The sequence below is a fragment of the Taudactylus pleione genome, unplaced genomic scaffold (genome assembly GCF_031769625.1).
Source record: "Taudactylus pleione unplaced genomic scaffold, aTauple2 ptg000004l, whole genome shotgun sequence".
NCBI classification, from domain to species: Eukaryota; Metazoa; Chordata; class Amphibia; order Anura; family Myobatrachidae; genus Taudactylus; species Taudactylus pleione.
The window spans coordinates 8,441,038-8,585,216 of NW_028284407.1; positions in this window are offsets into that span (position 1 = coordinate 8,441,038).

The window sequence follows — 144,179 nt, forward strand, 5'->3', positions numbered from 1 at the left end:
ATCGATGGGACCATTACATTTTTTAACTATTGGAATTAGACTCCAGCGGGCTCTGGAGCTATCAGAAAAGCCTGTTAGTGTCTGTTTTATGGATTAGAAAACCATGTTATTTACAGTAATACACTAAGTGCACCTTGTTTCTTAACTATTTCTAAGGAATAATTGACTGGAGAGAAATCCGTATACATCCTGTAGTGGAGTTGTTGGAGTAAAGAAACATCAGATAAACCTATTCTTCTTTATACAAAGTACACATATTTTGTGCTGAATTCTAAAATTAGGGCCTTATTCAGGTTGGATCGCACGGCTGCGTTCACACGCAGCCGGTCGATGTTTGTGCTCTGCGCATGCATCGCAGTATGTGTGCGCAAACCAGCCACTGTGATCAGGAAGAGATGGCAGTGAGCATGCATTCTGATCGCATAGTGATTGACATGAAGTGACCGTTTGGGAGTGGAGAGAGGCGGTGGCAGAAGGAACACAAATCGTGCTTGTGCGTTTGAATGGCATTACAGGAGCGTGCATAATTAAGCCCCTGCGATTGCATATGCTGCAGAGGTCTAGATAGCGACAGGAAGTTTAGCAGTTTGTGAGGTAGGGTCAGGTCAATCACAACTGTGCGAATGGTTCCGATGTTACTCGATTGTTACTGATTATTTTGCTGACTTGCGCAGAGCTGGCCCTAGCCAAATTAGTGCCCTAGGCAAGATTTTTGGTGCTGCCCCCCTCCCCGTGTGATTCTGAAAGGGGGTGTGGCCTCATGGAAAGGACCCTCACCTAGCACAGCACCCCCCTATCCCAGCACAGCACAGTGTCAGCACCCACCTTCACCTACCACCCCTATCACAGCAGAGCACCCCTCTCCCATCAGTGAGCACCACAGCACCCCGGCCCTCTCCCAGTTCCAAACTTACTTTACTTGAGCACAGCCTGCAGAGCCGTCCGACTCAAGGTACAGCAAACCACGGGCAGTGGACCCGCTTTTCGGGTCTCAGTCTGGCAAGCCGCAGCTATGTGTGATGATTGCTGGAGGTGGACCCCAGAGCCATGAGGTGTGACTCACTACTCCGAGCTCCACAAAGGCCCATGGTGCAGCAGCCCTCCTGTGACCATATACTTATAGTTCTGAATGAGCCTCTGCCCATGCGCAGAAGCTCATTCTGATTGTTTGATGCCCAGAGCCGGCCCGCTGCTAACCACTATCTGCTGTCCAGGTGCCCCACCTCTGCAAACTGCTGCTGGCTGTTCCGCTGCTGCCTGCTCACTGTTTGCAGCTGCCAGGCCCAATCTGAGCTCACCTGACAGTAGCAGCTGCCAGAGTCTCTGCCCAGCTGGCAGCAGGTGCCCCAGCCATGCCTGCAACAAACCTCCACCAATCGTAGGCTGGCTTGGATGCCCCCAAGCATTCCAAATGCCCTAGGCATTTGCTTTGTGTGTCTATGCCTAGGGACAGCTCTGGACTTGTGGATGCATTTCATGGGAAGTGAGTGGCGTTATACAGTGATGGGCATCTTGGAATAGTGCTGCGGTTGCCGTGCAATCACATTCATTAGCATATTTTCGCAACTAGCGGGTGCGTGCGAATGCAGCCGTGCGATCCGTGCTGGATCAGACTCTTAGTCTAAAGTTAGATAATATGCTATGGGACATACTGTATTTATCAAATACAATTTTTGGGCTATCCCGCTAAACACCCATTTTTGTGGATGCCACCAAATATTAAGCATCACTGGGATGTATGTATAAGGGACTGAAGCAGATATAATAAATAACTGCAGCAGTCTGCCATTTCCAACCACAAAAGGAGCCCCAATAGTTTCTATAGGGGCTGTGAAAGGTCATATTTACCAAGTGAAGCATTCTGGAGCTTGGCCACAATAGCTAACGCCATCCTAAGATGGCGTTAGACCATGGTAGCCTATGTGCTACTCTAACACATTTTATACCAGAGAGGGATTCTTCAGATACCTCCCCATCAGCCCCTTTTGATACAAGTCAAATTTATCTCATAACAACTGCATTAAACTAGAGATGAGCAGTTTGGTTTTACTGAGAACCGAACATACCTGAACTCTGGATCCTGGCTCGGATCACACTGGGGTTCCGAGTAGAACCGTGTCCCGATCTAAAATGCGGATCTCACGTGTTTTGGATTGCATGTAAGTTCCTCCCTCGTGATTTTAGGTGCTGTGACGTTGTCAAAGTTGACTGGAAATTAATGTTATTGATGTAAATAATACTAAAAAAAAACAAAAACAGTTCCAATTTACATGATTTCAGCTGTTTTTATCAATTTATCAATTCAAAACTGAACCAAAGCACTTAAGGGTGGTTTTGCCAAAACCAAATCCAAAACATGATGATGATTTAGATTACAACCAAAACCAAAACACATTTTCTGTGCACATCTCTACATTAAACATGTGGACTGTGATAAATACAGAAGGCCCCTATGGGCGCTCCCATTCCTTTATGTTTTTACATTCTATTTCCTTATTGAAAGATAAGTAACACAGACAATCACTTTCTTGACACATCCATAACTATTCTGCTTCTGTCACGGTAACTCAGTAATTGCTTTAACAAGCATACAATTGAATGTCATAAGTGATATAAGCTTAGCAATTCAGGGCAAACCATAGCAAATCCCACTACAACATCTGTAGGTACTTATGTAGGGTTGTCCGTTACATTTATCAAATTAAGTCACGTTCATCATGACCTCTCTTCCGATATCACATCATCACTAAACTAGGGTAAACTAGGGTATCACAATGTGCAGGATTTGTTTCCAAATCTGTAGTAATTCCTCGGTGTAGCCCAGAGTTATGATTCATTTATAGTGGAGTGACAACATAATGCTTAGGTGTCACAATCTATTAAAGCTGCTCAGTGTCTTCTGTTTATTTTTAGAACCAATTGAGACTTAACTGATAGTGAAAAATATACAGTCAAGTGTGTTTACTTCACCTTTCCAAAGAATCTAGTATAGAACCAATTAATTTGTTATTCCTGTCACAAGAGGTGCAGTATACTTCACAAATGCCATTGCTTTATATGTCTTTGTAGCTTGACAGTCATACTCTTTTTAAGCACATTATTGGATTCTGTTTACATAAGATTTTTTTTTCTTGTTCTTATTAATCAATATATTAGACAAAAAGGACACAGTTGTTATTTAAGAAAAAAGAAACCAGGCACAAAAACAAAAGTGCAGTTGCTTCCAATTTTTTTATTTTAAGAACAGTAGAACAATTATGTTGCTTGGAACTAAACGTGGCTCATTTGTTAAGTGATTAAGGGGCCTATTCATCAAACGATAAATGGCCCGGTAACCATGCGGAAACGCTAGTTTCTGCATATTTAGGTAATCAAGCTATTCATCATCAGGGGTCCAAATAGGACCACCTGATATTCAGGTGCGAGAATAAGTGCCATCTCCAGATGGTGCTTGTTCTCGGATCCCTGCTCCTTCCTATTGGAAGGAGTTCCGGGGATGCAAAGAGGGATCCGAGTGGATACTTAATCATCGGGGCATACAGTCCCCGATGATGAATAGGCCCCTAAGTACTCTAAATATTTAGTGTCTCATTTAGGGTTACATGCGTTGTGTGCACCAAGCGTTGGACTAAAAATTGCCATGAAAAGAACTTATTTGTGTATTGTTTATAGTGCATGTATCATGATGCGTCCAAATAAAACAGTAGTATTTGTATTAGGCATATATCAGTTGTACAAGTGGGTATACATAGGCCTTACAATAGTGTAAAGATACAGTGTAATAATAAATAATAAATGTTACAGTAAAAATCGCAGTTTTCCTAACAAATTGAATTAGATATGTCTAAATGAGCAACATAGTGGAGTAGCACAGATTTCCATTTATTGATCATCAAAATAGGATACTTGTATGCTGGTCATCAGATGGAATTCTGCATTGTATGTTTGTCATCAGATGGAATTCTGTATTGTATGGTGGTCATCAGATGGAATTCTGCATTGTATGCAGGTCATCAGATGGAGTTCTGCATTATATGTCGGTCATCAGATGGAATTCTGCATTACATGCTGGTCATCAGATGGAATTCTGCATTGTGTGCTGGCCATCAGATGGAATTCTGCATTGTACACTGGACATCAGATGGAATTATGCATTGTATGCTGGTCGTCAGATGAGTTCTATATTTTATGCTGGTCATCAGATGGAATTCTGCATCATATGCTGGTCATCAGATGGAATTCTGTATTGTACAGTATGTTGGTCATCAGATGGAATTCTGCATTGTATGCTGGTCATCAAATGGAATTATGCATTGTAAGCAGGTCATCAGATGGAATTCTGTATTATATGCTGGTCATCAGATGGAATTCTGTATTGTATGCTGGTCATCAGATGGAATTCTGCATTGTATGCTGGTCATCAGATGTACTTTTGTATTGTATGCTGGTCATCAGATGGAATTATGCATTGTATGCTGGTCATCAGACGGAATTCTGCATTATATGCTGTCATCATATGGAATTCTGCATTGTATGCTGGACATCAGATGGAATTCTGCATTGTATACTGGACATCAGATGGAATTCTGCATTGTATGCTGGTCATCAGATGGAATTATGCATTGTATGCTGGTCGTCAGACGAATTCTGCCCTGGGGATCCTCCTCAATAAATTTAATTTCCTGACTGGCTCTTGTTGCCAGTACTATGATGCTTCTGCTGAACTTACAGCTCTGTGCTGAGCTCCCAGGTACTCTGTATCTGAATGGTCCCAGTCTGTTACATTCCAGTTCCAAGTCTTGTAATCGGGTCTTCAATTCCATCTAGAATTCCAGCCTGGTTTCACCACTGAGACTTGTTCATATCAGCTTCCATCGGTCCCATCCAACACTCCAATCACCGGTTCCAACTAATATATTCAACATCGGTCTCAAATCGATGCAGTACTCCAATTCATCATCATCGGTCTCAATCCAATCCAGTACTCCAATTCATCAACATTGGTCTCAAACTGATTCAGTTTTTCAATTCAGCATCACCATTCTCATACCAGCTCTACTCAGTAATCCAGCATCATCACCCAATCTGATTCTGCTTATCTTTCCAGTATCATCATCTCCAGTTCTCATGCCAACCTGCTGTTTAATAAAGACATTTACATTACTGTTCTCGCCTTCGGACCCATCATTCTTTACAGTTCATCTACCTCCTTGCAGTAACAAATGAGGAAATCCTGGCTCAAGCCACCCAGCTTCATCCATGCCTCCAAAGACTCCTCTACAGTCTCTCACACCTGTTCTGACCAATTCCAAACCTCAGGCATGATAGTTTATACTGGCCCTATGGATCTAGCTGAGAATCAGGCACAAGCTGCTGGGTTTACACCTGATCTTGTTGCTCGCCCAGAGCACCAAGAGGCATCACAGGGTCAGGTGGTTCAGTTCCTCCTACAACTTACTAACCACCTGGATAACATCCAATCCACTCTTAGAGGCTCAGGAGTTGCCACTTCATCCACTCCAATTTCTCCAGTTTCAGTTTCCTCGGTGTAACCTTGTCTGCACATTCCTACTCCTGCAAAATCTGATGGGAACCCCAAAAATTTCAGGGGTTTCCTGAATCAATGCAAAATACATTTTGAGCTCCAACCCAGCAATTTTCCAACAGACTGTACCTGTCCGGCATATACTACATATATCATCTCCCTATTATCTGGATCCACCTTAGACTGGGCTTAATCCTTATGGGAAAGATCGAATCTCATCCTAACATCCTACAAATAAATCATCATGGCATTCCGTCATATTTTTTACAAACCTGAGAGAGTGTCATCTGCATCTTCAGACCTTCTACAACTGCGCCAGGGTTGAAATTCTGTAGGCCAGTATCTTGTGCAGTTTCAAATACTGGCAACAGAGATCTCTTGGAATGATGGAGCATTCTATGCAGTCTTTTGGAATGGCTTATCGGATACAATTAAAGATGTTCTTGTTACCCATGATCTCCCAGACAAGTTACAGGACTGTACACCAAGGTGGGCTTACATTTTAAAGAGCAAGCTATTGAGAGAGGGAGATTCATTCATCCTAAACCCCCGGCGACAGTATTGTCTCAGTCAGTTTCTCCTTTCAAAGGAAGGAGAGGCTAAGTTAGGAGTAGTTCATTCTTCTCCAAAGAAAACCGATTGCATTCTCTCAGTTTATCTTCAAGTGGCCAAGTGCTACAAGCAAGTCTCTGCTTTGTTGGATTCAGGCACATCTGGCAACTTTGTCACATCTGAATTAGTCCAGCGATGGGCATTACCAACCGAGAGTCTGCTTCATCCTATCTGCCTCACAGCGGTTGATGGAAACCGCATCCTAGGGGGTACAATTTCCCTTCAGACTTGACCTGTACGAGTCAAGATTGGTGCATGCACTCTGAACTTGTAAGTTTTCTTGTCATACCCAGGGCCTCGCATTCCTTAGTTCTGGGCCTACCCTGGCTCTGTCTGCATAATCCTCAAATTGATTGGAGAACCACACAAATTACCACTTGTGAATCTTCTTGCTTCAGTTCTTGCCTTCAAAAGGTTCTTCCAGTATGATCTGCAGTACCATCATCTGGACTCTTCTCCTCCTCCTTATCATGAATTCTCTAATATCTTCAGTAAATTTGGTGCTGATATACTTCCTCCTCTCCGTGAATGGGTTTGTCCAATTGATTTAATCCCCGGGAAATCTCCTCCCAGAGGGTAAATTTATTCGCTATCACTCCCACAAACAAAGGCCATGGCTGACTATATCCAAGAGAATTTGTAAAATTCTCCCACCTCTCCTGCTGTTGCGGACTTCTTTTTAGTTAATTGAAAAGATGGAGGTTTGTGCCCCTGCATCGACTACAGGGGTCTGAATGACATCACCATTAAAAACCGCTATCCTCTCCCTCTGGTCACAGAGCTTTTTGATTGAGTCAGTAGAGCCAAAAAATGTATTACTGCGCTCTAATACTTGTGTGGGGACACTAGTAAACACAAATAATATCAGAAAAATTATATTTTAATAACAAATAATCATACATATATTAAATGATAAAAAATTAATAAACATGTAAATATGAAAACTAAAAAATACAAAATACAAATTAGATGTGTCTATTGTCATAAAATCTAGCCATTAATGCAATAGGAATACAAATATCCAACATTAAAAAACAATAAAATTAGAAACTACAGCCAATACAGAGAGTTGATCAGGCTCTCTATAGAATGTATATTGTGGAAAAAAAATATAAGTAAAAATATAAGTCCGTAAAAACAGCTGTATCTGAACTAATAATAGCTAATGGTAATGGATATTCCAAATGGTGGTTAGATTGTATCCATATAACTACTAATGTTGCAATTAACTTAATGGTACAGTATTTTCTTTGAGATTCACTCTGCACATAAAAGCACACACCAGCTCTCCTTTGGATTATTACCCCAAATACTGGAGAATAACCCGTCACCATAGGTTGTTAATTGAACAGGCTGGATGGCTGGACATGCATTCAGGCGTCCCTTCAGCCTATCTGGTGTAAAATCCCGTACATAAAAAGAATAGTGCACAATAATGTGAGTAATGCACAGTCACTGGCAGCCTGTATGAAATGGTGTACCTGTATTAGCGGTCCGGGCACTGTGCAGGGAGATGGCTTGAAGATGCAACATGCCATATGCCAGGCGGCTCCCGTGCCCTTGACACCTGCAGCAGCGTGGATGGGATGTCAGCGGTCAGCTCACTGGTATCAGTGCTGAAGTTTCAATCGGCTCCTATCTCCACACTGCTCTCGCCGCGTGGTGCTGCGGTGAATAGAGGCTTGTATTAGTCACCTGCCAGGTTGCCAGGTGGTAGTGGGGGTTGAACGGCTGGGCGCTGAGGCAGATAGAATCTCAGATGTTCCAAACAGAGGGAGCTTTCTATCTATAGAGATTCTATCTGCCTCAGCGCCCAGCCGTTTCAGACATTAATAGTCCTTCTTCAGAAGCATGATATGTGGCTTATAGTTTGTTGTATACAGTAAATACCCTACCTAATGACGATCACAGCTAAATCTCATTGCCGCTGCATATGCGGAATGCGGAAGTAAGATGAGTTCCACGGTCACTGGAAGTCGCCATCCATTCATTCATCTACGATAGTAGGATGGTCCTGCATTCCACTTACCAGAAGCGCTGCTTTATGTGTTGAATGCTGTCCACAGTGCAGCAAGATAAAAGATCCCTTGATCACACTTGGATAATAGTTCATACAGGAGCACATAAAAGAAAAAAAGAGATATATAGATATATCATAAAAACAATGGGGATATGATAAAACGCAAATATTAAATATAGAGAAGAATGTAAGATCCCGTGCAGAATAAAAATGAGAAAACATATGCAAACACAAAATGTATCATAAATATTGGGTTTAAAAATATCTAGGTTAAAAAACATTTCAACTCAAATTCACCGTTAAGTCCCATGGGCACAAGAGTCTTCAATTGGTGAATCCGCTTCATTTTTAATTGTGAAAGACGCTTTTCTAGATCCCTAGTTCGCTATTTAGGGGAAACTAATTTGTATACCCACAAAACTTTTTAGATAACATTCTTTTGAATTATGATGTTTTTTAAAAAGCATGGAGACAGTATGTGTCTCTAAGCCCTTTCAGATGTTATAGATGTGTTCAGCGAGCCTTATCTTGAGGCTCTTACCTGTCTTTCCTACATAAAATAAACCACATGCACACTCCAAGATGTAAATAGCATTCTTGGAGTGACATGTCATAAGATCCCTAATAGGACACTTTGCATTATTCAACATAAAATCTGTAATTTTACGATCTTTCGATTTAACAGTTTTGCACATTAAACAACACCCGCACCGGTGGAAACCTTAAGTTCTTATATGCTGTCTCTTTTCACCTTCCTAACAAGTTTATCTTTTTAATCATATAAATGAAAAACTGGCTTTTCTGGCACTATATCTCCAAGTACTGGGTCACGTTTCAGTATATCCCAATTCCTTTTTATGACCCTCTCAATTTCTTTATAAGATGAGTTGTACTGGGTAATAAAGGCCCACTGGAAATCTTTTTTCGGTTTAATTTCACTCTCTTTTTGTTTAATTAGATTCAACTGATCTACATTACTGTGTCCTGTTTGTTTCTGGCTTTTTCCTGAATACATTCAGGATAACCCTTTAGGCGGAAATGGTTGGATATTTCATCCAGTTGTTGTTGGCATACCTCCTCCTCGATGCAATTCCTCTTAATTCTTAGGAATTGTCTGAAGGAGATCCCATCCAACCAATTCGGATGATGCTGACTAGTTTTGTCTATGAAACCGTTTGAATCTGTAGCCTTTCTAAAAGTCTGAAACTGCTACATTGGGCTCATGCTTCCACTTTGCAGGTCATGCAGGCATAAAAAGACCATAAAGTTAATTTCCAGGTCTTACTCGTGGCCCTCTCTCAGAAAATATGTTCAAAGACTTCATTGCCTCTTGTAACAAATGTGCCCAGCATAAAGTGCCTCGACAATCCCCAGCTGGGCAGTTACTTCCTCTCTCTGTTACACATCAGCCGTTGATGGACTTCATAACTGATTTTACGTTTTCAAACAAATTCAACACCATCTGGGTGGTAGTTCACTTCATACCCCTCACCGGTCTTCTGTAAGCTCCCAAGTTGGCTCAATTATTCATAAAATAAATCTTCAAACTTCATGGACTACCTCTGGAAATCATCTCTGACTAGGGAGTGCAGTTTGTCACCAAGTTTTAGCATTTCTTGTGTTCTTCACTTCAAGTCAAGCTCAATTTCTTCACTGTCTACCACCCCCATTCCAATGGCCAGACGAGTCAACCAATATCTGGAGTAATTTCTTCGTCTATACTTCTCCTCCTCTCAGGCCAACTGGGCTGAACTGCTTCCTTGGGTGGAATTTTGTCACAGCAATCAATACCATTCTTCATCTGGTTCCACGTCTTTTTATGCCACTTATGGTCTTCACCCTTGAGTTCCTGAGTTTCAACCTTTTCCTGCCTCACAGGTTCCAGCTGCTGACTGCACCTTGCAGCACTTTTCTAAGATCTGGAAGGAGATCCAGGGTCTGATTCAGCACGGATCGCAAGTCTGCGTTTCACACGCACCTGCTTGCTGCAACATATGCAAATTAATGTGATCGTAGTGCAATCGCAGCACTATACCAAGATGCCCATCAGTGTATAAAGCCGCCCACTTACCATGACATGCATCCGCAAGTCAGCTAAAACATTGGTAAAATTGAGTAACATCGGAACAGTTGTGGTTGACCTGACCCTAATGCACAAACTGCTAAACTTCCTGTCACCATCTAGACCTCTGCCAGCATATGCAATCGCAGGGGCTCAATTATGCATGCCCATGTAATGGCATTAAAATGCACTGGCACGCCTGCGTTCAGCCAAACACCCCCCTCTCCACCCGCAAATGGTCACTTCACGTCAATCACTATGCGATGGGATTGCGTGCTCACTATGATCGCAGCGGCTGGTTTGCGCACGTGCACTAGATGCATACACATGCGCAGAGCGCAAACATCACCCAGCTTGTGATCCAACCTGAATAGGGCCCCCATTCCTCTCTTGTGAAGGCTTCTGAGCAGTACAAGAAGTTTGCTGACAGGAAGAGGAGAGCAGTTCCCAGTCTCAAGCAAGGAGATCGAGTTTGGCTCTCTACACGAAAACAGCGGTTAAGAGTTCCATACATGAAATTTGTGCCCCGCTACATGCGGCATTGCACAGCATTTGCCAGGCTGCAAGCACTCAAAGCTGGCGTTTACACCAATCAAGTCTATGGTGTGCGCATGCATATGCCTGTGCACGCCATAGATGCGGGCATACTAGTCACGCCATCAATGATGCGATGCGCTTGAATCGCAGGATAGATGCGCTTGGCTTCATCTGTACCTTCTTTCTTAAGGATACCAAATTTCCTCCATATTTCTTTATTGAAACCATTCATACCGGTTTTATTCAGCACTTCCAAAGGCACCCAAAGTCCAGACTCATCATGGAGATGAATAAAAAGTGGCAAAGATACTGGACTCTACAATCCATTATGGACGTCTTCAATACTTGATTGACTGGAAGGGCTATGGCCCAGAAGAATGTTCCTGGAACTTTGTCTCTTATGTCCATGCTCCTCAGTTGATCCGAGCATTCCATGTCAAGTTTGCACATAAGCCTAAGAAGTGTCCTGAGGCCACCCATGAAGGGAAGGGGGGGGGTGCTGTCACATTCTGGACTTCAAAAACCACTGTCTTGCCTCTCCGGTGCCTGTCCAGGCTAGCGCTGAGGTCCACTCGAACTGTGTATCACTCCCAGATAGCACAGAGGTCCACTCACACTGCACATTGCCACCTGCTGGTACTGAGGTCTGCCTGTGCTTCTCCTGCCCAGTCTGCTCATTGGGCCTGATTCAGCAAGGATCACAATTGCAGAGCTGCATGCAGGCACCCGGGCCTCCAGTCAGCTGAGTAAGCCTCAGCTTGCTCAGGCTGGCGAAATTACGAGCCCAGGACACTGCATTGATCAATGCAGATCCTTGACTGGCCTCTCCCAGAAAACAGAGCGGACATGCCTCGTTTTTGGGAACACCGGCCAAACCCTGTCCCCGCACTGCCCCTTAAATGCCTCTGTCTGTCAATCATGAAGAGTCATTCAAGGGTCTGTGTGCGACTATGCAAGACTCACTGTCCTGTCACTGAGCATAGAGATGGCTCTCCCTTGCTCACAGAGTGTCTTCCCAGCATGATGGCACACAAACTGCATGCCAGAGTTCTCTCCTAAACCACGGTATGGGCGCAGCCATGTTGGACTCTGTCACCTGATGCTCTTCCTCCACTCAGAGCACTGCTCCCAGACCAGATGATTGCAGCATCCAATTCCTGGGGATCCACTCCTATAAATTCCATTTTTTGACTGGCTCCTGTTGCCAGTACAACATCGCTTCTGCTGAAGTTACAGCTCTGTAATGTCCATTACATTACAGTTCCAAGTCTGGTAATCAAGTCTTCAATTCCCTCTAGAATTCCAGTCTGGTTTTACCACTGAGACTTGTTCATATCAGCCTCCATCGGTTTCAGCCAATACCTCAAACCATCGGTCCTATCCGACACTTCAATCTTCGCTTCCATCTAAAATAATCAACATCGGTCTCACCCCGATCCAGTACTCCAATTCATCATCATCGATCTCAAACTGATCCAGTACTTCAATTCATCAACATTGGTCTCAAAACTATACAGTTTTTCAATTTGTCAACATTGGTCTCAAACCGACCCAGCTCTTACATTCATCAACATCGGTCTCAAACTGATCCAGTACTTCAAATCATCAATGTCGGTCTCAAACCCACCCAGTTTTTCAATTTATCAACATCAGTCTCAAACCAATCCAGTTCTTCAATTCATTAACATTGGTCTCAAACTGATCCAGCTCTTCAATTCAGCATCACCGGTCTCATACCGGCTCTACTCAGTAATTCAGCATAATTGGTCCCAATCGATTCTGCTTATCTTTCCAGTATCATCATCTCCAGTTCTCATTCCAAACTGCTGTTTAATAAAGACATTTACATCACTGTCCTCGCTTTCGGACCCATCAGTCTCTACAGTTCATCTACCTCCTCACAGTAACACATGAGGAAGTCCTGGCTCAAACCACCCACCTTCATCCAGACCTCCCAAGTCTCCTCTTTAGCCTCCCACGCCTGTTCCGACCAATATTAATACAATATTACTTTCAGTCTATTCTTTACAACTATCAAGCCCGCACCCACCAGCCAGGATAGCCTTGGGCCTCAGCCCCGGCATCGGGTACACTGGAGAGGGAGGACCCCTTTATTTGGGGTCCCCACCTCCCCAGGAATCTCCGACCTGAGCTAACTGGGGAGGTGAATGCTTTGTCCAATGGACCCCATCAAGTGTGTCCCCTGGCTGTGGCATTACACCCCCAAGAGCCCGGTGCTGGTTCATTAAATACGGGGGACCCCAATACACTTTTTTCCCCCATGATTTTTGAAAAGGGCCAGTTTAAAGAGCCCGTGGCTGGTTATGCTTGGGAGGGGGGACCCCACGTACTTAAAAAGATTTAAAAAAATTGCATTTTCAAGTCTTTTAAAAAAACATCAGTGATCTGTGCATGCTTCTCCCAAACACCTGCTCCTTCCAAGCCATGGCGCCGGGGAGGGACTTAGATGCAATCAAAAACCCAACTTTGTTGATTTAAATCCGAATTCCGTACTGACTGCAGAACTGAACAGGGACTCGATTCGACTCAAAACCCCAACGTGGTACCGAACTTTGACTCGATTCGACTCGGTGTGTTCGTATTTCAGGAAAACCAACATCTTTACTAAGGGCGTATGTGTTAAAAATCGCAGAAGTGCATGATTATCTCTGCTATGTACTAATTGTACTGTAGCTTGCAGGGACAGTGGTAGCGATAATCTCGAGTTACATCCCTGGGGGCGCTGTCCTGGCGAGTTACATCCCCGAAGATGGCGTAAACCAACGGGGCCAAACTCTGAAAAGCTACTCCAATAACAAACAATATTTTGCACGTCACAGTTTTAAAAAACACTAGTCTTTAAATTTGAAATAGAAAAATCGAAAACTTCCACGGTTGACCAAACCTTTTCACTTGCTACAGTACCTATAATTTTCCCCAAACCTATACAACGGAATTCATGTCTCCAACAGTATAGCACACTGTAATGTTAGATCTGCTTTCTCCACCAGCGTGCTATTTTGACCCCATTTGTCATAGTTATTTTATTAGACAGCATTACAATGAAGCTGAACACTATTCCAAAACAGCTATCAGCAGCCCCTAACGCAGCAGAGTGCTGAAATACGGTTTTCTGCAGCGTAAACTTTAGTACGTTTAATCCTTTATAGCCTTAGAAAAATCTCAAAGTGTTGTACATTAGCAGTAACCAGACTATTGCAGAATACAATATAAAAAGCACACAAACAAGCTACAAGGATTTTTGTCTGCACAGTTATGGTCTATCATTATTAAATGTCTCTAGCTGGACGGAAGAGATGCTTTATCACAAACAGCCATTCATCAGCACTTGCCAAGCCAACTCACATCTGACCTCTGCAGCAATAATGCTGCATCAAGTAGGCCAACTACCCAGTTTAGCTGCAGAGCAGGGAGCATAAGATGGCTTGAAGATTAAGTGCGCTGCTTCATGTTTTCATTCCCCCGAGCCTTGCGGGCTGATGTTGTATTGATTGGTAAAGTTTACCAGTAAGTATCACAAACAACAATAGCCAGGTCAACGATCGGTGATGCCTGAATGTGAATTCCCCTTGGTGCTCAGGAATGCTGGGCTAAGGCAGTGCTATCATGATGTCTGAGTGCAGGTTGAATAAGGTTTCGAAGGAAATCGAGAGACTGAAAACCCGCAGTCTAAAATGACATTTAAACAAGCTGCATGAGGGAGTACAGAAAGCAGTAATGGGACAATTATATAGAAGCAAGCACTAAATCCTTGGGAAAAAAATACACGTGACCTAAATAAAATGCCAGTTAAAAGGTGATCAATAGATAACAACAACATAATACTCCAACATATGTCTATGCACAGTAAACGACAAATATGATTGTAGTTAATTAATTTTTGCGTAAAGGTAAATTACTCTGATGATCTGCTGTAATGAAGTATCTGTATTTATATTTTATTTCATTCGCTGAGCAGCACTTCAGTTATGTACAAAATAATTAAAATTAGGTATAGCGTAGGTTTTTTTTTTTTTTGCTGTATTTGTACTTGTTTTGTACTTTGAGGTGGCACAGTGCAGCATAAAAGCTGAAGTTGCCCATTTGTGACTTCATGTTTGCAGCTAGCGGACAGTGTACAGGAAGATTAAGGGGGTCTATTCATTATCCCTTCATTTCAAAAAAAGTAGGTGAAAATTAACAACAAGTTTCAGGGCCATTCTTTACCAAATTATTGCAGGCGATAGAACAGATACTATGGGCCAAATGTAAAAGGGTGAGAGTTTAGAAAATGTGAGAATTTAGCAGTAAACTCTCACATTGGTCGAGTTTTTTCTTCAAAATGGGAAAACATCTGGATGAGAGTTTACATCGTGCGAGTTTAAAAAGTGTGAGAGTTTATATTTTCTAAACTCTCACCCTCTAATATTTGGCCCAGTATCTCCCACTTACCATTGAGTCTCAACCTGGCCCGACGTCCCCATACAATACCATGGGGACATAGGGCCTGATTCAGAGCTGAACACTCTGAGAAGAGCGCTCGCTCTGAATCAGGGCCCTCCTCCATGAAAATGGAGCGGCCTCCTGGCCGCTCACATAGCTGTGGGTGACCACCCACAGCATATGCGAGCGGCCAAAAAGATGGTCGCGATGGTCTTGACCATCGCGACCATCGGACTTGCGACGGAGACCCTGCGGTAGGGTCTCCCTGCCACAAGCCCTGGAGTGATTTTGGCTCTATCAGAGCCAAAATCACTCCCACTGACATCACTAGTGATGTCAGTGGGGCCGGCTTCAGACGGTAGGCGTTTCTATGGAAACGCCTCCGTCTGGCAGGCACGCCCACCAAAGTGGGCGTGCTGTCAATCAACATCGACAGCACGCCCCCTTTGGTGCGAGACCCCGAGCGATGGAAAGCCCGTCGCTCCCCGGGTCTCGCGCATGCGCACGACGGAGCTCCCTCCGTCGTGCGCATGCACAGTGGGGAACATCGACCCACTTGCTAGCGTACTGCCACTCATGAGCGGGTCTGAATGACCCCCATAAATGTATAAAGCGCCAAAAATACCAAATTTTTGGAGCTTCTACAAATGGCGTTGATTCCCTGACCCCTGCCTCTTCCTATGGGAAGGAGGTCCAGGTTGATGATGATGATCCCTCTGCAAGACGCTGGTTTCTTCGTACCCATTCGTGAACCAAGTTCACACATACGCACTAAAACCACCAAGTCAGACTCGGCAGTAGCAACTTTCACTGCTACCGGAATAGCAGTGTTAGAGATCACGGGGACAATTGATTTTTCAGACATCAGAGCAATGTTGAAATGCTCTGGTGTTTTAGTATCCACTGCTTCTTCCTACAATGAGTTAGATACTAAATTAGCACTTCTGAGTGGCAGTGCTTGATGAATAGATTGGCCCACTGGCAGCTTCTTTGCTGATCACAATGGTGAAAGAGCTGTTTGTACTGAGCATCAGTCCAGGAACGCCACACTCCAAGGAGTAAATTTACCATACTTGCCGACATTCAGCGCCCTCCTTCCAGGAAGGAGCTGAATGCCTGCATACAGCAGGGGACCTGGCCGAGCAATGGGTCCATTTGTGGGGAGGGGCCAGGGGTGTGGCCACATGATCATGTCATCGTGGCCCCACTGCCTCCTCACAATGCCGAAAATAAAGGCACTGGAAACAGGGGGCGGAGCCACGATGATGACGCGATAAAGAGCGAATCTTGTCAGGGGGCAGCTAGGAGGCTTGCCTGCCTTTCTGGGGGGTTGGGAGCGGCACCCGATATTCGGGAGGCTCCCAACCAAATCAGGAGGGTAGGCAAGCCTGAAATTTACTAAAATGAGAGTTTTTAGAAGAGGAGATGTTGCCCATAGCAACCAATCAGATTATACTTAACATTTATCTAGCACATTCTAGAAGATAATAGCTAGAATATGATTGGATGCTATGGGCAACATCTCCACTTCTAAAAACTCTCACTTTAGTAAATTTACCCCCAGCTGTCAGAGGAGGATCCAAAGATCCCGTCTTGCCCATACTGTAGCCCATACACTACAGTGGGGTTAACAACATCAAGAAGAACCTAAGCTGTTCAGAGCTTAGTCAATTGGCCCAGACTGCAGTCTCCATTGAGAGTAATAGAAACAGCAGTCTGCAGTGTTAGCTTGCCTAAACAGGAGATATCCTACGTTAGGCTTTTCTAAATATAAATGATACTTAGATCATGCGGTAAACTGTTTATGCCTTATTTTCAGCTTAATAAATGCCCCTAATTTGCCAGTACAGTGAACCAGCAAAAATGTGTACATGACAATTATAATTTGGTAGTACACAAAATGTTGTGCATTGAAGCTAATATGCCTGCATAGTTTTATAATGCTAACCATAAAGCAGAGTTAGGCAAAACTTTCACCTTTGAGTGTCAGATGTTCAGCATTACAAGCCGAAATTTTCCAGAGTACCACCGCCATTGTAACTTAAACAAAGGTTTATAAAATATGGGTACTCAAAATGTTAGTGGTTTCCCTGTCCTGCCTTTTTTATGCAGGTTATGTTGATAATTTGTAGACTGGAGACAAAGACATGCTTCAGAACTTTGTACCGTTATTTGACTGCGACCAGAACTAACTGTGGTAGGGCTCACTCACCAGAGGCCCAGGCTTTGCTGAGAATTCAGGCCATGCTTGGGTTCACTGACTTGGATACGGTAAAAAGCGCCAAAAAAAAAGAAGGGAAGGAGGTGGAGTTGGAAAAAAAAATGCTCAAGTACAGTATTAGAGTAAGGACTGACCCTACTGGTGTCACTCTAAATATCCTCAAACATCCAACTTGTGGAACTAGTGCCAAGGGATGCTTACCCAGCCTTGAGAATGTTTCTTCTGCATTTCAAAAACTTTTCCAAAACTATTTTCTTAATTTATTGATTTTACTATACTCTTCATATTTTCATAACTATATGCTTGTGTGGGTTTTCTCCAGGTACTTTGGTTTCCCCCCACAAACCAAAAATATACTGATAGGTTTATTATTATCCCCAGTGTATGAGTGTCTATGTGATAGGGAATAAAGGTATTAAGCTCCACTGGGGCAGGGACTGACGTGTTTGGCCAAATATTCTCTGTAAAGCACTGCGGAAAATGTGTGCGTTATAGATATAAATGGTAAACTGTTTAACTGTGTAAATAATATAGAGATGTGGGGTTCGGTTTTCCTGAAAAACGAACACACCCGAACTTAGGGGTACCGAGTCAAATCGAGTCCCGGCTCGTATCACTTTTGGGATCCTGAGTAGAATCTATTCCCGGCTCGGGTCTGCTGTAAGTTCGGAACTCGGATTTAAAAAACGAATCTCGGTTTTGGATTGCATGTAAACAGGTCCAAATTACATGATTTGAGCTGCTTCCATCAATTTTAAAGAAATCCAAAAACAAAACCAAATTCAAACCAAAACACTTGAGGGATGTTTTGCCAAAACCATAACATTTGAGGATGGTTTTGCCAAAACCGATACCAAAACACAGGGGTCCAAGCACATCTTTAAAATAATATATTCAATAACTTAAGATCATTAGAATATATTTTTCATTGTTTTATTAGAGAAGAGAGACATTTTCAAAAATGTCCTAGAATTCTCCTTTATTGATTCTGTATCATAATGTTTCTTGCTTATGCTGAAACGGTATAAAAGGTTGGGTCACACTAGCTGCTGCTGCAGAGAGGGACATGTGACAGAGGCTTGGGGCTGAGGGCTCCATTCATTAAGCAGAGAAAGGGTCTTTCTATGTCGAAAATGGATGTTTCTTCCTGTCTGTCTGAGGCTATCGCCATGTTTCTCCAGCGAAAGCTTCCTCATACTGTATCTTTTAACAAGGATTTCAGGATGGCTATAGCAGGAGCTATTTAATTATATTGTTTTATTTATTTATTTGTCTTGTTGGAAATGCGTGCCTCTGTGAAATGGCCCATTCCATTATAGATCTCAATCCATGCTTAATTTCACCATAACACCGGTCATCTATAGTTTTGAATATTGTATAACATGTTCTGTAATTTTCAATGGCAAAAACTTCCATCACTATCCTTGTATTTAGTGGGGGATCTTTTATAGACTAAAGCTGGGTACACACTGCACAGATACAGTATATCTGCAGATGATGGTCATTCATAAACACTGAACGACCATCATCTGCTTCTGGCTGCGTGTCCTACTGGCTCGATAGACCACCCGTACACACACCCCGATGGACAGATATGTCTGCAGATATATCTGCCATCAGCAGCAGAGCCGATATGATATGTCTGTGAACGACGTAATTCACAGACATATCTCTGGTACACACTGGTCGACGGGCACCCAGTATATTGGCCGATCAATTGATCGGCCAATATATCTTTCAGTGTGTACCCATCTTAAACCTGTTCATGGGCTCCATAGCAATAAGGACAGAGTAATAAAAAAACTTCCCAAAATAATAGAGAAAGTTCTTCATGACAAACAATACAATAATACCATTTTTTATTCTAATGAAATTTTCTGTTTATTTTGTATTTTAGGCAATTTTGCATGTTTGAATACCTTCAATGTTCTCTGGCAAGAATCCTGCAAAATCACATATGTATTGATTTTCATGGGGACAATTTCCAGTTTCATGATGGAGGGTGGGGCCATGATTTACAGCATTTGACAATGGGGTCATGTTGATGCATTTCACTCTGCCACCACTACCACAGTTTCCTTTGGGACCTTCCCCTCCAGGATCTCCCAAGGGGGGAATTCAACAAAAGCCAACAACTATTGACTATATTATTATTATTATTATTATTATCATTTATTTATATGGTGCCACAAGTGTTCTGCAGAGCCTTACAAAGTACATAAACTGGGTGACCAGTGACTTACAGTACAGTACAATACAATGCAGGACAAGGACATGGATAATATACATTGCTACATTAGCGACCATAATACCCACATAAACAGCAGAGCATAAGCAACTAAGTGTTAGGTGCCCTAAAGGGGAGTAAGAAGTAGATGAAAGTAAAGTAGGGAGAAGTACAAGAGGGTAGAAGGCCCTGCTGGTAAGAGCTTACATACTAAAAGGGAGCAATCAAACAGGTGTGACACAGATGGGGCAGACGGGGAGGAAGGAACATGTAGCAGCAAGTTAGGATGAGAGCTGGAAGGCTTTAATGAAGTAGTGGGTCTTGAGAGCCCATTTGAATGATTGTAGAGAGGTGGAGAGTCTGATGGGGAGAGGGAGAGCGTTCCAAAGGAGGGGAGTAGCACAGGCAAAATCTTGGACGCGGGAGTGGGAGGAAGTATTCAGTTGGCAGGAGAGGTGACGTGCATTAGTTGAATGAAGAGGGTGGACAGGAGAATGAAGGGAGATGAGACCGAGATGTAAATGGGAGAATATTGTGTGAGGGCTTTGTAAGCAAGCATGAGAACCTTGAATTGGGTTCTGAAAGGGAAGGGAGGGCTTGTAGGAGATGGGAGGCAGATGTAGTGCATTGGAGAGGAAGATGAGCCTAGCAGCAGCATTGAGGACAGACTGAAGAGGAGAGAGATAGGATTTGGGGAGGCCAGATAGAAGGAGGTTACAGTAATCCAATCTGGAGATGAGCAGCGAGTGTATGAGGGTTTTACTAGCATCATGGATGACATAGGGTCTGATCTTGGAAATATTTTTGAAATGGAAACAACAGGACTGCGATAGGTTCTGGATATGTGGTTTGAAGGAGAGGGACGAGTCCAGGATAACTCCTAGACAGCACACCTTGGGGCTAGAGGAGATAGTTGTGCCATCAATTGATAAATAAATAGTGAGAAGTGAGGTTATGTGGGAGTGTGGGAAGACTATCAGCTCAGTCTTAGACATATTAAGTTTAAGAAATCGCTGGGACACCCAGGAAGAGATAGCAGAGAGACAGTTGGAAATAAGAGTGAGGAGAGAGGGGGAGAGGGCAGGGAAGGAAAGGTAGATCTGAGTATCATCAGCATAGAGATGATAATGGAGGTCAGAAGAGCTGATGAGTTCATCTACAGAGGTTGTATAGAGGGAGAATAGGAGAGGTCCAAGAACAGATCCTTTGGGAACAACTACTGTAAGAGGCTGTGGGGGGAAGAGGAATCATTAGAGGAACAGAGTAGGGTCAGTCAGAGAGGTAGGAGGACAGCTAGGAGAGGGCAGTGTCATGTAGACCAAGGGAGTGAAGGATTTGCAGCAGGAGAGGTTGGTCCACATTGTCGAAAGCAGCAGAGAGGTCAAGGAGAATGAGCAGAGAGTAGTGGCCCTTGGATTTGGCAGCAAGGAGGTTGTTGATGACTTTCGTGAGGGCAGTTTCAGTGGAATGGAGAGAACGGAAGCCAGACTGAAAAGGGTCAAGGAGGAAGTGGGAGGAAAGAAATGTGGTAAGATGGTTGTAGACAATATGCTCAAGGAGTTTGGAGGCAGAAGGAAGGAGAGAGATGGGTTGATAGTTAGAGAGAATGCTAGGATCAAGGGTAGGTTTTTTAAGAATGGGGGAGACAAGGCATGCTTGAATGCAGAAAGAACAGAGCCTGATAAGAGGGAGAGATTACGGCGGTGGGGAAGATGGGAGCAGGCATAAGGAGAGAGGTAGTGGAGGAGGTGGGAGGGGATAGGGTCAAGAGTGGAGGTGGAAGGGTGGGGACTGGATGAGGGCCATGACTTCCTCTTCATATACAGGGGAAAAGGATGTCAGAGTTGGTAAAATGGATGGGGAGGGGTGATCAGAGAAAGGAGGAGGAGGAGAGCTGGTGGACTGGTTGAATATGACGTCCATATGTACAGAATCAATTATAGATGTAAAGTAGGGAGCAAAGTCAAGGGCAGAGAGCAATGAAGGGAGACTATATAATTGATTCTATTTGCCAATTTCACATACAATATGTCACAGTCAGTTTTATATGTTGCGATGGCACAGTGCACATTTAAAGTTCGTGCCTCTTACTTTGATAAAATGGCTAATCGATATGGCTAGCTGTTGTTTCGAGACATTGCTCACAAGTTAAAGCAATTTTTCAGGTCCTGGCGTGATGTTAAAACAACTGCACATATGCAGCCACTCAATCTGTCTGAGCAAGAAACTCCAGCCCTAATGATTTTTAATGAGATCTCCCTTTGTATTCCATGCTAGGTGATTGCTCCTGACCTTGGTTTCATACCAAACTACCCTTCTGTCTGCTCCTTGTCTGCTAATACCTGCTCCGCTGTGTGCCGAACCTGGCCTTGTTACTGGATTACCCCCTTATCAGATAATACCATCTCTGCTGTGTACAGTGGGTCTCATTCAGACCCGCTCGCGAGCGCAGGACGCTCGCAAGCGGGTCGATGGTACCCATATGCACATGCGCACGATGGAGGCTGCTCCGTCGTGTGCATGCGCGAGACCCGGCGAGCGACGGGGAAGCCGTCGCTCGGGGTCTCGCACCAAAGGGGGCATGTTGTCGATGGTGAGTGACAGCACGCCCCCATCACTAGTGATGTCAGTGGGAGTGATTTTAGCTCTGATAGAGCCAAAATCACTCCAGGGCTTGTGGCAGCGCGACCCAACCGCAGGGTCTCGTCGCAAGCACGATGGTCGCGATGGTCTTGACCATCGTGACCATCATCATGGACGCTCGCATAAGCTGTGGACGCACCAAAAAAAAAAAAAAACGCCCTGATTCAGAGTGGGCGCTCGTTCAGAGCGTCCGGCTCTGAATCAGACCCAGAGTCTGAACTGCAAAACTTTACTATTCTGGTTTCTTGCCTTCCATTTCCATATTGGAGAGAGTTCCCGCCATTAAAGTTCAAGGAATAATGTGTTTTCGTTATCTGTGACACAAACAGATGCTCTCCACTTGTGATAGTGTGTGAGTAGGTTAGCAGTGACTGTTAATAAATTGTACTAATCTCCTCCTGTACTGTAGATGCAATGTAAACTGCAAACGGCTAGTCATTCCTGACCTAACATGATGTCACAATGTCCATGCATAACTCACAAACCCCTGAAATGTGTTAACAGCTTCAGTAATAACTGCTCAGTCTCCTACAGCCACTATATAAACACTGCTTGTCCCAGCGCTACATGATTACCTCCAACAAGGCAACTAGGTTGTGCAGCATGTCTCAGACATGCCTTTTATCCATGGATAGTTACAGTGAATCATTTGTACAGCTACACAGAGCTGATAGATTACTCTGGAACTAAAGCTCCCCACATATGCTGTGATCCAGTAGTTCAGCATGAACACTAAACCAATAAATCTTTATCCAATTTGGCCACATCTGGCTTATTTACGACGGAATGTTTTATGTTCTATTTGTTAAGGCTGAGGAAGGGTCATGCTTTGGAGGCTCGCCTGGCTGTGAGACTAACCACTATCAATAAATGTAAGATGCTAACACCTACTAACACAGGAATCCCTGTTGTTGCATAATAGGATGAGAGAGTGGAGTCCATCGAGCATTAGAGCACACCTGGACTTCTATATATGTTATAGTACCCCCATCCTCCTACTCTCTGAGCTATGTATTATCTTTTTTCATTTAGATCTGAGAGTGCTCACCCCTAAAATGACTGCAAGCAACAACAGTCTTCAAAGTTTAGGAAACCGTTATATAAAATATTTTTGATATGCATGTACTATTTTGTGGCGTACACAGTTAGTAAATAGTAGACACCAGCGGAAAGTACCGTAGTAGACACACCAGCCGGAAAGACTTAACCAGGAGCTTGGGTTTATTGCAGTGAATCAGTGTTGCACAGACGTGCAGTACTCACAGTTATGTACTGTATATACTGTATATACAGTGCATCCGGAAAGTATTCATAACGCTTCACTTTTTCCAAATTTTGTTATGTTACAGCCTTCTTCCAAAATGGAATAAATTAATTTTTGTCCTCAAAATTCTACACACAATACCCCATAATGACAACGTGTAAAAAGTTTTTTGCGATTTTTGCTAATTTTATTTAAAAAAAAAAAAAACTAAGAAATTACATGTACATAAGTATTTACAACCTTTGCTCAATACTTTGTTGATGCACCTTTGGCAGCAATTACAGCCTCAAGTCTCTTTGAATATGATGTCACAAGCTTGGCACACCTATCTTTGGGCAGTTTCGCCCATTCCTCTTTGCAGCACCTCTCTACCTCCATCAGGTTGCATGGGAAGCATCGGTGCACAGCCATTTTCAGATCTCTCCAGAGATGTCCACTTGGATTCAAGTCTGGGCTCTGGCTGGGCCACTTAAGGGCATTCACAGAGTTGTCCTGAAGCCACTCCTTTGATATCTTGGCTGTGTGCTTAGGGTCGTTGTCCACTGAAAGATGAACCGTCGCCCCAGTCTGAGGTCAAGAGCGCTCTGGAGCAGGTTTTCATCCAGGATGTCTCTGTACATTGCTGCATTCATCTTTCCCTCTATCCTGACTAGTCTCCCAGTTCCTGCCACTGAAAAACATCCCCACAGCATGATGCTGCCACCACCATGCTTCACTATAGGGATGGTATTGGCCTGGTGATGAGTGGTGCCTGGTTTGCTCCAAACATAATGCCTGGCATTGATATCAAAGAGTTCAATCTTTGTCTCTCATGGTCTGAGAGTCCTTCAGGTGCATTTTGTCAATCTCCAGGCAAGCTGCCATGTGCTTTTTACTAGGGAGTGGCTTCCGTCTGGCCACTCTACCATACAGGCCTGATTGGTGGATTGCTGCATAGATGGTTGTCCTTCTGGAAGGTTCTCATCTCTCCACAGAGGAATTCTGTAGCTCTGACAGAGTGACCATCGGGTTCTTGGTCACCTCCCTGACTAGGGCCCTTCTCCCCCTATCGCTCATTTTAGATGGCTGGCCAACTGTAGGAAGAGTCCTGGTGGTTCTGAACTTCTTCCATTTACTGATGATGGAGGCCACTGTGCTCTTTGGGACCTTCAAAGCAGCAGATATTTTTCTGTACCCTTCCCCAGATTTGTGCCTCGAGACAACCCTGTCTTGGATGTCTACAGACAATTCCTTGGACTTCATGCTTGGTTTGTGCTCTGACATGCACTGTCACATGTGGGACCTTATATAGACAGGCGTATGCCTTTCAAAATCATGTAATCAACTGAATTTACCATAGGTGGACTCCAATTAAGCTGTAGGAACATCTCAAGTATGATTAGTGGAAACAGGATGCACCTGAGCTCAATTTTGAGCTTCATAGCAAAGGCTGTGAATACTTATGTAAATGTGATTTCTTAGTTGTCTTTTTTTAATTAAATTTGCAAAAATCTCAAAAAACTTTTTACACATTGTCATTATGGGGTATTGGACCTTATTCAGAGTCGGTTGCAAGCGCCAATGCGCTCGTAACTGACTCGATGGTTAGGTCTGCGCACACGCAGCGGCCGCACTGCACATGCGCAAGCCCCGGAGCGACAGAGAAACTCTGTCGCTCTGGAGCTCGTTACCAAAGGGGCTGCTGTCGATGTTGATCGACAGCTAGCCCCGTTTGGTAGGCCGGGGGGTGGTTTCCAAAACTGAGGCGTTCCTTTACAAACGCCTACTGTTTTGTGGGCGGCCGCACTGACATCATCAGTGATGTCAGTGGGGAGCTTCCTGCTCCATCAGAGCAGAAAGCTCCCTGGGGCTTACGAGTGCCCAGACTCAACCTTAGGGTCTGGTCATAATCCTCGATGGTCGCTATGGTGATCACCATCGCGACCATCAACCTGGTCAGTCGTTAAGCTGTGGGTGGTAACCCACAGATTAACAATTGACAAGTAGGCGGCCGTTCAGGATGCAAGCGGCCGCCCTGATTCAGTGCAACCGCTTTCATCTAATGACCGCCTCTGAATGAGGGCCATTGTGTGTAGAATTTTGAGGACAAAAATTAATTTTTTCCATTTTGGAATAAGGCTGTAACATAACAAAATGTGGAAAAAGTGAAGCGTTGTGAATACTTTCTGGATGCACTGTACATGCAGTGGAGGTGAAGTGGCGCATACAGTGACCATCTGCTCATGTATGTAGGCGGTATAGCGGAAATAACAAGTCCCCCATGGTGTTAAAGTCCCCCATGGAGTTAAGTACTACACGACCATGTAGTACTGTTGTGCTCAAACGCAGTGATCCAAGATGGCGCTACGCATGTGTAGACTACCTAAGTGTGGCCATTTTGGTTAAGGTAGAGATGCTTCAGTTATTTAGCGCCATCCACTTATTGCAGTGCAAAGTATAATTTGTCATTGCCACTCATTGTTGCCGTAATATAAAAATATGATACTGCAGTGGAGACTGGGCTATACTCAGCTGCCGCAGAGAAAGATATTCGGCGATATAAGAGTTACCTCTCATTCAGGAAGTCCCATACTGCTGTATTGAACAGTTCTGGTGCCTGGCACAAGAAGAAAAAAGTTTGAAAAACATTTTTCATACTTAAAAATCTAACTGTAGATACAATATATAGGTTGGACAGTCTGTATTTTTTCCATTAAATAAATTATTTATTTTCTGTGGGGCAGGCCAATAGCCTTTGGTTTGGACTGAATGTATTTATTTTTTATTTAATCAGTAAAATACTTTTTTTCATCGGAGATGGCATACAGGCTTTGTGGTCATGTAAATATGACCACAATGTATGATAAATCCCCTCCCCATGCAAAAGCATGGCAATACTCAATAATACTTAGCCAGTAAAATTTCCCGGGTGACAGTATTTGAAGGTGACCCCTTCATAATGTTGGAAAGGCCAAAACAGGCCCCATCGCCAGTGAAAAAAACTATTTTCAAAACTAATAGGGTTTTTGCTTTGTGATTAACCAGCCTCTAATTTCCTACTACCAAATTCATTAAAAAGGGCTACTTTAAGGGGGAAATTCAATCAGGTGCGAGTTTGCAAAAGGTGATAAAATCACACACTTCTCCTTCATGCACGCACCCGAGATACGCACAATTCAACTCGTAGTGAGAGTGTGTGAATTTTGTCAAAATAGTGAAAAAGGAAATTAGCATGAAAAAGTGGTGAGACCATCCTTGACCCCCAAAAAGTGGAAACTTTGTTATCAGAATCATATAAAAGATTGTAAGTAAGGAAAATACTGTATGCTTTTAAAAGGTGTCATTTGGCTGATTTGTGCATTTAAAAAAAAAAATGTAAAAGGTGTAGAATTTTGTTTCATTACAAAGGAATTAAACAGAAAAAAAGTTGAAAAAAGTTGCTTTTGCGGTAATTTGAGGCAAATTTAGACATGTTGAAAAAATTATAAAATGCTATTTTCGTTTAAATAAATAATTTCTTTAAATTTGAGGTGCATTATTTAGATTAAAATTTTATTTTGCGATAACTTGAGGCCATTTATTTTTTTTTCACCCCAAAAATGACATGTTATTATTGGCCCAATTAAGCTAATTGAAAAATTTCACATGTCTAATTAATCATTAGGGAGGGGAGTGTCCATGGGATTCTGAAGCAAGTCCCGACATTTTTACCTTAAAATAGTTTCCCCACATTTTAACCCGCTCAGGACAAAAACAGGCAAATTTACTCTGAAAAAGAAATGTGAGTTTGGAATTGAATTGCAAATGTAATTGCTGCGAATTCGCCTCGCAGGACCAAACACGCACCTCATTGAATTTCACCCTATGACTTTACAAGCCTAGGAAAACACCTAATTTATATATACTTGTACCTAATGAGGGGAGTTTCCTAAAGTGACCCAAAATAGAGTTTATCGTTTATTATTGACATTTCACCATGGGGCCAATTGAAATAGTGGCTTGGCTGATTTTCCAGAACAGCATATATTAACAAGCAACATCGTCATAAGTAGATGTGCTCAGGAAAATGTGCTATGTTGAGTCTATGATAATGGACAAATTCCTGTGTATGTTTTTTGGCGGCACATCGCCCCTAATTGAATTGCCCACTATATAACAAGAATGTTTTTTATTTATACAAAATCCACTATTTAAAGCCACATTACAACAATTACACTTCACTTCTCTCTAGTGAGAACCCTCTCCGTAAGACACTAGACAAATGCCATAGTTTCCATTTTATTAACAGGGGGGGGGGGGGGGGGGACCATTTTGGGACAGGATCGCAAGGACAGTGTAGTTTAATAAATCAGCTGTGATACAGAATGTTGAGTATCACAGTTAGCCGACTGCTGCTGATAATACATTTGTGATACGTGCACTTTTTCCCTTTAACAGTGAAACCTATAGCTAATCTTTTATATAGGTACTGTATGCGGTATCTGTAATGTATTTGTAAACATAAAAGACAAATATTTGGGTGGAAGGCGAAGTCTGAATCATTGATAGATATTCTCAGCTGTAGAGGTCTGGTAGATTGTCCTCATACATCCTAATGCTGTATTTCAGCTGAAATGTCAGCTGTCTCTTCCAGCGTGTCTAGACTGTTTTCCCTACTATCATATGCATGCAATTCATTTCTCCAATCATAAAGCCTTTAACAGGTTTTTTTTTTCTTTTTATTATAAAAGAATTAAATTTCAGCTTTCCAGGGTTCACTCTGTGTCACATTTAGTCTGTGTTAATATTTCCTAATCATAGTGACCTCAGCCTGCCAGAATGTCCAGGCCCCTAATCCTCGCTGTAATGTTTTCTCATTAACTGCTTAGCAATGGCCACACCAGTCGTATCAGCCGAGCAATGCCTCAGGCACCACTGGAATTAATTACTAGAAGAAGCACTGCTGGTTTTGAATTGTCATCTTGAATTTATCACTTGCCACTTAATGCAACTCATCTGACCTAATACCTATACCTCCTATATGTCACAAGGGTTTTGGGCTCTATGTCCACCGGTGTAATATCAGGGGTGTTCTGTATGCCTAATACTCATGCAGGGTAGAGCACACATCTGCCGGAGACCTGGATAAAAGATCCTACCCTAGAGGCACGGCTTGCTAACAATGCCCCTAGCAAATTGTAGATAACCCATACGTCATGTTAACATCTGAAGTTTACAGCTATTCAGAGCTGAAGCTGACACATTTAATTTTCACTTCTCAGAGATGATAATCTTTCATTTCATTGGCTGTAACAACTGCGACCATTTGTGTCCCTCTTGTTCGGTTTTCAGAGTTTAATGAAGCTGGCTGTCCTCGTGTGGATAAATAAATGGCTCTAGGGGGCTTTAGGTATTAGGCCTGCTTTTTTTACAGTATAAAACGAACAGGAATAGCTCATTAAATAACTCACAAAATATATATAGCCTAAAGTACAGTCGGGTTAAAACCCATGATGTTTTTAAGGGGGTTTTTTTTCTGTTCTTTTAGAAAGTTTTAACAGTGATCCGGTTTTATACTTTCCTGTGCTCCTTTAATTGAATTAAACTATGATTCCAGACAGGAAGAAATTGAGCTGATTCTTGCAGAATGGTATAATAATGATAGCACAGCTCATATCAAGGGCCTTTGTCTAGATTTTTTTTGTAAGGTGTCTTGTAAAATACCAAGAAAATGGTTCAATGTGAGCTGCATCTATTTTACAATTTACAACATCTAATAAATATATCCAGGAGTTTTTTTTTTTATCCACTGTAAATCTAATACCGTTCTTGTATTTAATACGATTTTTTTAAGCAGAGATTCTGATAAATATTGTATATTTAAAAACAAACCAAAACCATGTAGCCACATAGGTCAGCAATATGAGGGGTCTATGTACTAAAGTGAATATGGAAGATAAAAATGATGCATTTTCCACACTTTCTTCCATATTTGTCTTCTCTCGGTCACTTAAAGTACATAGCTATTATGGGGGATGGTGGTATACTCAGAGATGAATCATTACCATACAGCCTGTGCTGTACTCAGCTGCCATAAGGGGGTTATGGAGGGTATAGGCCATGACGAGTCAGGAGCTTGGACCATACATGCCTACTCTCCCGATTTGGGCAGGAGCCTTCCAAAAATCGGGTGCCGCTCCCAGACCCCCAGAAAAGTAGGCAAGCCTCCCTGCCCCTCCAGTTCCCCCCCACAATGCATCCCCAAACACCCACAGCGGTGGGGCTGATGACGCGATTCTCGCTGGATCGCGTCATCATGACCCCACCCCGTGCTCCACAATGGCGGAAATCTCTGCATTGTATAGCGGGGCCGGGGCCAAAATGACATATGTGGCTCCGCCCCTAAACGGGGTTGTTTCCCCTGCCATGCCCCCTTTTACCAGCCACGCCCCCTGCTAAGCCGACCTGGCTGCTTCCTCCCGGAAGGGGCAGCCAGGATATCGGCAAGTATGGCTTGGACTGAACAAGGGGCAATCCACCAATTGAGTTTCCCAGACCTTGCAGTAGGGTGCAGCCATGCCTCCTGCAGCATGTAAAGAGAGACACTGTAATGGGCAGGCCCCCACACATATGGTAGGATTCACCATTGATGGTCTCCACTGATGGTGCCATCTGTACTGTAAAGTAATGGCAGGAAACACTGGGCTTGATTCAGAGTTGTACGCTAATGCCACCACTGCTGCACCCATTTACGCAGCTGCTGTGCGCAAATATTCAAAGGTCGCAGCTGCTGAGGATTGTATTGAGACAGCCACAGGTGGCTTTGCAAATCCATGCATTGGCGTACAAAGATGCAGCATCAGTCGCACAGCCTTCGATTATCGGGACCTGAGTAACCCTATGATCGTGCAGAATAGCTGGGGATTGAGATGCCAGAGCCATTTTTCTTTCATACGGAATTTGTGCCATTGATAGCAGAGAACCATCGGACCTCTGCTATGGTTAACACAACCATCACCCATCCGTCGCAATCCATCGATTGTTGCTAACTATCGATGGTTGACGACCATCCATAATGTGTGACCATGCCTCCCCGCGTACAGTGCAAACAGCGAGCGGGCAGCACAATGAGACCACGCCCCGTTCTGTAAGGCCACAAGTCTTTTCAGGATCCTAAAGGAGGTGGGGGGGCACCCTTATAGAGCTCCTGGCAGCCCTGCCTCTGAGTGAAAAAATCCTTCACCTACTCCATTTGTGTCAGCACTGCACTTTACAGCTGTTTGCTACTACAGTACATTAAGGGCCTGATTCAGAGCAGCTCGTAAGCGGCAGTACGCTCGTTCCGAGCGATGTTCGCCCATCTGCTCATGCGTACGGTTTTTAATACGCATGCGCGAACCAGTCAGTGCGGCCGAAAATCATTTGTTCGCTATATAGCGAATGCCTGCTATTTTGAATGACATGAGGAGGCGTATGTGGGTGGTAACAGGGGAATGTGCTTGAAAACGGGGAGTGGAGATCAGAACGCAGGCGTTTTATGGGTGTGCATAATTAATACAGCAGCATCACTGACCACGTCACTGGGTTATTTTATAGCCAGAACTGCTCGCAAATTTGTGGTAGCAAAAACCAACCACAAGAATAGCGAGCAGTTCATACGCCGTCCGATGTACTCGATTAATCTAATAAATAGCGGACATGACGTATGATGCGAGCGGCCAGGGAGCGTATTTTTCCAAAAAACGACCGCAAGTTTTGTTCGTTCATTCAGACCTAGAGGTGTGAACAGACTGCAAAGAGCGAACGGTTCATTTGAATAGCCACCCCTATTTTCTGGACGAGCGAGCGCTAATTGCGTCCGGCTCTGAATCAGGCCCTAAGCCCATAGTTAAGAATACTGTACATTGCCAAAATACGAAGGTGAATCCAGATCCAAAACCAAAACATGAGGGCCAGCGCACATCTCTACTGCTCCATGGCCCCCATTCAGTGACCAGTACTGACGCTCAACCATCGGCGCTGACGACCGGGTCTGAATGACCCCCTATCTCTCTCCAAGGTTTGATCCAATTCCTCTTTGGACTCCTGTTTGATTACACCGAACCTCTGTCCCCGGACTCTGACTTAATCATATAATACTCAAATAAGCAGCAGGGAGGCAGAACACAGAGGCTGGGCACCATTGTAGGCAGTAGGGTGGGGAAGATGGAAGAAAAATAACACAAGGGAAAAGGGCCCTGCTCGTGAGAGCTTACATTCTGAAGGGAGCGGCAGACAGCCAGGGGTGACACAGACGGAGGAGACATTGAGCAAAGAGCTTGGAGCGATGGGTTAGGGTGATATTAATGATGATGGCTATGGCTGCGGATGTAACAACAGTGGGTGGGATGGGCTTTTACATGCAGACGAATTGAATTTTAGCATAGAAAGGCATTAGCATAAACCAGAAAGCAGGCTGCCAAGGATGTATAGAAAAGCTTCCAGAGATGTATTAGACTCAGAATCAGGCCCATTATTACAATAGTAATATTATTTACCCCCTTTAGTAGAATAATAATAAAAATCCATGATCAAACTAGTTTTTAAACATAATGTGCGTTCCTTTTAAAATTATAAATATAATGTCCCTGGTGGTATACTAATAAATAAAATTTGTGCTACCTTTATTTTTGTTTTAGAAATACTGTATTGCCACTATTATTATAGTAATCAATCATTTTCTTTCACAGATTCTGCAATGTAGTGTAATTTTGTGAGACCATCCCCCGTTCCCACTTCCCGTGAATCCCTGTGCTACTTTACTTTCCGCATTTTTCCGGACAGCACTTCTGTCCATGCTACCCAATGGCCCGTCCCTTCTGCATTTACTCTTACAGTAGCTCAATGATGGTGACTGTACCCTACCCCCATGGCAGATGGCTGTGCTCAGAAGCAGTGGGTACCTACCAGTCATCTGCCAGGCAGACCAGTCTGACAATCCATGTAACGGTTCATTTTTACTCACTGACAAGAAAAAGGAACTTTTCAATATTGTTACTGTAGTTTGCTAATGCTGGCAGTGCCAGCCCCATGCCTAGGGGTATCCAAGCCCGCCTGGGCCCGGCGGAGATTTTGGGCAGGCACAGCCGGGGTACCTGCTGCTGGCTGGGCAGAGACTCTGTCAGTTGCCACTGCTGCTGCACAGCGTCCCTGATCGGAGCTCAGCTGACAGCTCCAATCGGGCCCAGCAGCAGCAAACAGCGAGCGGGCAGCACAATGAGACCACGCCCCGTTCTGTAAGGCCACAAGTCTTTTCAGGATCCTAAAGGAGGTGGGGGGGCACCACCCAAAATCTTGCCTAGGGCACTAATTTGGCTAGGGACAGCTCTGAATGATGGTAATGTTTTTATTATTGATAACGATGTTTAATCCTTCAAAATGTACTAGGTGATGGAAAGGAAGAACTGCTGTCTTTCTCAAATAATAAGTAATCTGTAGCTCAATCATTTGCAGGATATTGAGTCATTAAATCACCTAAGGTAACGTCTAGCGAGTATTCCATTTGGGTAATTTGAGATGGAAAATTAACTGGGTATGGTTATATATATGTGTCTCCCCTAATGCTGTAATATCTTCTAATATCACATGCAGCTCAACTCTTTATTGAAAGTCATGCCTCTGCTATGTTGTTGCACAAGAATTCTGAGTATCCTAAGCAGAATCATTTGGAATTCTTTTTAGCACTATGCAATAAATTACAGTTAAGATTGTGAGGATCTGCTGTAATACCAGCTATAGATGACAGGTGGCAGTACACAGTCAGAACTAGCAACTGCCCACTCTTTTTCCCTTACTGCATTTAGCACTTCTGCTAAAGGTCAAGTCAATTACAACTAAGGGACCTCAGCTGTATGCAGCCTCTATAAGGTCTCCACTTGTACAAAGCTTTCATTAACAAAGTTTGGAATTATGTTTCTCCATTGATGCTTGAAAGAGACTTGTTTTGTTTGCCTATTCATTGATTTCAACTTTATCCCTCATTCTACTTTCTCCAATCCATCAACTTTGGTATTCACCTTCAATATGCTGCCTTCTCCAATCCATTGACTTTTGCTTCATCCCTAATGTTTCTACCATCTCCAACCCATCAACTTTGGTTTACTCATTTAATATGCTACCTTCTCCATTCCATCAACTTTGGCTTCATCCCTTACAATTATACCTTCTCCAGCCCATCAACTTTTGCTTCATACCTAATATTTCTACCTTCTCCAACCCATCAACTGGTTTTCTCCTTCACTATGCTCATTTCTCAATTCCATTGACTTTTGCTTCAACCTTAATGTTTCTATCTTCTCCGACCCTTCAACTTTGGTTTTCTCCTTCAATTTTCTACCTTCTCCATTCCATTGACTGTCTTCATCCCTTATGATTCAACCTTCTTCCATCAACTTTGCTTTTGTCCTTCACAAATGTTACCTTAACTCATCAACTGTGGCTTCAGGCCTCACAACACTACAGTCTCCATTCCGTAAACTTCGTCTTTGCCCCTCATGATTCTACCTTCTCCATCTCATTGATTTCAGCTTTTTCCTCATGACCTGTCCTCTTAAGTACCAAGTAGTTTAGCTGGATGTGGTGTGTCTCTGATAGCTCCACCAGCCAAGTGGTTATCCTTTGGGAGTATTGTGCAACAAATTATCTTTTGAAACCTTTTGTTAAGTTATTAATCTCAGAACCACAAAGAGGTCAACTTTCAGCATGACACAGTCTATACATTTGCACATCTGCACCTAAATTTCCAACAGTAAGATGATGCTGCACCTAGATTTCCAACAGTAAGATGATGCAGTGGAGTAGAAATTTAGGAGTAGTGGCATCCTTGCAAGATATGGATAAGGCCCATTATGAGCCTAGTTTTGCAGAACAGTGCATACCTAGTGTGATGTTGATGATGAAATACATACCTATTCAATATAGTCATAAATGGCCAAACAGTAAGAAACATGCTAGCAGTATCAGAATAATGTATAACAATTAAGTCTTGGTTGCCTATAACTACAGTATGAATAGAATGGCTGAAAGAGGAGATGTCAATGTTTTTGGATTAGGGGGATTATTGGGGAACATTTTAAAGGAGCTTCAGTGATCAAGAAAGTTGAACTAATGATTCGGGAGCAGCTGTGTCTAAGGTGAAACTCTGATGGTAAAACACTATTATTATTATTATTATTATCATCATCATCAAAAGGCCAATGAAAATGCATACTCCATGATTGTACTATCTGTGCGTTCATTTTTAGTGCAAGCAAATATAAATTTGTTACAAACAATGCATTTAATTCAAAGTGATCTGACAACAACTCTACACAGCAGACTATCATAGCACCCACAGACATGGCAGTGCAGGTTTGCAAATTCAAAGGATCAAAGAGCACAGACAATGGACTATAAAGTAATATAATTAAGTGATATGTATCATTCTTATAATTCACTTTTCTGTCTTGAGTGTTTGTTTTTTTTCAAACAGTGAAGAGTTCTGATGTTTGTTTGTAATATTATTAACTTCCTACTGCAGTATTTATTCCTAATGGAATGGGTGTCCATGCAGGCCTGGGTGCTGGTAGAGGAGGGGGATGTGGACACAGGAGGAGGCATGGCCTCTAGAGTATTAGTTTAGTTACTTTATATGCTCTGGTGGCATGACCAAGGAATTGTGGGTGCATAGCTATGCCTTGCTGCAATCCCAGGCCCCTGTAGAGACTCTGGCTCAGGTAATTATTGCCCACCCCTCGTTCTCAGTGCCCTTGTTGGCATCTTCCAGAATGACAGCATCACCATTCATAATGGACGTATGGTTGACCGATGATTTGATGAGCATGACTATGATGTTATCCATATGTCATGGAGATCTTAGTCACTGGAATTGAACCCAGGATCGCATTTATAGGATATTTTGGAATGACACCTGAGACAACGTTTCCCACCAACATCAGCTCTCAGTTAAGTGGTTTACTTGGGTAAGAATGGCGTAGCATCCCTCGAGTACAATTCCAGGCATCGGTAATCTCAATGCCATGGTACATTGGTACATGCATTTACAAGATGTGGATGCCCAATGCCCAATTTAGTGGCTTTACATTTGTTTTTACATTTTTTTCCCCACGACCTATGACTATTTCTTTTGAAGACATGCACAATCATAGCTTCATGAGTCATTACACTAGTTAGATAGTCAATTCAGTCTTTTTGTACATTAAACAATATGGTGGATCGAGAAATAGCTTATTTTCAATATCAGGTTTATTTTATGTGTATTAGATAATTATGTGTATTTATAAGTGGCCTCAATTTATCAATGGCTTGTTGTGCCAAATATTTATCAATAATACTTGTACAGATTCAATCTGGTACTATATCATAAATGACGAAATATCTAAATAAAGTATGCTTATTTCCAAAAAGTGTTAATCCTATTTGAATATGCTTAAACTTCATGCATAAGACCTTTTGATTTTATTAAAAAAAAAAGTTCACAATCCTTCAAAACTAATTTAATATAATGGTGTAAGAAAATTCTCATTCTGTACAACCTTGGGAGCAAAATTTAAATATCACTTTTGACTAATCCGATTCATTATTTTAGAATTTTGAAGTACAAGGTTCTCTGGAGTTTAAAGTGAATACAGAACCCAAGCATTGATTTGATTTGACAGTATCATAGCTGAACAATTGATACCAAGTATGTCTAAGTTCACATCTTGCTCATTAAAAGTGCTCATCCAGTTGCCCTTTGCCCTTTGACCCCATGAGAGTATAGGGAAGAGACTGCTAAGTACTCTTCTGTTTTCTACGAACAGCTGTTACCAGCTTAACTATAACCAACTGCAAAGCTTATTAGTTATCTCTGCCCTCAGAAACAGAAGATACTGTATTTTAGATTTAGTGGGGTAAAATGCTGGTAAAACATGGGTGGACTTAATAGACAGTAATGGGTCTCATGTATAGTTGGACGCATATTGCGCCAAACATACTGTCGTAAAATGTGTCTGAAAAAAGTAATGTAATCATTGATGCCACAATCATTGGTTATCTTTTTTTGCATTCAATCAGTGACATACTGTAACCGTTGTTATGTCATAGCCCAAACACCATCCTCAAGGCATCCTAACAGTCCAGGTTTTAAGAATATCCAGGGCAAAGTACAGATGATTATATCAAAATGACTGGGGTACTAATTAATTCACGTGTGCTCAATTATGGATATTCTTAAATCCTGGACCATTACCTCTTTCATAAGTGATGTCACCAACCAGGATATAATAACTCATGTCACCTTTTATTCTGTCTCTTTGAGATATCATCAGGTGAAGCCCATTGGGATTTTGTATCTGATGTTAGGAATGATAAACATTCTGCTGTCACCCATTTTGGGACCTCCCATTGTAATGTTATGTTTGATGGCACCTATTGTGATGTCATCATCGAGATCATCTATTGGATGTCTATCATTGCAAAATAAACCAATGTGCTGCCATCTGTAATTTCACCCATTTTGATATCATGTATTCCGATGACATCATGTAATATAACATCACCAACAGCATCTGTAATTTCATAATATACCCAGTATCCACTATGTTGTCAGTGGTATCGCCCTTTGTGATTTCTTTGATAAGGTTAGAAACGATCCAAAATAAAAGATGCAGGACTGTGCTTTTTCTATATTAAATGGTGTTATCTGTCGGCATACTGTGCTGCCAAATATGGTGTAGATATTTTCCAATTCACAGTTGCAAAATGAAAAAGAGGGGAGGAGGGGGTTTTGGCACAAAAAGAGTCAGATATTCATAGTGTTTTGTTATTTTACTATTATCATTATATTATGCTATTGTAATGTCACCCATTTTGTAGTCTCGATTTGTGATATAAGCAGTCATTTACTCTAAGGGGTATATTTACTAAAAATCGCTTTTGGTCGAGATTGCAATCTCGGGTGTGTTTAGGCTTTTTTTCAACTTGCAAATTTACTGAAGACAAACTCAGGAGAGATTTCTCTATTTACACTGAAATACTAGGGTGAGATTGCAAACCCGATTAAATACACCAGACTCGAGAGTACTTTCACTGAAAAATATACAACTCGGGAATTTGCCAAGAATCATGATTACAATCATGAGTGTAATTGTAGCAAACTCGGACCTAAATAGAAGTTTCAAATAGACCATCCCCTAAGATATGAGTTTGACAGAAACATACACAGATCAGTGTGATTTGTGTATGTTTCTGCCTCTAAACACTACCTAAAGGGTTCATTTAAAAAAAAAAAAATGTAGGGTCCCCCCCAAAAAGCAGAAACAGACCCGGGCACCTGAGCAAGTCCTGGTTCCAGAAATACAGGGTTTCCCCTGTATATTAGGAACCAGCACTGCACTGCTGAGTCAGTCCTGGATTATAGGGGGGAAAAATTGCGTAAGGTACTCCCTATTTTGAAAACCAGCATCGGGCTCAAATCAAGCCTGGGTGTAATACCACAGCCAGCATTATCACCCCTATCCGGGGATCTTAGGGGAGATGGGGACCCCCCCTAATAAAGGGGTCCCTCCTCTCCCGAGCACCCCAGCCTTAATCTGAGTTTATGGAGAAGGAGACAGAACATCTAGCAGCAGGTAAGTATGTGTGAGTGTTGTAGGTGTGCAATAAAATGGTAAAATCTACAGTGTGTGCGTTCTGTCTTTTTTTAACTCATTTTTTTACAGCGGGAGTATGGGTGCCGGCCGCCTGCTGGCACTTGTAGTTCCACTGTAAAAAACAATAGTTTTCATTCTAATTTCACCACTGTTACCCCTGCACCCACTGCCCAGGGGTGCTGGGAAGAGCCCCGGGCTTCATCTTAAGCCTGGGGTGCTCGGGAGAGGGGAGGCCATTTTATTGGGGGGGTCTCCACCTCCCCTGAGATCCCCGACTTGGGCTGACCAGCTTGGGGTGATAATGCATTGTCATGTTATCAGCGATGCCACTCATTGTGCCACTCGTTGTCATGTCATCAGCATTGCCACTCATTGTCATGTCATCAGTGATGCCACTAACTGTCATATCATTAATGATGCCACTCATTGTTATGCCATCAGCGAAGCCACTCATTGTGCCACTAATTGTCATGTCATCAGTGATACCACTGTCATTTCAATAGTGATAGCACTCATTGTCATGTCTATAGCGATGCCACTCATTGTCATGTATCAGCGATGCCACTCACTGTGCCACTCATTGTCATGTCATCAGCGATGCCACTCATTATCATGTCATCAGCGATGCCACTCACTGTCATATCATTAGTGATGCCACTCATTGTCTTGCCATCAGCGATGCCATTCACTGTCATATTATTAGTGAGGCCACTCATTGTGCCACTCATTGTCATGTCATCAGCGTTGCAACTCATTGTCATGTCATCAGCACTGCCACTCACTGTCATGCCATCATCGATTCCACACATTGTCATGTCATTAGTAATGCCACTCATTGTCATGTCATCAGAGATGCCACTCATTGTGCCACTCATTGTCATGTTATCAGCGATGCCACTCATTGTTGCACTCATTGTCATGTCATCAGAGATGCCACTCATTGTGCCACTCATTGTCATGTTATCAGCGTTGCCACTCATTGTCATATCATTAGAGATTCCAATCACTGTCATATCATTAGTTATGCTACTCTCTGTCATGTCATTAGTAATGCCACTCACTGTCATATCATTAGTAATGCCACTCACTGTCATATCATTAGTGATGCCACTCACTGTCATATCATTAGTGTTACCACTCATTGTCATGTCATCAGTGATACCACTGTCATATTATTAATGATGCCACTGTCATATTATTAGTGATGCCACTCATTGTCATGTCATCAGTGATACCACTGTCATTTCATTAGTGATGCCACTCACTGTCATATCATTAGTGATGCCACTCACTGTCATATCATTAGTGTTACCACTCATTGTCATGTCATCAGTGATACCACTGTCATATTATTAGTGATGCCACTGTCATATTATTAGTGATGCCACTCATTGTCATGTCATCAGTGAAACCACTGTAATTTCATTAGTGATGCCACTCACTGTCATATCATTAGTAATGCTACTCTCTGTCATGTCATTAGTAATGCCACTCACTGTCATATCATTAATAATGCCACTCACTGTCATATTATTAGTGATGCCACTGTCATATTATTAGTGATGCCACTCATTGTCATGTCATCAGTGATACCACTGTCATTTCATTAGTGATGCCACTCATTGTCATGTCATCAGTGATACCACTGTAATTTCATTAGTGATGCCACTCACTGTCATATCATTAGTGAAGCCACTCATTGTCATGTCATCAGTGATACCACTGTCATGTCTTCAGTGATGCCACTCATTGTCATGTCATCAGCAATGCCACTCATTGTGCCACTCATTGTCATATTATCAGTGATGCCACTCATTGTGCCACTCATTGTCATGTTATCAGTGATTCCACTGTCATGTCTTCAGTGATGCCACTCATTGTCATGTCATCAGCAATGCCACTCATTGTGCCACTCATTGTCATATTATCAGTGATGCCACTCATTGTCTTGTCATCAGCGATGCCACTCACTGTCATTTTATTAGTGATGCCACTCATTGTCATATAATTAGTGATGTTACTCACTGTCATTATATTAGTGATGGCGCTCACTGTCATGTCATTAGTGATGCAACTCATAGTCATGTCATTAGTGATGCCACTCACTGTCATGTCATTAGTGATGCCACTCACTGATATTTTATTAGTGATGCGACTCACTGTCATGTCATTAGTGATGCCACTTACTGTCATTTTATTAGTGATGCCACTCACTGTCATTATATTAGTGATGGCACTCACTGTCATGTCATTAGTGATTCCACTCACTGTCATATCATTAGTGATGCCACTCACTGTCATTATATTAGTGATGGCACTCACTGTCATGTCATTAGTGATACCACTCACTGTCATGTCATTAGTGATGCCACTCACTGATATTTTATTAGTGATGCGACTCACTGTCATGTCATTAGTGATTCCACTCACTGTCATATCATTAGTGATGCTACTTACTGTCATGTCATTAGTTATGCAGCTCATAGTCATGCAATTAGTGATGCCACTCACTGTCATGTCATTAGTGATGCCACTCACTGTCATGTCATTAGTGATGCCACTCACTGATATTTTGTTAGTGATGCCACTCACTGTCATGTCATTAGTGATGCCACTTACTGTCATGGCATTAGTGATGCCACTCATTGTCATGTCATTAGTGATGCCACTCTCTGTTATGTCATCAGTGAAACCATTGTCATGCCATCAGTGATGCCACTGTTATGTCATTAGTGATGCCACTCATTGTCATATCATTAGTGATGCCACTCACTGTCATTTTATTAGTGATGCGACTCATTGTCATGTCATTAGTGATGCCACTTACTGCCATGTCATTAGTGATGCCACTCATTGTTTTTTTATTAGTGATGCCACTCACTGTCATGTTATTAGTGATGCCACTCTCTGTCATGTCATCAGTGATGCCACTGATATGTCATTAGTGATGCCACTCATTGTCATATAATTAGTGATGCCACTCACAGTCATTTTATTAGTGATGCCATTCACTGTCATGTCATTAGTGATGCCACTCACTGTCATGTCCTTAGTGATGCCACTCATTGTCATGTCATCAGTGATGCCCCTCACTGTCAGAGTGTAGTAGTAGATTAACCAGGCTGAACTGGGTTGTTACTTGATAATAATAAAGCACTCTTCTTACTTGGTTCTGTAGTCCAGGACACTTGAGTGGCAGATCTTGGCAGAAGGATTTATCAGGCTTGGACTGGGTCTTCTCTGTAGTCAGGGAGCACTCTGATGACAGCACCAGATACAGACCGAACACCGGAATGGATGGTATCTGTGGATTAGTCTGGAACGGAACCAGGGAAGGAGGAACAGCTGTATACCTGAGCAGAAAGGTGGATGCTTTGCACAGGCGTAGCACGGATACAGCACACTGGGACAAGCTGGGATTACCTGTGCAACTTGAGATGCTGATTATATTGAAGTAAAATAACATGGAAAGTTAGAGCAGCAAACAACAACAGGACTGCACCAGCAGGATATCAATATGACTGTAAACGGAGCATAGTTGCACTTCACTCAGAAAGGACTGAGCTAGACATTGTACTGGTAATGACTGAGAGCCAGCAGCTGGAATATATACCCCGGGGTTAGCCTGGATTGGATGAGCAGTGTCAGATGGTCCACGCAGACTGAGTGGACCATCTGACTCAGACTGAATATAGATTGGCTTGGTTGGTCAGGTGATCGAGACAGCAGTACTTTGGGGCTGGCTAGATGTGAACTGCGGCCTAGCAGGCTGGAAACAATTGAGCCTACATTTCACTGAGAAGACAGGGGATGCACGGACCGAGTTCAGGGAGCGAGCGGCCTGGCCACAGGAGTGGTAAGTGACCCAGCATCAGAGGTAACAAGCACAGGTTGTGACATCATTGTCATGTCATCAGTGGTGAGGGAATTACCTAAATATTCAATTACATGAATTATTACTATGTCAACAGTGATGTAATCAATTTATATGTTATTGGTAGTGTCAACCATTTCCAGTTAATCAAATGTCCCAGTTTCATAGTGGCACACATAGTATTTTACATGTTTCTTTCCAGAGGGAGTGTGACCTCCCGAATTTGACCACGCCCATAGTGTCTCCTGGACCCCCGTACCCTACAGATATCTTAAAGTCCCTGGCTATGTAACCCTTCTAAGGTCTACAGCAGGGGTTCCCAACCATGGTCCTCAAGGCAAACTAACAGTCCAGGTTTTAAGGATAGCCATACTTGAGCACAGGCAACTTAATTAGCACCTCAGTTATTTTGATTAAACCATCTGTGCTTTAGCATGGATATCACCAAAACCAGGACTGTTAGTGTGCCTTGAGGACCGACGTTGGGAATCACTGGTCTACATCTTGGTTCTATGAAGCTCATTCAGACCCACTCGCTTGATGAGTTCGCTCGCACCCAACGTATTCAAATCCAGCGCACGCCCAGTAAGGCAGGTGATCGCGTGGCAAGGCATTAGCACACCCACTATGTCTTGGCATGTGATCCCTTTCAGTATGCAGATGCCCACCAGCCTGTTATTAGATGCCCACTTGCGCACGTCATCTCCAGGAAGTGCATGAAGCCATTGGTACGAGCACCATCAGATGCGATCGCAGTGCTTGAGGTTGACCATACCCTGCCGCAAGCACTGCGATCACTTCAATGTGAAATTCAACCAGGTGACGTGTACAATGACGCTGCCTGTTAATTATGCACGCCTCTGAAACGGCATTGAGACACTCAGGCATGCCTGCGTTCGCACATCCACACCCCTGTTTCTAGTCGCCTGCCCCTGTTACCACCCACAAACGGCCACTCCTGTCACTCATTCAGATGGCTGTCTAACGCTTCCCGATCTTTCACAGTGGTTCGTGCGAGCTCACTGCGATGCATACGTATGCGCATAATGCGAGCCATCGGCAGCTACGAGCGAACGCTTCTTAGCGAGCAGGTCTGAATCAGCTCCTATGTTTCATACCTGCTATGTGGTGGAAGCTAGTTAATATTGTTACTTTCACCCTGGCACAGATGCTGGCAAATAAAAACAATTAAAGCTTTATTGTCAATCTCACATTACAAGCCTATTTTCATGTACCCCATTATCAATCTACTACACAGACCACAATGCAATCTCTCACTCCCATTAGTGCCTCTATGGTGAATCTGTATCTTTCATAAACAGTGCCATACTGATAAAGTGAGCATCGCTTTGGCCTGGTTTATAGGCATGAAAATATCTAATACCCAGGAACTAATTTTATCCAGATGTTACAGAACTGGTACTGACAATACTGAGGTCTGCCACAATGTACATGGAAGCTTCTGAAAGGGCAGAATATAAAGTAACACCAAGTGCCTGACTTTAATAGGTAGGATTTTTGTAATTAACATATAAAAAGATTAGCATTAACTCTTCCTTGACTACGCAACTATCTGTGTGTGCCAGTGTAATTAAATTACAAATCAGACGTGCATCTTCTGAGAGTCTCTTTCGGTGCATATCTGTTTAAGTTCTAAAATAGTTCATACTTTAATGTTCATCGTACTTGTTACAGCCACTTGAACATTCCCAGTGTAACATATTTATCTTAGGTTTTATGTAAAACATGTAGTATTACCTTTTAAGCTTGTGTATAAAAAATGAAGAGCTTTTATATTTATTTAATATTTACCGAATTCTGTACTATAAACAGACCATATTGAGTAATAGCGCAGGATGTCTCCCAGAAGCGTACTTAGATAAAAGGCACCATCATTTTTTTGCTCATACAGCAGGGAAAATACTATACCAGTTCAATAAACAAGTTGTAAAAATGGTTTTATGCAACATTAAAAGGTAACATTAAACATAAATTACACAAGTTACTGAGCTGCCTTGGTGCTTTCTCTATCATTTAGAGCAATTATTCTTCGAATCATGATATTGTGTAAGCCAGGTATTTAATAGAACCACTTTTTATTTTAGGAATTAGGAATTTTATTTTAGGAATAAGAACTGTTTCTGGGTTATGGCTTGCCAAGATTCCGTCCAGAATTTTAAAAGTGCCCCCGCTAACACCTTGCGAGACCATTTGCAAAATGAGGTACATGATGATAATGCATTTGCCAATAAGCGTACAACCATAGAATAATGAATTCCAACTTTTAGTTGTTTTTCTAAAATATTGAAGAGACTTTCTTTTATGCAACACATATGTACATTTTAATCTCTTAATTACATTTGTGTTTGCGGCTCATGTAGATTTGGATTGTGTCTATTTTATTTGCTGAGTGCAGATTGAACCCTGATTGAACCCTGTTGATCAGAGGTTCTCAACTCCAGTCCTCAAGTACCCTCAGCAGGTCATGTTTTCAAAATTTCTATCTATGGAAAAAATGGGATAATTACTGACCCACTCACTTTTGCATTATTGAAGAAATCTAGAAAACATGACCTGTTAGTCGTGCTTTAGGACTGCAGTTGAGAGCTACTGCTGTAGAGGATAGTACCTAAATTAGCTTCCATTAGTGTGGTTGCTATATAATATGACATCACGGCCATCTATTGCTTAATGGACATTTCCATTCAGACTAAGGGAAAGGATTCCAGTTTTATTTTTAAAGGTGAAAGCAACTCACGTTCTATAAATTTAGTGAGCATTTTGCTTTCATATTTAATTAAAATTTATATTGTAAATGTGATTTTGGCATTAATTAAAATTTGTTGACTCTTATCTGTTGTATATGACACTTCGGGGTAAATTAACTAAGAATCATGTTTAACTTCTAAACCAAATCGCTAGACATTGCCAGCAGTTTAGAAGGTCAAATCACGAATTTACCAAGGCACGTTTTTGAGTGTCTGTTTTGATTCAATGGTCGGATTGCCCCCTTTTCAAAAGACTCCACTGTCAAATAGAAGTATGAATGTCAATGTGCGGCAGATTCAAAGCACTGCACAGATAAGTATGATATGTGCAGGCTTTGTTGTGTTAAACAGTAAAGGAATGGTTAATGTTAAATAAAACAATGTGTTGGGTCCCTCTTCAAAACCATACCCAGCCCCGGACCTCTCAGCCTGGTCTGCTACTAGAAAATCGGGGAAAAAACCTTCAAGGGGTTCCAATAACCAGCACCAGGCTGAACAAGCCTGAGGGGCTTACACTATAGCAGGGAGACACACAACATGGAGACCCGTGGCCATAGTGTAAAACCAGCCCCAAACTGGTCAGCCCAAGACTGGAAATCCACAGAAAGTCAGGACCACAAGTAAATAAAATGGGGCCCTTTCTCCCGAGGATCAACCATCAGAGCTATTTCCAGCATCCCTGGTGGGAGCGGATTCAACGGTGTAAAAAATAGATGAAAACATTGTTCTTTATAGTGGGACTACAGGCTCCAGCAAGCTTGCCCCTCAATCCTGCTCCCAGCTGGGCACGCACTTTACAGAGTACTGTACCTAACGTGAAATGTTCAGGTAACTCCCTTTCAATGTCAATGAAGTCCATGGAGAAGTGCTGATTGGCTGAAAGAACCGTGGGAATGGTTCTCAGCCAATCAGCGCTTCCCCATTGACTACAAAGGGAATGACCATGTGTGACCCTGTCATATAGCTTTAGGCACTATTTTTTTGAAATAAAGGACTTCCCTATTCGGTGTTCGCATTCTGTCACAATTTTAATATTTGCTTTACAGTGAAATTATAAGTGTCATATGCTCCATAAGTGCAGGCATGACAGGGCAGGCTTGTTGGGACCTGTAGTCCCACTGTAAAAAACAATATTTTTATCTGTTTTTAACACCAATTAACCCTGCATGCTGGTTTTTCCACCTATTTACCAGTACCAGACCAGGCTGAGAGGTCCTGGGCTGGTTTTGTCTTTTTGGGGGGGGGACCCCATGTCATTGTTTTTATAACATTAACCATTTCTTTACTGATAAACACAAAAAAAGCCTGCATGATCATACTGATCTATGCAGTGCTTCAGCCAAACCCACTGCTCACAAGCAGGTCTATTTATTTCTTCTATTTGTGATGTGATTTTTGTATGGGTTCTATCAGTTTTAGCAACACAAACCTTAGTTAATTAAAGATTTCTTTTACTGTCTATGTAAAAGATTCCATGTTTGATCCAATGGTCTAATGGAGTCTTTTCATGTCTAAAGTCAAGTTTTTGATGCAAATTCCAGTCGGTTTTGACTTTAGTAAATCTCCAATTTGCAAAATCGTGTGGATACGGCAGATAAACACCAAATCGACCCTTAGTAAATTTACCTGTTCATTTCATTAATATATTGTGTACAAATAAGGTACAAGTATTAAGTAAGGTATAGAGTTACATTTGCTACTAACACTGGCAAGCCACACCTCTACACCATCATGGGGTGGAAGAATGCACGCTTGTTACTTCTAACGTAAAACTGGCACAATGCTAGTAATGGATACATCTTGTCACAGCAACATTTGTCTGTGCGTCATTTTTCCTGGTTCATAACTGATCCTCTATATGTTTTATTTTTCCCAATTACACTGAGGCATAGTTACGTATAGCACCTCCCAGGGCTGATGTGATGGCAAGTCCAAACACAGACATACATCCATTTTGGATGTTTCAAGGGTGGCAACTAGGCAGTCATGGAACAGATTTGTCTTGTGGCAGTGTCATGGGAGTGTCATTGGTGTGTAGCCCGACCCCTGTGCTTGTGTGAGGTGTACAGACAGAGATGGGACCAGCATGGGGTGGCTGCAAGTACCAATACTAATGATAACACTGCAGCTGGAAAAACAGTGGACGAAGTGATGCATGCGCATGAAGCCACAGGGATATTCATATAGACAGACAGATGCTCATGTTACCATAATATATTAAAACTGGCAGTCACAGGCGTTCACATGTTGGCACTATATGTCCGACTCAGAATCAGGCCCTTTCAGAGGCATGTTGGAAGCGTTAAAAGAAGACATGATCTGAGATCCCTTTGAATCACTCAATTTTGAAGTCTTCGTTCATAGCTAAAAGACATTAAAATAAACAATACAATATATGGGAACAACCATATTCACCTTAGTTCTAACATGTACAAGCTGTTTCAAACTTAAATGACAATAATTTATAGTATTTACTTTGTACTTTACATTTGAACAATTGTTTAAGATTAAAGCTTGAGTTTAAGTTGGAATTCCACATTTGCAGATTAATCATATTATATAGTGTATCCATACGTGATTACTATTATCTTTTAGTATGAAGATATCACAATAGTTCTTTAGCACCATCCATAGGTAAACAACAAACAGGATTACATGGTTATACAGTGAACAATATAGACAGATACAGACAATAATCAAATTGACATAGATACATAATTACAACCTACAAAAATGCATAATAATAATTATATAACCAAATATGAGGAGAGGACCATGCTTAGATTCTAAAGGATGGTAGGGTGGATACAGAGAGGGAGTGGGGAGTAGAACAGTGGAATTAGGAGGAGGTCTGGTGTCAGTGAAAAGGTGAGTTTGGGTTTTACAGATGTTATGTTTCAGGTACCATTGTGCCCTCCAACAGAAGATGGTCAATAGAGAGTTGGAAATGTGGGAGAGGACAGAGAATGAGAGGTCAGTGGTGGACATATAAAGTTAGTTGTCATCAGTGTATAGGTGCTATTGAAGTCTGAAGGAGCTCATGATAACTCTGAGAGCAGAGGAATAGAGGGAGAAGAGAAAGGGACCAAGTACAGAACCTTGTTGAGCACCAACAGGAAGGAGAAGAGGAGGGGAGGTGGAGGTAGACATGGGATGAAGAATGTGTGAGTGAACAGATATGAAGTGAACCAGTTGAGTGAGATGTCATGAAAACTAATGGAGGGTAGGACTTGTAGGAGGAGAGGGTGGTCAACAGTGTTGAATTCCATAGTGTGGTTGGGAAGGATAAGCAGAGAGTAGATGCCATTGGATTTAGAAATGATGAGGTCACTGGTGATGGCAGTTTTCATACAGTGGAAGGATCAAAAACTGGACTAGGGTGTTGGGTATAATCAACTCAATCAAAGAGCTTGGATTCAAACGGGAAGGAGACAGATGGGGTAGTAACCAAAAATAGCTTCTGAATTGAAAGGGTTTCTCAAAAGACTTTGGCATGTTTGAAGGGTGAAGCAAGGTACAAGAATAAAGGGATAGGTACACAATGTAGGCAAGGTGGGAGCAGGCATCTGCATGGAGAAATAGAAGACAGTGAAAGGAAGTGGTGTCAAGAGAGCAGATGGGATGAGAGGAGAGCATGAGCTTTGAGCTTCGAGCCCTGTGACAGGGAGGTAGGAGAACGAGGTTGGTAGGCCACGTGGATGAGGGGGAGAAGAGACAGATGTGAGTATGTGGTCACAATGGATAGGTTTAATTTTGGGGGTTAAGTGGGAGAAAAAGTCAGTACTGTATCTGACAGAGCCCAAGAGTCAGAGAGGTGGGTAAAAGGAGGTAGTTAAAGGCGGGGAAGAGGCAGTGCAAATTTGATGACTTGGATGAGATGAGAGACTTTAGGTAGGAAAATACAGAGCTTTAGGAGAAGATGAATTTGAAATATTCTAAGACAGTAGAGCATAACTCTTTCCACAGGAGCTCAGCAGAGTGAGAGCAATTTTGGAGATAACAGGTTAGAGAGGAAGGTTGGGGGATATCAACGTAGACTAATTGTGAAAGCAGGAGCAGCAAATTTAAGTGCAAATGTGAGACCATGGTCATAGAGGGAACAGTTTGGTCATGAAAAGAGGTAGGGTGATGAGGGAGAGAAGAAAGACCAATGAGGAGTTGATGGGATCAAAGACTTGCTGGTTACTCTTTTTTTTTAATCTTATAATTTTTATTGAGTTTTCGAAACACACCCAAACAAAATAATAAAAGATACAAGAAGCTAATATTATCAGCAGGCATAAAATATACAACACATAATAGTGCTCTGATTGAATGATACACATATAAGTAGCATAAATCATGGTAAATAACAGAAATATAGACCATAGCCATCTCAAACTGTGTGGATGTTACCGCAGGGACCCATAGGCGCCATCTGAGCCCACACAGTCTAAAAGCTATATAGGATAAATTATATGAACAGACATATTGTCTAGACATTATATAATCTACACAAAATATCACATATCAGAATAAAATGCAAAAACAAAAACCATTCCATGCCTGCCAAAATATATAAATTATAAAAATATATAAAGTACCTATCCCTCCCAAAAATCCCAAATCAAACCACCCTTAAACCCCTCACCCTGTATGACCTACCCCAATCTAGGTATACCTGGATCCCCTAAACCCTTAACCCGTTACTAACTAACCAAATCTAATCTATCTAAAAAAAAACACTCCCTACTGAAAATAATAAAACAGGGGCAAAAAACTGGATGTCCCTAAGCTAGTGGAGACCGACCCCAGCCCACAAGGCCTCCAAAATAGATTAAATCAAAAACAAATCCTTCCCCACTCGACATAAAGACAGAAACAAAAATATGAAGATCACATATATATCGGTAATAAAACCCCTATCACCTCCCGGACTAAATACAAACAAAGTAATAATTAAATATATATACTGTATATTCATATAAGCATATATAAATTGTACAGAATAAGTAATAATTGATAGGGGCATCAGACTTAAGTAACTATACAGAAGTCATAACCCGGCTCCCATATATATAAAAAGGAATGAAATTCCTCAACTTATTGAAACGAAATATGGTACTTTTGTGGCATGAAAAATATAAACATTTAAAGAATCAGGATATATACTTGTATATCGGTGCGGAAAATGGAAAATCAAATAGATACGGCATCAAAAATATAACAAATACATTAGACTAAGGAGTACTAATCCGGCCAAGCCTCAATTTCTGGCAAAATATTAAAAGCAAAAGAAGTTTTGGACCAGCCCACCCAAACATATGCAAAAAAGTACATACAATGCTAAATTGTTGGAATCAGAATCTTCAACATAACGTATATGGCAAAAAGATGGGCTTTTCGGAGAGACGTCACAGGTTCGGAGGGCCCATAAGCTGCAAAATCAACGGTCTGGGATTTAGTTGCAACCTCTATGGAGGATATAGCCATATATTGAGCGTGAAAAGCCGCATACGATTCAGAATGTCCAGGGATCGGGAAAAGGTCAATCTTGGAAGAAAATGCAACCACTGAGGAGGATAACTCCAGGACCTGGTTGGTTGCTGACAAAGTGGGGTCGCCATATTCAGAGATCGAAGGAGAAATTGGAGAAACAGCAAAGTACCGAACACTGACGGCAAATGGTATCTGAGACATCCCGCTCCATAGCTTGATGGTGTTCAGGCAGCCATTAACAGAGGCATTGCTTTTCCCCACATCATGATCACAGGTCACCTTTTCGGCTATCTGAGAATCAATGTGTGGGAAATAGAACAGGCTCCCCAATGGGTTCCAGGAGTGTGGAGAGGTAAGTATCCAGCTATGTGCCAAACTAGGAGTCCGGTCAGAGGGTACAGGATGCTAAAGATGGATATTTGGGCCCAGGAGCTGTAAAGTCAGCCTCCTTCTCCTAGCTCATCCAGGCCATGCCCCCCTTGCAGGTTACTCTTAGTAGGATTAGCCTTCAGAGAAGGAGAAGCTGAGAGAAGAGTGATATGGAAAAAAGGAGATTATCAGTTAGTTTTCAGTTCCCGTGGAGGCAGGGTTTAGGATCCAGGAGTAATCAATCAATAGTGTCAGGACGTAGAAGACATAGGGTCTAGAGAGATAGTGGACAAAGTAGTTCAGATTAGGGTGTTCTGGGTTGTGTGGAACAAGGGCAAAGGGAGGCCAGAAAAGAGAATCACAGGTCCAGGCAATGGTGGGCTGTGTGCCTCCAGAGTCCATGTTTGAACAAGCTCATACTTTTTAGCCAACAAAAGTTTGGGAACTTATCACACATTTAACTGTAAAATTGGTTTGAGAATGACTTTGAACGTTTATTGAGCATTTCCAATTATTAGGAGAAATGATGAGAGCAGACGTGGGTACTCCGCTTACATTTTGCATAGGACAGTGACTGTTATCAGAGCAGCTGGGAGGAGTCACCAAGTTGAGATGATCATTACAAGGGTTCACATAGCATAATGCACCTGGTGGGGGGGGCTTGGCATGGTAGTGGGGATGGTCGATATGTTAGACCACCCCTTCTCTCAACATTATGCCTTTCTGGCAACAAGCAGCCGAAGTGTCAGATTGTTAGAATCCAGAAGAAGCACAGTTCAGCAGCTTCTGCTGCGGTTAGCTCTAGTGCAGAGGTTCCCAAACTCCGCCATTGCAGTCCACATTTTAAGGACATTCATGTTGAGCACAGGTTACTTAATTAGTACCTCAGTCAACTTGTGTTAACCATCTGGACTCAAGCATGGATATCCTTAAAACCTGAACTGTCATGGCAGAGTTTGGGAACCTCTGCTCTAGTGGCTTTAATTAGTTTCCTGGTAACCAGTCAGATGTACAGACCAGGGAGCATATTTACTCAAGTGCGGTTTTATAGAAGTGGAGGTGTTGCCCATAGCAACCATTCAGATTCTAGCTGTTAGTTTCTAAAAGGTGTTAGATAAATGACAGGTAGAATCTGATTTGTTGCTATGGGCAGCAACTCCACTTCTAAAAACCCACACTTTAGTAAATATACCCCAGTAGTCATCATGCTGAGCTGTGTTCTGAATCTTGATTGCTACAGCTGAGTTCAGGGCCTTGCTAGTTTCTTGATCTGTGATGATTGGCTCTTCAGCCTTTTTAGGGATGTTCCTCTGACACTCCTTTGTCAGTTGTAATCAATCTGATCCTGTCAGTCCTGGTGTTTACTGTGATACCTGCTCTGTGCTGCTTTGTGAAGTTCATTTATTTGTGTTATTTGGAAGATCTACCAGCATTTCTCCATAATGCAATTTATCTGGGTTATTCAGAAGATCTGCTAAGTGACTCTTTACAGTTTAATTATCTGTGCTATTTAGAGATCCGGAGCCCAGTCTGTATGTCTCTACAGTACAATTATTTTGGGCTATACAGAAGAACTACCTAGCATATCTTTACTGTAGAAATAATCTGTGCTATTTGTAAGATCTGTCCAACTAGTCTCAACAGTGCAATTATTTGTGCTATGCAGAAAACCTGCTAACTGCCAGCATTTCTCCACTGTGCAAATTACTTGTGCTATTTGAAAAGATCTGCCCAGCATTCACCACAGAACAATTATCTGTGCTATTCAAAAAACCTGCTAACATATTCTTCAGTGTAATTACCAGTGCTATTATGAAGATATAGTTAGCTGTTATATATATATATATATATATATATATATATAGTTATAGTAGGGCCATAGACTATGTAGAGAAAATTGATTGCTCAAGCGAAATGCATACCATGCATACAATTGCTCAAGAGATCCAAATGGCCACTAATGTGGCAGTTTCTACAAGAACCCTTTGTAGGGAGGTCCATGCACTTGCAATTGTATGGAAACAATGAATGCTATTATCAGGACGACAATGACACCTGTCATGTTTCCAGGGCGATGCTGGACTGGTATACAGAAAATTTGGTCACCCAGGTGGACTGGCCAGCTCAGAGTCCAAATCTTTACCCCACAAATTGGAGCAATGGGTGCGTTCTAGGCCAACTCGACCTTCTTCAGTGTCACAGTTGGTCACTGTACTTAAGGTGGAATGGCAACATGTTCCACCTGCTGTTGTTCGGAAGTTGTGGAGAGTTTGCGAAGAAGGGCGTGTGCAGTAATCATTGCACGTGGTGGACCTACAAATTACTGACGTCAATAAAATCTCATTGATTCATTTGCTGATCTATTTGCTGTCAATGTCAAATCACTTTTGTCTACATAGTGTAGTTACCATCCCGGCAGTCAGGATGATTGCACTCAGAATACCGGTGCCAGAATCCCAACCACCGGCGTCCAGATGGTAAGTATTAAGGTAAGGGGGAGGGTTAGGTTTAGGGTTAAAGCACTAGGGAGAGTGTTAGGGTTAGGCTGCAGGAGGGGATTGTTAGAGAGGCTGCAGGATAGATGGGTTAGGGGTAGGGATAGGGGTTAGACTGCTTACGGTCAGGCATCAGGGATCTGACTGTTAGGATGACGCTATCTATATTCTGACACACTAGCATCCTGATCGCTGGGATCCAGTACCCAATCCATTTTAGTATTATCAAATTATTCCTATTTAGTTGCCATATGTAGCTAGTGCATTAAGTTCCTGGTGCCATCTAGTTAAATTATACATTTGGCTAGTGCTTTTAGTTTCTTATGCCATTTAGTAATTTTCAAGTGTCCTGTTCCCTTTACATTTATGTGTCTGTAATCTTGAGCTACTAGAGTTTAAGTCCTGGTGGCAGCTGAGTACCAGTGAACAATAGTAGTTCCGGGAAATGGGGTTGTTTTAGGTGAAGTACTCTGCAAGTTGGTTCTGCGGGCTCAGGATCATGGCACACACTCATAACACAGATGTGATTGAATCTGTATACACACATAAATGTATGCGGTCTGTTTTGTGGACATGTACAGAACCATTTGGAGTATTTAATGGTACACAAACTGATGCACGCCACTCTTGTCCACCTGGGGACATGCATAATAACATATAACACAACATATTGTGCAAAGTAGACTATTGTAGGCAATTATATTTTGTTTTTGTTTTTTTAACAAAACAAATGCATTTCAGCCAAATAAGCAATTATCAACAAAAGGTTCTTTTTAGTAAGGGCCACTAATGACAACTGTCCTTGACATGGGGTTCAGAGTCACATGGAGTCTGTATTGGAGAGGCCCTAAGACCAAATATATCTGACCATAAGTGTAACTCCTGTGCCATCAGATGACAAATTGCATCTGCATGGGAGCAAGGCGGTAAACCTCAGGAACTGTATAGAGTCATCTCACTTTCCATTCATCCAATGCAGTGCCTCCATCCAAGTCAATCAATCTTCATTAATGGGTCCTTGCAGGGTCCACCAGGGTTGACTTGAGAAACACCAACCTGGATCCCAAAACACTTGTAAGAACACAAGCACACACTCAAATGTAAAGGAGGCAAGTCACTTGGCACATTTGTTGCAAAGGTCTAGGATTTTGCAAGTGGTGATCAATGAACTATGAATTGCCAACATCTGAAGCAGTAATAGTAGAAACACAGTGTTAGTTCACATTGTGTAGGGCATGTCAATCTCTTTAATAGACTGCCACATGGGCAAATAGCTGTAGGTGGGATGTGGTTCATTGTTAGGCAGGTTACTCACATATGCAGCGGACACTGACAAACACTGGAAACTTGGAGGGTTCTCCCAACATGAATGAAATTCCTGGAATGTCCCTCAATGACTCTACTCACCATACAACAAAATAAATGAGGTACAGATGTGTCCTGCTACATCTTTGCTCATAGCGCACCAAACGGGCTTCTAAGTCGCAGCATGAGAATAGCGCAGTGTGGCGCGGTAAAATATCCATGGCATGCAATATACAGGTTTACCGCTGGGTGGCCAGTGCTCCACTGATTAAAACTACAGTGGTGAATAATACAACAGTGGATGGATATGGCACTACAGAATACACTAGTACAGTAAGCCCTGACAAACGGGCCATTCACATACTGTACACTACTGCACAGTGTAAACAGTGTCTTTAATACAGTATACAGTACCGTAGTAATTCTGCATGGCGGGCTATTTTATGAAAGACTGTCCGTGCGATTATGGCAATTTCGGCAGTGATGTGCAGCACTCACACAGTGATGGCATGCCTTAGAAATTAGTAATGGGATTTTAGCAGTGCTGTATGAAATCACTGAACTACAACTCTCAGCCCAGAGAGCGGTTTCTTTGGATTACAATTTAATAATAATAATAATAATAATAATTTTATTTATATAGCGCTTTTCTCCTAAAGGACTCAAAGTGCTTTACATTTACAGTACAAAATAAGCTTAAACAAGGGACATTAGTGAAGTGCTTGGGTGAATAGGCGAGTCTTGAGTCTATTTTTGAAGGATTCTAGAGTGGAGGCCTCTCAAACTGTGCGGGGAAGTGAGTTCCAAAAGGTTGGAGCAACAAAACTGAAAGCTCGACCCCCAGACGAATTCCGTGAGATTCTAGGTACCGTTAATAGTCCTTCATCAACAGAATGGGACAGTAAGGAATCAGAAGCTGCTTCAGATACCCTGGGCCATGGTCATGAAGGGCTTTGTAAGTTATTAATCCAATCTTGAAAGCAATTCGCCATCTGACAGGCAGCCAGTGAAGGGAGTAGAGAATGGGTGTTATGTGGCTGGAACGGGGCTGGTTGGTTAATAGCCTGGCAGCTTTGTTTTGTACCATCTGCAAGTGGTGTAATTCTTTTGCTGGGAGACCGAGGTAGAGGGCATTGCAGTAGTCTAGGCATGATGATATAAATGCATGTATGACTTTAGGCAGATTTTCTGATGGAATTAAGTGCTTGATTCTGGCTATGTTCCTCAGATGAAATTTGACTGTTTGTCTTCTGTAGTACACTTGTGGCAATGTCTGCACTGCTGTACAACATTTTGCTAATCAGTACACAAGTGTCGGTCACTGCAGCACTGTAGAAAGTGGTGTGTAGCCCACACAGACTGATGACATGCCTTAGAAATGAGTAGTGGGGCTTGAGCAGTGGTGTATGAAACCATGCTTGAATTACAAGTCTCAGCCCTGAAAGCAGTATCTTTGAATTACAAACTGACTGTGCATTTTATGCAGCACACTTGCAGCCAGTGATATGCGGTCAGGTGAGGCAGGTTAGCAGAGCCTTTCCTGTCATACTTTGGTATACTCCAAAGTTTTGACTATAAAAATTATAAGAAAAATTTAATGTAAATATTATAAATATATTATTATATATATCATCTTTGTATTATTCTAATAATTTTTATAGTCAAAATTCTGGAGTGAAAAGTGTATGGCAGGTGAGGCACTGCCTCCCCTGTACCTTTACTGCACATCCATGATCAAAACACACCAAATTTCCAGCACCTGCTGCACCTTCGCACAATGCCCACATGAACCCTTGGGTTTACCTGTAAATCTGGCTCTGATTCTAGCCAGTGCCTTCCCAGCCATTTACCTCACCCCATGTCACTGCTTGCAGCAATGTCGGCACTGCTGTGCCGCTAGGAGCTTGGCGCTAATCATTATACATCAGTAAGTGCAGGTCACTGCGGCACTATAGACAGTGATGAGCAGTGCTCACACAATGATGGCATGCCTGAGAAATTCTACAGTGGGGTTTGAAGGATACTCAATGAAATCATCACTGAACTAGAAGTATCAGCCCAGAAACATGTGTCTTTGTATTACAAACTGACTGTGCATTTTCTGCAGCACACTTGCGGCAATGTTGGCACTACCATCCCACTAGGAGCTTGACACTAATTGATACACAGAAGTAAGTGCTGGTCACTGTGGCACTGTAGACAGTGATGTGCTCCATTCACACAGTGATGGCATGTCTTTAAAATGAGCAGTGGAGTTTGAAGGGTGCTGTATGAAATCATTAGTGAACTACAAGTCAGCCCAGAAAGATGTGTCTTTGTATTACAAACTGACTGTGCATTTTCTGCAGCACACTTGCGGCAATGTTGGCACTACCATCCCACTAGGAGCTTGACACTAATTGATACACAGAAGTAAGTGCTGGTCACTGTGGCACTGTAGACAGTGATGTGCTCCATTCACACAGTGATGGCATGTCTTTAAAATGAGCAGTGGAGTTTGAAGGGTGCTGTATGAAATCATTAGTGAACTACAAGTCAGCCCAGAAAGAGGTGTCTTTAAATTACAAACTGACTGTGCATATTCTGCAGCAAACTTGCAGCAACTTCTGCAGTGCCATGCGGTGCTCACACAACCATGACATGCTTTAGAAATTAGTAGTGGGGTTTAAACACTATAAAATGTATGAAACCATCACTCAACTACAAGTTACAGAACAGAATGCTTCAGTACGTTACGATGCAACTCAATACGCTATGGCATAGCGCAACTAGCAGGGCACGCTACATGGCATATGGAGCAAAGATGTGGCAGGACACATCTATAGCAGCAATATCAGCATCAGGAACTTGAAATAATGGTAGGACAAGCAGCAGACACTTGAAAACTCCTGGGCTCTCCCTAGATCTCTGATGTGGGTATGAACGCTCAATGTTTCTCTGGGCTCCTACATGATCTCTGTTTATCTGGGCTGATATCTGGTTCTCATTTTTCCTATTTGCTGGACATGGACTCACCCTATTGTTCTGGCAGCTTGTGCAGGACAATTGGCAAGTTCATATCTGTCAGACTCCCCTCTGGGCTTAGCACTTCCTTCTGATTGCTTTGCAGCTAGCTCTACCAATCTTGCAGCTCTCCAGACAGATTCACAGCTTTAGTGTCAGTCCTGTTTGTAAGAGTTGCAACTTGTTTTGAAAGACTGGTGGCTCTGTATAAGGGATGTAAAGCCCTTATTGTCTCTTACAGTCTCTAAGAATGATGTGCCTTCTCTATTCTTCTGCCTGCCTCTAAGACACTCATTCAAACAGTACTCACACTGACTGTGTGGGGTTCCAGACTATAGACAGACAGTAGTTAGTTAGACAATGTTTAGACAGACACCATATGTTAGAAAGTTAATAATTAGACAAGGATAACAGTTCGAGACAGACAAAGTCAGACACACTAAAGTTAGACATGTAAAAAGTTTGACAGGTACAAAAGATCGACAGGGTCAAAAGTTAGACATGAAAAAGATCGCCACAAAAATGGTCGAAAAATTTTTTTTTTTTAGGATTAGGTTTAGTTTTAGGGTTAGGCACTTACTGGAGGGTTAGGCACTTACCCCCACGGTTAGGGTTAGGCACTTACCCCCACGGTTAGGGTTAGGCACTTACCCCCACGGTTAGGGTTAGGCACCAGGAGGGAGGGTTAGGGTTAGGCACCAAGGGGAGGGTTAGGGTTAGGGTGAAGATTAGGGCTAAAAAACAAAAAATAATAATTGTCGACCATTTTTGTGTCGACCATTTTCATGTCCAACTTTTGACCCTGTCGACTTTTTGTACATGTCGAACTTTTTAGATGTCTAACTTTAATGTGTCTGACTTTTGTTTGTGTCTAACTTTTTCCCTGTCTAACTATTGACTGTCTAATATCTTGCTATTAATCTAGACATTGTCTAACTAATTACTGTCTATCTCTTATACCACACCCGACTGTGTGAACTGTTTTCCCCAGCAGTTCCAGAGCCAAATGCTGTGTAGACTATCTGCTGTGTAAACTCATTTGCTGTGTGTTTCTCTCTCCTTCATAGGGCTCACACTCAGGATGCACTTGGCACATCAGAGTGAGAACTTGGGACACCAAAGCACAACATCCCAATAAAATGGGACCAAAGATTGAGAGGTATGTTACAGTGTTCAGCAGTGTCGGACTGTGGCATGAAGGGCCCACCGGGGGAAGGAAGTGGTAAGGGCCCATGCTTAAAAGGTGTGGTTAGCTTCCAGAGGCTTGGCTAACCATTATAGATGATATAGCCTGTAGACAACATGGATTCTACACTGCATGGTCTGTCTCTACAATGAATTCAAGTGTACTGTCTGAGACCTGACATTAGAAGAGGAGGTGGGGCCCTCAGGCAGTGGGGCCCACCGGGGATTTCCCCTGTAACCCTGTGGGCCAGTCCGACCCTGGTGTTCAGTATATTGTTTCTTATGGACTATTAACACACACAATTACATTGATTCAACATTCTAACTTAGCAGAATTATTATTATATTATTTAATTAAAACTAATCATATCTTTATAATTAAATACTTCAAAACACTTTTACAGTTACAGTTGATTTTTACAAAACATTAAAAAAAATCTATTATCATGATCAATTACCTTTATGTTTTCTTGCTGTTTGCTATCCTTCTATTGTATGTCTCATTGGAACTTTACATCCTCCTCACAATAGGTTAAACAATGGAACATTGTATACCTTACAATAGCTTCTTTTTACCTTTGTGTTATATGATGTAGGCACTCTAGTCCTCATTTCTGGGGACAGCTAATTGGCCCTGCTGATGTTCCAAGCATGATGTATAGATGTATACGAGGGCATCATCATTATCGGGGGCCCAACAATTTTGTGTATTCCCAGACTTGTGCATGCTGGGATCCGACTCATTTAATGACTTTTGAACTGGAGTTCCAGCTGTTGAGAGCAGCAATCTCATCTTGTGTTGCTGATACTTGCAATAGCTGCTTCACTGGGGATATCATTTCCTGGATTACTAATGTAAATATAACTTAAAACAGGCAGTATTTCAAAAGCTGGCACCGTCTGGCCAACGCTAATAATAAAATATAGTCATCTTTCATAGTATATTTAAGAGTCATCAAACAGGAGGGAATGCACCTGTAATCATATTCAGCAGCACAGTTTTCTCCATAGACCCCATATAATAATCATTTAACAGCCTCGACTGTAAATCCTTTACTCATAGTGGAGGAAACAGCACATAAGCAGGTAACCTGGGAATGCTAAAGCATAAAAAGAGAAAAGTATGAATCATGATACAGAGACGATAGAAGGTTCTGAAAAGGTTACAGTCACACAAAAACTGAATACTGAGCCTCATACCAACATCAGTTATCTATATATTAATATACATTGAGGCTTTGGGCATTCTGTGATTGGGCACAGCACGGCTCTGCAACTTTGGAAGAATCAGTGTCACCAGTTCAGTACTCACCTGTTTTAGTGCTTCCTACTTTTAGCATGCAGTAATTAGGTCGTATATTTGCTTGGTTTCTAAAAGTAATTATAAGTTTACACACTTCTGACATACACCAGGGGAAAATAATAGTTTTGGAGCAGAATTGATCTTGTATGACTCAACATACCTACATAAGTACTATCTTGGTAATCCCGTACAATAAAATGTATGGTGATATTAGTTCCCCCTTCACTAGGTATAGTATTTGAATTCATGGAAATTACCTTCTGTTGCCCAAGGGTTCCCATTACTGAAATACAAAAGTAAGGTACTAAATAGTGTGATCCTGGTACCACTGTGATGTCAGGTCGAAATGTAAGGTGCCAAACTGAGAACCATAGCAAATAAAAGAATTTGCTATTTCTTTTTACTTTGGGTTCTCATCAGAACTACTTAGGGATATCATTTACATCCAGTCTCAGAAGTAAGACAAACCATATGCTTATGGTATACTGCAGTATGTTTTAACACTATTTTATTTAAAATAAAATACACAGGATACATACAATATAAAAAGTAAAGTTGGGCTTGTTTATTTGGGGGGGAGATTGGTGTAAACCTGCGCCTGTTCCTAATCTCATAGATCTACAATTAGAAAGCAACATCCAAACTGGCTTTGGGAGACACAGTCCAGTGTGCTAAAAAGCAAAGCTGCGATCCAGATTTTTCTTACATGTTTCGCCCACTTATAGGGACTTCATCAGGGGAATCTCTTGAAATACTGTAATAGAGGTGGTTGCAGAATTTGGAAACTGTGAGCATGTGATATAATGAGATTTGAAGAAAATTCTAGATAGACCAGGAGTTGTTATAGATTAACCTTTTGTCACCCCACCAATATGACACAAGCTCACATGTCTGTTGATTTGTGACAATTGTCTCCCTGTTACTATGTGACCAGCCCGAGCTGGTGGCCACTTTTAAGGGTGGGTGGGGGAAGGTACAAGCTCATAGCCCCACTGCTTTTGCTGTATCCAGCCTCAGGCCTGATGTCTATTATTTTGGGTGGGGGCACCACACCTTTTTTTATTTATTTATTTATTATTCTAAAACAGTAAAGATACACCTATCAATATTATCACCATGGTAATGATGATGACTGGCATATCCCTAGCCCCATCTGTATGCTGGATTTTATGTTGCCCCTATTCTAAGAATAACTAATCAAGATATATACTAAACAATGCACCTGTTCACATGGGTTTTGCCTGTATGTTCAGTATGCATTGTTACATATAGCTGTAAATCATGGCCATAACGTGTAATACCACCGCGGCAGACATGTTTATGGAGTGCACGGAATCCTGGCTGACAGGTGGAAAACACAATAACCAGCTTTCAATCTTTGCATCTCCTAATATGTTGCAGTATAAACATGTATTTAATTCTCCTCTAAACTAACAAGAATAAGCTTCTGTTTACCTAAAAAAAAAATTGTTATGCAAGCTTAGTGTTAGGTAATAATGTAGCCTTTAATGACTGGATGATGGAGCTGACAGATACTAGCTCCTGCCATAGACTGCCAGCATCTCCCTGCTGGTGACTACATCTGGGAGTTATTACCATATCCTCGTCAATTCAGAACGGCTTCAACATAATCCATATTTGCTGGAAAAACTCCAAGAGCAGTCAAAGCAGCAGCAGTCACATGACAAAGTGACACATAGGCTGCATGGATATAATGTATGCTTGGGCGGCTATGCAATTCAGTAATGCAAATAGAGAGGATGTTTCCCTGACTAGATAAAAAGGACAAATCCTTTTCCTAGACATACGTTTGTGTGTATTCTAAGTGCTCCGTGGGTCAAGAGATCACAGAGAAGAAAGAAACACATTGTTAGTAACTGAAGGAGTATACCTCTATACTTCACAGCTTGCTCATTTTGAAATGATTCCTTGAATGTCAGTCACTCCTAAGTGCATACATTGTAAATGAGTTCTGTGCTCTCACCGTGACAAACAGAAATTATTAGCAACGCGTACGTATGCATGACAGAAATTAATGTTCATACCAGCCCGATATTCGCTTTCTGCTTTTTAATACTGTTATTGCCCGTCAGTTTGATTGTGCAAGTTTTGATGATTCAGCTTTATTTTTTTTATTACACTAGTTACACTAATTTGTGTGCACTAATTAAATAATGGTTAAATAAAATAAATTGCACATTTGACTAGGAACAAAATTGTAGGTTATTTTATTCCATATTGTTGTAGTTGTGAGGACAACATTGATTAAAAAAAAACACGTATACCATCAACATTTGTTTTGATGATTTTGTTGGAGTTTGTCTTCATGAACTAAAGAAGTAAGCTATCTAATACAGGACATGGATAATATATATTGCTACATTAGTGACCATATCACCCAGATAAGCAACAGAGCATAAGCAACCAAGTGTTAGGTGCCCTAGTGGTGAGTAAGAAGTAAATGACACTATAGTAAGGAGAAGCACAAGAGGAAGACCCTATCTCACCCAGGATGCTACTAAAACCCTCATACACTCACTGGTCATCTCCAGATTGGACTATTGTAACCTCCTCCTATCTGGCCTCCCCAATTCCCATCTCTCTCCTCTCCAGTCTATCCTTAATGCTGGTGCTCGGCTCATCTTCCTCTCCAAACATTCTGCATCTGCCTCCCCTCTCCTACAAGCCCTACACTGGCTCCCCTTCCCTTTCAGAGTCCAATTTAAGGTTCTCACGCTCGCTCACAAAGCCCTCACCCAATCTTCTCCCATATACATCTCTGATCTCATCTCCCTTCACGCTCCTCTCCGCCCTCTTCGCTCAACTAATGCACGCCGCCTTTCATGCCAGCTGATTACTTCTTCCCACTCCCGCCTCCAAGATTTTGCCCGCACTGCTCCCCACCTCTGGAACTCTCTCCCACTCCGCATCAGAGTGGCTCTCAAGACCCACTACTTCATCAAAGCCTTCCAGCTATCATTCTAACTCCTTGCTACATGCTCCTTCGTCCCCATCTGTGTCAACCCAGTTTGTCTTCCCCCACCTTTTTAGAATGTAAGCTCTCATGAGCAGGACCATCTACCCTCTTGTGCTTCTCCTTACTATAGTGTCATTTACTTCTTACTCACCACTAGGGCACCTAACACTTGGTTGCTTATGCTCTGTTGCTTATCTGGGTGATATGGTCACTAATGTAGCAATATATATTATCCATGTCCTGTATTGTATTGTTCTGTAAGTCACTTGTATACAATTTGTTTTTGTACTTTGTAAGGCGCTGCGGAACACTTGTGGCGCCATATAAATAAATGATAATAATAATAATAAGCTACGACCACTAGCAGCATGGGACTGGTAAGTACTGTATGGTCAAACTGTCTTCTACAAGAGAAAATGTCTCTCTGGCCCGGTAACCAGTGATGTCATATCTGTCAAGTTTCTTAAAAAAATCTGATATGATAAGTACGTCCTGAGTAAAAATGTAATTGCAATTTACACTTATGAAAGTAACTATATATTAGCCACTGAGACGGCATTCGCAGCTTCAGTACTCACTACGTGCGACGAGTGTTGCAATTTCTGAGACAGGTCAGAGCTGCTGTAATTGTGCGTGAGGGTTCGATATTACTCAATGTTACCGATGTATACGCAGGACTGCGAGGTATTACGGATGTGAGAAAGTGGTAGTGGACATCTCTATGCTGGCTGAGCGGTTGCAAACATTTGCATATTTTTGCAGCATAACTGCGTGCGTAATCGCAGCTGCGATCGTAATAGAGATCCATGATCCATGCTGAAACAGGTCCCAAGTGTAGAAAGAGTACATCTGGATCCCATTCACTCATAAATATCCATCAAACTCTATATCCAGTGACGTCACTAAGGCAGTGCGGGGGGTGCAGGCTGCACCAGGTGACACCATCCGAGGGGTTAACAGCATTTGGTGTCACCCCCCCTCAGATGATGTCACTAAGCAGCGCTAAAGGATAACGCATGTGTCTTCCACACTGTGTCCAAAGAGGCTGGGGGCTGATCAGCAGCTCCCGGAGCGCTAGGCAAGCCCCCAGTGTGATGAGAACGTGGGTGTGACATGCGGTCTTGCCCTTAAAATGGCATCCAATAGGGGGCATGGCTTCAAAGACATGATGCCATGCCCATTTTGCGAGCATGCACCATGCACGGTTTCGGCAGAACAAGAAGACCACAGCAGTGGAGTGAAAGGGTGAATAGGTGACTGGGTGACACCAACCCCAGTGAGTGCCTTTGTCTATATCTTCCCCAGTGACTTCACTCTCTTTACATACACAACGCTACCTTCTTTCCCATATCTCCTTTTGACAAACAACCTGCTTCCGCACCAGTGACGTAACTTCATCCCAGGTGCCTGGAGGCAAGATAAATGTTGGTGCCCCTCCAAATTTAAATATACCACCCCCCCAGCATCTATGCCAGACCCAGCTGCCGCTGCCCCCCTATGCAGTTCCTTTTATACAATGCCCCCAGTAGTGATCCCCCTATGCAGTGCCCTCAGTAGAGGTCCCCCTATGCAGTGCCCACCTATGTAGTGCCCCCCAGTAATGGTCCCCCTATGCAGTGCCTTCAGTAGTGGTCCGCCTATGCAGTACCTCCAGTAGGGGTTCCCCTATGCAGTGCCCCCAGTAGTAAGGCCTCTGTAGTGCCCCCAATAGTAAGGCCCCTGTAGTGCCCCCATATGATGCCCCAGTAGTAATGCTGCTGTAGTACCCCCGTGCGATCGCGGTATGTTTTTAGATACCCACCAGCCTGTCTCAAGATGCCCACTTTCCCTTAGTAACACACATCATGTCCAGGAACTGTATTAAACAATCGATAACATCGAGTACCATTGGACCCATACGCAGCACTTGTGGCTGACCATACCCTGCTGCAAGCACTGCAAATGCAGCAGTGTGTAAAACAGCCATCTGAATGGCGTTCAGACGTACAGACACGACTGCGTTCACACACCCCGTTTCCATTGACCACTCCATGTCACCACCCACAAATGGCTCGTCCCGTCACTCATTCTAGAGAGGCGTCTATGTACAAGGGGTGATCGCTTTGACTGGTTCGCGCACTCGCACTGCGACTTCTACACATGCGCAGATTGCAAACATCGGCAGGCTACGAGCGAAGAATCCTAGCGAACAGGTCTGAATCAGGCCCTCTATGCTATGAATGTAGCTCTGCAGTACCACTGTTTTACCAGAGGTGCTGCTCTTGGGCAATTGCACATTACCTGTAGGAGTCAATCTTATTCCCTGCTTGATCACCTGCACTTGCAGCACTGACTTTTTGTATTACTACCCCTCACTTTGCTGGTCACTGATTGTTTTCCCAGGAACTATGGAACCGATTCAGAAGCGGACACAAATCCGGTCAGTGCCGCGTCTTTTATTGCAGTGGATCTGAGATGTGCAAATTATCCGGTGGCTTCTCAGATCTGCATCTGAAGATGCAGCATTGGACAAACATTGGTCGCCCCATCGTAATTCTGAGCAACCCTATCATACCTCTGAGCAGCCCTATGGTTGGTCAGAATGTTCGGCACAACTAAGCTGCTGGGGTTAGTGAAACTGCATCGGAAGACACAGTCACTGGCTGTGACATGCCATTAAAATGGTTGAACCACACCTGCATTTTAATCGCCACCCCCCGTTACCTCCCCCAATAGTCTCTGGCTGTCAATGCAGCTGCATCTAAATCCACACTCCGAACGCTGTGGCAAGACCATTGTGGCACATGCGCAGTGCGGCTAAGATGTCATCATGAGGACATTGATGAAATGTCAACATGTTCAAAGTCACCGTTGGGCCAACGGACATCGGGATAGACAAATGAATGTCAAAGCTCCATAATTACTCACTAAAGGTGAGTGCAACCACTAGAAGCATTTTTTCAGCCAATGGGTTTAGAAGATTCACACTATGTCATTTTACTTCTGTCCCATCATCTCCTGAGTACTAGAACCATGACACTGAACACCCAGATGTAAAGAAGACACTCCGTTGCTCAGCAACCATTACAGGACAACAGTGTTAAGATTGTCCAATGTCTTCCTTTGTCATTTACATGGTGAGTGTTTATATTCCACTATACACCAACACCACTGTACAGCAGTGCATATTATTTATACACACCAATAAGACCGAAAAAGTGCTATAAACTACAACCCCCTGGAACTGAAGTTGAACATTTCCAATGTCCTACACTGCATATCTCTGGTCTTCACAAATTTCAGACACTTCTGGTGCAAGTCATCCACAATACTAAAACTGTACCGCTTATGCCATCTACAGAAGTCGTTAGTGGAACTGTTTTCATTGCTGGCAGTGGGGACCCAGGTGTGATGCACATTACTCAGCAGTACATCGCTGGCAGCAATAGGCTGAGCAGCTTAGTCATTTGTCCCTAGCTTCATCCCTGGTATTACATAAAGCAACTACAGCACACCTCCTCAAACATGCATATGGCTGCATTTTGGTATGCATATTCAGTACGCAAAGAATATATTTATGTGCAATCATTTTGTTGCGACAATACCAGTAATGTGGTGATAAGGCACTTATTACTGCCTTGTGATGTTGTTGCTCTAACAGCAGCCTTTCCCGTGATGCTAGACATGCTTACTGGTACCTAGATGCCTCCAGTTTTTTGTGTTTTTACAGTATCTGCATACTAGTGTTATTAAATGTATTTATGGATTAGTATTCCCACTCCTCTTTTTAAAAAACAAAATCTGTAATAGAAGTAATAGAAACGTGTCACCACAAGTTATTTCTGAGGTTTATAATTGGAGAAGAAACTATACAGATTAATCTAATGCTGGCACAAGCATACTGGAAACTGAACAGGCAGTGGAATGGATAAGCAGGTGACAGGTCAACTGCAGGTAGTAAGTGGAGCTACAATGGACATTCTAACTTAGATCAGACCAAGCTTTATCAGGACTGACAGAGAGATCATAGAGCTAGGCAAGGAGGTTTCAGGGCTGTTGGCAGACAGGCAGTGGCAGTTAAACGATGCTGTTAAACAATGCTGGGTCAGGGCTAGCAGTAAACAGACAGTAGTGGTCAAACAAGGCAGACAGGAAGAAACCAGGTCAAGGTAATGGCAGGAAAAGGCAACTAAATCCAAAACCAAGTGAGCAGCACTGCTTCGGAATAGCAGGTTAGAGTTAAGAGACAAGGCACCCATTTAAACCTATCAGAACCAGTTGGTTACCATCTGAGAAGCTGGTCCCTCATGATCCCAATGCACTACACCTGGGGAGAGAGAGGTTTATCCTGACAAAGAGATGCGACTGTCTTTATGGCAAATGGTCTGACAGTCGGAAGAGCTGTGATGTCAGGAGACAGAAAGCTGGAGCTGTTGTTAAGAAATGGCTGTGAGTGTGGTGATGGACGCATTGTTTAAGTTTAACACAACGTTTTCTCTCTCGTGTGTGAGAAGATTTTTCATATATTGGTCTATGTGTATTTGCAGATGTATTTCTCTGCTAAAGTGCAACATGATGGTACAAAATGTGTCCTATTAAAATTAGAGGGTAAGGCCCGAGGTGTCACCGGGTGTGGTGACACCCATTACAACACTCATTGCGTATGTGAGTCCACGTCCATGATGTGCCGATATGGGGGTGTGACCACGTGTCACGCCCCTGTCCTCTTTGTCATGCTGGGTGATTTGCCCAGCATGATGAGAGTTGCTGGGAACCCCCCAGCACAGTAAGGATGATGTCCGCATGTGCACGTCATTCATCACCTCTCCAGCGCTGTTCGGTGACACCATCCGAGTGGAGTTATAGAAACACAATTATATATATTATGTCTTATATACATATATATAATATTTAGTAAAGAAGGCACTGAAATGGGCCTTTTACATAAAGCTTATATTCTGATAAATACATTTAGGCCCAGGACATTACGTCCTAGTTAATGAGAGGTTCAGGAGTTCCTGCTTATTCCTGCTGAAAAATAGCCCTGATCACAACATTTATTAAATCACCCACCTGCTTACCAACATGTCACTTGTATAAACACACGAGCCCACAGGTCACTGCTTCCCCTAAGGTCAGCAGCTATATTTCCTGAAATAATTTGTGCTGCTGTGAACATTCCAATTATCTAATGGCCAAGGTGAGACAAACTGTAGCCAATAACTGGGGATAAACTAATAAGTAGGAAGTGAAGAATGGTCACAAAAAGATATTCTGATCTTACTGTAAGTGAGAGTTAGCGTTACATTATTATACTCTACACACAATACTGTAATAATACATTGATCATATAATTGTAATGACTGGGATCATTGTTTTTCAAAAAGTCTGCATGAATTCCAGCACTAGCCTAGTTGAATAGAACTAAAAAAGAAATATACTAGAGAACATTTTAGACCCCATTTGCTAAGCTAAAAATGTCAATCAAACTCTACACAGGAATGTTATAGTATCACTTTGTATCCTATGGGGATGAAAATCATTGTGCTCTTGTACTGAGAATCATGAGCACCATTTCACAGGGGATGCTGGAAGAGCCATTGTTCTACAGATAAAGGACACTGTAAAAATGATTGTTGCTGTGCAGTGTTAGATTTATTTTTTTATTACCATTCCACTTATACCAAAGCCCTATTTTATATCCTGAACAGAAAGTGTAATTTCAGATTATATTGTTTCATTTTACTCTTTTAGAAAATGTGAGCATCTTAGTATATTTTCCTTGGTTGACCTAGACAGGCTTTCATCAAGAATAGCGTGTCAACATCCAGACAGCTAGCTACTCTGTGCATTGAGTAGGAGACCACTTGATCTGCCAATTCCAGAGTTCAACAGCAATCCCAGCTCAAGGTTATGATCCTCCTGCCATTAGGCTGAGCACCCCCTGTTCTCTAAAATCAATAATCATAACAATCTTTCTGTCTGCATCGATTATTTCACTATACCAGTGAGATTCAGCCCCAAATGCCATGTCGTCACCTGTCAAAGGTCTGGACACACCACATGGCTAAATAACCAAGGTAAGAACAGCCAGTCCAGTTCATGTCTATCGGCCTCATGGGGAAGCCTGCAGAATACGTAGCAAATATATCATATACATATGAGAAGGTTAATAAGACACAGCTTATTTTTAGGGATCCTCAAATATGAGAGACAAACCAAAGAGAAACAATTAAGTAAGCTTTGGCTATATGTATTACCTTAAATTAAAGCTTACTGTTCCCAATTACTATTTAAATAATATTTACTAACTTATTTGTTTAAAAAAATAAAATAAAATCATATGCGCAATTATATATCAGAGTATTACGCATACAAAATCTAACCACATTAATACATAACTACATATAATAGGCCAGGTTTTTCAGGGGGGATGTATCATTCTAGACAAGTGGAGAAGTTGGCCATGGCAACCAATCAGCTTCTGGCTATCATAATAGACTGTACTTGATAAGTGCTTCCTTGAAGCAGATTGGTTCCTATTGGTAACATCTCGACTTGTCCTTTTTAGAAGGTTTGAAACATCTCCCCATTAAAGACAAATAAGGACCCCATTCCAAAGTTTCCAATGATTTAAAGACTTCAACAAAGGACCCTATAATATTTAGAGTGTCTTTATGTAGCCGTTACACATTGAGTAGATGTATCAACCCCAGGTCCCTCCTACCCACACACAGACCTGGCACATGGAGGAGAATGACTTTGCACAGACAGCAATATGGAAAAGTCAAAGGTTAGGTCTAGACAGTAATAAGGCAAGGAGTCTGCGAACAGGCAGCAGACATGATACAGATAAGCAAGACAGCAGTACAAGGACAAGTGGAGAAGTTACCTATCGCAGCCAGTCAGCTTCTAGCTATCATTTATCAAGTACTTTCTATAAAATGATAGGTAGAAGCTGATTGGTAACTATATATAACTAATCCACCTGTCCTCATTAGAAGTTTTGATACATCTCCTAAGGTCCTGTGTGGAAGAGTACAGTAATGCATTGTCATTGGGGTCCACAAATATTGGGATGCAGATTCTAAAGGGAACCCTGGTCCTCAAGCTGGACCCTCGCCCGAGAATGATGTACTTTGCTGCAAGCAACACACACTTGCCAGGCCACAGCTACTGATAGACAGGATACTGAATGATGACAGTTAGGGCTAGAAGCTCAGCGGTATGACAAGAAAAAAATGCCATGGGTCAGTAAACTAAGGTGGTCAAAAAAAAGAACCCTAGGTACATAGAATGCAGTAGAAATTATAGATATAGCAGAGCAACAACTAGGGTTGGCTAGGAGGGCACGTGCCCCGGGCACCAGACTTGAGGGGGGTGCCGAGGAAGAGATGGGGGGCCTGGGTGGCTGCAGTTGTTGACTTGGAGCCACCCACAGCAGCCCTTGAGAGCGTGACACAGCAGTGCAGCATTCTAAGGTGTCACCGGTTGTAAACCAATAGGAGCTCACGGACCGGCAGCCAATCAGCTGGCACTAGCCAAAAGGGCAGAGTGCTTTATATAAATCATTGATGATGTCACTGATGATGTCTTGGGCATGAACTGAAAGGCACCCTCACCCCACAACCTGTAGTGTGCCTAATAGGGTGTGATGATAAAGCATGTGCCTATATGGCATACCTCCCAACATTGCGAAGTTCAGGATTGGGACCCCCACGTGCTCAAAAAAGGGGCATGGCCTCACTGTAAACAGGCATGGCCTCAAGGCACTTCCCCCTTTTCATCACTCTGGGGGCAAACCCAGCACTCCCGGAGATACTGGGCTGCCCCCAGGCTCTCCCCACAGAGTGAAGAGATGTTGTGTGCATGTGCATGGCATATATTCATCCACCGCTCTGCTATGCAGAGCAGTGGTGAAAGTGATTTTCCCCAACTTCCCCCCACCGACCAGTGGGTTTCAACAGGATTACAGTACCTGAATAGCAGGACTGTACAGCCAGAATCAGAGGTATGATAAGGTATGATAAGGTCCACAGTTACTCGCTGATAGTGGGCTAATATTAATTCTCCTGTGCCCACCACCCAGAGTAAGCAGGAGGAACACTCCTAGCCGGCCAGTGACTATTCATTTTCCATTAATTTTTATTTCTACCGGAGGAGTAGTAAAAAGAGTATCCCCTGATGTAAGGGATCTTGTGTTTTACAGCATATATTGTTACATTGTGGGAAGACAGGGGTGACACGAGATCACAGAACTGTCTTGCTCAGCACCTCTCCTCACAATGACAGATCCGGCAGGCACGTGCTGTTCCCTTCGTGCTGCATAGACTTCACTGTTCACATTTTATCCTTTTATAAAAAGATAATTTAAACCAAACCATAATGTATAGCAGAAACTCTTCCCACGCCAAGATTAACTGATATATTTACTGCCAGCCTTAAGTGACAAATTAGAAAATGAGCTAGAAACGTAACTTTCGTATTTGTAGTCTCTTTTTTTTTAATTAACTTAAATTTGTAAGTACATTATACTAAAAGCGTACAATCATAATACACATGTACACATTTAGGGGCATATTTATCAGTTATCAGTGATGTGTGGTGAGGTCAATGGCTGGGGTGGCACGCATGGAGATGGGTCTGAGTATTGGGAGCCGATCTCGCCCCCTACTCACTGTAACTCTCCACTCACTACACTAAGCTTCAGTGTCCATTGATTCTCCTACCTGCATCACTGTGTCTTCTCTTGCTTCTACTGACTGAGCTCCGAGCTCTTAACACTGCAGTGCACTTCCTGGTCACATGACATATCCAAGGTGTCCATCAGTGCTCAAGGCATGCCCCCTCATACTCAGAGGCATACCTCTATTACCTCTCTTTCTGTGCAGCTTACTGCCCATGGTGTGTCCCCACCCCCAGCAGCAGTGTCTGACTATACAAAAACGAGGCTGAGCTGGTGCTGTCTCATCTCTCAGTCTACAGTCCCAGGTACTCCACTTAGCTGGTGAGTGTTAACTATAAAAATGATTACAATAAACAATAGTTGTAAATATCTTCTTTGTATTATTCTAATAATTTTTATATCAAATCTCAGGAGTATGGCAAGGGAGGATCTGCCTCCTACCCTGATTGCACATCCCTGTCAATTATCTAATTGCGGCAGTAAGAAATTATATACTGCACAACATTGTATAATAGTTCACATGCAGGGACAGGGGCTCCAAAAGGAGTGAAGTGTTCCCCTCAGCGGTCACTTCACTCTTCTACAGGAACCTGGGCAGCGCTACTGTGCATGAACGGTCTACCTACCTACCTGCTGTACCTACCATTGCCGGGGAGTGTATCATTGCGGGTCACGGGTCTTTCCACCATGTTTGGCTCTCAAAACTTCCCAGTATCGGATCTCGCATGTTTTGGATTGCATATTAAAGTTCCTCCCTCGTAATCGCGAGCCATTTCACACTGGAGAGCGGAGGGAGAAGGTGTGGGTAAAGCATAAAAATTGGCAACATTCCAAACACCACACGCAGTGGCAAGGAAAGGCTCAGGCCGTGGCCTCCCTTTGCGAGTGGTGGTCCTGCTACTGCTGTTTCGTGCACTAGATTGCCTATTGTGGAAGCCGGGGCCAACCACAGTCATGCCTCTTCTGAAACCTCAAATGCAACACCTTCTCACTCAAGGTTAACATGTGTCACCTTTAAAACAGGCAAATCAGAACAAAATTAAGGCTGTAAAACAAACTGTGTGTTCACAAACTTCACAAATCCCTGATGAGAGTCTAAGGGGTATATTTACTAAAGTGTGGGTTTATGAAATTGGAGATATTGACCATAGCAACCAATCAGATGTTACTTATCATTTATCCAGTACCTAAGTTCTAGAAAATGATAGCTAAAAACTGATTGGTTGCTATGGGCAACATCTCCATTTTTGAAAACCTGCTCTTTAGTAAATATACCTCTAAGTGTGTCCTTGAGTGTTATGTGTGAGTTTGACATTTCTGACACAGGGCCTGATTCATCAAGGAACGCAGTTGCTAATACGCACTAATCGGCCGATTGTTGTGTCCTGCGCATGCGTATGCACCCCTTTACCGAATGGGATGAAACCAACGCGAGGATTCTGAACAGGTTTTATGGGGGTTACGCTGGGCAGAACTTTGACCAGGGCAGCCTGATCTGAGCCTTCCACTGGGTAGATTTGGATGAAAACTTCACAGAGTGGTAACATTGGGTCCCAGAAGACATACTAGGGGGTTGAGATCCTGGTCAGACCTCTCATTGGTGTACACTAAGCAGAACTTTGACCCGCTGAGCCTATTCTGGGCCTTCCACTGGATGGATTAAATAAAAACTTCACAGAGGGGTGGCAATTGGTCTGGGATGTCTAATGGAGTGGTTGGGGTCCCAGTCAGACCTCATGTTTTGGGCCTTCCATTGAATGGATTTGGACGACATCACATAATTTGGATAAAAACTTCACATTGGATCCCAGAATACATACTAGGGGGTTGAGGTCCCGGTTGGACCTCCCATTGGTGTATGCTGGGCAGAACTTTGACCTGGGGAACCTATTCTAGACCTTCCACTGGATGGATTTGGATGAAAACTTCAGGATGGATTTGGACGACATCACATAATAAAACTTAATAACTTGAAGATTTAAATCCGGGCAATGCCAGGTACTTTAGCTAGTTGTAGATATATTACCCTTCCAGCTATCTTAGATTATGTTCAGCAGCCCTTGAATACAACAAAGTATAGAAGTTCAAAAGGGGAGCAACAAGCAAACACTCCTCAAATTTAACATATTTGATCAGCAGTTTGAGGATTTCATTGGTTGAAGTAGAGTAGGGGTTGGCTCATAGTGGTTGTAGCCAGACCTTTTCCCAAATACACTGCATCAGCTCCCCTAGAAACTAATAGCTTTGGCCAGTGAAAATTTAGCTATGGAAACCCACCAGACTCAAACATTTCATGATATTTATATTGCTTGGGCAACCTGTGCTTCATGCAGTGCAGACAAGTCTATAGATTCTGAGTACTAAGCTCTTATGAGCAGGGCCCTCTACCCTCTTGTAGTTCTCCCTACTTTAGTTTCATCTACTTCTTACTCACCACTAGGACACCTAACATTTGGTTGCTTATGCTCTGTTGCTTATTTGGGTGTTATGGTCACTAATGTAGCAATATATATTATCCATGTCCTGGTCCTGTATTGTATTGTTCTGTAAGTCGCTTGTCTACAACTTGTTTATGTACTTTGTAAGGCGCTGCAGAACATTTGTGGCGCCATATAAATAAATGATAATAATAATAATAATACTAGAACTAATTAACTTCTACCTATCATTTTATAGAATGTACTTAAAGCTAGCTATAAGCTGATTGGTTGCTATGGGTAACTGTCACTTGTCCACTTCTCCACTCTTTAGAAAGATTGATACATTTCCCCAAAAAATCTACTAATACTGAAATATACTGTATTGCTTTTTTTATTCTCGCTGGTTCAGTCACTTCTGTTGTCAAGCACCCATTTCAGAATGCAAGCCACAAGCTGAAAGCGACAGCCTCTCATGCACAGCGACTTTAGACTGGGACGGTGGTGAGTTTTCAGTAGTAATAGAGACCACGGTGTCTTTGTTCTCTTTCAGGATGGTGATATATTTCCATGGAGGTGCCATGTTTCTGGGAGCCCATTGATAAATACCTGCCTCTTGTTCCTGGCAAGATATCTAGTCATCTGATGCTTCATTGCCCTTTTTGGATACATTGCCACTTTCTCGATAACCATTCCTTTAGATTATTATATTGGGTACAGATTGGTGAAGGGGAGGTGTCATGAGCCAATATCTTGCTAAATGTTCCTTTGGATGAATATCTTGGCTCCAGATATGGTTGAAATCTTAAAGTCTAATTAGAAGGATTGACCTATTTGCTTGGTGCAGGTTGAAGGGCTGTTTATTAACAGTGGATCTGTTGCGGTTTGAGCTTACAGCCTTTAAGTAATCCTGGGGGCTTGGAAGGCAAAATCAATGTGAACAGTGGCAGTTTTCTGAAATAAACAGTGGGTCTTATTCATAGGGAGGAGTGACAGCAAACACAGCAGCCATTTATATATATTTCACCTTCTCTCAAGGTGAAAGAACCTAATGTTTAATGTCCAACTCACAAAACAGCATTTAGCACAACACTTACAATCACAAGTGATGAACTATCGTTTCAGGCCTCAATCTGCTCTCCAGACAGTGAGAGGCTGATTAAAGAAACTGAACCCCCTTTTATCAGCCTTCAACAGGTGGTCTGGTGGTCTGGTATTAAAGGTAGCTAATTAGCATCAGACGGAATCTAAGAACCTAGGGCATACATATCTCTCTTTGATAACTTGCCCAATGTGTATGTCACAATATATATACTGTATATATATATATATATATATATATATATAGTGTGTATGTATATATATATATATATATATATATTGTATTTTTAAGACAATGTATTGTATTTTTAAGGCAATGTAGTGCCAGCAGAATTTTACTTCTCATCCCGAAAGCTGTTATATGTAGACATGTCCGTCAAAGTCTACAGAAGCATGTCCATGCAGCACTCACTATCCTATGGGAAATGAAAATGATTGTGCTATTGTACCAAAAATCATAAATGTGATTTCGCAAGGGAAATCTCACAAGCCATTTATCAAGAAACAAAGGACACTGAAAACCTCCTTGCTGGTGTCCAATTTTTTTTTTTTTATACATTAACACCAAATAAAATACACAAATTATTTAATCTATATATAATACACATCAATGTTGGAGGAGATTGCTCTGCCCTGTCTCCTCAGAGGCGCTGGGACTCTGGGCCTGATTCAGCAAGGAATGCACCGATGCAGATGCACGCAGCCGGCCGCTGCAAGAATATGCTAATGATTGCATACATATGGCAATCGCAGCACAGATGCAGATGCCCAGCACTACACAAAGCTGCCCCCTTTACCCTCCGCTATTGTCCGTACTGATACGCAAGGCTGAGAAAACATTGGGAACATCAAGTAACATCGGATCCGCACGAAGACTAAAGATAGACCTGACCCTGCCTCAGGAGTTGAGAGACTTCCTGCAAGCAGAGGGACGCCAGGCTGCGTCTGCCATCTCAGTGGCTAATTTATGCATGCCCCTGTAACGAGGTGTGAACGCACTGGCACGTCTGCGTTCAGCCGACCACTCCCCGTATCCACCCACAAACGGCACTTCCCGTTGATCACTTTTCCCTGAGTCTGAGTATTCTCTGCGCTCAAATTTTGTGGATGCAGTGAGCGGTTCGCGCACATGCACTGCGACCCATACGCATGCACAGACCGCGAACATCAGCTGATTACGTGCATCTGCATCCATGCGTTCCTTGCTGAATCAGGCCTTCTGTACTGCTGACACCACATCACAGCATGACCTCCAACCCTGACTGAGGGTCTGAATCAGATTGGCACGCGAATGCCATCTCCGCTGCCATCTCTCACGGATTGCAATAGCAAAAATGTGCTAATGGCTCTAAAGCTTACCCAGGCATAGAGACGCCCACTGCTGCCTTATATCCGTCTGACGACGCGCAACAGCGGAAACATCGGGAACATTGACGCAGATCTGGCAGCCACACAGCCTTTGAGGAAGTCTGACCTGTCTCAAACACTGCAGTTCTCCTGACATGCTGAGTTAAACCATCCCGACATGCCGCATACTTACCGACTTTTGGTATTCTGACCAGCGGCATCCTGTCAGCCGGGATTTCATCATCTTGGCAACTTATTCCCATACAAATAGGGACAATCACAACTTCTGCATTCAGTCCAGGTCCTGATTTGTGAAAAGGCCAAGACCGTTCTGCAGAATATTGTAAGGCCAGAACTTAGAAACTCTGCAATGCGGCCAGTTTCACTGAGAAAATATGACTTTCATGATCTTTCACTGCAAATCCCGGCAGCAATATTGCAGCTGCCTTTTTGTTTCATATTTCTTAGTATAAATCTGCCCATATAATATCAAATCAGTTTTTTATACTATTGGACAAAATATTTATTTCTTTCATACATACTGTATATTAGGGATGAGCGGGTTCGGTTCCCTGAGAACCGAACCCACCCGAACTTCGGGGATCCGGGGCGATCCGAGCCCAAGCTCGGATCTCCCTGTCTGCCCCGGATCCCTCTCCCGAGGCAAAACCTCGAGATCTGCTGTCGGATCTCGAGGTTTTGCCTCGAGCGGCCATTTTTAAAAAAATGCCTTTGCCTTTAATGGGCAAAGTGCTGATTGGCTGACAGAGCCGTCTGTCACGGCTCTCAGCCAATCAGCATTATGGTGCTTATTTGCATGTAGCACGGACTCGTGAGATCCGTGCTACATGCATCTGTGTGACTGACAGTGACACAGAGCACAGATGGGTCAGTGAGACCCTTCTGTGCTGCTGTGTATTTCAATGACACAGATGCACGCACGGACCAGGAGATCCATGCTACTTGCATCTGTGTCATTGACACAGAGCACTGACGGGTCCGTGAGACCCGTCTGTGCTGCTGTGGTGAAAAAAAAAAAAAAAACCTGTGTAAAAAAAGAAAAAAATGGCGTGCCCCCCCCCAAAAAAAGAGCAACCAGCCCCGGGCATTAGTGACCCAGTGCTGGGTGTGCTTAAATACAGGGGACAAACGATGTAGGGGTCCCCTGTACTTAAGCACAACCAGAACCGGGCTAGTCAGAACCAGCGCTGGTTGCCAAAATACGGGGGACAAACGACGTAGGGGTCCCCCGTATTCTGCGCAACCAGCTCTGGGCTCTGATCCGGTCCTGGTTCTGGAAATACAGGGGAAAAAAATTAGTAGGGTTGCCTGTATGTTCCAGAACCAGCACTGGACTTTTTCTAGCGGGGGGCTGATGCCACAGCCCGGGGAGCCCTTTCACCAGGCCCCCCAGCCGCAGCATCAGCCCTGACCGCTAGTCAGCCCAGGCCGGGGATCCCTGGAGAGCTGGGGACCCCCCCAATAAAGGGGTCACCCTCTCCAGGGCACCCCAGGCCCAGGCTGATAGCCCGGGGCTATCCCCGCCACCCCTGGTGGCGGTGAGTGGCGGGTTGATTGTGTGGTGTGGTGTAAATAAAGAATATCAAACATTGTCTTTACAAGTAGAACTGCAAGTCCCAGCTAGCCTGCCCTGCATGCTGGTACTTGGAGAACCACAAGTACCAGCATGCAGGGCATTAAGGGCCCACTAGTACCTGTAGTTCACCTGTAAAAAAAATGTTTAAAAAAACACAGGACACACACACCGTGACAGTATAAGTTTATTAAACATACATACACACACACACACACATGTACACATACTCACCTATGTAACATGGTCCACTTGTCCGGTAAAGTATCCATAGGGGACCTGTGAAAAAAAACATACTCACCATCTCCTATGCGAGGTTCTGTCCTCTTCGTTCCAAAGTAGGCATCCCCGGACTTGGCAAAAAAACAAAACGAAAACGCGATCCACGAACTTAGTACCGTTCTATAGAACGGTACTTCCCGAATGAGAGCTTAGCGGCGGGGTATCACCATGGAAACCCCGCTGCTAAGCGTTCATTGGCTGAGAGAGGTCATCTCCCGTCTCTCAGCCAATGAACGGTTCCCTCCATTGTAGTCAATGGTGGGAGCCGCAAGGTTATTAAAGTTTACCCTGCGGTTCCCACCATTGACTACAATGGAGGGAGCCGTTCATTGGCTGAGAGACGGGAGATGACCTCTCTCAGCCAATGAACGCTTAGCAGCGGGGTTTCCATGGTGATACCCCGCCGCTAAGCTCTCATTCGGGAAGTACCGTTCTATAGAACGGTACTAGGTTCGTGGATCGCGTTTTCATTTAGTTTTTTTGCCAAGTCCGGGGATGCCTACTTTGGAACGAAGAGGACAGAACCTCGCATAGGAGATGGTGAGTATGTTTTTTTTCACAGGTCCCCTATGGATACTTTACCGGACAAGTGGACGATGTTACATAGGTGAGTATGTGTACATGTGTGTGTGTGTGTATGTATGTTTAATAAACTTATACTGTCACGGTGTGTGTGTCCTGTGTTTTTTTAAACATTTTTTTTACAGGTGAACTACAGGTACTAGTGGGTCCTTAATGCCCTGCATGCTGGTACTTGTGGTTCTCCAAGTACCAGCATGCGGGACAGGCTAGCTGGGACTTGCAGTTCTACTTGTAAAGACAATGTTTGATATTCTTTATTTACACCAAACCACATAATCAACCCGCCACCCACCGCCACCAGGGGTGGCGGGGATAGCCCCGGGCTATCAGCCTTGGCCTGGGGTGCCCTGGAGAGGGTGACCCCTTTATTGGGGGGGTCCCCAGCTCTCCAGGGATCCCTGGCCTGGGCTGACTAGCGGTCAGGGCTGATGCTGCGGCTGGGGGGCCCGGTGAAAGGGCTCCCCGGGCTGTGGCATCAGCCCCCCGCTAGAAAAAGTCCAGCGCTGGTTCTGGAACATACAGGGGAACCCTACTAATTTTTTTCCCCTGTATTTCCAGAACCAGGACCGGATCAGAGCCCAGAGCTGGTTGCGCAGAATACGGGGGACCCCTACGTCGTTTGTCCCCCGTATTTTGGCAACCAGCGCTAGTTCTGACTAGCCCGGTTCTGGTTGTGCTTAAGTACAGGGGACCCCTACGTCATTTGTCCCCTGTATTTAAGCACACCCAGCACTGGGTTACTAATGCCCGGGGCTGGTTGCTCTTTTTTGGGGGGGTGCACACCATTTTTTTCTTTTTTTACACAGGTTTTTTTTTTTTTTTTTACCACAGCAGCACAGACGGGTCTCACGGACCTGTCATTGCTCTGTGCCAATCACACAGATGCATGTAGCACGGATCTCCCGGGTTCGTGCTACATGCAAATGGGCACCATAATGCTGATTGGCTTCCTGTCTGCCACTGCAGTGCCACTCCTAGATGGGCCACGTGTTTGTGCCACCCACTTGTGTCGCTTAGCATAGTCATCCAGCTACCTCGGTGCAACCTTTTGGCCTAAAAACAATATTGTGAGGTGTGAGGTGTTCAGAATAGAGTGGAAATGAGTGGAAATTAATGTTATTGGGGTTATTAATAGCGTAGGAACAAAAAAAGGCCCATTTTATGTGATTTTAGCGTTTTTTTTTTTTTTTTTAAGAAAAAATCCAGATCCAAAACACAAAACCCAGAACCCAAAACACGGAAGGGTGGTTTTGGCAAAACCAATCCAGATCCAAAACACGAAGAAAGATCCAGATCCAAAACCAAAACACAAAACACGAAAAGTGGCCGGTGCACACCCCTACTGTATATTGTAATGCACATAGTAAAGGTTGGCGTGGCCATACAGTGTTGCGACAATAATGGTTGGGGGATGAGCACCCCAACAAAATTGTCCTTGAGGACAGTCTAAATACAGGAGCCGAAATCCCGACAGTTGACATCCCGAAGGTTAGTATCAGGGTGTTAGGGGGAGGTTAGGGTTAGGGTGTGGGGTTAGGGTTAGGCACTGGGGGGAGGGATAATGGTTAGGCACCGGGGAGGGACTGTTAGAATTAGGGTGCGGGGAGGGGGAAGTTAGGTTTAGGCATTGGGGGGAGGTTAGGTTTAGGCACTGGGGAGGGGGTGTTAAGTTTAGGGTGCAGGGAAGGGAGGGGGAGGTTAGGCTTAGGCACTAGGTTAGGGTTAGGCATTGGGGAGGGTGAGTTAGGGTAGGGGTTAGGGCAGGGGTTAGGAAAACACTTACATTCCTATGGGTGTCGGGATTCTGGCTGTCGGGATGCCGCTGTCCGTATTCTGAACAGTGGCATCCCGACAGCAAGGATTTCATACCCAACCCAAAATGATCACATAGACCCCAAGCACAATAATAATAAAAGCAAGAAGGACAGCAAATAATGGACCCCACTGGCTAAGAAGCAGCTAATAGGGACAGGACAGCTAAAGGCTTCTGAAGAGTCAAGTTTAAACCTACTGCAAAGAGGAACCTGACCCCACTCAACTTTTGTTGAACGCTTGGTTAATGTATTTACTTGGGCACATAATAGATGCATATTATTGGGCTATGATTGTAATGCCCTATATTTCTAGTTGAAAGATTTAAAGCCCCTTGATACAGCATCTACTGTACTTTCAGCTTTTGATGTGAACCCATATGTCAGTATTCAAGGGTGCATTCTTTCCTGGCAATAACACTGTTTTTTTTATTAGCTGTCATCTAGTGGACATCAGCTCAAGTTTTATAGTACAAGGGATGATCGGGTCATGTTAACCAAATGATGTGCCTCTAGATCGTCTTATATTTCATTCTGATGTCAAGGTTTATTTTACAAGTTTCATAAGTTTAATACTTTGAGATGGAAAGGAAACATAAAGTATTTCAATTTCGCTTTAATATTAAGAGAAGTGGTCATTTGTAGAATGTGCAGTGTCTAAAGTACATAAACTACCATTGCACTAATACTATATTTTTTTTAGGAACAGCTAATTTAGGTATCACAGGATATTTATGCAGAGGTAACTCCAGGATAAACAAATAACTAAAGGATTTAAAAAAAATACATATTATAATACATTTGAAAATCCAAATATTGCAAAGGGATTTAATATACAGTTAAACATGTCACACATCGGGTTCCGGGTCACCGTCACTGGGTCCGGCTATATCACCATAGTGCCAACTGTGTCCCCGCTGGCCGCCTGCAGCATCCCTGAGATTTGTGATCACTCATCTTTAAACATGCAGTTCCTGTTGTTCAGCATAATGGGCCCACCATGTTGGAAATTATCACATGATTCACTCTGACAAACCAGTGTCCGGCAATTCCAGTCACATGATTTTTCCAGCCTATCAGTTCTAAGGCCGCCCTATTTAAACCAGGAACTGCTGACAGCTCATTGCCAAAACAAATACTCTCCCTGGAGATCACTACCCTGGTTCCTGGTTCTGTTTGCATACTGCATCTGTTACAGTCGTCAGTCTCCAGTATTTGCCTCATAAGCATTTTGCCACAGTGTGTTCCAGCACACCTACTCCAGTAATTGCTTCAAAAGCATTGTGTCTCAGTGAGTTCCAGCACACCTGCTCCAGTAATTGCTTCACAGCATTCTGCTTCAGTGTTATCCAGAAAACCTGTACCAACATTGATTCTCAGCATTCTGTTCAGTGCTCTCCAGGAAACCTGCTCCAGTATTGCTTCATAGCATATCTTATTGCAGCCTGCTTTCTATTGTGCACAGCACTCATTTCCAACACCACCTGCAGCCTGCTTCTATTGTGCACAGCACACAGTTCTAACACCACCAGTAGCCTGCCTCTGCTGACTGCTGATGGTCCAGCAGACCTACTGCCTGACTCAGTCGTGCCACTGCACCCAACTCCAGTATATCTTCAGTATGTTTCAGATTTTCCCTATTGCTATCGCAACTTAAGGCCCATATACAGGGTGCGATATGCAACTTGCGATGCGGCTTGCAATCCGACGGCCAACATAACGGACGGTCCCCACACATGGAGCGATCAGATGGCCAACCACCCGATATGCCGGCACCCCTGTCCCCCACCCGCACAGTGCTGCATGGGATCAAGTATCAAGTGAACATGCAGTAAGATCTGGAGGTGCGATGTACGACCCCATGGGAGCACACACTGGTTAATATCATGTCCACACATGATACGATATAGCAGCGATATCATACCAATCCATCGGATCGGCTGCTATATCGCACCGTGTGTGGGGGCCTTTATTCTGATTCCTGCATCAGTCCTGTTTTCATTCGCCTTAAGTCTATACTAGGGGTGTGCACCGGCCACTTTTCGTGTTTTGTGTTTTTGGTTTTGGATCTGGATCTTTCTTCGTGTTTTGGATCTGGATTGGTTTTGCCAAAACCACCCTTCCGTGTTTTGGATTCTGGGTTTTGTGTTTTGGATCTGCATTTTTTTTTAAAAAGCATAAAAACAGCTAAAATCACAGAATTTGTGGGTTTTTCTGCTGCTATGCTATTATTAACCTCAATAACATTAATTTCCACTAATTTCCAGTCTATTCTGAACACCTCACACCTCACAGTTTTGTTTTTAGGCCAAAAGGTTGCACCGAGGTAGCTGGATGACTATGCTAAGCGACACAAGTGGGAGGCACAAACACGTGGCCCATCTAGGAGTGACACTGCAGTGGCAGACAGGATGGCAGTTTGAAAAACTAGGCCCCAAAGAGTACATAATGCAAAGGAAAAAAAAGAGGTGCAAGATGGAATTGTCCTGGTGCCCTCCGACCCACCCTTATGTTGTATAAACAGGACATGCACACTTAAACAAACAAATCATTTCAGCGCCAGGGTCTGCCACACGACTGTGGCTGAAATGATTGGTTCATTTGGGCCCCCACAAAACAAGCTGTAAATTAATCTGTCCCTGCACAAACTGGCTCTACGTAGGCAAGATGTCGTCCTCATCCTCCTCATACACCGATTCCTCACCCTCTTCAGTGTTGTGTACATCCTCATCCTCACAGAATTCATCCCCGCTGGAATCCACCACCACAGGTCCCTCTGAACGTTCTGGAGGCTGGTCTCCCTGGAAAAATTGATAATTCATTTTGATGAACATCATCTTCTCCACATTTTGTGGAAGCAACCTCCTATGCCTTTCGCTGACAAGGTTCCCGGCTGCACTAAACACTCTTTCGGAGTACACACTGGAGGGGGGGCAACTTAGGTAAAATAGAGCCAGTTTGTACAGGGGCCTCCAAATTGCCTCTCTTTCCTGCCAGTACAGGTACGGACTGTCTGACATGCCTACTTGGATGCTGTCACCTATGTAATCCTCCACCATTCTGTCAATGGTGACAGTATCATATGCAGTGACAGTAGACATGTCAGAAATTGTTGCCAGGTCCTTCAGTCCGGACCAGATGTCCAAACTTGGTCCTGCCTGCCCTGCATCACCGCCAGCGGGTTGCTTAGGATACCTAAGTTGTTTCCTGGCAGCCCTAGTTGTGGGAGAAAATGAAGAAGGAGCTGTTGACGTGTCACATTCCGCTTCAGCTGACAGTGTTTTCACCAGCAGATCTTTGCACCTCTGCAGGCTTGTGTCGGCCGGAAAGAGAGACACCACATACGCTTTAAACCTAGGATCGAGCACGGTGGCCAAAATGTAGTGGTCTGATTTCAACAGATTGACCACCCTGGAATCCTGGCAAAGCGAATAAAGGGCTTCATCCACAAGTCCCACATGCTGAGCGGAATCGCTCCATCTTAGCTCCTCCTTCACTTTCTCCAGCTGCTTCTGCAAAAGCCTGATAAGGGGAATGACCTGACTCAAGCTGGCAGTGTCTGAACTGACTTCACATGTGGCAAGTTCGAAGGGCTGGAGAACCTTGCACATCACGAAAATCATTCTCCACTGCGCTTGAGTCAGATGCATACACCTTCTTTGCCTATGTCATAGGTGGATGTATAGGCTTGAATGGCCTTTTGCTGCTCCTCCATACTCTGAAGCATATAGAGGGATGAGTTCCACTGTGTCACAACCTCTTGCTTCAGGTGATGGCGGGGCAGGTTCAAGAGGGTTTGCTGGTGCCCCAGTTTTTGGCATGCAGTCGCTGAAGGGCGAAAGTGGCCTTAAATTTTTTGGGCCACCCAAAGCGTCTCCTGCACGCCCCTGTCGTTTCTCAGAAAATTCTGCACCACCAAAAGTATTGTGTGAGCAAAACATGGGATGTGCTGGAATTTGCCCAGATGTAATGCCCGCACAATATTGCTGGCATTGTCAGATATCACAAATCTCCAGGAGAGTCTAAGTGGGGCAAGCCACTGGGCGATGATTTCCCTCAGTTTCTCTAAGAGGTTGTCAGCAGTAAGCCTCTTACTGAAGCCAGTGATACACAGTGTAACCTGCCTTGGAACGAGCTGGCGTTTCTGAGCTGCTGCTACTGGTGACGCTACTGTTGTTGCTGCGTAAGGCGATACATCTACCCAGTGGGCTGTCACAGTCATATAGTCCTTAGTCTGCCCTGTTCCACTTGTCCACATGACCGTGGTTAAGTGGACAATGGGTACAACCGCATTTTTTAGGACACTGAGGACACTTTTTCTGACGTCTCTGTAAATTCTCGGTATCGCCTGCTTAGTGAAGTGGAATCTAGACGGGATTTGGTACCAGGGACACACTACCTCCATCAATTGTCTAAATCCCACTGCACTAATGGCGGATATCGGACGAACGTCTAACTCCAACATAGCAGTCAAGGCCTCAGTTATCCGCTTTGCTTCAGGATGACTGCTGTCGTACTTCATCCTCCTCGCTAAGGACTGTTGGAGGGTCAATTGTTTAGTAAAAGTAGTGGTGTTCCTACTTCCTCTCTGGGATGATGAATGATGCCCAGCAGCAACAGTAGCAGCGGCAGCAGTAGGCGTAGCAATGCAGGATCCTCCGGAGGAATCCTGGATAGGAGAGTCAGTCATGCCAGTGACATGGCCTGCAGGACTACTTCCGATCCTGACTAAGGAGGAAATTGACGAGGAGGGAGTTGACGGTGTGGTTTGCAGGCACTTGGATACAACAGGACAAAGGAATTTAGGTGTCCCTGGACTGCTTACGGTCTTAGCCAAAGTTTCTGAACGTTTCCCTACTTATTTCACCTTTACATATGGTACATATGGTAAGACAGTTGTTGTCTGGATTTGGATAGAAATATTGCCAGACCAAAGAGGTGGAATGTTTGGTCTTCTGCCCAGGCATGACCGTGATGGGCATTTTCATCCCACGGACAACAACTGTCTCCCCCGGAGCCTGATTTAAACAAACCACATCTCCATCAGAATCCTCCTCATCAACTTCCTCCTCAACGCCAGCTACACCAGTATCCTCATCCTGTTGTACTTCAACAGTGACATCTTCAAAATATCAGCAAGTGGACTGTGGGTGCTCCTTCCAGCACTTGCAGAGGGCGTGCAAATGGTGGAAAGAGCCACATATTCCCATCCAGTGTTGGGAAGGTCAGGAATCGCAACCGTCGCCACACTTGAACTCTCCTTGTATGCCCTCTACTATGACATTGGGCATCGGCCTTGGCAGATGACGTTGATGGCATTTTATTGTCTATGTAATGACTAGTGGCAACAGCTTCAGCACTAGCAGGAAGTGGTACTTGATCTTTCCCTATTTTATTTTTATCGGACAAAGTTTGGTCCTCCATTTATGTTATATTTATATATATATGTGCGGCTAAGGCGCACATAAACAATAAGAATAAGAAATTTTTATTTTTTTTGGGTTACACTTTGGGGGTTACACCACCCTTTAACAGACGAGCCAGCTGGCCCTTTACTTATGATACAGACGCATGCTTGGCACTGCTCCTTTGTTGATGCACATGCAGCTACACAATTCACAACATAGAAAAGAAGAATTTTGTATTTTTTTTGGAGTGCACTTTGGGGGTTACAGCACCCTTTAACAGACTTATGACACAGGCGCATGCTTGGTGCTCCTCCTTTGTTAATGCACGTGCGGCTACAGCGCACACAATACACAACACAAAAAAGGAATTTTTTTCTTTTGGAGTGCACTTTGGGGGTTACGGCACCCTTTAAGAGATGAGCCAGCCTTCCCTTTACTTATGACAGAGGCGCACGCTTGGCACTGCTCCTTTGTTGATGTACGTGCGGCTACAGCGCACACAATTCACAACACAGAAAAGAAGAATTTGTAATTTTTTTGGAGTGGACTTTTGGGGGTTATAGCACCCTTTAACAGACTTATGACACAGGTGGATGCTTGGCGCTGCTCATTTGTTGATGCACGTGTGGCTACTGCGCACACAATTCACCAACACAGAAAAGAAGAAATTTTTATTTTTTTTGGAGTGCACTTTGGGGGTTACACCACCCTTTAACAGACAAGCCAGCCGGGCCTTTATTTATGACAAAGGCGCATGCTTGGCGCTACTTTGTTGTGAAACGTGCGGCTACAGCGCACACAATTCACAAACACAGAAAAAATAATTTTTTACATTTTTTTGGAGTGCACTTTGGGGGTTACAGCACCCTTTAACAGACGAGCCAGCCGGCCCTTGATTTATAACACAGACGCACGCTTGGCGCTAATTTGTTGATGAAGGTGTGGCTACAGCACACACAATTCACAAACAAAAAATATATATTTTTTTTTTTTTGGAGTGCACTTTGGGGGTTATAGCACCCTTTAATAGATGAGCCAGACGGCCCTTGATTTATGACACAGGCGCACGTTTGGTGCTATTTTGTTGATACACATGTTGCTACAGCGCACACAATTCACAAACTCAGAAAAAAATAATTGTCTTTTTTGCACTTGGGGGGAGCACCCCTGATGGACAGATCACCCCCTGGACAACATTACAGCACCCCTTTAGGACTACAGCCTTTATGGGACACTGCACAACACAGCCCAGCCAGCTCCTATAGACTTTGGAGTGGACACAGCCCCTATGGACAACTGACTGCACAACACAGCCCAGCCAGACCCTATGGACAACAGCAGCACAACACAGCCCAGCCAGCCCCTATGGACTTTGGAGGAGTGGACACAGCCCCTATGGACAACAGCAGCACAGCACAACGCAACACAGCCCAGCCAGCCCTAACTCCCACCCTCCCTCTTCACTGTCCACAGCCGACGTGGGGTCCTTTTATAGAATCCAAAACCCACGAGATTTGACAGCGGAATGATGACGTTTTGCCTCGATTTCAGATCGGAGTCAGGTGGGAAAACTCGGGCCTGACTCGGATCTGACTCAGATCGGGGGGTCTTGGGGGGATTCGGATTCCATAAATCCGAACCCGCTCATCCCTAGTCTCTACCTATACAGTGGTCTGAATGAGGAGAAGCATTATCAGGCCATCCAGTATAGTTTACCCTCCTGCACTTGTAGTTAGCCCTAGGGGTTCCTATCCAAACCATCAAAACCTCAGTAATGTGACAAAATGCCATTGTTACTCCTATACATGGTATATTTTACAGATGCTCGCAGACCCAGTATTTGGGTTTTGGGTTTGGATCTTGCAACACCACCCTCGAGTGTTTTGGTTTTGGATTCGGATAAAATCGATAAAAACAGCTAAAATATCCGAATCCAAAACCTGAGTTTGTTTTTTAAATCCGAGTTCGTAACCAGCAACAGATCCGAACCGGGTCTCGGTTCAAACCGGGTCACAAAAGTGAATAAGAACCTTGACCCGGTTCTACTTGGAACCCCTGATTTAACAATTCCAATCACTTTTTGGTTGCAATCTGTGATCTGTGAAGCCCATACATTGCAGATTTTTATACACAATCGATTGCAAATTGCAGAATTAACACCCTTACACCTAAAGAAAGTGTATGCAAATAGTAGGTATTTTCATCCATTTGCAGTGTTTGTGATGTAATAAAGATGTGCAAGATGTGTACCAACCTGTAATAGAAGCACATGTGCAGACACAACCATGTTATAAACCATTTATTATTATTTATTAGCCACCCGTTTAACTTCTAAACCCTATCTAATACAGCTGAAACAATTCACTGGGGTCAATCCAGCTAGCTAGCTGGTTTGTTTCTTGAAACTCACAGACTTCGCACGAATGCACGCTCCCGAGAACTCTCCAGTCCAATTAAAAATGTCTATTTGCGGTACTCACAGCAGAGGTTTGCAAATTGACTGCCAAATGCAATGTGAGCGAAGTGCATGAAAAAGTGGGGAGACCATTAGGAAGGTACTGTAGGTTTTAAAATGGTGTCAAATGGCTGATTTGTGCTTTTTATTTTTTAGAAGCAAAAAAATTATAAAAAGCAAATTTTTTTCGTTTACTCTCAAATGGATTAAACGAAAAATGCAAAAAAAGTAGGAAAAAAGGTGATTTTGGGGTACTTTGAGGGCACCTTGACAAATTTAAAATAAAAAGAAAAAAAAATCAATTATTTTTCAATTAAAAAAATATTGTAATTAAATATGGGGTGCCTAAACTAACGAAAAAGTTGATTTTGAGGACAATTTTTTTACCCCCATTTTTAATTTCTATTTAGTCACTAGGTGGTGTCCATGGAGTTCAGCACAGTGTCCCGACATTTTAACCTTAAAATAAAAATTTTCCTTTCCATCTCTGGGAGGTGCGAATGGAAAAATGTGAATTCAGTCTGACTGATTCAGTGCGAGTTGCTAATTGGATTGCAAAATTCGCCATGCGAATTCGAAGAGAAAATAGCAACTCGCACCTTGCAATTCGCACCTAATTGGATTGGCTCCACGTCTTGCGCACATAAAATAATTATAATAATAATAATAATACTGGATAAACATGCTCTCAAAAGCCTAGGGGTCAATCCAATTGTCCGCGAAGGGTGCGAGTTGCCGTTGCCACAGTGTTAAAAGGCGGGCAATGACATCTGAATTTTCACCCCTCGTGGCCTGCTCTGAGCCTGAATTCGCACAATTTTGCTCAGAGCCCTATGGGGCTGAGCACTTTTGTGCGAATTTGGGCTGCCGCCAAGTGCGGCTTTTGTCGTTATGACTCGCACCTGCAAGATCATTGCAGACAATTGGATTGAGCCCCTAGTCTATGCCTATCTGATGAAAAGAGCACCAATCAATTTTATGGGAATGTTCGCAAACAGCCAATTGCAAGCAGTGTGATAGTGCTGGCTGCCATGATCATCATCCACTATTTCCGTTTTCCACATTTGGCACCTTGGGTGACAATCCTTTGTATCTGTTGCAGCAGAGAAAAAGTGCAGTGACCGATATCTACAGTGGTTAACATAGTGTAATCATCAATGCCAGCCATTTGTACCTAGCGGTACACTGCAATTTAATATTAACGGTGAACCCAGCTGTGACTAAGATATTATACCCCACAGTGGCCAGCATACTAGTTTATACAGTGGGTGTGTTAAGACTGCTGAGTAGTGGCTAAAAAAAAATCTGGCCTGCAATTATTTAATACATTATACATAGGATTTTCCATTATATTAAAATTTTCCAGTAGTGCCCAACATACAGTATTGTACCTTTCCCAACCTAGTATATTTATGTCCAGCAGTATCCAACACATTACATATGAATGGTTTACATATAATACCTAGCAGTGTCACATACATATATCTACCAGTGTCTGACATTTTATGCCAGGTAGTTCCCACGACTTTGGGCCGGATTCAATTAGAGGTGAAAAGTGCCGTTTGGAGATAAGTTTCCGCCTGTTTTCAAACTTTCTCCATTGTCAATTCCAGGACAATTTCGCCTAAGTGGAAAGTCAATGCATTGTAATAGGCGGAAAAGTATCTCCTATGAATAGCAGGTGAAAAAAATTGCAAAATCGTTATTTTGGGGTGCAAACGTGGGGAAATGACTCAGAAACCTTGGGACAGCCCCCCTCCAAAGGACAAATCAGCCAAAAAAATTAAAAAATAACCTAAGAACACCCCAAAAAAGACATGTTATTTTTGGGACAAAAAAATAAAAAGTGGGGGGACAACTATAAAAACTAGCGAAATAGACTTCTTGGGGTACTGTAAGGAGGGACTAAGAATTTTTGGGATTGCAGGTGTGTGTATGAGGGTGATTTTACACATTTTTTAAAAGTTCACTTTAAAAACACAAAAATATGCCAGCACCCATTTTCAAGTACCCCAAATTTGACAGGACTATTTATGTTTGCAAAAAAAATTCTGTTTTCTACCATTTTTCAGCACTTTTACAAATAAGCAGATATAAAGCTTTTAACACAAATTAATGACACAAAGTACCTTTATTAGGGCTAATAGTACACACTTGTACTGATTTCCAGTGTCAGTGCAACTTATTTTGGGGTACAGACTGATTCCCCCAATCCATTCAGTACTTTCCGCCTGTTCCGCATTCGGCGCTTTCCGTTCTCGCCTGTTCCCGAATTGAATTAGGTGAAAAGCAGGGACGTGCACGGAAAGATTCCGCCTCTGAAACAGGCTAAGGAGGCGGAAAGTCGGTCAGGCGAATCTTTTCCGACTTTTCGTACCTAATTGAATTCGGGCCTTAGCAGGGAGGAAAAAACTGGGATCTCATGTGTCCTTGTTTTTACTGGACACCCCCCAGTTTTTCCACCGAAAATATTTATTCTGCAGTGTTAAATTTCCCAGAACACAGACAGAGACACCTGATGCGTCTAACATAACGGCAATCTCCTGTAGCAGGTATTATATCAAACATGGGAAAAGAGAGTTTATTGAGAGTTAATTGCTTTCATATACCGCAAAATGGTTAAACTAATTATAGCCATATTGTAAATTATATATCTCACTGAAAATCACATATGTGCCCCAGTTTTCAGAGATTCTTAAAACCTGACAAGGGCCAAGCTGTAGCCAACAACATCCATCGGTTGGACCCATGGGTGGCAGCTCTGTGGGCGCTGGAGTACATACCATATTGGTATTTCTGTGTAACTGTCTGTGCATGGCATCTTTTTCAGTCACATCGGAGGAGGTGGTACATGAACATGAACGACACTCCCCCACCCAAATCATTTTAAAAAGTAGACTCCCATGATTGGTGCTGCCAGCGATTGATATAAGATCTACATCATACACTTTCCATGACTCAAGACTGAGCTCCATTGGATGCAAGGACGGGCAAGTTGAGTGGTATTAAAAATAATTACAAATAACATGACAGCGCTATCATCATAACAGGTATATACATACTCATCACAAATTTATTCAACCATAGAATCAATATAATGAAATATATACTTCTAAAATATTTTGTAGGTATTCTAATCTGAACCTCAAATAAATACATACAGTAGTATTAACTAGGGGTGAGCGGGTTCGGATTTCTGAAATCCGAACCCCCCCGAGCCCCCCCGATCCGAGTCCGATCCGAGTCAGGCTCGACTTTTCCCGCCTGACTCGGATCTGAAATCGAGGCAAAACGTCATCATCCCGCCTTCCGAGTCTCGCGGGTTTTGGATCCTATATAAGGTACCCGCGTCGGCGCCATTTTCTCACTCGGCTGTGGACAGTGAAGAGGGAGGGTGGGAGTTAGGGCTGTGTAGTGTAGTGTAGTGTAGTGCTGCTGTTGTCCACTACTTCAAAGTCCATAGGGGCTGGCTGTGTTGTGCTGTGCTGCTGTTGTTAATAGGGGCTGTGTCCACTACTTCAAAGTCCATAGGGGCTGGCTGGACTGTGTTGTGCAGTCAGTTCTCCATAGGGGCTGTGTCCACTCCAAAGTCCTGTGCAGTGTCCCAGTCCTAAAGGAGTGCTGTAGTGTTGTCCAGGGGGTGCTCTGTCCATCAGGGGTGCTCCCCCCAAGTGCTAAAAAAATAATATATTTTCTGTGTTTGTGAATTGTGTGCGCAGTAGCCGCACGTGCATCAACAAAGTAGTGCCAAGCGTGCGCCTGTGTCATAAGTAAAGGGCCGGCTGGCTTGACCGTTAAAGGGTGCTGTAACCCCCGAAAGTACACTCCAGTCCAAACCAAAAAAAAATTATTTTCTGAGTTTGTGAATTGTGTGCGCAGTAGCCGCACGTGCATCAACAAAGTAGTGCCAAGCGTGCGCCTGTGTCATAAGTAAAGGGCCGGCTGGCTTGACCGTTAAGGGTGCTGTAACCCCCGAAAGTACACTCCAGTCCAAACCAAAAAAAAAATTATTTTCTGTGTTTGTGAATTGTGTGCGCAGTAGCCGCACGTGCATCAACAAAGTAGTGCCAAGCGTGCGCCTGTGTCATAAGTAAAGGGCCGGCTGGCTTGACCGTTAAGGGTGCTGTAACCCCCGAAAGTACACTCCAGTCCAAACCAAAAAAAAAATTATTTTCTGTGTTTGTGAATTGTGTGCGCAGTAGCCGCACGTGCATCAACAAAGTAGTGCCAAGCGTGCACCTGTGTCATAAGTAAAGGGCCGGCTGGCTTGACCGTTAAGGGTGCTGTAACCCCCGAAAGTACACTCCAGTCCAAACCAAAAAAAAAATTATTTTCTGTGTTTGTGAATTGTGTGCGCAGTAGCCGCACGTGCATCAACAAAGTAGTGCCAAGCGTGCGCCTGTGTCATAAGTAAAGGGCCGGCTGGCTTGACCGTTAAAGGGTGCTGTAACCCCCGAAAGTACACTCCAGTCCAAACCAAAAAAAATTATTTTCTGTGTTTGTGAATTGTGTGCGCAGTAGCCGCACGTGCATCAACAAAGTAGTGCCAAGCGTGCGCCTGTGTCATAAGTAAAGGGCCGGCTGGCTTGACCGTTAAAGGGTGCTGTAACCCCCAAAGTACACTCAAGTCCAAACCAAAAAAAAAATTATTTTCTGTGTTTGTGAATTGTGTGCGCAGTAGCCGCACGTGCATCAACAAAGTAGTGCCAAGCGTGCGCCTGTGTCATAAGTAAAGGGCCGGCTGGCTTGACCGTTAAAGGGTGCTGTAACCCCCAAAGTACACTCCAGTCCAAACCAAAAAAAAAATTATTTTCTGTGTTTGTGAATTGTGTGCGCAGTAGCCGCACGTGCATCAACAAAGTAGTGCCAAGCGTGCGCCTGTGTCATAAGTAAAGGGCCGGCTGGCTTGACCGTTAAAGGGTGCTGTAACCCCCAAAGTACACTCCAGTCCAAACCAAAAAAAAAATTATTTTCTGTGTTTGTGAATTGTGTGCGCAGTAGCCGCACGTGCATCAACAAAGTAGTGCCAAGCGTGCGCCTGTGTCATAAGTAAAGGGCCGGCTGGCTTGACCGTTAAAGGGTGCTGTAACCCCCGAAAGTACACTCCAGTCCAAACCAAAAAAAAATTATTTTCTGTGTTTGTGAATTGTGTGCGCAGTAGCCGCACGTGCATCAACAAAGTAGTGCCAAGCGTGCGCCTGTGTCATAAGTAAAGGGCCGGCTGGCTTGACCGTTAAAGGGTGCTGTAACCCCCAAAGTACACTCAAGTCCAAACCAAAAAAAAAATTATTTTCTGTGTTTGTGAATTGTGTGCGCAGTAGCCGCACGTGCATCAACAAAGTAGTGCCAAGCGTGCGCCTGTGTCATAAGTAAAGGGCCGGCTGGCTTGACCGTTAAAGGGTGCTGTAACCCCCAAAGTACACTCCAGTCCAAACCAAAAAAAAAATTATTTTCTGAGTTTGTGAATTGTGTGCGCAGTAGCCGCACGTGCATCAACAAAGTAGTGCCAAGCGTGCGCCTGTGTCATAAGTAAAGGGCCGGCTGGCTTGACCGTTAAGGGTGCTGTAACCCCCGAAAGTACACTCCAGTCCAAACCAAAAAAAAAATTATTTTCTGTGTTTGTGAATTGTGTGCGCAGTAGCCGCACGTGCATCAACAAAGTAGTGCCAAGCGTGCACCTGTGTCATAAGTAAAGGGCCGGCTGGCTTGACCGTTAAGGGTGCTGTAACCCCCGAAAGTACACTCCAGTCCAAACCAAAAAAAAAATTATTTTCTGTGTTTGTGAATTGTGTGCGCAGTAGCCGCACGTGCATCAACAAAGTAGTGCCAAGCGTGCACCTGTGTCATAAGTAAAGGGCCGGCTGGCTTGACCGTTAAGGGTGCTGTAACCCCCGAAAGTACACTCCAGTCCAAACCAAAAAAAAAATTATTTTCTGTGTTTGTGAATTGTGTGCGCAGTAGCCGCACGTGCATCAACAAAGTAGTGCCAAGCGTGCGCCTGTGTCATAAGTAAAGGGCCGGCTGGCTTGACCGTTAAAGGGTGCTGTAACCCCCGAAAGTACACTCCAGTCCAAACCAAAAAAAATTATTTTCTGTGTTTGTGAATTGTGTGCGCAGTAGCCGCACGTGCATCAACAAAGTAGTGCCAAGCGTGCGCCTGTGTCATAAGTAAAGGGCCGGCTGGCTTGACCGTTAAAGGGTGCTGTAACCCCCAAAGTACACTCAAGTCCAAACCAAAAAAAAAATTATTTTCTGTGTTTGTGAATTGTGTGCGCAGTAGCCGCACGTGCATCAACAAAGTAGTGCCAAGCGTGCGCCTGTGTCATAAGTAAAGGGCCGGCTGGCTTGACCGTTAAAGGGTGCTGTAACCCCCAAAGTACACTCCAGTCCAAACCAAAAAAAAAATTATTTTCTGTGTTTGTGAATTGTGTGCGCAGTAGCCGCACGTGCATCAACAAAGTAGTGCCAAGCGTGCGCCTGTGTCATAAGTAAAGGGCCGGCTGGCTTGACCGTTAAAGGGTGCTGTAACCCCCGAAAGTACACTCCAGTCCAAACCAAAAAAAAATTATTTTCTGTGTTTGTGAATTGTGTGCGCAGTAGCCGCACGTGCATCAACAAAGTAGTGCCAAGCGTGCGCCTGTGTCATAAGTAAAGGGCCGGCTGGCTTGACCGTTAAAGGGTGCTGTAACCCCCAAAGTACACTCAAGTCCAAACCAAAAAAAAAATTATTTTCTGTGTTTGTGAATTGTGTGCGCAGTAGCCGCACGTGCATCAACAAAGTAGTGCCAAGCGTGCGCCTGTGTCATAAGTAAAGGGCCGGCTGGCTTGACCGTTAAAGGGTGCTGTAACCCCCAAAGTACACTCCAGTCCAAACCAAAAAAAAAATTATTTTCTGAGTTTGTGAATTGTGTGCGCAGTAGCCGCACGTGCATCAACAAAGTAGTGCCAAGCGTGCGCCTGTGTCATAAGTAAAGGGCCGGCTGGCTTGACCGTTAAGGGTGCTGTAACCCCCGAAAGTACACTCCAGTCCAAACCAAAAAAAAAATTATTTTCTGTGTTTGTGAATTGTGTGCGCAGTAGCCGCACGTGCATCAACAAAGTAGTGCCAAGCGTGCACCTGTGTCATAAGTAAAGGGCCGGCTGGCTTGACCGTTAAGGGTGCTGTAACCCCCGAAAGTACACTCCAGTCCAAACCAAAAAAAAAATTATTTTCTGTGTTTGTGAATTGTGTGCGCAGTAGCCGCACGTGCATCAACAAAGTAGTGCCAAGCGTGCACCTGTGTCATAAGTAAAGGGCCGGCTGGCTTGACCGTTAAGGGTGCTGTAACCCCCGAAAGTACACTCCAGTCCAAACCAAAAAAAAAATTATTTTCTGTGTTTGTGAATTGTGTGCGCAGTAGCCGCACGTGCATCAACAAAGTAGTGCCAAGCGTGCGCCTGTGTCATAAGTAAAGGGCCGGCTGGCTTGACCGTTAAAGGGTGCTGTAACCCCCGAAAGTACACTCCAGTCCAAACCAAAAAAAATTATTTTCTGTGTTTGTGAATTGTGTGCGCAGTAGCCGCACGTGCATCAACAAAGTAGTGCCAAGCGTGCGCCTGTGTCATAAGTAAAGGGCCGGCTGGCTTGACCGTTAAAGGGTGCTGTAACCCCCAAAGTACACTCAAGTCCAAACCAAAAAAAAAATTATTTTCTGTGTTTGTGAATTGTGTGCGCAGTAGCCGCACGTGCATCAACAAAGTAGTGCCAAGCGTGCGCCTGTGTCATAAGTAAAGGGCCGGCTGGCTTGACCGTTAAAGGGTGCTGTAACCCCCAAAGTACACTCCAGTCCAAACCAAAAAAAAAATTATTTTCTGTGTTTGTGAATTGTGTGCGCTGTAGCCGCACGTGCATCAACAAAGTAGTGCCAAGCGTGCGCCTGTGTCATAAGTAAAGGGCCAGCTGGCTTGACCGTTAAAGGGTGCTGTAACCCCCAAAGTACACTCCAGTCCAAACCAAAAAAAATATTATTTTCTGTGTTTGTGAATTGTGTGCGCAGTAGCCGCACGTGCATCAACAAAGTAGTGCCAAGCGTGCGCCTGTGTCATAAGTAAAGGGCCGGCTGGCTTGACCGTTAAAGGGTGCTGTAACCCCCGAAAGTACACTCCAGTCCAAACCAAAAAAAAATTATTTTCTGTGTTTGTGAATTGTGTGCGCAGTAGCCGCACGTGCATCAACAAAGTAGTGCCAAGCGTGCGCCTGTGTCATAAGTAAAGGGCCGGCTGGCTTGACCGTTAAAGGGTGCTGTAACCCCCGAAAGTACACTCCAGTCCAAACCAAAAAAAAATTATTTTCTGTGTTTGTGAATTGTGTGCGCAGTAGCCGCACGTCCATCAACAAAGTAGTGCCAAGCGTGCGCCTGTGTCATAAGTAAAGGGCCGGCTGGCTTGACCGTTAAAGGGTGCTGTAACCCCCGAAAGTACACTCCAGTCCAAACCAAAAAAAATTATTTTCTGTGTTTGTGAATTGTGTGCGCAGTAGCCGCACGTGCATCAACAAAGTAGTGCCAAGCGTGCGCCTGTGTCATAAGTAAAGGGCCGGCTGGCTTGACCATTAAAGGGTGCTGTAACCCCCAAAGTACACTCAAGTCCAAACCAAAAAAAAAATTATTTTCTGTGTTTGTGAATTGTGTGCGCAGTAGCCGCACGTGCATCAACAAAGTAGTGCCAAGCGTGCGCCTGTGTCATAAGTAAAGGGCCGGCTGGCTTGACCGTTAAAGGGTGCTGTAACCCCCAAAGTACACTCCAGTCCAAACCAAAAAAAAAATTATTTTCTGTGTTTGTGAATTGTGTGCGCAGTAGCCGCACGTGCATCAACAAAGTAGTGCCAAGCGTGCGCCTGTGTCATAAGTAAAGGGCCGGCTGGCTTGACCGTTAAAGGGTGCTGTAACCCCCGAAAGTACACTCCAGTCCAAACCAAAAAAAAATTATTTTCTGTGTTTGTGAATTGTGTGCGCAGTAGCCGCACGTGCATCAACAAAGTAGTGCCAAGCGTGCGCCTGTGTCATAAGTAAAGGGCCGGCTGGCTTGACCGTTAAAGGGTGCTGTAACCCCCAAAGTACACTCAAGTCCAAACCAAAAAAAAAATTATTTTCTGTGTTTGTGAATTGTGTGCGCAGTAGCCGCACGTGCATCAACAAAGTAGTGCCAAGCGTGCGCCTGTGTCATAAGTAAAGGGCCGGCTGGCTTGACCGTTAAAGGGTGCTGTAACCCCCAAAGTACACTCCAGTCCAAACCAAAAAAAAAATTATTTTCTGTGTTTGTGAATTGTGTGCGCAGTAGCCGCACGTGCATCAACAAAGTAGTGCCAAGCGTGCGCCTGTGTCATAAGTAAAGGGCCGGCTGGCTTGACCGTTAAAGGGTGCTGTAACCCCCAAAGTACACTCCAGTCCAAACCAAAAAAAATATTATTTTCTGTGTTTGTGAATTGTGTGCGCAGTAGCCGCACGTGCATCAACAAAGTAGTGCCAAGCGTGCGCCTGTGTCATAAGTAAAGGGCCGGCTGGCTTGACCGTTAAAGGGTGCTGTAACCCCCAAAGTACACTCCAGTCCAAACCAAAAAAAAAATTATTTTCTGTGTTTGTGAATTGTGTGCGCAGTAGCCGCACGTGCATCAACAAAGTAGTGCCAAGCGTGCACCTGTGTCATAAGTAAAGGGCCGGCTGGCTTGACCGTTAAAGGGTGCTGTAACCCCCGAAAGTACACTCCAGTCCAAACCAAAAAAAAATTATTTTCTGTGTTTGTGAATTGTGTGCGCAGTAGCCGCACGTGCATCAACAAAGTAGTGCCAAGCGTGCGCCTGTGTCATAAGTAAAGGGCCGGCTGGCTTGACCGTTAAAGGGTGCTGTAACCCCCGAAAGTACACTCCAGTCCAAACCAAAAAAAAATTATTTTCTGTGTTTGTGAATTGTGTGCGCAGTAGCCGCACGTGCATCAACAAAGTAGTGCCAAGCGTGCGCCTGTGTCATAAGTAAAGGGCCGGCTGGCTTGACCGTTAAGGGTGCTGTAACCCCCGAAAGTACACTCCAGTCCAAACCAAAAAAAAATTATTTTCTGTGTTTGTGAATTGTGTGCGCAGTAGCCGCACGTGCATCAACAAAGTAGTGCCAAGAGTGCGCCTGTGTCATAAGTAAAGGGCCGGCTGGCTTGACCGTTAAAGGGTGCTGTAACCCACAAAGTACACTCCAGTCCAAACCAAAAAAAAAATTATTTTCTGTGTTTAGCCACACGTATATATCAAATCGATATAACATAAATGGAGGACCAAACTTTCTCCGATAAAAATAAAATAGAGAAAGATCAAGAACCACTTCCTCCTAGTGCTGAAGCTGCTGCCACTAGTCATGACATAGACGATAACATGCCATCAACGTCGTCTGCCAAGGCCGATGCCCAATGTCATAGTAGAGGGCACATACAATCCCAAATGGCAAAGTTCAGGAAAATGACCTTGAAAAATACATTTAAATCAGCTGAAGAGAAACGTAAACTTGCCAATATGCCATTTACGACACGGAGTGGCAAGGAACGGCTAAGGTCGATCCCTAGTATGTTCATGACTAGTGGTTCAGCTTCACATGACGATGGAAGCCCTCCTCCCACTAAAAAAATCAAAAGAGTTAAGCTGGCAAAAGCACAGCGAAGAACTGTGCTTTCTAAGAAGATATCACAAATCCCCAAGGAGAGTCCAAGTGTGGTGGTGGTTGCGATGCCTGACCTTCCCAGCACTGGACGGGAAGAGGTGGCTCTTTCCACCATTTGCATGCCCCCTGCAAGTGCTGAAAGGAGCACCCACAGTCCACTTGCTGATATGCAAATTGAAGATGTCACTGTTGAAGTACAACAGGATGAGGATACTGGTGTAGCTGGCGCTGAGGAGGAAGTTGGCGAGGAGGATTCTGATGGTGATGTGGTTTGTTTAAATCAGGCTCCGGGGGAGACAGTTGTTGTCCGTGGGATGAAAAAGCCCATCACGGTCATGCCTGGGCAGAAGACCAAACATTCCACCTCTTTGGTCTGGCAATATTTCTATCCAAATCCGGACAACAACTGTCTTGCCATATGTACCATATGTAAAGGTGAAATAAGTAGGGGTAGGGACGTCAACCACCTAGGAACATCCTCCCTTATACGGCACCTGCAGCGCGTTCATAAAAAGTTACTGTCAAGTTCAGAAACTTTGGCTAAGACCGTAAGCAGTCCAGGGACACCTAAATCCCGTTGTCCTGTTGTATCCAAGCGCCTGCAAACCACACCGTCAACTCCCTCCTCGTCAATTTCCTCCTTAGTCAGGATCGGAAGTAGTCCTGCAGGCCATGTCACTGGCATGACTGACTCTCCTATCCGGGATTCCTCTGGAGGATCCTGCATTGCTACGCCTACTGCTGCCGCTGCTGCTGTTGCTGCTGCTGGGAGTCGTTCATCATCCCAGAGAGGAAGTAGGAACACCACTACTTTTACTAAACAATTGACCCTCCAACAGTCCTTAGCGAGGAGGATGAAGTATGACAGCAGTCATCCTGAAGCAAAACGTATAACTGAGGCCTTGACTGCTATGTTGGTGTTAGACGTGCGTCCGGTATCCGCCATTAGTGCAGTGGGATTTAGACAATTGATGGAGGTAGTGTGTCCCCGGTTCCAAATCCCGTCTAGATTCCACTTCACTAGGCAGGCGATACCGAGACTGTACAGAAACGTCAGAAAAAGTGTACTCAGTGTCCTGAAAAATGCCGTTGTACACAATGTCCACTTAACCACGGACATGTGGACAAGTGGAACAGGGCAGACTAAGGACTATATGACTGTGACAGCCCACTGGGTAGATGTATCACCTTACGCAGCAACAGCAGCAGCGTCACCAGTAGCAGCATCTCAGAAACGCCAGCTCGTTACAAGGCAGGCTACGCTGTGTATCACCGGTTTCAGTAAGAGGCACACCGCCGACAACCTCTTAGAGAAACTGAGGGAAATCATCGCCCAGTGGCTTACCCCACTTAGACTCTCCTGGGGATTTGTGATATCTGACAACGCCACCAATATTGTGCGGGCATTACATCTGGGCAAATTCCAGCACGTCCCATGTTTTGCTCACACAATAAACTTGGTGGTGCAGAATTTTCTGAAAAGCGACAGGGGCGTGCAGGAGACGCTTTGGGTGGCCCGAAAAATTTCTGGCCACTTTCGCCATTCAGCGACTGCGTGCCGAAGACTGGAGCGCCAGCAAACACTCTTGAACCTGCCCCGCCATCACCTGAAGCAAGAGGTTGTGACGCAGTGGAACTCAACCCTCTATATGCTTCAGAGGATGGAGGAGCAGCAAAAGGCCATACAAGCCTATACATCCACCTATGACATAGGCAAAGGAGGGGGTATGCACCTGACTCAAGCGCAGTGGAGAATGATTTCCGTGTTGTGCAAGGTTCTCCAGCCCTTCGAACTTGCCACACGTGAAGTCAGTTCAGACACAGCCAGCTTGAGTCAGGTCATTCCCCTCATCAGGCTTTTGCAGAAGCAGCTGGAGAAAGTGAAGGAGGAGCTAAGACGGAGCGATTCCGCTCGGCATGTGGGACTTGTGGATGAAGCCCTTCATTCGCTTTGCCAGGATTCCAGGGTGGTCAATCTGTTGAAATCAGACCACTACATTTTGGCCACCGTGCTTGATCCTAGGTTTAAAGCCTATGTGGTGTCTCTCTTTCCGGCCGACACAAGCCTGCAGAGGTGCAAAGACCTGCTGGTGAACACACTGTCAGCTGAAGCGGAACGTGACACGTCAACGGCTCCTTCTTCATTTTCTCCCGCAACTGGGGCTGCCAGGAAAAAACTTAGGTATCCTAAGCAACCCGCTGGCGGTGATGCAGGGCAGGCAGGACCAAGTTTGGACATCTGGTCCGGACTGAAGGACCTGGCAACAATTTCTGACATGTCTACTGTCACTGCATATGATACTGTCACCATTGACAGAATGGTGGAGGATTACATCGGTGACAGCATCCAAGTAGGCATGTCAGACAGTCCATACCTGTACTGGCAGGAAAAAGAGGCAATTTGGAGGCCCCTGTACAAGCTGGCTCTATTTTACCTGAGTTGCCCCCCCTCCAGTGTGTACTCCGAAAGAGTGTTTAGTGCAGCCGGGAACCTTGTCAGCGAAAGGCGTAGGAGGTTGCTTCCACAGAATGTGGAGAAGATGATGTTCATCAAAATGAATTATCAGCTCTTCCAGGGAGACCAGCCTCCAGAAGGTACAGAGGGACCTGTGGTGGTGGATTCAAGTGGGGACGAGTTAATACTTTGTGAGGATGAGGATGTACACACTGAAGAGGGTGAGGAATCGGTGGATGAGGAGGATGAGGATGACATCTTGCCTCCGTAGAGCCAGTTTGTGGAGGGACACATTAATTGCCAGCTTGTTTTGTGGGGGCCCAAACGAACCAATCATTTCAGCCACAGTTGTGTGGCAGACCCTGGCGCTGAAATGATTGATTTGTTAAAGTGTGCATGTCCTGTTTATACAACATAAGGGTGGGTGGGAGGGCCCAAGGACAATTCCATCTTGCACTTCTTTTTTTTCTTTGCATTATGTACAGTTTGGGGCCTAGTTTTTCTAACTGCCATCCTGTCTGCCACTGCAGTGTCACTCCTAGATGGGTCACGTGTTTGTGCCGCCCACTCGTGTCGCTTAGCATAGTCATCCAGCTACCTCGGTGCAACCTTTTGGACATGAAAACACTATTGTGAGGTGTGAGGTGTTCAGAATAGACTGGAAATGAGTGGAAATTAAGGTTATTGAGGTTAATAATAGCATAGGAGCAGAGAAACCAACAAATTCTGTGATTTTAGCTGTTTTTATGCTTTTTAAAAAAAAAATACAGATCCAAAACACAAAACCCAGAACCCAAAACACGGAAGGGTGGTTTTGGCAAAACCAATCCAGATCCAAAACACGAAGAAAGATCCAGATCCAAAACCAAAACACAAAACACGAAAAGTGGCCGGTGCACACCCCTAGTATTAACAAGTAAGTACTTGCAATACAGAAACGTGTTGAGCTATCAAAGGGATTTACAGACCTGTGGGTCACCTCTATAATATTCAGTATATCTATGCCACTGATATTACACTCCTTTCTGGACTAAAAGACCTCTCTGAAGGGGAGCATGTGTTACTATTAGAACGAGGTAACAGCACACAATACGGACCAGTATCATCTGCTCCAGAATTTTCCCAATTGGAAGACAACACCGTGCACTTGCTGCTGTCTACCCCCGGCTGGGGCAAAACTACCGGTGACTACAACAAATATCCCTTCAGACAGACTGCAGCTGCCGGCTCTATGAATACAGCTTAATGTGAATGGTACGAGCCACACAGATACCAGCCAAGGACCCTTATCCCTACAAGTAACAGGACGACTTTTGGAGCTTGGTTTTGGCTCGGAGATATGGGTAACTATTTTTACTCATTACTCAGATCTTTGATCCAGGGATGCCCAGCAGAACTAACTTATACTGGGTATATTAAGGTCTAAGACAACCTATTCACCCAACCTCTGAAAACATTTCATATCTCACTGAATTCCCTTCAAAAAGGGATCAGACTGAATGCTTACTCTTTTGATGACTGTATGATTCCATCTACTACACAGGGGATATAATTCCACCACCACAAAACCACAGTCTTTGTGATTGAATTATGCACTTCCCTTACCCATTTTAATTTTTATATCTCTTTTAAACCTTCTTAATCCTATGTACCGTATGTATTTATTTGAGGTTCAGATTAGAATACCTACGAATATTTTATAAGTATATATTTCATTATATTGATTATATGTTTTAATAAATTTGTGATGAGTATGTACATTATGCCTTTTATGATGATAGCGCTGTCTTTTTATTTTTAACCTATATATGTGCTGGGATGTTTTGCACTATTCCCTTCATTTAAGATAGCTGCTTCCTCATACCTATTTGAGAGCAACCCCGTTCCTTAAAAATATTTAAGCCCAGTGGCAACTCCAGAGGTGGGGCTGCAGCGCCATCCAAAATTCAGATAGGGGAGCCACGCTAACTGCCAGTGTGCCCCGGTCGGCGATGTTTGGCAGCGTTTGGGGTGGCAGTTGGTGAGGCTCCCCTGTTTGAATTTTGGACTGTGCTGTAGCCCCACCTTTGGAGCTGCCACTGTTTAAGCCACCTAATAGACGTGCACAGCCAGAGGAACACTGGGAATTTTTTCAAAGTCAGAGGCCCAGTTTTATGCAATATTTCAATTAGTTGTCTGTCAGTTTGAAAAAAGAAATTGGTTGTACTTTTGACAGGTTGACTGTAGGCTCATCAGCTAAAAATAATGGGAAAAAGACAGAAATAAATGGCCTACATTGCATCTTCCGTTTTCTGCCGTACAATGGCGTGCCACCAGAGGTTGCAGAGGTCGCTGGTTATATGATATCTCAGCATTACATGGACAGCAAGATGCCTAGCACTTTCAAGGTTTACTTTATAATTAATACCCTTTGTGAAGCTTTTATTTTCATCATACAGACACCATGGAAAGCTTCCAAGACACGTCTCCAACTTTCAATAAGACAATGTAAACAGAGTCTCTCTACAGAGTTCACTTTAACATTGAGACCGCTGTCCAGAGATCGAACACAGAGATAGCTAGTGCTGCTTCTATGTTCCTTTGTGCACTTCAGTCATGACCCTAATTAATGTGCCTTGTTTAAACACGCAGTTCTCCAGCTAATGGGTGGCTCTGTTTAGACAATTAAGCAAAGCTGACAAGGAAATATTCCCTGAAACCCGGTCATAAAAAGTACATTATGCTGTATTATTATGAGTCAAGTAGCATTTATAACCTGTGCACTACAATACAGAGTGATCAATCATTACCTGCCACTGAGGTATGTTAACATCAGATCAAAGAGTGAGCACCAAGTTAAACAAACAAGGACACATAAAAATCGCCTTAGCATTTTACAAATATAGTAAAAACGAACATACTTGAACCTCCCCTAGAAATTGATTTACATTAGCTGGGAGATGTAGATAAAAGTTTAAGGTTGCTATTGTAAACAGTCACTAAATGATCTCCTTGGATGTATGTATAAGCGTTATATGTAACAGTGGGCTGAGGTTCACCTAAGAGATCTTTGGAGACACATCTTCTATATGGTGCCCAGACCTTTACATGAGATGGCAAGATCATCTGTCTAGGCTAAATGTGCAAGGCGTCTTCAAGTATAAATGTAACACAAATCTAATAAGAAACAACATAAAATATTAAACAGGATCAGTGCTGAGCTGTTTAAAGTTAATAATAAGACCAATGAAAAAAGTTACTGTAATCAGAATTGCTTTTCATTCCCAGAACTTGCCTGGCTAATCAGCGACTCATCCTAATTGTTTTACTAATTGCTTCACTTGTCCAGTGTTTTATTACTTCCTGTCAGCCTTTCCCATCCACCCACCAAAAATGATACATTTAGGGTGATCAGATAAGCTACTGGAGAAAGGGGGGTAAACTGCAGGAAGGCAGAGATAGGGACATACATATATGGGGTGTCTATTTTATTCAAATATTGATTTTGTTGTTGTTGTCAGATGTCTGCACTAAATAAAAGACATGTTTTAGTATTTCAAAGCAAATCAAAGATGATCTGACACTAAGGCCAAAGATCACAAGAATAAAACAAGGGTAATATTTCGTATCTAATAATACTACTAATAATAAATAATACAACAACTACTACTACTACTACTACTACTACTACTAATAATAATAATAATAATAATAATAATAATAATACAAATCTACTGCTACTAATACTAATAATACAGCTTCTACTACTACTACTTCTACTAATAATAATAATACAAATACTACTACTACTACTTCTACTACTACTAATAATAATAATAATAATAATAATAATAATAATAATACAAATACTACTACTAATAATAATACATCTACTACTACTACTACTAATAATAATAATAATACAACTACTACTACTGCTACTAATAATAATGCTACTAATAATAATACAACTACATTACTACTGCTACTACTATTACTAATAATAATAATAATAATAATAATAATAATAATAATACAACAACTACTACTAATAATAATAATACAACTACTACTACTGCTACTAATAATAATACTACTAATAATAATACAACTACATTACTACTGCTACTAATAATAATACTACTAATAATAATACAACTACATTACTGCTACTACTATTACTACTACTACTAATAATAATAATAATACAACTACTACTAATAATAATAATACAACTACTACTACTGCTACTAATAATAATACTACTACTAATAATGCAACTACATTACTGCTACTACTATGACTACTACTACTACTAATAATAATAATAATAATACAACAGCTACTACTACTAATAATAATACAACAGCTACTACTACTACTAATAATAATACAACTACTACTACAGCTACTAATAATAATACTACTAATAATAATACAACTACATTACTGCTACTACTACTACTACTACTAATAATAATAATAATAATAATAATAATAATAATAATAATAATAATAATAATAATATAACAACTACTACTACTAATAATAATAATAATAATAATAATAATAATAATAATAATGATAATAATACAACTACTACTACTGCTACTACTACTACTACTACTAATAATAATAATAATAATAATACAACTACTAATACTGCTACTACTACTTATAATAATAATACAACTACTACTACTACTAATAATAATAATAATAATAATAATAATACAACTACTACTACTAATAATAATAAAAATACAACTACTACTACTACTAATAATAATAATAATACAACTACTGCTACTAATAATAATACAACTACTACTACTGCTACTACTACTACTACTAATAATAATAATAATATTAATAATTGCTATTATTATAATTATCTTTTATTACTATTTTATTACGGTTATTATTTTATTACTAGTTTTTATTTTTTAGTCACTACAAAGTGTCAGCAGTGCTTTACACAAGGTAAACAAAAACACATTTAACCTTTTCACATCTGCATCATACCAATGGGCCTTTTTATCAAAGCAAATTTGCAGGATATACCCTGAGGACACTAATTTCTGGGAGGGTATCCACAAATATTATGTAAGTATGTAAGGGGGTCGCTGCAAATATCAGTGATATCTGCTTTAATCCCCCATTTTCATTTGCAAAAGGTTCTAATGAGGGAATCTTAATTGCTGAATTTAACAAGCAAAGCATTTGGGAGCTTGGCCCCGGTAGAACGCCATCTACAGATGACGTTAGCTACCTGGGCATACTTGCCTACTCTTCCGGAATAATCATGAGGCTCCAGAAAATCGTGTGGTGCTCCCGGCTGCCCAGAAAGTGGGCACCCCTTCCACAGCCGTCCAATTGAGGGCAGTCGGGGGGGGTGGGTGATGACACAAAGCGATTTGCATTGAACCACGTCATCAGTGCCCCACCCCATGCTGCAAATTGCCAGTAATCTCGACATTGTGTAGTGGGGGGCAGGGCCACAATGATGCAATCATACGGTCATGCCCCCACTTTCACCCCACATGCGTAGTAGAGCAGCAGGGGGCTGAAGCAGGAAGTAAAGAGATTGCATATGCGATCACTTTACTTCTGATCACTAGGATGGGCTCTTATTGGAGCCCCGGTCCCAGCGAATCAGAGATCATACATACCAGTGAATAAAGATTCCTTATTGCCGTGAGTTGCGGCAATAATTAATTTTTAAAAGCGAGGGTGGGCCACAGTTCATAATGTACATGCCCCCATGATTAATGTTCACTAAACCTTATCATTGCCAGAATGTAGGCTACCCAGTTGGGAAATTTAAATGAGAGACAGCCTACATCTGGGTTTAACTGAAAAGAAACCAAGCATATTAGTGTGGCCGCAAAATGACAGAAATAAAAGGTAAGTAATAATTGTGATTAAAAAAAAAAAAAATTGGAGCTTGTCCAACACAAGACCACGACAGCTACAACAGTTGTCAGTGCCGATTATATATTTATGTATGGCATTTTTGCCCATTCATATTCTTCCACTATGTCAGCGCAGAGTTTCTGTACAAACATTTGTAGCAATATCCCATAATGTAAGCTCACTGATCAGCATGTGGATTGTAACCGGTGCTACACTATGAAGATAGAACTTCCAAGTGTATTACATTAGAAATATGTAGCTCCTTGGCACCAGGTCATAGTGCAAAGATAAACCGACTACTTAAGTTCATTAAAAGCATTTTCTTATGCATGCAAATTATACAGTTACATTGCTCTGCGTTACTTACAGGCATAAATATTTTATGAAAAGTAGGATGATTATAAGTCCTGCTACTTTATAGTACCATGAACATGTTTGGTGCCATCAATATTTCATTGAATTTAAATTAAAACCAGGAAAAAAAGTTTAAGTTTAGAAAACAGGAGACTGACAGTTGATGTAATGTATTCTGCTGTATTCTAAGAAGCAGCTTGCTATTTGCACTATTCAGGGCCAGACTAAGATTTGTGGGCAACTAAATTGTTGGGTGCCAATCCAATAAAATTGACCCCTGCCGTTGCAGTTATGCCCCATACCGGCAACATTGCAGTGTATTACATCATGTCTGCTATGCTGCCATGAGCAGACGTGATATAAAACATTGCTATTCTGCCTGGAGCCGGCCAGGGGTAATGCTTGCGGCAGTATGGGGCCATCAATGTGTGGGTGCCCCTGTGTGACCACCCCATCTGCCCCCTCTATAATTGTATCCCTGGTACTATTTTAAAAAATCTGTAACCTAACAGAGGAAATGACTAGGACAACAGTGCAAGTCAGCAGTTTAAGAGAAATCTAAAGGATTAAATAAATCCTGGGGCTGCCTTTGTGTACCAGGTTCTACCCTAGAACCAGAACTAAGAGAAAGTAGCAGGGATGTACAGAAAATGGCCCTAGTGTATAAGGAAGGAATTTGGTAGAAAGATGGTTCAATACAAAAATCGAGTATAGCTTCCCTTTGTAGAGGTCTGGGTACTAGCAAAGTTCCCTCAACATTCATATACAAGGAAGATAAATACACATAGTGTAATATGCAGTTACATGAGTAAACCCACTAGCTGTAAAACACATTTTAGAGGTAAGTGGGAGTCTGACCCCTGCAGGTAGTATGCTTACAAGATTAGGTACAGTAGATATCTGGGCATGTCACAAATTCCCTTTGGATTCTCTGGATCTTTTTGCAGGTGGTGAAGGTGAAATTTAATTACCATACCATTTGGGAGAAATAAGTGGGCTGGATAGTGTACTGCAAGATAACAAAACAGCAATACACAGCAAAATAAATAACAATTAGTGCAATACAAATCTTTTGGATTGGCATTGTACCAGATGATAGCATAAATTGAGCAATGTAATCGTGGTTCAAGATGAGAGGCAGGATCAATCAAATAAGTAGGTAGAGTCCACATTCACCCAACGCATTTCCAGCTGCACAGGAGCTCTTTGTGATAGCAAGTGTGGGCCCGGTTCTCAAAAGTTTGGTTTAAGTACTGTTCTTGAAAGTTAATTTCTAGGTTTTCCCAAACCAGTAGTGGAATGTTGAAGAATGTTAAAGATTATATGGCTTTTCCAGCTGTTGATATGACAGGAGACTTCTGAATCTAAGCTGCCCCTGATACTTGTAATTGGCGTTTGAGGATTACTTGAAACCGGAAGTTCCTCGGACTGTTGGTGGTGGCCGGAAGTCAAGTTGTTACAACATGCTGCTGGAAGTGGATGACTTGGAGCAGTATTTACGGTTGGTGGAATATGAAATAGAAAGAAAGGAGCTTTTGTAAGATAGCCCTAATTGCAGTAAAGTCCTGTTCACGAAACAATTGCAAAATCAGAACATCGATGCACATAAGCCTGATAAAGCAGTTATGTTTGCAGGTGGTCAAGGGCGATAGAAATAGAAAATGATGATGATTACCAGCACTTGCAAACCATTTTTGATTAGCAGGCGGCAAATGTACTGTTGTGGCTAACTGGTGCTTTCTGCAATGTTCAGGAGAGCACAAATTACTTGTGCATTAAACATATTGGTTAGAAGTAACCACCTACATTATTTTGCTGACCCAATCTCCCTAAAGAATACACCATTATGTTGACTGGCCTAGGGCTGCTTGAGCACTATAGTGATGGGACTCTACTCTGTGTGTTTCCCTGTATTAGTGCCTCTAGCACCAGCATTCCAAGCCTAATGCTGGTAGGAGCATTTCGGTGTGACCCTATGTTTTTCTTCACTTAGTTTTTCTACTATCAGCCTAGACTGCCATCATTAGTGCTGATTGACATTTGGGGGGAATCCACACTGTTGTATTTAAAAAAAAAAAAATCTCTCATTCACAGCTGTACAGATGGCTTGACGCATTTCTCTGCCTTTTGCATGTCAGAATATGGTGATCTTCAGTTTGGTGCTTTTACAATATCCCTATACTGTACCTAAAATAATTTACCTCTTGTTAACTGTACAATTGGACTGACCAGCACAGACACTATCAAGGACAGTAGTGGGGCAGCACAGATGGTTAGAAATATTGCCTCACAACACTGAGGTCCTGGGTTCAATACCCACTATGGCCCTAACTATTTGGAGCTTGTATATTCTCCCTGTTCTTGCATGGGTTTCCTCCGGGTACTCCGCTTTCCTCCCACACTCCAAAAATATACTGTTAGGTTAATTGGCTCCTTACACAATATTAACCCTAGTGTGAATGTGTGTGAGCATGTGGTAGGGAATATATATTGTAAGCTCCACTGGGGGCAGGGACTGGTGTGAATGGCCGAATACTCTCTGTAAAGCGCTGCAGAATATCTGTGCGCTATATAAATAACTGGTAATAAATAAACAATTATATAAGCCTGCTTCAGCCATCATATGTGGCTGCCTGCCTGCATGTTTGTGTTAAGAGCAATAACTTATAAAGGCTTCACGCTAACCATCTCAAACTGTTACTAACAACAGGACACCTGTAGATAAAAAGTGGTTTACCAACATCTGTCGTGTTTATTATGAGCTAAGGGCGGGGATTTTTTTCTTTCCTGCCCGCTCACTAAGCTGTGGGTGCCCACCCACAGCATGTGTGGGTGGCCTGGAGATGGTCGCGATTATCGCAACCATCGGCATTGCCAAGGAGACTCTAAGGTAGGGTCTCAGCACTCGCAATGCCGAGTGCACTTCCTGCTCCAATGGAGCAGGAAGTCCACTACTGACATCACGAGTCATGTCAGTAGGGCCGCCCACAAACGGCAGGCGTTCCTTTGGGAACGCCTCCGTTTGCGCAGCCACCACTCCTACCCGCCTACAAAACGGGGAGAGCTGCCTGCCCTGTTTTGTTGCGAGCCCCCGGAGCGAGTGGAGTTCTCACTTGCTACTGGGCTTGCACACGCACGTGGCACACGCCGTGCGTGCGCACTGGGCTACCATCGACCCATTTGCGAGCACTATGCACTGGCGGTCTATGCACTGACTGTCTATGGCGGTGGTTGCATCTCCATTAATTATTAAGATTACAACTAATATAATATACAGTGATACAAGTTTAATATTGGAGTTTTCTATCTAAATTCAAGTAGACGTTATATTGCCAACATATGTGCAGGATTCTTTTGATCAATTGAGTAATCCTTTTGCTATATTAAGATATTTGTAGTTGGTTAAAGAGCTATTAGTGTATGCATTTACATAGAGATATTTATTTGTATGAAATATCCTAATTTTATATATTTTATATGTTTATTCACCGGTCGTGTGTGATATTGTAATTAATAAAATGGGGCTTGACTGATTGCGCTCCAGTGCAGGTTTATTTTATAATTGATCTTTATTTGATTATTGACATATGATGGGATGTTAGCCTATCACGTAACACATCACCTGGCTGTTCATTTTCAGTCTTTGTAATGTGTCACAGTTAACTGATATATAGTGCAGGGGATAAATTGACCTCTTTAATTAGGAAACAAAAAAAAAAGTTTACAAAAATTGTGGAGAGGTAAACATGACCCCACACATTTTACTGTTAATAATATCATATAAAGTTATATTGCCCTCTTATATTGCCCTCTTTAAAATGTGTTGGTAAGCAATGAAAATAGTTGGCACAAACTGAGATTACAGACAAAGTTTACACAAATAAAGTTTTGTGGCAGAAGAGGCCATTTGGCGGAGTTAGAAAGCTCAGGCGATACAAACTTCAAGTTTCGCTCTTGTTTCGTCATTCCAAAGCATGGTGTTCTGTTGTGTATTTGTAACTTTCCATTTTGTTGAATGAATATAGCTGGAACAATGCGCACATCATTTTGCTGTGTATTCTGTTTGCAGTAGGATTTCAAATTTCCCCAGTAAAATATGAAAAATGTCTTGGCCAAATTCAAAACGAGGTGGATAATTTGCAAAATAATGATAAACAACCGGTGAAGGATTAATGCTGGGCATACACTGAGAGATAAAATGCCTGTCAGACCGACAGACATTTTATCTGGCAGCCTATCACCCTGCAGATATCGCGGGCATACACTGTCAGATGTCTCACAGTGTATTGGCCCCGATATCTGTGCTCCTCCCCCTGAGGAGGAGACATTTCCCCGTTCCTTCCCTGTGAAGGAACAGGGGAAATGTCCGTCTGTCGACTAGGGCTGGGCATACACTGCCCGATGCGGCTGACATTTAACTTACAGAATATCACATCAGACGCGCATGCTGGACGACCCGGCATACCCAATCGATCGATATTTTAGCATTGGTCGGCCGGACACGCTACAACTATCGTGGCGTTCCGCCAATATCGGGCGTATCGGCCCAAAAATGTATAGTGTATGCCCAGCATAAGCAAAGTAAGAATTATAATTTCATAACAAAGAGTCTGCATTTATAACTTTGGGGCCATTTTAGTAGATCTGGATGAACTGCACATTATAGCAATTGTTATTACAGAAAAAGTACAATTTCAAGGCAGCACTGCAAGCTGGTCAGTTATCTGTTTTCACGATGCTAAGGGCCTGGTTCTGAGTTGGGTGAATCTGTGGGTGCTCTACCTTACGGCCTTGGCAGCCATCATTTTGCCAAAATCTCTGCCTGCTTGAGGAAGCCCAGGCCGGCCGCTCTTTTTGTTTCTGCCGCTGTCATCATTAGTATCACCACCCCATGCTGGGTTGAACAGGCGTACCATCTCTATCCCACTACACTCCCACAAGACAGATTTTCCTTGCAATCACGTGGTCAGCGCCTAGTTGGCGCCCAGAAAAGCCCATATCATGGACTGATCCATCAACGGACAGATGAAACCGTCTTTCAATTTCCATATGTCTGCGTTTGAACTTACGTCTAACATGAATCAGGTCCTAAGAGTCAAATGTCTTGCAATTGTATTTGTCACCTGGAATGTTGTTTTGGAGCAGGTCTTTCATATTGGTGTTGGATGTTTAATTAAAAAACAAGAGCATAATGAATAACTAATTTGCATAATGCATAAAAAATGCACAATCATTATACATTGAATAATGATGGAAGGTTGGCGCTGTCAAGTTTTATAAAGTAACAAATATAGCCCTAATATAGATAATATTGAATAGTTTACAGTTTCTGAAATTGCTAATATTTCCATAAAGTAAACAAGTAGAGGTATAAAGGCCTAAGTTAGACTAACAGAACTGTAATCAAATATCAATGACAGAGTGCTATCAATGGGCCTTATTCAGAGTCAGTCTGAAACACACAGCTGAATAGAAGTCAAGTCCTTCACGTTGCCAAGGGGCACCTGACCTCTAGATACGGTAGTGCTAATTCTCTATCTAAATACAGATACGTGTGGTTGTTTGTAATGATAACTAGTACAGTGTTGACATTAGGGAATTTCTGTTTTAGGACAACAAAATATAGTTAAGATGGTATAAATGTATTCTATTTATTCTACAACCTTGGTTTTCAAATAAGAAATCAGTGGTTACAAAGACAGTTCTTGCACATGTAAGAGTGAATAGCCTAGTCGTTTTTTAATTGATCGGTGTTGGTTTTCCCAATATTTAGATGATGTTCAGGACAGTTGTGCTTTGCTAGACTGATTAAGGTTTATTAGAACTGGTGCACTTTGGGTAAATCCAATCAGTAAAATTCTAGCATCAAGTTATCATTTGTGACTGCAGCTCATTAAGCTGCTTATTGTGTAGAGCTTGGGGGACATTAAATTTAGCACTCCATTGAGCGGATCTGAAAATTCTTTTATTAACAGACATTGAGAATAATAGCAATTTCTCTTATTGAACAGCCTAGCTACTTTATGGCCCTTTACAAAGAAATTATTATTAGATTTAAAAACAAATAAAAATTTAATTATTGGCATGTATGGATCTCATTTATAGATTGACATTTACAGAGCACATATATTAATGACAAATATAAATACAGATAAAAAAAAAAGAAATAAGCAAGAAAAACTGAAACCTTCATTTGAGAAAACACCTGTCAGGTTTACAGCCTCTATTCCTTTTGCAATAGAATTAGGTACAAGTATTGAATCACACCATGTCAATCTAGTTGTGCAATGGGACTGAATTATAGTTTGCTAAGTTTTTTACAATGTAGATTTGATGGGGACTGTACTGGAACAATTGGGACACCTGGGGGTAGGTTACTAAAGAAAAACAAACGATAATAAAATACTATATTTTAAAGTGGTCTTCTGAGCAATGGAATTAAGTGCATAAGGAACAACACAACTTTAACTCATGGTATTTAGAAGGACAGAGGATATAGGGGTCTATCCATCATCACTTAATACCTACAAAAGCAGGTCAAAATTAAAATTTTCACCTAGTTTTATAGAAATTAAGTTTTGGGGCCATTCATCAAAAAGGTAACGCAGGAGATATCACTGATATCTCCTGCTTACCTTTGTCTCCATACACTAGTATGAGGACATTAATTCATCAAGCTCTGAAATACAATATTTTTGGAGCTTGATGCGGGAGCATTCACCAACGTCAGATGGCGTTTGCTCCCACACACCTTTCACATCCCTCTGCCCGGCCCAGCTCCTTCCGTCAGACATCAGAGCTTTGTGTGGACCCCGATAATTAACATAATGAATATAGCCCATAATGATGTAATCATGAGCGGCATGGTGGCACAGTGGTATCATAACAAATAATAAATAAGTGGTATAGTGTTTAATATTTGCTGTCTCACATGGATTTATTTCCAAGCAGTGTGCCATCTGTGGAGTATGTTAGGTATCCCTGTATTTGCATGGGTTTCAACTTTGATCATTTCATTGGCTTTGCACAAAATTAACCCCCAGTCTATATGTGCACGATGAAGGTTGGTACTTCTGGTTCACAATGCGGGGACTAGGGAGATACAACTTGCTTCAAGTCATGTATTCAAGTGCAATATGTTTCCAGCAGAGTTCTGAATTTAAGTCTCTGTGAACTATAGAATCCGGTACCATGGGAAATATTTGCAATTGACAATCAGGTGCAGTACTTGTAGTTCCACCGCTCAATACTAAGGGGATGAGTATATCTTACCCTAGGTGACCCCAGCACCATAGTGTGGCAAGCTCCCATCCTAACCTCACTCTTTGCCAAGCTCAGGGATCTATGAAATAAGCCTTGGAGAGCGATAAAGTGGACGGAGATAAAGTAGCTACCAATCAGCTCCTAACTGCCAATTTTCAAACACAGCCTGGAAAGTGACAGCTAGGAGTTGATTGGTTGGCACTTTATCTCCATTTTATTGCTCTCCAAGACTTAGTACATAGACCCCACAGGCCTTTAACTCCCTTGTTTTCCTTCTATGAACATGGATACACAACCAATGCCACTTATCTGTGCATCCTCCAGGAAGAAGCTGTTATCTGAGGGCGTTCTCCTGCAATACATGCGCTCTCTCTCCACTCCAGACCAGCTGAGAGTCTCTCCAGCTGACCTCTCTCTGTGGGGTCAGTGTCTCCCCTCTGTAGTCCTCCCGCCTCCTCTTTCCTCTTAAAGTCTAGTTTCAATTCAATTTAAATTTAAACTTTATTATTATTGAACAAGCATGAACATGAATTGACAATGGGATACACATGTGAGACATCTCAGTTACAATAGTAGAATATTATACATAAAACTAAAACAAAGTGCACTATTTTTAATTCATCCTACCAATTGCTGTGTGTGTGTTCAGACCACAGTTCTGACCATTCCAATGACTTACAATGAGTAAAATGGATCATATAAAATGATACCAACAAAACACACCACAATAATACATTAATAACAAGTTTTGTTTGCCGATAATTTTTGGCATCTTCAGGTTAAGCCAGTTGTTCGCAAACTTGTTTGAACTACAGCACCTTAATGAATCAGATTTTTTTCCACGACACCCTTTGGCCAAAAATTTCTTATTGAGCAAAGTTTATTAAATTAATAAAACTGCGCTTTGCTGTCATCCTTAGGTTCAGTTAGAAGAAACATTCTAATTAACACCACTCACAAACACACACAAGTCATCACCATTACTAGCAGGAAGAGCGCACCTTACCCCCCCCTACCCCCATACGTTTTCAGTGCGGGAAAGGTACTCCCACACAAAGGTGCAGCACCCCGAAACCACAACACACCACCCCCTGGTCAACGAGAGCGCAGTTCTACCGCCCATCTTCATCAGTGGTTGTAGAGAAGGTTGTGCTTCTGTTTCTCCATATATTGTCCATATATATTTTATGATCGGCAGCCACTTGGTTTGCCTACCACATTGACCAAAAATTATTTTATTTAGTACTTGGACCATCAACCATTGGCACCCCTTCAAGTGCCCTCATGCACCCCAGGGTGGCACGGCATCTAGGTTGGGAACCACTGTTTTATGCAATACAAATAAACACAGATAAGAGGTACAGTAAAGCAAAAAGAAAATGACATATAGTATATATTTCCCCGTTAAAATATTTTAGGTATACTGTATGTTATCTATAAGTATACTTTTTAGTAGAGATGAGCGGTCAGTTTTAGTCGGGTTTACTCGCTTATGTTTGGATCTCAAAAACGGCATAATATTGGTTCTCCGGCTCTCATGTGTTTTGGATAACCAATAAAATAGATCCCAACTTTCGCTAATTTACTACAAAAAAAAAACAAGCAAAAAACATACCGTTCATCTCTACTTTTTAGTAGAGGAGTGCACGGACCTCTGTGTTTTGGTTTTGGCTTTGGATCTGGATTCATCTTCGTGTTTTGGTTTTGCAAAACCACCCTCACGTGTTTTGGTTTTTAAAACCGAGTTACGAGCTGACCAAGGAACCGTGTCAGGATTCCGGGCCTGAATCAGACCCGCTCGCGAGCACTGAGCGCTCGCAAGCAGGTCGATGGTGGCCCAGTGCGCATGCGCATGACGGAGCCGGTTCCATCGTGCGCATGCGCGAGACCCGGATAGCGACGGGCAAACCGTCGCTCCGGGTCTCGTACCAAAGGGGGCGTGCTGTCGATGTTGAGTGACAGCACGCCCCCCTTGGTGGGCGTGCTGGGGGCGTGGCTGCCCAGGTGGAGGCATTCCCATGGGAATGCCTACCGTCTGGTGCCGGCCCCACTGACATCACAAGTGTTGACATCAGTGACATCACTGTTTGAGCCGAAAGCACTCCAGGGCTTGCGGCAACGAGACCCTACAACAAGGGTCTCGTCGCAAGCCTGATGGTCGCGATGGTCTTGACCATCGTGACCATCTTCCTGGCCACTCGTTATAGCTGTGGTCACCCACAGCTATATGAGCAGCCAGGAGGCCGCTCTAAAAATCAAGAAGGACGGCCCTGATTCAGAGCGAGCGCTTTGTCAGAGCGTCCGGCTCTGAATCAGGGCCTCGGTTCGGAACCCCAAAGTGATTCCAAACTCGGACTCGGAACCCCTAAATTCAGTTGTTGTTGGTTCTCTGGGAACTGGACCCACACGTCTCTACTTTTTAGTGACATGCAACTAGAAATTACACTTGTTTATCACATTTAACCTATCAAGAACATTCTTTCCATTTAGGTGAATTTAGCATTGTATGTTTTCCTTATATAATTATATGTCATTGCAAGCATCTTTTAGTCTTGTGCCATCCCTACTAATTACTCAAATTACCAGTCACTGTTTGTATGTGTGTGGTGTTGCCTTGAGCGTTTAACCACCAGTTATGTCAGTAAATCAAAGCGACTTAGAGGAGACAGCTCTAGTAGCTTTCTAATAAATGTTGCATGACATTCCATTCAATTTAGGTAATTTCACAGTGTTTTTTATGGAACTGCACTGCAATAATTAGCTCTGTAAAAAGTAAAGATCTTTTATTTTTGTTGCCTGTTAATAAATACATTTTAAATATACATGAATAAACACATATTAAATAAAAACAACACATAAAATCTCTATTTTGTCTTTTAGTTATTGCTTTCCAAAAATTTGGTTAAAAAAATAAAAAAGGAAATTCACAGAAGCAAAGCATTTACAAATTAATGTTTACACTTACGATCTAAATTATTTATAACTGGCGCTGTGGTCAATGGATTTAAAATGACACAATCATCTGAAAAATTAGTGGTAACATTCAGAAATTAATCTATAACTAGCTTTTAATTAGTTGATGCATTCAAGAAAGCAGGGCAGTCTTATTGTATGGATCTTTAACTTAATCTGAAATCGCTAATACACAGAGAAATAATGATGTTTCAAATCCAAGATTATGTTATGAACACAGTGGAGCATTTGGAGAACATTTATGAAAACTGGTGCTCAGGTACTGTGCAAACGGTACTGTATTCTATAGCAACCAATAAGATGCTACTTTAATTTCCTAACCTGTAGTAGGAAACTGACGGAGACTGGTTATTAGAGGTCACAATACTTTCATCTGTGTAATCTAGGTTATCCTTTATAAGGTCAGTTTTCTGTGATTTCCTTGCAAATGTGGGTACTGTACCTTCTAAGTCAATAGGTAATATTTCATTATATTTTGACAGATCAAGCAATATCATTGTTCCCCTTATGTTAATAAAAGTAATACATGCAAGCAAAGAAATAAATCAAAGTGTCACTGGCTTTCTCATCTCGGAAATACATTTTTCAAAAATAAAAATTTCATTTAGTGCTAAGAAGATCTATTGCATTGTTCATTTTAGTTTTAACTAGACCGAGTAATAGCATGTAAGTGTCTGGGGTCCTTCGGAACCAGTGGTGTCAGGTAAGTATCTACCCAGGCAGTCTTATTGAAAAATCCCATTTATCAACGATTTTTATCATACGCAATGAGTTTGTGTATGATAATGGTGCTCCAGCCAATCAGCTCCTGTCATCTGTTTGAACAATAACAGGAGCTGATTGGCTTGAGCATCATTTAACATTCGCAATGAGTTTTAAAACTCGTTGATAATTGAGGGCACTCTGTGTCTCCGGGTTGGTACCTGTAAGCTCCTAGGCATCTTTGGCTGACGTTAACATTTGAGCAATTTTAGGTTTTGTTAAGTAAAAAAAGAAAGTTGTCTTGCAAAAGGGCAGCCTGGGCTAAATATAAATTGCTCAGTGCATGCAACAAAGGGTCATGTTCTCTTGTGAATTAACCAAAGGTTTGAGCATCTCCCATCATTTTAAAATAATTAATATGCTTTTGGTCATTTTCATCTACCCACACCACATGAAATACTATCACTGGTGCATCAAGACAGGCTAAGTCAACACAGATATCGGGAACGCAGAATACATAAACAGCGTGTGTGTCATCTATATAATAAACGAGAAAGCGTCTCTGTCTGTCTGTTTGTCCTTTATGCACAGCCAGAGTTTTGGAAACAGCTGGCACTAAATCAACACTACTGCTAATCAGGTCCCCCTCGGTGACCCTGACTGGACCGGCCCACCTTGTGTGAGTGACTGGGTGGAGGGGCAGCATAGCATCCACACTCCTTGCACCCATGGTAGTTATGCCACTGTTTGCAGTATGTTAGCAAACAGTGGGGTCCTTTTCAGGATCAATGGAATGGGGATATAGGTGAGTACAATGTAAACAAATAAAGGCTGCAACTGTACTTCAGGGTCCAGTCTTCAACGCCGGGTATCCCAGCTAGTAGAAACATAAACAGATAGTATAACTCATGATGGATACAGTTTTTTGTGGCTGTGACTTCTCTTCCAAATGTATTCAGATTGATCCTGGAGTATAAATGCTTCTATGTATAATAGCTAAAATATTAATCTTTAAAATATTTAGGATCATGTTCATGTCTACTTTATGCCTCCATTCATACTTGATTTGTGCTGCTAAGAAGTGTAAATGTATTTTACTCAGTGACGTAACTAGGGGGGGGTCGAGCGGGCATCGTACCCACACCGTCCACTCACTGCATCCTGAACGACGAGCAGGCATTGGCAAGTGTGCCTGCTGGTGTTGACTGTAGGGGGAGCTGCAGCGTAAGTGCGCAGCCCCTCCCATTCAGTCTACCCTTTCTGTATCCTGCTGACCCAGAGAGATGCCGCCTGCGCTGAGTGAAGAGTGATTCTTCCTTCCCCGGCACTCTCGCTGCTCACCGCTGGTGTGTATTGGTAAGTTGCCATCGAGGGGGGGAGGGGGGTTGGGAGACCTCCGCTCACCAAATGTGTCGTGTATTGGAGGGTGATTAAGCTGCTGCCAGGAGGCTGGGGAGACCTCCGCTCACCACAGGTGTGTATTCGTTTTTTCACGTGTGGTGAGGCTGCATTTGTCTGAAAGAGGTGTGTGTGTCTGTGTAGGCTTTTTCAGTGTGTGTGTATCTGTGTCAGTGTGTCTGTGTCAGTATGTGTATCAGTGTGTGTGTGTGTGTGTGTCAGTGTGTGTATCTGTGTCAGTGTGTGTCTGTCTGTGTGTATCTGTGACAGTGTGTATCTGTTGCATGTCTGTGTCCATCAAATACACATGTGGAAATTTGAAAAACCCACAAAAATTTGAAATGTTTGCTAAAAAAAAGGGTAAGAGGTTCACATGTCCTGATGGTGTGCTGAGAGATGCAGGGGGAGATGGCGTGGCCAAGAGATGATGCAGGGGGGAGGCGATGGTGTGCTTAGAGACAATGCGGGGGAGATGGTGTACTGAGAGATGCAAGGGGGAGATGGAGCGACTGAGACACACAGGGGGGAGATGGAGTGACTGAGAGATGATGCAGGGTTGGAGATGATGGTGTGCTGAGAGACGTTGAGTGGGGACATGGTGTGGCTGAGAGGCAATGCTGGGGGGAGATGGTGTGCTGAGAGATGCAAAGGGGAGATGGTGTGGCTGAGAGATGCAAGGGGAAGATGGTGAGGCTGAGAGATGCAAGGCGAAGATGGTGTGACTGAGAGACACAAGGGGAAGATGGTGTGACTGAGATGCAAAGGGGAGATGGTGTGGCTGAGAGATGCAAGGGGAAGATGGTGTGGCTGAGAGATGCAAAGGGGAGATGGTGTGACTGAGAGATGCAAGGGGAAGATGGTGTAGCTGAGACATGCAGGGGGGGAGATGGAGTGGCTGAGAGATGACACACGGGGGAGGCAATGATGTGCTGAGAGACGAGGTGGGGGAAATGGTGTGGCTGAGAGATGCAGGGGGAGATGGTGTGGCTGAGAGATGCAGGGGGGAGATGGTGTGGCTAAGAGATGCAGGGGGGAGATGATGGTGTGGCTGAGAGATTCAGGGGGAAGGAAGTAACACAGGGGGAACGAGTCTGGTTGAACCACTGTTGTATGATGATGACCATGTTAATATTCCTACACAAACAGGCATCTTCCGGATGATCTGACGTACATGAATAGTGAATACCAACTGAAGACACCTTTCAAGGGAGGATACTTGCCCTGGGCACTGAAGGCCCTAGTTATGCCTCTGATTTTACTGATGCAATTACAGGCCTATTTATCATTAAATATTTGCAGGAAATCCACAAATATTAAGAATCCTCCAGATGTACTATGGAGGGGTCACAGCAGACTTCTCCGATATCTGCTGCAGTCCCTCCATTCTTGTCTGCAAATGCAGCCTCTATAGGTTTCTATGGGGGGGGTGCTGTGCTGCTGGATTTTGCAAACTCTGGAATGATGGTATCCTATAATAGTATAGCAAGTCTATCAACGTGTATATATATATATATATATATATATATTTGTATTCAATGACAAACAGTGTGTACAATGTTGTGACCCTGTTTTATAGCAACATAACATGGTGTGAGGAACAATAGGGGTGAAAGAGTTTCCACAGTGCATAGAGAACGGAACAATGGTTACCTCTGGTCTGAGGTTTAAACAGTTCCTGTAGTATAGGAGAAAGTCACTGAATCTTCACAGAGCTGCTGGGCATCTGTGTGCCTTAAAGTTTCTGTATATGTGTCGTGCTAAGTATAGTCTCCAGGTGGACGAATGGTGGTCGCTACCCAGCAGGTAAAGTTTAAACTGTACCTTACTGGTGTGCAGTAAGTGGCACAAAGTATCGCCCATTTTGTGACATTTGCATTTATTATATTCCAACATCAACATCTCAATTTTCTTATGTAGTAACCATGCAAATTAGACCTGATATTTTTTAGACAATTTTGCATTTTTAGAAAATACTGTTAGTTTTTTTTTTGCTCCATCTATACTAAAGTATTACAATTTTTTAATGAATGTGAAGTAAAAGCAAATGTTATTTTTTTTTATTAACAACATAAAGAAAATGTGGCTCTTGCTTCAGAATTAATCCATCTTGCAAAAGTTGCAGAAAGCAGGATTCTATAGTTTTTCATAAGAAAATCTGCAATTTTTTTTTCGCTAATTTTCACAATCTCCAATTAAACGTCTACAATGTGTCGGAATCATACGCTAGCTCAACAAGGTCTTCAATTTTTTTAAACTAGAAACCTACTGCATTAAACGAGGGCACACATTTATATTTGATGCAAGATGAGGGAGAGCTGAGGCCTGATTACACACAATCCACGCGCAATGCAGATGTTCACATAATTGAGCAAGTATTTGCAACTGCAAAATCAGAAAAACCCCTATGGCGCATGTGTTACACTGAATGTTTGTACAAAGTTGCTGTTGCATTTGGAACAAACGGTATCAGAAACGGGGTGGGAAAGTGATGGGTGCTCCTGGAAGGTGACTGGGAGGTGGTTAAAAGAGAATGCAAATAATTTCAGTCTCATGAGCGTATGATGGGAGTGTTGTGGGCGTATCTGTGAAAGTGGCTGGGATCTCGATGCAGAGGGATTGAGAGATAGAGAGAGAGGCAAAGCAAAGCACACTCCATACTCAATATAGTTCGCATATATTGGGGCTAAGCCATGAAAAAAGTAACATTTCTCATTGCTGTATATCACAGCAATTTGGAATTTACATTCAGGGCTCCATACGATTGCTGACATGCTAGAACATGGCTCCAAAAAGTGGCCATCACAGCAAACATCCGGGTTCAGAATCGGACCAGCCACATCAAAAAAAAAAATCTGAACATGTATCCTATAGGCTACAATGGGCTAATGCCATCTTAAGTTGGTGTTAGTTTACAGATCAAGCTCCAAAAAAATAAGCTTTTTGAGCTTGGTAAATCAGGATTTTATGCAGTCCCCATAGGAAGCTCTGGGGACTTCTTTTGCAAACCTTAACAAGGGAATACAGAATAGATATTGTCAAGATATCGTCAATATATTGATATTGTCAATCTATGCCGCAGAACCCCCTTGTTAAATAGTTCTGATACTAATACATGTGGCAAATGTGGAGAATTTAATGCATTTTTTATTTGTATAATAAAACCCCATAAAGTGAAGGCTCTTTAGTAAATATTTAAAGGATGCAAACAACCAATCAATTGTCTTCAGAAATGTGCTGATTGGAAAAAATCTTATTTAAACATTCCCCTCTTACTCAACGGCACCCATTCAGCAAATAGAGGGCTGTCCTACCCTTGGTACCCTCCCTCATTTTTTGTTCCCTAAAGTTATATGCTTCCATTAGCATTATCGCAATGTAAAACTCATAATTGTGGAGCAGTCATTACACATATATTCTATTTGCTTAGTTTTATTACATAAGCACATATTATTACCAAAAGGAATGTGTTCCAGTAAATGAAAATTATAAAAGAAATACATACTGTCAAGGAGAATAAATAAATAGCCACAATGAATTAAAAAAAATCTGGTTGGTATTTTAACCCTCGACAATGAGTCCTTATACTCTTATGGTCCCTAAAAGACCATTTGCAGTACATTTGTTGAGGGGTTCAGTGGGGTTTAGAGATGGCAAAAATCTATTAAACTGATCCAGGAATTCAGAAACAAATCTATGAATATAATTTGAATTGTTCCAGATTGGTTGATGTTTACTAAAAAATATATGTCCCATGCAACACTGTAACAGTTTACAGAACATAAAGAAGTCAGGATCAATAAATCTCACATTATTATAGCTTGTTAAAAGACTATAGTCACTCTCACTTATTCTTTGTGGATTTAGGGGAAAATGGATATGCTTGCTATTATTTGTAATTGTGACTTGTGATGTGAGCTATGGGTTACAGTGGTCTGGCCCCTTATAATTTCCTGTATAATATTAATCTTTTTACTTGTGCCACATAGGAGTATACAATCATCGACCCCCATTTCATTTACCTGTTGTTATAATGTAACGGTACTGAATTTTTTGTATGATTTTGTTCTGACCGAGCGTAACACCCTCAAGCCAGTTTCTGTGATATTCAATTTCTCTTCCAATATACAAATTGAAATCAGTTTTCAGAGCTCCATTTTTTACATAAATACTCAGATCTAAAAATATAAACTTTTTTGGGCTAATGGTAAAAGTAAAATTATTGTTAAAAGCCTTCAAATTTAATGATGAACACAAATCCTCAAGTTGATTTCCTTCTCCTCTCCAGTATACCAGGTTCACACTCTATTAGTCCATATTATTTAATGTTCCTAGTACACCATAAATACATTTGTGTAAATGGGGACAATCCAGGTACCCATGGCAGTGCCAACCTGCCAGATCTGGGAAGAGCCATTAAAAGGTTAATAAATAGAAAAGGAACCTTCCACATTTGGAAAATAATTTTTCCATTTTGTTGCATATATTGGTCATTTCTTCAACTCCTATTACATTTATTTAGATCAATTTTATTTTCTCTCTATTCAGTGGCTGCTTTCAAAACTCATAAACAGAACTAAATGAAAATAAAATGAACAAAAAATTAATAGTCTATTTTTGTAAACGTAAAGTATACAATTCCTTTCTTCTAGTGATTGTATTTATTTTTATTTGTACATTTAAATTTCACATAATTTTTCGTCTTTGAATAAAGTTGGATGAAGACAGTCTATTAAATCTGCTGAGGGGTGTGGGTGGAGTGGGACTAGAAACACAAATTCTGCTGGCAAAATGTATGAAATTTCCCTGCCAAATATAGAAAAAGCTATTAAAACTTTGCTAATGTCTTCCCAGCATAAAGTGTATTGCATTGACCATCAATTACTTTACAGAGAAAGGTTTGTGTTACAAAGAAAAAGTATCCAAGCAAGTGTTACAAAATTCCCAAAGTGCAAATGTGCTCAGAAGCTTTATTGGACATTATCCCAGTCCTATATCATAATAAATTGGTTATTTATCCCCACCGGGGTCCATAAACTTTATTGCAAATATTACATTCCTTTCCCCTCCTTTACCCCACCCCACCATCCTCTAGCTGTCCTCATTTCATCTATTCTCTGTGTACCCTATCCTAGTACCAGTTGTGATTGCATTGATAGTGTCACACAGCATGCAACTTACCTCAGACGAAAAAGGAAATAGGATGTTCACTTCCTCTCTGAGCAGAGAGAGTGTGCAGCCAGGGGCAGAACTATGGGAGACAATGGAGGCACCTGCTGCTGGGCTCCAGCACTGAAGGGACACCTCCTCCATCGCCCACAATATAAATTCACTGCACATGTAACTATGTACCCTGAGTGTACCGTCATGGCTGACCAATGCATGGCATCTATTCCAGGCAGCTGAGAAGCCACCATACATTAGTGGAGAGTTCCTTGTCAGACCATTAGCTGTTGCATCCATCTATCGCTAGCCTGTCCCTACTCATTAGTGTTACTGCTCCTCAGCAGCTTCTTTGTCAGTGTGACACATCCAGCTCCCCCCTCACCCACAACTCTCTGTATCATTCCTCCATGGCATGCCTATATTCTGTGTGCAACTGCTAGTGTATCTCCGTGCAAAATGCTACATTACCATGTAAGCGGCTGTGACGGGGGGCACAAAATTATAACTTGCCTTCCGGGTACCTGGGATGAACTTACGCCACTGTGTGCAGCAAAGTTGGGGAAAGCTATTAATGCAATGTGGGTCTCTATATAGCATTCAGGGTCCTGTAATGATCTAAATGATACTAAATAGAGGGTCCTGAGATTATCACAATATCACAGATGATCACAATATCGATGGTTGACCCACAGATTGCCATCCCTAGGTTTTATGCTGACCTCCTTGATGTCTGTGTGGCAGCAGTACCTACACCAGCAGTGCATTGCTGATAGTTGGTTCCTGATGTATTGTCCCACCCCCAGTTGATTTGATAACACCTACTGACAATTTGGACCCTCTTATAACATGATTGTCAGAATATGACAGATGCACATTTTTTAATAGCACTAGGGCCAAATCTTTGAACTCTATCCTAGGCCTTATCTAGTCTTTAAACTGACCCTAAGGTACTTACTGATGGGCATTCCTTAGTCAACTGTATGTAAGGACCTGCTCATAAAACAATATTTTTTCACATGTCCTGGGACATTACATTCCCAGTGAATTTCATACAGAACTTAACATACATGCATAAATATCAAAATAATAATAATATGAGTGACTCTAAGCATTGGACAAGTTATTTGTACTCGGATATTGAATCCTGCTGATATTGTGTTAATGACACTGCAAGGGCTGTCTGGTTCCTGTCTGTTGGAAAAATTACCCCTGCACACCTGGGGGTCAATCCCATTAGACTCAAGTTGGCTTGCAGCACGAGTAGGTGAGTTTATATATCACATAGGAACCAGAAATACATAACTTCTAACTTGTGTTGCCCCCTAATCAAAATAGTGTGTTCCAGTGGTGGCTCCTACCTGTATTTGCCAGGGGATCTGCAAATGTGCTCATGCGCTGGATCATGATCCCACACATGCACACAAATCATCAAGTTGGCTTCTAGGGACTGCAATATATAAGCCTGTAGTGATAGCAGGTGATGACTTCCCATTGGAAGCACTTTCTGCTATTGCAGTCTGGACTGGCAGTCCCAGGGGAGAAAACACCTCCCCCTGGGAGTGTCTGTCCAGCATGTGATTATCAGAAAGTGCTAGGTAGTCACTGGGTGAATTTAACTGGGGGTAATGTCCACCACTGGTGTATACACCACTTTGGTCATGGTACATGGGGCATTGCCAGTTGATTTGAGGTGTACCAAATCTCCTCCTTAGGGGTATACCCAGTTTTCTTATGAAGTACTGAAAATAAGTTAATGCAACATTTGCAGGATACAAACATTAACATGCCATATTCATGCATATTTAAATGCACATTTCTAATTATTTGCTGAATTTAAAAAATTGAGAAAATAAAACAGTGAATGTGGCATGTACAAAACTTGGGGCACCATGTCGGTGCTTACAAAACCCTTCTTTAGCAGAGGTCATACCTTCTAAATGTTTCTTGTAGCTATTCTTCAATCCTTTCCAACTCTTCCTTGAAGTGTTCCCCTTATTATATTGATACATGCTATCCTGCAGTACCTTCAGAACCAGTGTAGATTATTTCTCCAATATAGTTCAGCTTCAAAGATGCCTTATAATTTTATGGGCTAGAAAAGGCTTGTTCTACCCCTTCTAACTAAAGAGCAGTCTCTATTTAAGCTACACGTTCACACAAATCCAGTTCTTCATGTTCATCACAATAATGGTATTTAATACAACAATGAAAAAGTCATAAAATCCCTTTAGTTAGCTGAGTGACTGTACATGATGAAACCTTCTGGATGTTAATTGCACCAACGGCTCCCTAATGAAAGTTTGTGTCTATTAAATCTTAACAGGCGTAGCTGTAAAAAAGGCGCCAAGCTATCTGCTATGCGCAGGAATGTCCAGGACAGCAGTTTAGAACTTGTAATGCAATGTAATTATTCTGGTTATTAGAATCAAATGAAGAATGTTTATATGGTGCAAATGAATTAGTTTTAGCTTTTGATTTTAAATGGAAAACTGCACAAAGACTAGATGCACATGACATGCTTGAAGATGCTGCGATACCACTTAATATAAAAATATATACTGTATATATTTTTTTAACAATATTATTGAAGATTTTCTTTATACACACAGAAAGTTTTGACTTTTTAAGGGTTGGGTATGAAATACCAACAGCGTCATCCCAACAGCCAGAATCCCGACACCCATAGAGAACACCAGTGAGGATTTTTATAAGCGATACCCTAACCCCTACCCTAATGCTCCCTCCCCGGTGCTTAACCCTAAACAAACCCCACTAGTGCCTAAACCTAACCTCCCCCTTCCCACACCCTAATCCTAAAACTTCCTCCCTGGTGCCTAACCCTAACCCTCCCCCTAATGTCTAACCACGCTAACTAACCCTAACCTCCCCCTAACACTCCGATAATTACCTTTGCGATGCCGGTAGTCGGGATACTGGTGCCGGGATTCCGACCTGTCCGGATTTTGGTGCCGGTATTCAGACCATCGGCATCCCGCGCAACGGGATGCCGACTACATCCCCTTTTTAATATTGTTTTCTTTGCAGCAAACTTATAGTGGAAATGTATAAAACCCTAAATATAAAATTTGCACTCATTCGTCCGAATTTTGATGCTAAATTGTTGTCTCGGTTTCTACCAACAAATCAGCTAGAGTAATCATTCTCATCCCCTAGTCTGAACCCTTCACTGCAGGCCCTGAGGTGGTGGCAGCAGTCTTGCAGGCACACACTGACGTGATGTGGTCATGTCTCTGTCCTGGTTCCCAAAGTCTAAATTTTGGCAGGAATGATTTGCTCATATCTATCTGAAATAAAAGGGTAATTGTTTGATACATGGGGCTTATGTAATAGGGTGCGAGCTGGTGCCACTGCAGAATTTCATGCGAGTGTTCCTATATTTTTAAAGCAACAATCATTTTAAAGGCAAAACCAAGCTGGTTCTGCCTTTAAACTTATTGCCACTTTAAAAATACAGGAACACTCGCATGAATTCCCGCATCGGTGCCAGCTCGCACCCTATTACATAAGCCCCATAGACTTGCACCAACCATTTTCCCTATTAATGTTGTTTTTAATGACAGTTAAGAGCATATGATTGAAAGACATTATTTGAGAAAAATTAATTACTGAGTTATAGTAAAGCAGTTCTAACGTGTTGGGCGAGTAGAGAGCTCACAGTGAAGTACCAAGATGGAAAGATAAGGATTTCAGAGGTTCCAGATTAAAAAGAAAATATATTGTTGTTGCAACTAAAGTGAATACAGGTTGAGTCTCCCATATACAAAATGCTTGGGACCAGGAGTATTTTGGATACCGGAATATTCCATATTTTGGAATATTTGCAAAACATTATGAAATATCTTGGGAATGGGACCCAAATCTAAACAAAGAATGCACTTATGTGTTATATACACACAGCCTGCAGGTCATTTTATACAATATTTTCAATAATTTTGTGGCTCAAACAAAGTTTGTGTACATACATGAAATTCATTTAAGTTTCATATACACTTTATACACATAGGGTCTGATTCAGTCCCGCTCACAAGCGCCTATGCGCTCGCAAGCGGGTTGATGTTGAGGCCCTACGCACGCACAGCGGCTGCACTGCACGTGCGCAAGCCCCGGAGCGAGAGAGAAATTCTCTCGCTCTGGGGCTCACTACAAAAGGGGCGGCTGTGGATGGTGATCGACAGCTCGCACCATCTTGTAGGCGGGGTGGGCGTGTAGCTGGCCAAACTGAGGCATTCCCGACGGAACACCTGCCATTTGGGGCCGGACCCACTGACATCACTCATGATGTCAGTGGTGAGCTTCCGGCTCTAATAGAGCCAAAAGCTCACTGGGGCTTGCGGTAGAAGAGACCCTACCACAAGGGTCTCGTCGCAAGCCCGGATGGTCGTGATGGTCTTGACCATCGTGACCGTCAACCTGGCCGCTCGCTAAAGCTGTGGGTGGTCACCCACAGCCTAGCGAGCGACCAGGAGGCCGGCTCTGAACATAGAAGCTGCCGCCCTCATTCAGAGCGAGCACTCGCATTTTGCGAGCAGCTCTGAATGAGGTCCATAGCCTGAAGGTTATTTTATACTATATTTTTTATCATTTTGTGCCTTAAACAAAGTTTGTGTGCATTGAACCATCAGGAGGCAAAGGTTTCAATATCTCAGTCATGTTAAAAATATTCCGTATTTTGGAATATTTGGATATGGGAGACTCAACCTGTACTACAATATGAGCATAACTCAGACTGCTACTAGAGTAATGTAAGTAGAGTGCAAAGTAGAGTTGTAAATTAAAATATATTATTTGATTTCTTTTTCCTGCTGTCAGTGAGACTTTAATTAAGCAGGAGCCCAGTAAGGTGGCATAATGTGAACTGAGTGCACTATATTGCATAAAGTGAACAAGGCATTGGGGGCACTGTGTGGTATAATATGTACTGGGCAGTGATGTGCGGTGAGGTGAGGCAGTGCCTCACCTGTCATACTTGGGTATACTCCAGAGTTTTGAATATAAAAATTATAAGAATAATGTAAATATCTTCTTTGTAGTATTCTAATCATGTTTATAGCCAAAACTCTGGAGTAAAAAATTTATGATAGGTGAGGCACTGCCTCCCCTGTCTACCTTTTCCGCAAATCCCTGATCAAAACTCACCAAATTTCCAGTATTATATATTCCTGCACCTTTGTATAATGCCCCCATGAACCCTCGGGTTAATATATGTATCTGTAAAATCTGGCTCTCATACTAGCCAGTGTCTCCCCAGCCATTTACCTCATCGCACGTCACTGGTACTGGGGTACTACAATGTGAAGTTTGAAGCCTTTCAAAGTAAGCTGCAAATTCTATTTCAAGCAAACTATTGTAGCATCTCTTTGCGGATGTCCAAGGTTCCATGGTCTTAATGAAAGATTATGAAATGTTGGACATAACCCTATGCTTGAGGGTCTGTTTGTTTGGCGAACGTATACAGGAGTTCCATCCATGGAGGTTGCTTATAATTATTGTTGTTGAAGAGGCACCCTGTCTACTTGCTTTATTACAAGAAGTGCCAGCCATTACGGAGAAAGCGAGAGGGATATAAAAGGACCTAAAAGATTATATAATACATGCCTATTTATTAGTGTGATACGGTACACAATTACTTCTTTGTGAAGCATGCATACATTTTATTAATCATACTATACTATAAGGCACTTGTTTTTCACCTCTTGTATTGCATGAACATCAGAGACCCCACAACAAAGGTCCACTTGGAAAATCTTGAGCTGCCACTATTGATAACGGGATTATAGTGGACCAAAACACTGATTTTTATAACAATTAATATTTGGACAGAACTTCCGACTGGGTTGGCGCTCTGACTAGAACCTGTGTTGTAAGAATATATATATATTAGGGGTGTGCACCGGCCACTTTTCGTGTTTTGGTTTTGGATCTGGATCTTTCTTCGTGTTTTGGATCTGGATTGGTTTTGCCAAAACCACCCTTCCGTGTTTTGGATTTTGGGTTTTGTGTTTTGGGTCTGTTTTTTTTTTTAAAAAAGCATAAAAACAGCTAAAATCACAGAATGTGTTGATTTTTCTGCTCCTATGCTATTATTAACCTCAAAACCCTTAATTTCCACTCATTTCCAGTCTATTCAGAACACCTCACACCTCACAATAGTGTTTTTATGTCCAAAAGGTTGCACCGAGGTAGATGGATGACTATGCTAAGCGACACGAGTGGGCGGCTCAAACACGTGGCCCATCTAGGAGTGACACTGCAGTGGCAGACAGGATGGCAGTTTGAAAAACTAGGCCCCAAACAGTACATAATGCAAAGAAAAAAAAGAGGTGCAAGATGGAATTGTCCTTGGGCCCTCCCACCCACCCTTATGTTGTATAAACAGGACATGCACACTTTAACAAACCAATCATTTCAGCGCCAGGGTCTGCCACACGACTGTGGCTAAAATGATTGGTTCGTTTGGGCCCCCACAAAACAAGCTGGCAATTAATCTGTCCCTGCACAAACTGGCTCTACAGAGGCAAGATGTTGTCCTCATCCTCCTTATTCACCGATTCCTCACCCTCTTCCTCATCCTCACAGAGTATTAATTCGTCCCCACTGGAATCCACCACCACAGGTGGTGGATTGTACGTTCTGGAGGCTGGTCTCCCTGGAAGAGTTGATAATTCATTTTTATGAACATCAACTTCTCCACATTTTGTGGAAGCAACCTCCTACGCCTTTTGCTGACAATGTTCCCGGCTGCAATAAACACTCTTTCGGAGTGCACACTGGAGGGGGGGCAACTCAGGTAAAATAGAGCCAGTTTGTACAGGGGGCTCCAAATTGGCTCTTTTTTCTGTCAGTACATGTACGGACTGTCTGACATGCCTACTTGGATGCTGTCACCGATGTAATCCTTTAACAGACAGACGCACGCTTGTCGCTGCTGCATTGAGGATGCAGGTGCGGCTACAGCCCACACAATTCACAAAGACAGGAGAAAAAAGAAGAATTTTTTTATTGTTTGTGGAGCGCACTTTGAGGGTTACACCACCCTTTAACAGACAGACGCACGCTTGTCGCTGCTGCTTTAAGGATGCAGGTGCGGCTACAGCCCACACATTTCATAAAGACAGAAAAAAATAGAATTTTTTTATTGTTTGTGGAGCGCACTTTGTGGGTTACACCACCCTTTAACAGACAGATGCATGCTTGTCGCTGCTGCTTTAAGGATGCAGGTGCGGCTACAGCCCACACATTTCACAAAGACAGAAAAAAAAAGAATTTTTTTATTGTTTGTGGAGCGCACTTTGAGGGTTACACCACCCTTTAACAGACAGACGCATGCCTGTCACTGCTGCTTTAAGGATGCAGGTGTGGCTACAGCCCACACATTTCACAAAGACAGAAAAAAAAAGAAGAATTTTTTTATTGTTTGTGGAGCGCACTTTGAGGGTTACACCACCCTTTAACAGACAGACGCACGCTTGTCGCTGCTGCTTTAAGGATGCAGGTGTGGCTACAGCCCACACATTTCACAAAGACAGAAAAAAAAGAAGAATTTTTTTATTGTTTGTGGAGCGCACTTTGAGGGTTACACCACCCTTTAACAGACAGACGCACACTTGTCGCTGCTGCTTTGAGGACAGTATCATATGCAGTGACAGTAGACTTGTCAGAAATTGTTGGCACGTCCTTCAGTACGGACCAGATGTCCAAACCGGCCCTTGACTTATGACACAGACGCACGCTTGGCGCTGTTACTGTGTTGATGCACGTGCGGCTACATCGCACACAAGTCACAAACACATAAAAAAAAGAAGAATTTTTTATTTTTTGTGGAGCGCACTTTGGGGGTTACACCACCCTTTAGCAGACAGATGCACGCTTGTCGCTGCTGCTTTGAGGATGCAGGTGCGGCTACAGCCCACACATTTCACACACAAACAGAAAAAAAGAAGAATTTCTAATTTTTTGTGGAGCACACTTTTGGGGTTACACCACCCTTTAACAGACAGATGCACGCTTGTCGCTGCCGCTTTGAGGATGCCGGTGGAATCTAGACGGGATTTGGAACCAGGGACACACTACCTCCATCAATTGTCTACATCCCACTGCACTAATGGCGAATACCGGACGCACGTCTAACACCAACATAGCAGTCAAGGCCTCATTTATACGTTTTGCTTCAGGATGACTGCTGTCGTACTTCATCCTCCTCGCTAGGGACGGTTGGAGGGTCAATTGTTTAGTAAAAGTAGTGGTGTTCCTACTTCCTCTCTGGGATGATGACTGACTCCCAGCAACAACAACAGCAGCGGCAGCAGTAGGCGTAGCAATACAGGATCCTCCGGAGGAATCCCGGTTAGGAGAGTCAGTCATGCCAGTGACATGGCCTGCAAGACTACTTCCGATCCTGACTAAGGAGGAAATTGACGAGGAGGGAGTTGACGGTGTGGTTTGCAGGCGCTTGGATACAACCCGACAACGGGATTTAGGTGTCCCTGGACTGCTTACGGTCTTAGCCAAAGTTTCTGAACTTGACAGTAGCATTTTATGAACGCGATGCAGGTGCCGTATAAGGGAGGATGTTCCTAGGTGGTTAACGTCCCTACCCCTACTTATTTCACCTTTACATATGGTACATATGGCAAGACAGTTGTTGTCCGGATTTGGATAGAAATATTGTCAGACCAAAGAGGTGGAATGTTTGGTCTTCTGCCCAGGCATTACCGTGATGGGCTTTTTCATCCCATGGACAACAACTGTCTCCCCCGGAGCCTGATTTAAACAAACCACATCACCATCAGAATCCTCCTCGCCAACTTCCTCCTCAGCGCCAGCTACACCAGTATCCTCATCCTGTTGTACTTCAACAGTGACATCTTCAATTTGCATATCAGCAAGCAGACTGTGGGTGCTCCTTTCAGCACTTGCAGGGGGTGTGCAAATGGTGGAAAGAGCCACCTCTTCCCGTCCAGTGCTGGGAAGGTCAGGCATCGCAACCGCCACCACACTTGGACTCTCCTTGGGGATTTGTGATATCTTCTTAGAACGCACAGTTCTTCGCTGTGCTTTTGCCAGCTTAACTCGTTTGATTTTTATAGCGGGAGGAGGGCTTCCATCGTCATGTGAAGCTGAACCGCTAGTCATGAACATAGGGAAAGACCTTAGCCATTCCTTGCCACTCCGTGTCATAAATGGCATTTTGGCAAGTTTGCATTTCTCTTCAAATGATTTAAATGTTTTTTTTAAGGTCATTTTCCTGAACTTTCTCATTTGAGATTGTATGTGCCCTCTACTATGACAATGGGCATTGGCCTTGGCAGACGACGTTGATGGCATGTTATCGTCTATGTCATGACTAGTGGCAGCAGCTTCAGCACTAGGAGGAAGTGGTTCTTGATCTTTCCCTATTTTATTTTTATCGGAGAAAGTTTGGTCCTCCATTTATGTTATATTGATTTGATATATACGTGCGGCTAAGGTGCACACAAACACAGAAAATATTTTTTTATTTTTGTTGGAGACTAGTGCACTTTGTGGGTTACACCACGCTTTAAGAAATGAGCCAGCTGGCCCTTTACTTATGGGACACAGGCGCACGCTTGGCGCTGCTCCTTTGTTGATGCACATGCAGCCACAGTGCACACAATTCACAAACACAGAAAATATTTTTTTATTTTGTTTGGAGTGCCCTTTGGGGGTTACAGCACCCTTTAATGGTCAAGCCAGCTGGCCCTTTACTTATGGGACACAGGCGCACGCTTGGCACTGCTCCTTTGTTGATGCACGTGCAGCCACAGTGCACACAATTCACAAACACAGAAAATATTTTTTTATTTCATTTGGAGTGGCCTTTGGGGGTTACAGCACCCTTTAACGGTCAAGCCAGCCGGCCCTTTACTTATGGGACACAGGTGCACGCTTGGCACTGCTCCTTTGTTGATGCACGTGCAGCCACAGTGCACACAATTCACAAACACTGAAAATATTTTTTTTTGTTTGGAGTGCCCTTTGGGGGTTACAGCACCCTTTAATGGTCAAGCCAGCTGGCCCTTTACTTATGGGACACAGGCGTACGCTTGGCGCTGCTCCTTTGTTGATGCACGTGCAGCCACAGTGCAAACAATTCACAAACACTGAAAATATTTTTTTATTTTGTTTGGAGTGTACTTTGGTGGTTACAGCACCCTTTAACGGTCAAGCCAGCTGGCCCTTTACTTATGACACAGGCGCACACTTGGCACTACTTTGTTGATGCACGTTCGGCTACTGCTCACACAATTCACAAACACAGAAAATATTTTTTTATTTTGTTTGGAGTGTACTTTGGGGGTTACAGCACCCTTTAATGGTCAAGCCAGCCGGCCCTTTACTTATGACACAGGCGCACACTTGGCACTACTTTGTTGATGCACGTGCGGCTACTGCGCACACAATTCACAAACACAGAAAATATTTTTTTATTTTGTTTGGAGTGTACTTTGGGGGTTACAGCACCCTTTAACGGACAAGACAGCCGGCCCTTTACTTATGGGACACAGGCGCACGCTTGGCGCTGCTCCTTTGTTGATGCACGTGCAGCCACAGTGCACACAATTCACAAACACTGAAAAAATATATATTTTTTTGCACTTGGGGGGAGCACCCCTGATGGACAGAGCACTCCCTGGGCAACACTACAGCACCCCTTTAGGACTGGGACACTGCACAGGACTTTGGAGTGGACACAGCCCCTATGGACAACTGACTGCACAACACTGTCCAGCCAGCCTCTATGGACTTTGAAGGAGTGGACACAGCCCCAATGGACAACAGCAGCACAGCACAGCACAACACTACTCTGCAATACACTACACAGCCCAGCCAGCCCTAACTCCCACCCTCCCTCTTCACTGTCCACAGCCGAGTGAGAAAATGGCGCCGACGCGGGTACCTTATATAGGATCCAAAACCTGCGAGACCCGGAAGGCGGGATGATGACGTTTTGCCTCGATTTCAGATCCGAGTCAGGCAGGAAAAGTCGAGCCTGACTCAGATCGGCCTCGTATCAGGGGGTCTCGGTGGGGTTCGGATTTCAGAAATCAGAACCCGCTCACCCATAATATATATATATATATATATATATATATATATATACAGTCAGGTGCATAAATATTGGGACATTGACAGAATTTTCATATTTTGTCCTCTATTCACCACCACAATGGCTTTGAAATGAAACAAACAAGATGTGCTTTAACTGCAGACTTTCAGATTTAATTTGAGGTTAATTACATCCAAATCAGGTGAACGGTGTAGGAATTACAATTGGTTATCAAAGATCTCGAACAAATACAACCTGAAAACACTAAGTATAGGAGGACACAACAGCAGGGACAAGTACAAAATATTACTAAAAAAGAGGGACAAGCATTAACAGAACTAGAAAGGGATAAGGATATCGTGATTAAACCAGCAGACAAGGGGGGGGGATTGTGATCCTTGATAAAAAGAATTATATTACAGAAGCCCACAATATACTAATACATATCAGATACTCAAGGGAGATCCCATACAGAAATACAAACAAGAACTAGACACCATACTTAAGCAGGGATTCCAGAATGGTATTCTCTCAAAACAAGAATTTAACTTTCTAAATAACCCACATTCGGTAACGCCTGTTTTTTACTTTCTCCCCAAGGTCCATAAAGATCCACTGAACCCACCTGGGCGTCCGATAGTCTCTGGCATTAAGTCGCTCACAGCGAATTTAGCATAGTACGCAGATACTTTTTTACAAAATATAGTCAAGGGACTACCTTCCTATATTAGGGACACCACAGATATAATTAATACTTTAGAGACAATAGAGTGGCATTCAGATTACTGGTTAGTCACCAGTGACATGTGCTCACTCTATTCAGTTATCAAACATATACAAGGCTTAGAAAGCACCAAATACTTCCATGAAAAAGACCAACAATTAGAACAAGCACAGATAGAATTGATCATCAAGGTCATTGATTTCATATTGCATCACAATTACCTGCGGTTTGAGGATACATTTTATCTTCAGACCACGGGCACCGCCATGGGATCGAAAGTTGCCCCGAGCTATGCCAACCTGTTCATGGGCAAGTGGGAGGAGGAGCGCATATGGGGGGGGCATGGCTTTGGGGCGAATTTGATCCTGTGGCGGAGATACATAGACGACATCATTTTTATATGGAATGGCACTAAAGCAACTCTCGATGCCTTTCTAGAACATGTTAATGACAATGACCATAATCTCAAATTTACTACACAGATGAGCAGAGACAGAGTCATATTCCTGGATCTAGAAATTTATATTGATAATAATAGACTACACACTCGGACATATAAAAAGAACGTGGATGTGAATAGTTATATTCTATCCACTAGTGGCCACTATAAGAGCTGGCTAGACAATATACCCAGGGGACAATTTAGAAGAATACGGAGAAACTGCTCCAAGATTGAGGATTATCAGGAACAAAGGCGTGAATTAAGAACACAATTCACTTATAAACTATATGACCCTAAATTAATACAACAGGCATTTTTAGAGGCTGGACAATTGGATAGGAGGACAATTTTAACACAAAAAATAATGATGTAACAATATCAACAGCACAACAACAGGATGTCCAATTCATCACTCAATATAATAAATCAGGACACCAAATCAAACAGATTTTAAAGAGACACCGGGACATCTTATTACAAGATGATGATCTGGATAAAGTTCTCAGCAGAGTACCTAAAGTCATATTCAGGAAAGCCCCAGATATCAAACAGAAACTGGTCAAAAATCATATTCCTCCAAAAACATTTATACAAAAACAGCTACCTTATATGTTACAAACAGGAGGTTTCCACTACTGTGGAAAATGTACAGGGTGTAAAGTTACACACACCCGTATTAGTACAAAATTGACACATTTCCATTCATCAACAATTGATAAGGACTTTAAAATTAGACAGAATATGTCATGTGAATCTCGGGGGGTGATTTACCTTTTAAGATGCGAGTGTGGCCTGGAATATGTGGGTCGCACGATTAGACCTCTTAAAAATCGCATCTACGAACATATTAGGAACATAAAAATTGGCTATGAGAATCATAGTGTGTGGAAACATTTCAAAGAAGTACACAATTCGGACCCTACCAATTTATTTTTTATGGCCATAGAACAACCGCAAGCCAATTGGAGGGGGGAGATCATCTTAGAACTATAGATAAAAATGAAATGAAATGGGTTTTCATTTTTCACACCATGACCCCAAAAGGATTGAATATTGAATTTAATAATAGAATATTAATTAATTAATATCAATATATAGGGACTCCTTTCTCTTTAATAACTTTGAGCACTCATGTACATCAAACATGGATTCAATATAGGAAGTTAATTGATGCAAAATTAGATTTATGGACTAATGATTCACATATAGATAATCTGTAGGATTATATACATTTAACACATACAAAATTACTGATACAATAGTGTCTGTTACATTCAGGACATAATATTGCCGTTAAACATATAATAGGCAATAACAGATGTGTGTAAGCTCCCTGGCATCAACCGATTTCGCTAAGGCTTTTTCAAAGGATCCTTTGTATCAGTAAATGCAGTAATTTTGTATGTGTTAAACGGTGTTATCTTGTCCCAAATGTAGCGGACACCACTGTCTTAACAGCCGCAGCTATTGCCAACACACGGCACTCTATGCAGGCTTGAATACACCCGCCTGAATGTTACGGTGTTATCATGTCCTGAATGTAGCGGACATCACTGTTTTAACAGCCGTAGTTATTGCCAATACACAACACTTCATGCAGGCCTGAGTACACGCGTCTGAATGTTAAATTACTAATTCAACCTGTCCAAATAACTAATAGTTGTTATATATAAGTAATAGGAGCCTAACATTTTCCAGCTCCGGTTATGATACATGCACAGGAGTTAGCCGCTAGCATCAATATATATGCTGTAACTACAGTGAGGAGTTAATTACTAGCTTCTCAACCACTGTCACCGCTTAGACACGGCATCTATAAGTAAGCACCAGCAAACTCACATAGTGCCGATTTACTATTCCAGCACATGTTTGAGTTGTACATGTAGATAACATACTACACTAAGTTTTATTTGCCACATATGTCCTATTTATGGATGGATAGGAGCCATAAAACAGTTGGTAACTCTTATATACATGCAGTGTATATACTATATACATATACTACAGCTATAAATATATAATATATATTTACAATAAGGGCAACATTATTTAATACTTGTTATATTGCTGATTGAACCCAATCCATACCATTAGTTATTATTACTACAGCTTTATTATTATATTGAATTTTGTGCAAATACTTGTGTGGTAAATTACACCATTAATTAGTATTACTGCGGCTACATTATTATATTTCTCTTATAAGACTTCAACGAACCATACCATAGGGTCTAATTGGCTATAATTACTTGTGTATTTAATTTCTATGACTATATTATCATAGACATCCAGCTAGTTCAACTCCATTATGTTACTAATTCTGAACCATGGTCACTAGCAACAGTGTATCATATAACAGTATATCAGAAGTCTGCCTAAGAAGCACTGAATTGTAACATAAATGTCAGTACAATTGATAGCGGACTGATAATTATCTGATCACTTCTCATATAAGTGACAATAGAAAAGAAGAACACCATACACATTATTGTACCCCTATTTAGAAGTATTTCCAGATGTGTGTACCCATCCCTGGCATATGTTTTTAATTTTTACTCTTTAAACTACATTTTCTTATCTCCTGGAGAGGAACCAATTTTTATTTGAATATTTAATTAAAGTTATATTTTATTTTTTTGCATATTCGACTCGTGCACCCAAAACTACCCCTTTTCCCCTTTTCTATGTACAAATCTATTGGTAGTAGAAGTAGCACACCACACCTTGTTGTTCTAACTTCAGCTCATTTAAGACTTTATTATACATTGTATATAAAATTTTTCAAGGTGTCTGTCGAATAAACCGGTGCGGTAGTCCTTTTCTGTTGAACTGGCTGGAATCCCTGTTTGGCTCTGTTTAACTTCCCAAGAGTCAGGTACCATTCAATCACCACTGCTAACTCCTCAAATGTTTGAGGATCAGCCTGTAGAGCCTACTGTTGCACCACACGGTCTAGTACCCGAACAGCATGGTCCAAAGCCACCATCTAAACTATACGCTGAGCAGAGTTCTTATCCAGCTGCAACCACACCTTACTTAGCCTGGCTAATTTGGCCAGCTGGACCCTTGGAGCTTCATATGAATTTAGCCGCCATTCCTGAAACTTCTGAGCTTTGCTAGGTCCAGTCACTCCAACTCTGCTTAATATGGCCTTTTTCAAGTGCGGATAGGAATTTTCCTCATTCATGTTTAAATCAACATATGCTCTCTAAGTTTCCCCTGTGAGACAGGGAGCAAATCTGGCAGCCCACTCCTCCTCAGGCCTTTTTCAATGTGCAGCAGTACGCTCAAAGGTGCACAAAAAAGCTCCAATGTTATCAGATGGAGTAAGCTTCTATAACACCTCTCGCTCATGCCCACCTTTCCTTATTTCAGTTAACTCTGCATGTAATAACTGTATTTGAGTTTGTTGTCCTTGCATCTGTGCTTGTTGCCCTGCTGCCAGAGCTTGTTGCCCCACAGCTAATTCAGCAAAACTTTTCAAAAGCTCCACCATTATGCACTGCTTTATCCCTTTATGGACAAACTTTAAATTCTTTATAAATTCTCTTTTTGAAGCCAGATTCCCAGCAATCTATATCAGCTGGCTTCTCTTAAAACTGCACCACATTCTCTGGCCATTCAACCACATACATAGGAATTAAGCAGTTTTTATATTGTGCACAATTTGCATATACACAGACATATTATTACTGTGAACAACTGCCGTTTTATGCTGACCTGCCACTCCCACTCACCCAGCTGCTGAGTAGTTGGTAGCGTCCTGCAAAGCATCTCACTGCCACTGTGGGTGGATCCGGTCACTGTATCTGGGCTGTTGCTATGTAGTAGTATCCAGCAAGGTCCCTGTTTGGGCACCAAATGTGACAAGAATCACATAGACTGGGTACAATCTGTCATTAGCTTTATTGCGCACCACAGGCAGGTACACAGGATATGACAATTTCACAGGCAAGATAATACATAAAGTTTTCCAAACAGCAATATTTCTTCAGTGGACTCTCAGGTCCAGGAACCCTAACACTAGTCACACCCGGGCCTATAAGCTGGACGACTATCTCACTGTCAGGCTGAGTTTACCCAGTGTCTCTGCAGCTCTTAAATCAGCCCCAGATAGGTGTCTGTAATCAGCTGCTTTTCCAGACTCTGATTGAGGCAACTCCTGAACTGAACATTACACATTCCTAATGCCTTTGCTCTGCCAAACCTGGGAGATGTGGAATTATGCTGACCCTGTCACAACATATATATAAAATATGCTATAAAATATATTCCTGTAATAGGAGAGGAGTCAGGTAACTAGGGGTAAATTTACTAAAGTGAGAGTTTTTGGAAGTGAGTTTTAGAAGAGATGTTGCCCATAGCAACCAATCAGATTCTACTTAACATATAACTAGCACATTCTGTAAAATAATAGCTAGAATCTGATTTGTTGCTATGGGCAACATCTCTTCTATAACTCACTTCTAAAAAATTGCACTTTAGTAAATTTACCCCTTAGGGGTAAATTTACTAAGATTCGAGTTTGGTCGAGATTACAATCTCGGGTGAGTTTAGGCATGTTTTTCATCTCGGAAATTTCTGGTGAATTTGGCAGAGATTTCTTTAATCTCACTCGTAAAACTCAGGTGAGATCGCAAACTTGAAACAACTCTCCATCGAGCGAACTCGGAAGTACTTTTTATGTAAGAAATACAACTTGCAAATTTACCAAGAATCGAGATTATAATCTGCGAGTTTGCCAGAAACATACACAGATCAGTGTGATATGTGTATGTTTCTGAATGTGTACTTAATTTAAAGTGTTTATCTTTTATAAAAAATTACGTAGCCCCCCCCCCCCCCAAAAGCATAACCAACCCCGGACTGCTCAGCCAGTCCTGGTTCCAAAAATTACAGGGAACAAAATGAGTAGGGTTCCACCATAATTTAGGAACCAGCAACCCCTATATTTAAAACCAGCACCAGACCCAAACTGACCGGATTGTAATGCCACAGCCAGTAGACCCTATTACCAGGTCTCCATGGCCAAAGCATTCTCACCAGGGGCGGATTGGCAGTTACATTCTGCGGGGAAAATCCCGGTGGGCCGATTGGTTGTGGGGCAGCTTTTCCATTGAGGCCACGCCCCCTTATCCCGTCACCCGCGGCCGCTGGGCCCTGACACAGACTCACTATTTTTTTACAGGCACCCGGGCCGGCTGACTGTCAGCTCTGTCTCTGCCTTGCCGTGCCTGAGCCTCTCTCACAAGGCCAGCGCGGCCTATTTAAACCCCGCCCAGCATGCCTTTGTTGTCACACGCCGCGGAGGAGTGAAGAAGAGAAGAAGTGGAGCAGCCTGCGGGTGACAGCGTCGGAGGTAAATTGCGGCGCCGGTGGGAACGCCCAGGCAGTCTGTCTCCTCTCTACTCTTCCGTCCCCAGGCTGTGAAGTGTCAAGTTTAATTTCACAGCCTGGGGAGAGGGCAGAGAGGAGAGGAGACATTCTGGCTAGCTTCAGTGCAGGACATTGGGGCTAGGTCCATCAGGAGCGATGCGGGATGTCTGAGGTGGGGGCCCTTCTAAGGGGGAGAGGAGATGATCTGTCTAAGGGGAAAGGGGGATGATGTGTCTAAGGGGGAGGGGGTGAGGGGAGATGATCTGTCTAAGGGGGAGGTGGTGAGGGGAGATGATCTGTCTAAGGGGGAGGTGGTGAGGGGAGATGATCTGTCTATGGGGGAGGTGGTGAGGGGAGATGATCTGTCTATGGGGGAGGTGGTGAGGGGAGATGATCTGTCTATGGGGGAGGTGGTGAGGGGAGATGATCTGTCTATGGGGGAGGTGGTATGGGGAGATCTGCTGAACTGGGGGGAGATGGACTTTCTGTGGGGGAGGGGGATCTGCTATACTGATATGATCAGTCTGTGGGGTGGGCTCATTTTGTTCTAAGGAGATATGATATTTCTGTGGGGGAGACGGGATGCTATACTGAGATGATCTGTTCTAAGGGGAGATGATATTTCTGTGGGAAGGGGTCTGCTGTACTAGGTGGAGATGATCTGTCTGTGGGGAGGGGCTCTGCTACACTAGGGGTGTGGGAGATGATGATCTGTGTGGAGGGGGGTATTCTGTGCTAAGGGGAGATGACCTGTGTGTGAGAAAGAAGGGCTATTCTGTGCTAGGGCAGGAATACGTCACTGAGGAGATGCAGGATGATGGCGCTGGGGAGGCGCAGGAGGATGGCACTGTGGGGAGACACAGGCGGATGATGCCAGAGAGAATTGGGGGTGGCACTGGAGAGGCGCAGGGGGATAGCGCTGAAGAAACACGTAAGGGGATAGGCTGGAGACACACCAAGGTGATGATGCTGGACACACACATAGAGGACGGTAGGACCACTGGTACTATTAGAAGAAAACACTGGGGCACAGTAATCTTCAGTAA